This window comes from Aquarana catesbeiana, linkage group LG10 (genome assembly GCF_042186555.1).
Source record: "Aquarana catesbeiana isolate 2022-GZ linkage group LG10, ASM4218655v1, whole genome shotgun sequence".
Classification (NCBI taxonomy): domain Eukaryota; kingdom Metazoa; phylum Chordata; class Amphibia; order Anura; family Ranidae; genus Aquarana; species Aquarana catesbeiana.
This window is the reverse complement of record NC_133333.1, coordinates 200,116,706-200,245,912: the sequence shown is the minus strand read 5'-3', so window position 1 is coordinate 200,245,912 and position 129,207 is coordinate 200,116,706. Positions and strand designations below refer to the sequence as shown.

At 43.0% G+C, this 129,207-nt stretch overlaps 1 protein-coding gene across 1 annotated transcript; it reads right to left on the bottom strand.

The window, feature by feature from the left end:
- Positions 1 to 12,362: 12,362 nt before the first annotated feature.
- Positions 12,363 to 124,879, bottom strand: TMPRSS5 (transmembrane serine protease 5). Its single transcript, XM_073603097.1, has 13 exons — positions 124,447 to 124,879; positions 120,443 to 120,533; positions 103,209 to 103,313; positions 90,266 to 90,385; positions 69,109 to 69,244; positions 51,579 to 51,692; positions 47,900 to 47,943; positions 41,791 to 41,953; positions 37,994 to 38,175; positions 36,053 to 36,151; positions 34,712 to 34,854; positions 15,502 to 15,654; positions 12,363 to 15,405 (listed from the first exon to the last, which is right to left on the bottom strand). Exons 1-13 carry the CDS (start codon positions 124,483 to 124,485, stop codon positions 15,397 to 15,399), a joined length of 1,398 nt encoding a protein of 465 aa, XP_073459198.1. The 5' UTR covers positions 124,486 to 124,879; the 3' UTR covers positions 12,363 to 15,396.
- Between the last annotated feature and the right edge of the window lie 4,328 nt (positions 124,880 to 129,207).

Sequence of the window (129,207 nt, the reverse complement as noted above, 5' to 3'; positions counted from 1 at the left end):
CTCCTGAGGTGCATTTTGTACAGACCCGATTGACAAGGGTAAGCGTACTTACGCTGTTCGGTCTACTGTGCTAGAAATGCACACTTCTTTACAAGATATGTTGTTTAATGAGTGAATAGACAGGACACTAGTGTGAATCAAATCTGGGGAAATAGAGTGAAATTATGTTTCCCTGTTTCCATTGATCTGCAGGACACATGATAGCACTTGGGATACATGAGGTCTTTGACCTATAAGGGCTCAATAGTTCTCAAAACAACTATTACATCACCTGGTCTTCAAAGAAGATTATTTTCCCCTACAGGAGGCAAGTAAATAAAACAATAGTGCTTTAGAGAGGTGGGGAGGGTTGCCATAAAAAAAAAATGCCTGAACCATGAAATACACATATCCTCTGAGGAGTGTGTGTGTATGGCTGACATTGAAATAAGGTCCTCACTCAAAAATGAAACTTTTCAGTATTCTAAACCTCTCCCTTCTTTTTTGAAAAAAATATGAACTTTTATTAAAGCAGAAGTAAACCCATCAATTTAACAGTTTCAAAAAACAGTTACATTCAACTGTACATTCAACAAAACATGTGCCTGAAATGTAACTGTCACATTGGTTGTGGTCTTAACCAAACTGTCAAACCATCCAATGGCTGGTGTCATAATTGATCATATGTGCAGCATCATGACAGTTGAAGATTAAACAGAGGCCAAGATGGCAGCTTTCTTGGCTGAAAACAATAGGAGGGTTTACTTCCACTTTAATTTCACCCCTACCTCCAAATCCATTCTCATCTAGACGAGAATGATGTTTCACTTTCCTCCTGCAGCTTCCTGGGATAATGACATCACTTATCCAAGGAGGCTTTACTTTCTACTTTCCATTCATGTAAACAGAGGCAGCTCCAGATCTCACACATACAAAGATAAACCCATCTCTAGCTGAACTTTAAACTCTTTTTTTTTTTTACTCCAATCAGCTGCAGGCTAAGTCATTCCCACCCCTCCAGCTCATGTAAATAAAAATACTTAGGCTAATGAGTTGATGTCGCTGGAACCTTAGGTGGATGTTACTTGAAACGTGATTGGTTTTGTCAAAACTATACTGAGAGCCCACATATCACCCAGATGCCCCATTGGGACACTGCTTCCGTACACCAAGGGATTCCCATGGAATTACCATCTAGATGGGAGGTAGATATAACAGTTGAAACAGAAAATTGGGACGCCACACCGAAATATTGAACTTCTACAAAAGCTTTTATTCCACACATGTAGTGAACGTGATAACCAACGCACTTCAGGGCCACACTTTGCCCCCTTCATCAGGTCTACAAGAATAAATGGAAATTCTTATTTGGAGGGTAAAGTTCTTTAACCGCTTCGCACTCGGGCTATTGTAAACTGACACCCGAGCGGAAGCCTTATTGGCCTGGGAGAACGTCATATGATGTCCTTCCCAGAAGAGCCTCACACAGGGTGTGACCAACCACAGCAGATCACATGACAATTGTTACCAATGAATGGCTTTAATTCATGCCATTCATTGTGTACAATTGTGTTGCTAGCTGTAATTGGTTACAGTGATCACATGGAACAAACAGAACCAATCACAGCCCATCTGTACCATGGGGTTAGCTGTGGACAATCACAGCTAATCACAACAATACACACCATTTAATTCAGTAAAAATGCTTGCTGAGCAATCATAGTGTGTAAAAAAATAATAATCCTGATCACCTCCCCAGAGTAGTACAGTTGTGTTGCTATGGTAACACTGTATTGTATGGCTCACAGTATGTAAAAAAAAAGAAAAAAAATATTTAAAAAATGTCAGAGCCCAGACTTAAACCCCTTTGAAGATCTGTAGAATGATTTGAAGATTGCAGTCCACAAATGTCCACCATCAAATTTAACTGAACTTGAGCAGTTCTGCAAAGAAGAGTGAGCAAATTTTGCAGTCTAGATGTGCAAAGTTAGTAGAGATTATCCCAACAGACTTAAGGCTGTATATAAAGCAAAAGGTGGTCCAACAAAATACTGACCTAAGGGGTTGATGCTTTTTACAACTCAGTGATTCTGTTTTTTATTTTTTCTGACAAGTTGGTGTTATACCTTTCATTTGGATTTTATAAGTTGCACTAGTAAATACAGCTGGATAAAACAAAAACTGTGCTTGTCTTCATTTCAGACCGCAAAGCAGCAAAATGTGATTATTGGGGGGGGGGTTTCTATACCCTCTGTAAGTGCAGAGGGATTATTGCTCATTTTACTAGATTGTTAGATTGTTATAGCCTATCGTTCCTTGGAACCCTTGGTTTATACAGAATTTTTTACTGTCTGCTATATTATCCAAAAGTGTACGTGGCAAAAAAAAACAATTGCTGTAGCTTGGTAAAACTGGGGTGTTTCCTGCAGTGTTTTAGAAAGGAAATAATAACAATGTTCTAAAGATACAAAATCCTAGCTACACCCTTTATAGTCTACTATGTTTTATTTTTAATTAGCAGTGACATGTTAAATATTTTTTCTATTTAAACTATTATAATGCCAATATTTAAAGACTGAACATTTTCTTTATGAATGCATAAAATAGACGATCTTTGAATGCTTTGCAGTTTTTGAAATGGCAGTTCTTTTGCTGTGAATCCCCAGCCAAAAAACAAAGAATAATAACAACAGTAATAATCGCTGGAATAAGTTTCCTCTCCCCTGGACGTGTGATCTGTGTTATCCTGTGTGACTGATTTGTGCCCTTTGCTATGTCAGCAGCCAGGACTATGCAATAAGTTGCCTGTCAATCCTGACGGTTCACTAGAACTTTCATGTTCACTTCTTTATTCCACCTAGCATACTTCTCTATTCTCTGCTATGGGTTCTTGCGTTTCAGAGCTCTGCACATTCAAAAGGTTCAGTTTTGGGGGGTTATCAACAAAATATAATAACCCTCTCTTGTGGATTGCTAAATGTATTTGGAGAGGTGTGTTTGTTCTCATTAGTGTTTCTAAATCAGTATTTGCATAGCACTTCACTATCAATTATTGGGCTATTTTCCTACAAGCTTTGCCAAAGACAGGTTTATAGTAAGCCAGAGGAATAAAATCAGATGCTTCTACTGTTTTTCTTTATTTTCATGAATGATAGGCCAGGTAATTTGGGGCATTGATCTCATTTTCTACATGTGGTCTTGCAGAGTGTTAGTGGGTGATTGTGAGCCAGTTACAGAACCAGTCTTCTGTGGAGTTCTGTGGCCCCTTCCTGAATCACATACCCTTGTAAAGGAAATTTGTAAGTTCTGTATATAATTGTATTCTATTTTACATGTATTGCACACTGCCCTCACTGTGCACACGGCACTAATAATGTTTTCAGTACATGTTTACATTCTTTCGAGTCCTGATTAGAATTAGCCTGCCTATGTTACGTCCCATGTTACCATAAAAGTACAATTGTAATATTAATGTGATACCTACGTAATCATGTGTATAAAAAACTTCAATTGCAGCATAATAAAGCAGATCAGTTATTTGGAAAGATGTGGAGAGTACCTTTTGTGTCTGTTCTCTACTGCAGTAGTTATTATTAATTTGGAACCACTAATCAATATGAGGATAGGAGTTGCCTATCTATGAATTTCCATGTCACCCTATTTTACCAAAAGTATTGGGACACCTACCTTTACCCGCACATGAACTTTAATGGCATCCCAGTCTTAGTCTGTAGGGTTCAATATTGAGTTGACCCACCCTATGCAGCTATAACAGCTTCAACTCTTCTGGGAAGGCTGTCCACAAGGTTTAGGAGAGTGTCTATGGGAATGTTTGACCATTCTTCCGGAAGCTCATTTGTGAGGTCAGGCACTCATGTTGGACAAGAAGGCCTGGCTCTCAGTCTCCGCTCTAATTCATCCCAAGCATGTTCTATCAGGTTGAGGTCAGGACTCTGACTCTGTGCAGGCCAGTCAAGTTCCTTCACCCAAAAACTGGCTCATCCACACTTTATAGCCAAAAGTATTGGGCCAACCCTCCAAATCATTTGGTGGAGGAGGGGTTTTGGTGTGGGGCTTCAATGCCAATGCTGACATATTTTCTAGATTTTCTTCTGTTAGGCATCTTCGGCCATCATGAATGGTGAGCAAGGGATGACTTTTCTCCTATGCATGCAAACAGGAGTTAATTCATCTCAACACCCAAGGCATGCTCAGATTACAATATGTTGGAAGTCAACATGTTTTTAATGTCAGATATTTCTGGACTTTTGAGACCAGGTTATACGGAAGCCATCTGGGCGGATGGGGGTAGCCTGGAAGGCCAGCAGAACAAAATTACCCAGCAGAGTGTGTGTAACTGAAGAATGCATATCAGAATCTTCATCTGGAAAAGGGATTCACACATATGAGTGTTATGGCAACAAGAGAGCTTTGCTTCAGAACACCTGGTGATGGGAAGATTAAAGTGCCTAACTGCCTTGCCTGCAATCAGGACATCAAAAGGTCAGCTGTTGCTGAGATGTTGACCTGGGTTAAGACAGGGGTTCATAGACTAATGCTGCCCCTGCTTTTTTTTTATCTGCTCTGTAGTATTCTTTTAATGTTTTATGTTGGCATTTCTACTTTCTTTGTAAATAAATGAGACCTTTGCTTATCTGAGCATTGTGTTTAATTCTTTAGGTAACAGTATTGTATTTACCACTATTAACCTTATCAGAGCTTTGATAGACTAGCTAACTATAGGAATAGACAAGATAATACATATTTTTAATAAATAGGGGAATCCAAAACCACCCCATATTTATTTCAAAATCTGAACAAACTTGGTAGCATATAGGGAGGAAGCATTTAGTGCAGACATACAGTGTGAAATCCCTCAGGAAATAGATGTGCGCCAGCTGTTATATACCCTCCTGATCGCTTGCGAACTATGGGCCAGATGCTGCTGACAAAGTGATCCAGCATGGATCACATGTCAGCAGCTAGTTCCTTGAGAATAATGGAGGCTGCTATTACTGACCTCTAATTCGGAGAATTCTAGCTTTCTTGATGATGCTTTGACTTCAATGCTGTGTAAGTCAATGACCCGATGCAAATATAAAGATAAGGCATTCTGACATTTAATTACAGCATGCTTTTTCTGGGTATGTGACTTATGCCGCGTACACACGGTCGGACTTTTCATCTACAAAAGTCCAACGGACGCTGACGGACTAAAGCTGGCTGGTAATCCGATCGTGTGTGGGCTTCTCCGGACTTTCCGCAGACTTTTTCAGCCTCAAATCCGACGGACTTTAGATTTGAAACATGCTTCAAATCTTTACGTCGTAACTACGACGGACCCCGAAATCCGCTCGTCTGTGTGCTAGTCCGACGGACAAAAACCCATGCTAGGGCAGCTATTGGCTACTGGCTATGAACTTCCTTATTTTAGTCCGGTGTACGTCATCACGTACAAATCCGTCGGACTTTTGTGTGGTCGTGTGTAGGCAAGTCCGTTCGTTAGAAAGTCTGCTGCAAGTCCGCCGAAAGTCCGCCGGAAGTCCGCCGGAAGTCTGTCGGACAGGCTGTCGGACTTTTGTAGACGAAAAGTCCGACCGTGTGTACGCGGCATTAGAAGTAAGTCAAACATAGCCAGGCAACTAACACTTTATAAGCATGTTAGCAATAGCATTCCATACTTCTCTTGCAACAGAATCACTTTAAACAAATCTGTGACTGCTTGCCACATCTAGGAGCCTGTGGGAAGGACTGTTTCTGGAGTACACACCTATGTTGAGTAGAACATTAGCAGGAAACACACATTTGTGGCAGGAAGCATATGGTACTAAAAAGTTTTAAAGTAAAACAGCTTACCTAACTGTCCTCAACCCTTAGGGACAGGGTTTGGTGGCAACTACAAGTGGCCTCATTGTTGGAATGAATGGGATTGTCCTCATATGTGCTGAAAACATCAGGACTGGCTGGGAAATTTTCCAGTAGCATCTTCTCCATGGACTTCCCATTAAAATACATAAAGAATCACTAGGCTTTATGTTTTATAATTATGCTGCAGAAGGCTAACAAAATACTTATGGCCATTTTTCTATCTTGAGCTACGCTTCCAGGTGACAAGAGAGGAAAGTCTCTCAGTGCAGTCTAGAGATGAGCTTGGGCATCCTCCAAACTCGAAAGTTGTGCTCTTTTTAAGTCCAATCCACTGTGGGCTGGGTCAGTCACTGCAGCATATGTAAGCATAGTAGCGGGTTGCTGGTGACATCAGTGGCCCTATGAGGACACATGCCCATATTTAATGTCTAATTATGGACATGTGTCTATATACAGAATAAGGGCACTGATGTCACCAGCAACCAGCCCCTTTGTTTATGTCTGCTGCGGGCGGTGAAATACCTGGTCTGAAACTGACTAAAAAAAGTGTGCAACTTTGAAAGTGTGAAGTTAGTACGGAGGACGCCTGAGCTCATCCCTGGAGATAAACTATTATATAAATAACAGCAAAAGACATTGTGAAACAAAACTTGTTGGGAGAGAAACGTCTAGACATGTTGCTAAACTTTGTCCAGTGACTTTTGTTACCTTCTAGGGCTCAATATACACGTTACAATCTCTGAACAATCAACCTGAGATTTACCAAAACTACAGTGCCTTGAAAAAAGTTATAATATTCATACTCCTTGAAATTTTCCACATTTTGTCATGTTACAACCAAAAATGTAATTGTATTTTATTGCAAATTTATCTGATAGACCAACACAAAGTGGCACATAATTGTGAAGTGGAAGGAAAATGATAAATGGTTTTCAATTTTTTTTACAAATAAATATGTGAAAAGTGTGGTGTGCATTTGTATTCAGCCCCCCTGAGTCAATACTTTGTAAAACCACCTTTCACTGCAATTACAGCTGCAAGTCTTTTTGGGTATGTCTCTACAAGCTTTGCACATCTAGAGAGTGACATTTTTGCCCATTCTTCTTTGCAAAATAGCTCATGCTCTGTCAGCTTGGATAGAGAACATCTGTGAACAACAATTTCCATGTCTTGCCACAGATTCTCAATTAGATTTAGGTCTGGAATTTGACTGGGCCATTCTAAAGCACGAATATGCTTTGATCTAAACCATTTCATTGTAGCTCTGGCTATATGTTTAGGGTCATTGTCCTGCTGGAAGGTGAACCTCCGCCCCAGTCTCAAGTCTTTTGCAGACTCTAACAGGTTTTCTTCTAAGATTGCCCTGTATTTGGCTCCATCCATCTTCCCATCAACTCTGACCAGCTTCCCTGGCCCTGCTGAAGAAAAACATCCCCACAACATGATGCTGCCACCACCATGTTTCACAGTGGAGATGGTGTGTTCAGGGTGATGTGAAGTGTTAGTTTTCCGCAACACACAGCGTTTTGCTTTTTGGCCAAAAAGTTAAATTTTTGTCTCATCTGACCTGAGCACCTTCTTCCACATGTTTGCTGTGTCCCCCACATGGCTTCTAGCAAACTTCAAAAGGGACTTCTTATGACTTTCTTTCAACAATGGCTTTCTTGCCACTCTTCTATAAAGGCCAGATTTGAGTAGTGCATGACTAATAATTCTCCTACCTGAGCTGTGGATCTTTGCAGCTCCTCCAGAGGTACCATGAGCCTCTTGACTGCTTCTCTGATCAATGCTCTCCTTGCCCGATCTGTCAGTTTAGGTGGATGGCCATGTCTTGGTAGGCTTGCAGTTGTGCCATACTCTTTCCATTTTTGGATCATGGATTGAACAGTGCTCCGTGAGATGTTCAAAGCTTGGGATATTTTTTTTTAACCTAACCCTGCTTAAGGCTCTGTTTCCACTAGTGCGACTTTTCATGCGACTTGGGACTGAAAAGTCGCATGACAAATTGTTTCCCATGATTTCCAATGAGTACCGTTCATATCTGTGCGACTTCAAGTCGCAGCGACTTCAAAGTAGTCCCTGCACTACTTTGGTCCCACTTTGATGCGACTTGAGGTCCATAGATACAGGCATTGCTTCAAATCGCGGTAAAAAGTCGCGGTAAAATCGCGGTAAAAAATTGCGGCAAAATCGCGCGACTTTGGGGACGCACTAGTGGAAACCTAGCCTTAAACTTCTCCACAACTTCATCCCTTACCTGTCTGGTGTGTTCCTTGGTCTTCATAATGCTGTTTGTTCACTAAGGTTCTCTAATAAACCTCTGAGGGCTTCACCGAACACCTGTATTTATGCTGAGATGAAATTACACACAGGTGGACTCTATTTACTAGTTAGGTGACTTCTGAAGGCAATTGGGTCCACTAGATTTTAGTTAGGGGTATCAGAGTAAAATGGTCTGAATACAAATGCATGCCACACTTTTCAGGTATTTATTTGTAAACAAAATTAAAAACCATTTATCCCTTTCCTTTCACTTCACACTCTGTGTTGGTCTATCACATAAAATCCCAATAGAATACATTTAGGTTTTTGATTGTAACATTGCAAAATGTGGAAAATTTCAAGGGGTATGAATACTTTTTTAAGGCACTGTATGTAATATAACGACCTTCCTAAACTACCCAAACACTCTGTATTCAATCAGACAGGCCCTTGCACTACATGCCTGTTGTTAGATCTAAAGGAGATTGTACAATCAGATTTCTATTGTAATGTGTGGCGAACTTAAGACAGCAATAGAGTTAAAGCGGACTACCACCCAAAAATGCAACTTCCACTGATCCGGTTCCTCTCCCCCTCGGGTGGCACATTTGGCACCTTTCAGGGGGAGGGGGGAGCAGATACCTGTCTAATACAGGTATTTGCTCCAACTTCCGGCGATAGATCTCCGCAGAATCTGCGGCAATCTACGCCTTGTCCGGCCCCTCCTCCATCCCCCCTTTTTTAAAAAAACATCAAACAACTTTCTTGCAGCCATCTAATAAGCCTTTGTCTTAAGTGTAAATGTGCTATCACTCGCTAATTGCTTAGTAAATACCTGCTGAAGCTTGATAAATGTCTGCTGAATACGATGCTTTACAATGAAACAATTTGAGGGGACAGCACCCCAAAGGAAAGTGGGTATATGTGTGACTCCAGACGGTATGTATATACCAAAAAACCTTTATTGACTTAACAAAACTTCTAAACCTTAGTATCAAAAAATATTTAAAGCAGTTGTAAACCCCGCTTGGTCATTTTTACCTAAAGGTAAACCTATAATAAATCTTACCTGTAGGTAAAAAGAATATCTCCTAAACGTGCACCATTTAAGAGATATTTACTCTGCATGCAGCCAGGGACATCAGTGACACTTCGTGCCGACACTGAGGGCTACCACACCCATGCGTGAGAGTGATGTCATTACGGCTTCAGCCAATCACATAGTCAGAGCGTGTAAACCCGGAAGCAAGACAGGGGTAACATGTCAGCCCTCTCAGCGGTGACAGTACAGTGCTGGAGGGCTTCGTTCCAAGCTGAGTATTTCATAATGTGCAATTATGTGATGCATACTAGCACATTATGCCTTTGTCTTGCAGTTTTGTTTTGTTTTTGCAACATCCGCAGTTTACAACCGATTTAAGCACCTTCACCCTTGACTAAAAATAACAAGGTTGTTACTTTAAAAATAAAGCACACATATGGACAGGGCCTAGATTCAACATGATACCACACTTAATATAAAGCTTAATATTATCTTCATCACATATATAGCACCAGTAATGCTTAATCCAGTAGTTGGCTCAACTGAGCCTTGAAGATAACAAGCTACCGGAATTTAGAGGCTGCAAAAACATGGTGCATGTATGATAATAATTAATGAACATGCTCTTGAAAAATGGCATAACCCACTGAGCCGTAGAGCTAAGTTCACACAGTCTGCAGCAAGTTGATATCCTTAATAGTGCTTGAATATGTTCATCATGAGTGCCGCCTGATAAATAGTGCTATTATCCAAGGCCATAATAGGAATAGATGGGATAGACATACACTATGTTACCAAAAGTATTGGCGACGCCTGCCTTTACACACACACAAACTTTAATGGCATCCCGGTCTTAGTCCGTAGGGTTCAATATTGAGTTGGCCCACCCTTTGCAGCTATAACAGGTTTAACTCTTCTAGAAAGGCTGTCCACAAGGTTTAGGAGTGTGTCTATGGTAATGTTTAACCATTCTTCCAGAAGAGCATTTGTATGGTCAGGCACTGATGTTGGACGAGAATGCCTGGCTCGCAGTCTCCTTTCTAATTCATCCCAATGGTGTTCTATCGGGTTGAGGTCAGGACTCTGTGCAGGCCAGTCAAGTTCCTCCACCCCAAACTTTCTTATCAATGTCTTTATGGACCTCGCTTTGTGCACTGGTCAAAACCATTTGGTGGAGGGGGGATTATGGTGTGGGGCTGTTTTTCAGGGGTTGGGCTTGGCCGTTAGTTACAATGAAGTGAACTCTTAAGGCATCAGCACACCAAAACATTTTGGACAATTTCATGCTTCCAACTTTGTGGGAAGAGTTTGGGGATGGCCCCTTCCCGTTCCAACATGACTGCACACTAGTGCACAAAGCAAAGCCCATAATGACATGGATGAGTGAGTTTGGGGTGGAGGAACTTGACTGTCCTGACCTCAACCCGAAAGAACACCTTTGGGATGAATTAGAGCGGAGTCTGCAAGCCAGGTCTTTTCGTCTGGAAGAATGCGCTTCTGGAAGAATGGTAAAACATTCCCATAGACACACTCCTAAACCTTATGGACAGCCTTCCCAGAAGAGATGAAGCTTTTATAGCTGCAAAGGATGGGCCAACTCAATATTGAACAGTATGGACTAAGACAGGTTATGCCATTAAAGTTCATGTGCGTGTAAAGGCATGCGCGTGTAAAGTATTGTCCCAATACTATTGGTAATATAGTGTATATCAGTGTTGGAACACCCCAGTCATTGAAAGTTTTGAGTCATGAAGACATATAAATCTGATTTAGTTCCGTCCTTGAATCATAAGCACAGCAGGGGCTCTCAGCATGCCTGATAGAGGTGTGTGCATGTCAGTCGTGCAAATGATATACAGTCCAGCTTAGATCGCCAGTGCGGGAGACAGAGGCTCTGTGGGGAATCACCAGGTAATATTGAAGACCCGGTGTTAATTTATATGTGGAGGGAACTCACTGTTCGCTGACTGGCATTTCCAAAGATAGATCCATCCTGGTGGCTCACATATCCAAGTCCGACCAGCTGGGGAATGCCGCCCATCCAATGCAAACAGTGGACACTGAGAATGTGAGTTTGCGATACTCCTATCCCAGCCTCCGTCTGCTCATGCGTGATGGTGGATACTCTTGCTGTTGTTCACAGTGGTAAGCTACAGCAGTGGCATTGCCATTCAGGGGTTATGGAGAGACCTCAGGGCCCTGTGTGTGGACCCCAAAGGCGCATGTTTAAAATATTCTCCCAATTAGGTTGCCATTGTTTTTTAGTAGCCACAACTATATATGGTTTAGTGTTCAAGATGCTTTACAAACTGTTTATCATCTGTGTATACTGTTAAGGGACATTTTATCCCCTTGTTCTAGCCTTATGCACCCCCTTTTCTTTTCTTCACATTCATTGTTTAGCACTAGTTTGGTTAAACAAGAGTTAATAGTATTGGCCTCCTGTTAGGGCCCCCTCCCACTCTTCACAGCATATAAAGGCTTGTCCTTTGGTCAATCTCTTTCCTATGGTTTGATAAAGGGGCCCTCCTGTCTGCCCTGAAACATGTAGCCACACCCCATCCACCTTCTGTCATCATCACCCAACCATTAGAAGTGCTGTTTGGAGCCACAGACACTCTTGCTGTTCCAGCCTGCAGCCTGACAGCTCTACTTCCACCAAGAACTCTGCTTCAGCCAGCCACTTCCCTGCAGAGCTCTGCAGCTTCATGGAGATCCTATGGAGGTCTATAAGGGTTTATAACAATCCTTGATCCACTTTTAACTAGTGACTGCATTTTTTATTGTCTTTTTTTGCTACATCTAGATGGAGGCGCCCTCTTGTGTTTGTTTAATATACTGGCAAGGGATGTTATTGTTTTTTGGAAACCCTTTAAGAGACCATTTTTGTTTGACATGCACTTTGATGATATCATCACAGTGCGCCCACAATTATGCCATCTCCCATACCGTGGCCTGAGGGAGCACATAAAGGAGAATAAAAGAGCTTTGCATGCAAAAGAGATAGATTAAAAAAAACCCTGTAATACATTTTCACAAAATATAAAAGCAAAACAAAACCGAGTATCAGATTTTTCTCTGTGCTCTTTGCCAGGATGAATTAAAGAACTGGCAATTCAGCTACAATGTCTGTATTTGCCTACCCTAGCTATAAAATATCTAAATGTGAAAAAAATCCCCACGGAGCATACAACTGTCAAAACTAGTTAAAGAAGATTTATTATATCACTTCAACAAGAACGGAGCAAAAACACCAGCACATGACTGAGAGTAATTACGGAAGCAATCAATTATACTAATTACATAAAAATCCATCACGCAAATCTTTTTATAAATGGATATGAAATGTAATTCACATTATCTTTGCATGCACTATATTTAACACGTCCGCAGAACTCAGGGCTATGATAACATTTATAACTGTTTTGTATTCTCGTTCTGAGAAAGGTCTACGATTTGCTCAGGGCTGCTCGCTGAATTACTTACTTAACAGGCTCTAATAAGTTTAGTCACCAGGAAATGAGTTTCTAGATTAATTTCATATCCTTTATAAAACACTGATCAGCAGTACTGCAATCCATTACCCCTCAGGACTGACAATTTTTGTTTTGTTCTACAATTTTAAGAATAATTCCACCAATAAATGAATACAGAGTAATGCATAGCATCTAGTGTGATATGTAAGATACTTACTTGCTTCTACCATTCTGAAAAAGATCTTGCTGTTGAAGGTTCCTCCCAAGGGCTTAACTACAGTCACAGCAGCCCATGTGACTGGTATGGGACCCAGTGTCAATGGGGGCCCAGTTTGAGTCTGAAGAGTGATTGTACAATTGCTGGCTCAGGGGTTGGGAAGTGCTGACTTTCCTGTCCATGGATTGTACATTGATCCACCCAAACTAACACCACCTGTGATCCTGCTAAACCTGAGGCTCTTCTCCTTGGTTCCCAACACAAAATAATCCTAAAAGAGGACAGTAAGCCTCTGAGTGGCCATTCCTTCACCTAATTCAGATTACCCTACTACAAGAAACAAGCCAACAGCACCTGCTTACCTTTCTATGGATTTATCTGGTATCCCAGTGTTACTTTCTTCTGACCCGTTATGGTTTTCTTACTTAGAATGTAACAGAGTCTTGCTCAAATTGCTTCTGATACTCCAAGCCATAGACATAAATTCTGGACAGTTCCCTGGGACAGCTTCTGAACAAAAGGTTCCTGCTGACCCTTTGTACTGTACTTGTATTGTTTGCTGATATTCTAGTACAAATTGTGGACAAGGAAAGATTACTCCTGCGCTTGTGAGGGTCTGTTTGGGTTTGAGAAGAGTAGTATTGTGAACTGTAGGAAAGCTAAAAGAGATGGTGTTGCATGTCCCGCTGCCCAGAAATTGACCCCGGGGTGGTCAAATAAGGCATTTCAGGCCATTTTTTCCAACTAGCCATTATGTTTGATGTACATATTTTGGCCTACTGGCATATAGAGACTGCGCCCTGGTTCTCAAAAGGCTCTGATGAAGAGGTTATCCTCGAAACGCGTCAGCCAACTCTAAACATCCGCCTCAACATGGGCTCATGATATTTTTAACCCATTTTTAATTTTCCATGCCTTTTATATTTTGTTACCTGTTTGCATGATACGTAGTATTGGTATATTCAATTGCTTTTATTTGCTTCTAATTTCCTTTGAATAAATGTTATATGTTTTGATGTGAGCTATTGATCATGCGCCCTTCGTCCATCACTCTCCATATATTCTAGTACAAACCCTGTTTTTTTTTAGGATCAGATCTACCTTGTTGCTATCTACTGTGACCCTGCCTGGTACTCATAAAATGCCAGACCCATCCTTAATCTGTACATAAACATCATTTCACCCAATTATTGCTCGTTCACTCCTGCACTCCATTGTCTTTTATAACACCCCAAAAATACAGTGGGACTTTAATGGTACCACAATTCTTAATGCCGGAACAATGTAGTGTTTTTTTTATTCGTTTTTAATTGTATACATCCTAAAAACAATCATGTACATAATTTATAAAAACAATATTTAGTGCATGAAAGTAAACATATTTTTGGGCTGGCTCCAGGAAATGTCATAATGTGACCTATTTAACACTACTAACAAGATATTTCTACAGTTCAATCAAGAAGTATGGTTATTCATATACAGATACTGTATACAAGGGGTCCCATGGTAACAACATTTGTTGATTACCTTGAAGTTAGAGCCAGGATGGGTATTTTTATGTTCATGCTCTAAATAATGTCTTTATGGATTATGTACATAGGAAATCACAATATTTCCAATGGTCACATCAATGCGGAACAGCTGCAGCATGTTTTTGGAAATGTTACAGATGCTATTTTGGTGTAAGATGTATGAAAATATTTTTTTTTTTCTTTAAATACTAAATTGTTTGGACTTTTGGATATATGGTACCTTTAAAGCTCTATTATATTTGTGAGTTGTTATACAGTAGGTCCAGGATGCTGGTATTGTTGCCAAATTGTTTAATAAAAGTCTATACATGTACTTATTTTTCTTGTCTCACTCCTTTCTCCTGTCGGCAATATCAACTAATACTGGTAAAGCAAACCAGGGGGTTGCAAAATGGGAGCATCATGCAGCAAACCTCTTTACAGAGGAACCAGTGGAAAACCAGGATGTTTCATTGACCCTGCATATCAAGCCTGGAACTGAAGGATTCTAACTCTACTGCCAATGTGAAAGTACAGATTTGCCCTCCCAAAACATAAACATTTGCAAAAAAATATTTTCCCCCCAAAACAATCATTTTGGGCAATGTGGCGCAGAAGATAAAATGATGTACTAATCAGATGGCAGATATTATTAAGGTAGAAAACTCTGGTTGGTTACTTAAGCTACCATTAACACTTCTTTTTTACATATACCCCAAAGCTGTATTTTATAATATGGTGAGAGTTGTATTTATATATATAAACCAGTGATACACTGGATTCTCATTGATGTAATATGGTGGGGGTAGCTTTATAGCAATGACATGTTTGCTCAGTCCACTATGTAAGCTACTCACACCACTACAGACAGAAATTACTGACACAGATGTATATGGAGTATAGTGGCTACAGCAGTGTAACAATCTGAGGTCTCTGGAAGATTCAACACTGATTGACACTATATTGATTGGAGATATCACCCATAAGTTTTGGAGTTTGGAAATTCAGGGATACAGGCATCTTCTGTCTTCTTTATCTCTTCTAATCATCCTGTAATATTTGAAAAAATATTCTGATTCATATCTAGTTTATGTGTATGTAGGATATGGAAAACAAAATCTAGATCCAGGGAATAAAGAAACTAACCTCAATGATGTTGTGGATCCAATCTAAAAAAGATGAAATCTTAGTGTAGACACCAGGACGATTTGGCTCAGCACATCCCATGCCCCAACTCACCACTCCTATTAGGCGCCAGGTGTAGTCGGTCTGACATACCAAGGGGCCACCACTGTCACCCTGTAAGAAAAAGGGAAATCAACTTCTGGAAGGACTTCATCTCCCCATGTAAGGATCCATCCTTCAGTAAAAATTTTGCATTGGGTAGAAAACGGGGGCAACCAAATAGCGAATATTCTAGTGTATCTCTAGTGTCCATAAGCTAGATGGTCTTTAGACACTAGTCTGCAACATCTGCAACATTTACCAACAAGTAGTACCAGGACCTGCTTGATTGAATATAGGTTCTATGGGTTGTTTAGGTAGGCTTTCACCCTAAATTGTTCATGGTAAATTTTGCTGATCTAACACTTAATTTCTGAGGAAAGTCTAGCTGATGTGTAGCCGGTTTAGGATTAGGAGGGCTGGACAGCATATTAGATTCACGCTATAGATTCAGGTTTCTGAAAAAATAGTACTGGCATGTAAATTGCTTAAAATATGCAAGCATCCACCCCCTGTGAAGGGTTTGAGGGCAATGTCTATGTAATGCAACTGATATGCTGAATGAAAGATTCCTTTAAATATCGTGCCTGGGGGTCCCCTTGGTCTGCCTGTAAAGTGGAGCTTCTGTGCAATATGTAGAACAATCCTGCAGCAAAATTACATTTCTAAAGGAAAAAATGTCATTTAAACTTGCTTGCGGCTGTAATGTATTGCTGGCTCCCAATATAGATGAAAAATCAAGGAAAAAAATCGTCATGGGTTCCCCCAAGTCCATACTAAGCCCTTCGGGTCTGGTATGGATTTTAAGGGAAACTCCACGCCAAAAAAAAAAAAAAAAAAAAACAACAGTGTGGGGTTCCCCCCAAAATCCATACCAGGCCCATAGACTTTAAGGGGAACTCCATGCCAAACTGTTTAAAAAAATTGTCATGCCCATCCCCCAAAACCATACAAGATCCTTATCTGAGCAAGCAGCCTGGTAGGCCAGGAGAGGGGGGACACGAGCGAGCGCCCCCCCGAACCTGACTGGGCCACTTGTCCCCCCCAAAGCACCTTGTCCCCATGTTGATGGGGACAAGGGCCTCTTCCCGACAACCCTGGCCATTGGTTGTCGGGGTCTGCGGGTGGGGGGCTTATCGGAAGCTGGAAGCTCCCTTTAACCCTCAGCCCCCCCAGATCCCGCCCCCCATATGTGAATGGGTATCGGGTACATTGTACCCTTACCCATTCACCAAAAAAGTGTCAAAAAGTAAAAACCACAATAGACAGTTTCTGACAATTCATTTATTAAAAAAGAAAAAAAAAAGTGTCCTGCTATGTACATCCATCGTCAATCACGCCACCTGACGGACCCGTAAAAATAGAAAAAAAACTCTGCCTCCATGGGAGGCCTCCCGGCGACTGCTCTCTCTTGGCTGTGACAGCTGTTATATAGGCAAGGGCGAGGCCACCCGCTGATGTAACCGGATGACCCTGCCTCCGTCTGTCCATCAGGTGGCGTGATTGAAGATGGATGGACATTGTGGGACAGTTTTCTTTTTCCTTTTTTAATAAAGGAATTGTCAAAAACTGTCTATTGTGGTTTTTACTTTTCAACACTTTTTTTGGTGAATGGGTAGGGGTACAATGGGGGGGGGGACCTTGTCAGGAAGAGGCCCTTATCTCTATCAACATGGGGACAGAGTGCTTTGGGGGGACCCCAAAGCACCCTCCCCATGTTGAGGGTAAGCAGCCTGGTATGGTTCGGGGGGGGGCTCTCACTCGTTCCCCCCTTTCCTGGCCTGCCAGTCTGCTTGCTCGGATAAGGGTCTAGTATGGATTTTGTGGGGGCCCCACGCCAATTTTTTTTGACACTTTTGGCATAGAGTTCCCCTTTAAATCTATGCCAGACCCAAAGGGGGGACCCCATGCCATATATTTTTTTTTAATTCTGTCATAGGGTTCCCCTTAACCACTTCAATGCACTGTATTATATACTCTGCACTGACTGCACTGTATATTTTATATATACTAAACTGCCTGCATGCCACTAACCAACCTGCCTAATCTAGCTCAAGTTTTCTCAATCTCTCCACATTATCACACTACACACAGCCACTGTGTAAGCAGCCTTATATAGTGTGGGGCATGGACTTAGCCCCCTGAGCCATGATTGATCAAGGACACCCTGCTCTCCCAGCAGATCACGTTGTGATTGGCCAAAACATGCAGGTCAGATGCATGCTTTGGCCAATCAGCAGCCATCAATGCACTGCAATCTCGCCGTGCATTATGAGGCGTTCATATTTGCTGCGAACGCCCCATATGTTCGGTTTGTTTGCGGACAAATGAACACTCAATGTTCGATTCAAACTTACGTTCAGTTAGAACATCGGGACCATACCTATTGGTAGGGATCTCCTCTATAGTGAAACATGAACTGTTTATATCCTATCTAGGTTATGCCATTGGTTGGGATTCAAACCAACAATCCTAGTGTTGCCAGCCAGAAGTGCTAACCATTTAGCCACTCTGCTGTTCACTGTGCATTCTTTATCCGAGTTTGAGGTCATTCACAGAATATTCCCATGATCACTGGGAGTGTCCTGAAGTGTCCTCTGTGACTTTCTCTTTTTTTGCTTCTGTCATCACGAACAGGTTTGAGTCTGATACATGACCAAAACTTTTTTTACTGGAGGCATAAAAGGACTGGCAGTGGGTGTTTCTGGGAATTATTTTTCTACATCACAAACAAGGGTTCTCAGATCACCAGGTGCAGTTATTGTTACAAAATCAACACTTTGAGCAGTATCTCAATTTGCTGCAGCAGAGCTTCTTTGTGTACACCTAATATAGATATCTTTTCTGTGTTTACTTGTCAGTGTAGCAGGTGGTGAGAAGGTTTTTTGTCAAGTCAAGTCATTTTCGTAAAACTGGTAGAGTAAGGAAGTCATAAAAGTCACATATCACAGCAAAACAATGTAAGGAGGTGTATGACAGCCTCAGCCCAGGCTTAAACCAGGCCACGCCCTGCAATGCGTTTTACTCCGCCCCGGAGCTTAACCACATAAGCCCCGGACTATTTGGCTGGCTAAAGACCAGAGCACTTTTTGCGATTCAGAACTGCGTCACTTGACTCCCTTTTTCCCACAGATAGAGCTTTCTTTTGGTGGTATTTGATCACCTCTGCCTTTTTTATTTTTTGCGCTATAAACAAAAAAAGAGCGACAATTTTGAAAAAAAAGCAATATTTTTTACTTTTTGCTATAATAAATATCCCCAAAAAAGATATAAAAAAAATTTTTTCCTCAGTTTAGACTGATACGAATTCTTCTACATGTTTTAGGTAAAAAAGTCGCAATAAGCGTTTATTGATTGGTTTGCGTTAAAGTTATACAGCGTCTACAAAATAGGGGATAGTTTTATGGTATTTTTGTTAATATTTTTTTTTTTTTTACTAGTAATGGCGGCGATCAGCATTTTTTTATCGTGACTGCGACATTATGGTGGACAGATCTGACACATTTTGGGGACCATACACATTTATACAGCGATCAGTGCGATTAAAAATGCACTGATTACTGTGTAAATGTAACTGGCAGTGAAGGGGCTAACCACTAGGTGGCGCTGTAGAGGTTAAGTGTGTCCTAGGGAGTGATTCTAACTGTGGGGGGATGGGCTATGTGTGACACGACACTGATCACCGCTCCCGATTACCGGGAGCTGTGATCAGTGTCAGTTTTGTTTACATTTTAGCACTTCTCCGTTCTTCCTCTCCGTGAGACGATTGAGGGTATCCCCGCGAACATCGAGTCCGTGGGACTGGAGATCGCACTCACGGAGCTCCCGGCGCGCGCGCGCGCCCGCAAGCCCCCTCTTAAAAGGCAATGTACAGGTATGTTAATCTGCCTGTACATGCCCTTCTGCCGCAGTATATCTGCGTGAGGCAGTCGGGAAGCATTTAATCATGGGGGTGCGTGGCCTGGTTGGAGCCTGGTCTGAGGCTGTCAAACACCTTCTTACAGGGTTTTGCTGTGATGTGCGACTTTTAGGACTTCCTTTCCCTACTAGATGTTTTGAGCTGGGATGAGTGCTGTCCTTTTCAGCACTCCAAGTGGTTTGTCATACAAGAATACCCGGAGGAGCTTTGAGCGGCACCTGTCATTTTTGTTGTGGGTCATTTTTACAACACTCACATTTTTCAAAAACTTTTCTCCCTTACATTTTTGCTGTTGTGTTAACCATACAGTACTAATTTGTAGATTAGCCCCTACAGGGAGGAAAAATATGGCTCAGTGCAATTACTCTGTCTTTTAACAGCTGTAGGGATAAGATATCAGTTGCACAGGGCATGCATTGTTTTTATTTAGTCTGATGACTCCTAAACTTGCTTTGTGAAAAGAAGCAGTAGGGCTATGTTTAGATGTGTGGCAGACTTTTCTGTGTCTCTTAAAAGCTATCTGCGGTGGATCACTTTTCAGAGGAGTTGATAGGTTGTGAGGAGGCCGCCTCACCACTGGTTGTAACCCTGTAAATGCTGAACCACCACCCTGCGACCATGTGTATTACACTCGGTTGCAGGGTGGTTGGGGCTTGACCCTATGCACTTGAATGGGTCACATTTTGGCTGCAGTACTGCCCTCCAAAATGTGATAGGAGGGTAAAGGTGATGGACTGGCCAAGCATGTCTCCAGACCTAAACCCTTTTGAGCATCTGTGGGGCATCCTCAAAGGGAAGGTGGGGGAGCACAAGGTCTCTAACATCCACCAGCTCTGTGATGTCATCATGGAGGAGTGGAAGAGGACTCCAGTGGCAACCTGTGAAGCTCTGGTGAACTCCATGCCCAAGAGTGTTATGGCAGTGCTGGAAAATAATGGTGGCCACACAAAATATTGAAACTTTGGGCCCAATTTAGACATTTTCACTTAGGGGTGTACTCACTTTTGTTGCCATTGGTTTGGACATTAATGACTGTGTGTTGAGTTATTTTGAGGGGACAGCAAATTTACACTATTATACAAGCTGTGCACTCACTACTTTACATTGTAGCAAGGGGTCATTTCTTCAGTGTCACATGAAGAGATATAATAAAATATTTACAAAAATCTGTTGTAAATATTTTATTATAACTTTTTATGTGACAACAGTGAAGAATTGACACCTTGCTACAATGTAAAGTAGTGAGTGTACAGCTTGTATAACAGTGTAAATTTGCTGTCCCCTCAAAATAACTCAACACAAAGCGATTATTGTCTAAACACCTGGCAACAAAAGTGAGTACACTCCTAAGTGAAAATGTCCAAATTGGATCAATTAGCCATTTTCCCTCCCCAGTGTCATATGACTCGTTAATGTTACAAGGTCTCAGGTGTGAATGGGGAGCAGGTGTGTTAAATTTGCTGTTATCGCTCTCACTCTCTCATACTGGTCACTGAAAGTTCAACATGGCACCTCATGACAAAGAACTCTCTGAGGATCTGAAAAAAAGAATTGTTGCTCTACATAAAGAGGGTTTAGGCTATAAGAAGATTGCCAAGATCCTGAAACAGAGTTGCAGCACAGTGGCCAAGACCATACAGCGGTTTATCAGGACAGGTTCCATTTACAACAGGCCTCGCCATGGTCGACCAAAGAAGTTGAGTGCACATGCTCAGTGTCATATTCAGAGGTTGTCTTTGGGAAATAGACATATGAGTGCTGCCAACATTGCTGCAGAGGTTGAAGGGGTGGGGGGTCACCTTTTCAGTGCTCAGACCATACGCCGCACGCTGCATCAAGTTGGTCTGCATGGCTGTCATCCCAGAAGGAAGCCTCTTCTAAAGATGATGCACAAGAAAGCCTGCAAACAGTTTGCTGAAGACAAGCAGACTAAGGACATGGATTATTGGAACCATGTCCTGTGGTCTGATGAGGCCACAATAAACTTATTTGGTTCAGATGGTGTCAAATGTGTGTGGCAGCAGCCAGGTGAGGAGTGCTGCCGGCACTGGGGATCTACAGTTCATTGAGGGAACCATGAATGCCAACATGTACTGTGACATACTGAAGCAGAGCATGATCCCCTCCCTTCAGAGACCACTGCCTTGTTAAAGAAGCTGAGGGTAAAGGTAATGACTGGCCAAGCATGTCTACAGATCTAAACCCTATTGAGCATCTGTGGGGCATCCTCAAACAGAAGGTGGAGGAGCGCAAGGTCTCTAACATTCACCAGTTCCGTGATGTCATCATGGAGGAGTGGAAGAGGACTCCAGTTGCAACCTGTGAAGTTCTGGTGAACTCCATGCCCAAGAGGGTTAAGGCAGCGCTGGAAAATAATGGTGGCCACACAAAATATTGACACTTTGGGCCCAATTTGGACATATTCACTTAGGGGTGTACTCACTTTTTTTGCCAGAGGTTTAGACATTAATGGCTGTGTATTGAGTTATTTTGAGGGGACAACACATTTACACTGTTATACAAGCTGTACACTTACTACTTTACATTGTAGCAAAGTGTAATTTCTTCAGTGTTGTCACATGAAAAGATATAATAAAATATTTACAAAAATGTGAGGGTTGTACTCACTTTTGTGAGATACTGTATATATAATATAGGTTTGCAAATTACACAATGTAGAGCATAGTGGACCAATGCGTTTTGCGTAAATCCAGTGCTTCTTCAGGATCCGCAAGCTCTCTATATTAACCACTACACATCCGCGCTATGGCTGAATGACGGCCACAGCGCAGACCTGAATTCCCGGGAGGCCGTCATACGACGGCCTCCTCTGTGCACGCTCCCTGCACGCGCCCTGCAGGGCGCGCGCCGAACGCGCTGTGATCACCGAGTCACTGAGACTCGGCTGATCACCGATCCAAGTAAGGGGCCGGTCCCGGCCCCTTACCATGTGATCAGCTGTCAGCCAATGACAGCTGATCACATGATGTAAAAAAAAGATCGGTAATCGTTTTTTTTTCTACTCACGCTGACAGCGTGAGTAGACAAAAAAGCCGATCACCGTCTCGGATGTAAGGGACATCGGTCCCCAAGTGGAAGAGGCACATCTGCCTCATCAGTGCCACCAAATAGTGCCACCTAACAGTGCCCACAGTGCTACCTAACAGTGCCCACAGTGCTACCTAACAGTACCCACAGTGCCACCTAACAGTGCCCACAGTGCCACCTAACAGTGCCCACAAGTGCCACCTATCAATGCCCACAAGTACCACCTATCAATGCCCACCTGTAGTGCCAATCAGTGCCACGTGGCAGTGCTGCCCATCACTGCCACCCATCAGTGCCCATCACTGCCGCCTATCAGTGCCCATCACTGCCGCCTCATCAGCGTACATCAATGAAGGAGAAAAATGACCTGTTTTAAATTTTTTATAACAAAATATAAAAAATTAAAAAAAAAAAAAAAAAAAAATTCAGTTTTTTACATTTTTTTAACAAAAAGTAAAAACTGCAGAGGTGATCAAATACCACCAAAAGAAAGCTCTATTTGTGGTGAAAAAATGACAAAAATTTCATTTGGGTACAGTGTTGTATGACCGCGCAATTGTCATTCAAAGTGCGTCAGCGCTGAAAGCTGAAAATTAGTCTGGATAGGAGGGGGGGGTTTAAGTGCCCTGTAAGCAAGTGGTTAAAAATATAGATACAATGTCTACAATGAAAAACACAATAATTACAAAGTTGTACATTACATTATTATACATTGCATTTATGCCTGCAAGTTACACTCGCGGAGATAGTATGAGCCCAAAGTGGAGAAAAGAGAAGGAGAAAACAAAAAAATAAAACAAATAAATTAATAGAAAAGATATAAAAAAATAATTATAAAATAATAATAAAAATAATAATAATACAATTTATTTATTTATCTTCTCCTTCTCTTTTCTCCACTTTGGGCTAACACTATCTCCACAAGTGTATCTTGCACGCATAAATACAATGTATAATAATGTAATGTACAACATTGTAATTATTTTTTATTTTAGACATTGAATCCATATTTTTTATAAAGAGAGCTTGTAGATCCTGAAGAAGCACTGGATTTATGCGAAACACATTGGTCCAATAGGCTCTATATTGTGTAATTTGCAAACCTATATAATATATATTGTATATTTTATACACTATGAAAGATTTTATAACATTTTGTATATTTACTTTTTTGTGTATTATATGACAAACCAAATATCCCCCTACTCCAGGCTCCTTGATTGGGGACTTGGGGTTCTCTTTTTCTCTTTTGGCTATTACGAATAAATGGGGGATGGTGTCAGGATTTTTTAAATTTGTTTGTGACACGGTCTTTCCCTCCACATAAAATTTATGTTGTTAATACCTACTTACTCTCTCCCACCTTGCATCATAAAGTTAATGTGACAGTGAAAAAAACCTTTCACTGGTAAGTAAAATATCTCAAAATGTAATTCTTAAAACAGTACCCAGTATACTGTACAGTATTTTACTAACTTTACTTATTAAATGAATGATAACCTAATCCAATCGTAATTTCAACATACATTAAAGTATTATTATGGAAAAGAGCTCCACTATACAAATGCTAATCTGTTAGATTGGAGGAGAGGTAGATAGAGAAATAAGAATAGTCCTTCTATGTACATATAATAGCAGACTTTACGTTTTGGCAGATGATGAATTGCAGTTTGACAAAGCTACACAGATCTTAACAAGAGTTTCTAAAGGTGATTCATGAAGGTAAATATCACTGTAGGCTTAGCGCTGTGTCAGTTCAGTTAATATCAGTTTCTTCATCACCAACTTTAAAGTGGATACTAAGCAAGAAGAAATTTGGGCCAAGGTATGGATAGGCTGTACAAGTTAATTGGATCAGTAATTTATAGAAGATGAGTTAGCAAAGGTATGTATGTTTATGTAGGAACATTGGAAAATTAGGACTTATGTCCATGAGCGTTATGGTAGTATGTTATTGACAACTGAGCTACAGGCTAAGCTGGCCATACTCTAACATCTCTCTTGTTGAGCCCCTTTGGGCTGAGCAAAAGAAATCTATTGATTCCCCTATCAATGCTAAACAGTTTGGATGGAGGAACCTGCCCTGCTGGCTTTTGTATTCTGATAGCTGGCACCCCGGGGCTGTCAGAATAACCAAATAGTGGCTGCATCTGATTGGATGCAGCCTCTGTTCAGCCTACAATCAAAGGATGTCAGGAACCGGATGAAATTTGCTGAGTGTATGGCCAGCTTAACCACTTCTGGACCACACTATGGCAGATTTACTGCTACAATTATATATATATATATATATATATATATATATATACATATATACATATACATATATATATATACTGGATTATGCACTTCTGCCTACAGGGTGGGCCACTTAATGTAATGTGATTAATTACAGCAGAAGCCAATCTGTGGATCCCAGGCACTGGATGTCTGCCGGCACATGCCGATCGTCGGTAAAACACACACAGAAAGGAGATCTTCTTATATAAACAAGGCAGATCTCCATTCTGACGGGGAGGAAGGGATTGATTTTGTGTCCCTGCAAAACAGGGAATAAAATCCATCTCTTCACCTAGTAAAAGCAGCACATACAGTACACAAAAACACTGGATAGGCACACAGTTAATTATATAGGATAAAACTAGATAATGGGGCCTAAACCCATATTATGGGAATTAACTAAATTGGTAATATGGTTGCCGATTCGTCTGTTAGACAGGATACCTCCACAACTGACCAATATCAACCAAGAGCAGCACTAGGAGGAAAGAACAGATCATCCTACTAAAGAGTTGTATAAGGAGGACCACCCACAGTATACAACTGTGGATAAAAAACACAGTTTTTTTTCTACATTTGTGTAGCACCCTCTAAAGGTAGGTACTAGAGTTAGGATTTTTGTGAGAGCAGGTAAATTTAAAAAGGTCTAGCTGGAAGCTAGTCCTGTTTGTTTTGATCTGTGTGGGCTGGGAGTGGCCTAGTGCAGCAGCTGGTGACTCACAGGCAGCATCACCCCACTGTCACCTCCCTCTTGCTTCTAGAGAAATCTAGAAGAAGAGGAAGGGAAGAGGGGAGGAGCAGTCTGGGGTGTCTCAGGGAGCACTGACCAATCTCCAACTAGGATTGGCAGGGGCAGGCCTCCTTGAAATACGCAGTGTCAGCCCAGCTGGGGAGGAGTTGCCTGGTGGAAGAACTGAGGATGGAGTACTAAGCTGTCGGGGCCTTTGAGGGAGCTCCCCAGTCTGGGGGGGGGGTGACCTTGAGCCTGGAACTCGGGTGCAGGACGGATCCCTTCAGGAACTCATGAAGGATCTGAACAGGAGGCACAGAGAGGGATCAGAGAAGACAGCAGGAGCTAGTACTGCCAGGCAAGTCTTCAGGAGGGAACCACCGGTTTGCAGCCAGGAGGGCTTGTGAGTGACATGTGCTATCAGGAGGACTGGAGAGGCATGCCAGAGAAGACTGAGAGGAAACAGTCAGAGCTGGGTGTGGAGATAGTAGGGAGAATTGCAATGTCACAGGCAGTAAAGTCGGGCAGCTGCAGCCAGGAGGACTGGCAGTGCCTGAAGCGGAAGGGGAGAACACAGGAAGCACCACCTAAGTGCAGTATTAAAATCAGGGTTTTAATGACAAAGTACATGACAGCACTCACAAGAGATAAGAAAGATATAGGCTCATCTGTTATCCAGCAGTCCTGGGGGCTCCTTGTGTCCAAAAGGGCTCCAATGCGTGGCTGTGTAGATGGTGTATCCTCAGCACGTCAGGATGCAGGATAGAGGAAGGCTCTTCTGTGTATCAGTATGGGGGGTAGCTCTCCCGCCATCTGAGACAGGCATCCACGTGTATAGCGAGATGATAGGGGAACCGTAATCTGTCCTGTGGCCACCAGGAAGTCGACCGGAACCAGCGTGGAACGCAAGGAAGTGACGGCACCGGAAGCGGAGGTAGATCAGGGAGAGAACGTTGGGATAGGCAAGGCTACGCACTCTGAGCATCAGCTCCTTGTACAGGCCTGGGATGGAAGTGTCTGGGAGGTGCTATTTATGTGACTGTGCTGTGGGACAGCAGGTTCCAGCGCGGACATTAGTTTTGTTTTGCCACACAGGGGGATCAGCAATAGCAGGGATTTAGAAGAGTAGATGGCTCCATTAATCCATATATTTAAAAAACTAACCATGAAATGCATTTTAGGGTCAAATACATTACACAAAATACTTTTTAAGAGAACTTACAAAGGGCTTAGAAAAAGACAAAATTAAAAACGGATCACACAATAAAAATAAAAATAAAAGTAAAAATAAAAAAATAAAAATAGTAAATTGTTGTTTAAAACTGGACTAGTATAAAATGACAAGCCCTATACAGGTGCTGGTACTAGTACACACAATACACACAATATACAGTATATAGCAGGGATTTAGAAGAGTGGATGGCTCCATTAATGCACATATATAAAAAAACTAACCATCAAATGCATTTTAGGGGTCAAATACATTACTCAAAATACTTTTTAAGAGAACTTACAAAAGAGCTTTAGAAAACGTAGAAAAAGAACAGATCACAAAATAAAAATAAATATAAAAATAATAATTAAATGAAAATAAAAATATAAAAGTAAAAATTTAAAAATTTAAAAATATAAATAAAAATAGTAAATTGTTGTTTAAAACTGGACTAGTAAAAAATGACAAGTCCTACACACAGGTGCTGGTACTAGTACTCAACCATAGGCTTAAAATACATAAAATATATTATATATACACAATATACACAATATACAGTATATACATCACGTATTAGATAAAATACACAACGCACATAAAATATGTACCAATGTGAGGGCAAGGGCCTGGAAGCTTGTAAAAAGATTATTTTTAAGAAAGAGGAAAATGCGTCCATAAGGACAATCACAGGTACCTGTTTGCATTGGGGATAGTGAGTACTAGGGATGCACATGTATGTATGTACCGAGGTGTACGCACACAGGGTTACCGGTGTATATGTGTGCGTGCTGTGTTAAGCATACTCAACCGGACCAGTCCATGCAACCTGCGCAAGTCCATGGCTCGCAGGAGTGCATGGCGAGTACCCTAGGGCATGATTAGGAGGGTTACATGCATAAATCTACACATACGCATCCGAATACACATATATACATATACACTCAGAAGAACACGTATGGATGGGTAAGACCATTAGTAAAAATCATAAATTTTGAACATATAGGCTACTATTATAAAAGCCAGATGGGCCTGGAACATACTATACTTACTATGGTTGTAAGTCATGGGTGTCACATGGATGATGAGACCATAAGGGTCTGCTAAAGAAAAAAACACATAGAGATGTTAACCTGATAGGTACTCACTTTGGGGAGTCACAATCTTATAAATTCTAGAGGAGGTAGGAGAGGCTCACAGGACCGTGTATACCTCAATTTCTTCATTCAACCCTCCTGGTGTCAAGGTACCTAAAGAATAGATCCAAAACGTTTCCTGCTGGCACAGACGTTTATAACGTTCGGCCACAGGAAATGACCCAGGGATGTACTCAATAACCCACACCCTAAGACCAGCTGTGGATTTGTTATGATGCATTAAAAAATGTATAGGGACACTATGATGGTCACGGCCCTTTTCAATGAATAGCCTATGTTCATTAAAACATGCTCTAGAGGCCCTGATAGTTCTTCCCACATAGAACAGTCTACACGGGCAAGTGAGGCAGTATATGACCTAGTCCGTAGAACAATTGTAGAATTTTTTTGGTGTATAGTTTTTCCCTTTAACCGAAAAAGTTTTCTGGCCATTGTGGACAAATTGGCACTTAAACAGAGGGTTTTTTTTGCACTGGTAGATCCCCACTAGTGGGATGAGGACCAGAGGTGCTGAGGTGGATGGGGTAGGCTTGATCTTACTAGGAGCGATTTTGCTTTTAATGTTTCTAGCTTTCCTATATGCTATTTTGGGTTTAATGGCAACTGTAGTCTTCAGATGAGGATCTTCTAGCAGTATTGACCAATGTGAAGCTATGATTTTCTCAATTTTTTTTGTATTTGGTGTGACATTGTGTAATGAATCATGTAGGTCGTTTGGTAGCAGAAAATTATGATTTATGGGAACCAGTAGGTAGGCTGCGATAGTTGTCGAATGCCTCCTCTACTAGGGAGATGGGGTAACCTTTGTCAAGGAATTTCTGTGAAAGTTGACCATAACTATCATAGTCTGTGTTCCTAGCACAATTTCTGCGGAGACGGCAGAATTGGCTACGTTGGATATTACTGACCCATCTGGGATGATGACAACTGTTAAAGTGGATGAAGGAATTTCCTGCAGTGGGTTTTATAAAGTTATTGGCATATATAGCTCCATTGTCATGACAAGTCTAGGAAGGCTAAGGAGTTGACATCGAAGACATAGGTAAAGGATAGGCCCAAGAAGTTTTGGTTGCAATATTGCACAAATGCGTTAATTAGCTGAGGTGTACCATCCCATATGATCACTAGTCGTTAATATAACGCCCATAGTAGATCACATGGGCGGCAAAGGGATGGTTAGCAATGAGGTACATGTGTTCCCAAAAACCCATTGTAAGATTGGCATAGCTGGGGGCGAAGTTGGCTCCCATAGCTGTGCCATTGATGTGCAGAAAATGGGTCCCATCTGATTCGAAATAGTTGTGTTTGAGGCAGAACTGTAAGACCTCCAAGATGAAATTAGCTTGCTGGGAATTGGTGTGGGGATCATTGGCCAAGAAATGTTCAACTGCATGTATCCCGACGGCATGGGGGATTGAAGTGTACAGAGATGACACATCTAGAGATAGCCACCAATAGGTGGGCTCCCAAGTATAGGGCTTAAGCATGTCTAATAGGTGGGGTCCATCCCATATGTACGAGGGTAGGTGTTGCGCCAGGGGCTGAAGGAATTGATCGATATAAACTGAAAGTCCACTTGTTACACTATCCATGGCTGCCACTATAGGGCGGCCAGGGGGGTTGGTGAGATCTTTGTGTATTTTGGGCAGATGGTAAAAGTATGAAATTTTATAAAAGTTTTCTTAAGCAATGAAGCTTCTGTTTTGGAAATGATCTTAGCTTTTTGAATGAGTCTATTGTCTTCCAAAGCGAATTGGGAAGTAGGGTCACACGGAAGGATTTGGTATGTATTGGTATCTGATAGTAGCCTATGTGACTCCAGTATGTAGTCAGCCTTGTCCTGGACCACTATACTGCCACCCTTATCGGCTGTATTGGTGAACATAGGCGCTTCATTGAAAAGGGCTGTGATCATCATAGCGTCCCTAAACATTTTTTAATGCATCATAACAAATCCACAGATGGTCTTAGGGTGTGGGTTATTGAGTCAACCCCTGGGTCGTTTCCTGCGGTCGTCTGTGCCAGCGGGAAACGTTTTGGATCTATTCTTTAGGTACCTTGAAACCAGGAGCGTTAATTGAGGACACACAGTCCTGTGAGCCTCTTCTGCCTCCTCTAGAATTTATAAGATTGTGACTCCCCAAAATGAGTACCTACCCGATTAACATCTATGTGTTTTTTTCTTTAGCAGACCCTTATGATCTCATCATCCATGTGACATCCATGACTTACAACCATAGTAAGTATAGTATGTTCCAGGCCCATCTGGCTTTTATAATAGTTGTACCCTATATGTTCAAAATTTATGATTTTTACTAATGGTCCGAGTGTATATTTATATATGTGTATTCGGATGCGTATGTGTAGATATATGCATGTAAGCCTCCTAATCATGCCCTAGTGTACTCGCCATGCACTCCTGCGAGCCATGGACTTGCACAGGTTGCATGGATTGGTCCGGTTGAGTATGCTTAACACAGCACGCACACCTGGGTACATACATACATGTGCGTACCCATTATCCCTAATGTAAACAGATACCTGTGATTGTCCTTATGGACGCATTTTCCAAATCTCTTTTTTAAAAATAATCTTTTTACAAGCTTCCAGGCCCTCGCCCTCACCCTCACATTGGTACACATTTTATGTGCGTTGTGTATTTTATGTAATACGTGATGTATACTGTATATTGTATATATATATATATATATATATATATATATATATATATATATATATACATACACAATATTATTATTGTATTATATATATAATATATTATTATATATTTTATGTATTTTAAGCCTATGGTTGAGTACTAATGCCAGCACCTGTGTGTAGGGCTTGTCATTTTATACTAATCCAGTTTTAAACAACAATTTACTATTTTTATTCATATTTTAAAATGTTTAAATGTTTACTTTTATTTATATTTTTATTTTCATTTTTATATTTATTTTTATTTTTATATTTATTTTTATTGTGTGATCCGTTCTTTTTCTAAGTTTTCTAAAGCTCTTTTGTAAGTTCTCTTAAAAAGTATTTTGAGTAATGTATTTGACCCCTAAAATGCATTTGATGGTTAGTTTTTTTATATATATGCATTAATGAAGCCATCTACTCTTCTAAATCCCTGCTATTGCTGATCCCCCTGTGTGGCAAAACAAAACTAGTGTCTGCGCTGGGACCTGCTGTCCCACAGCACAGTCACATAAAATAAATAGCACCTCCCAGACACTTCCACCCCAGGCCTGTAGAAGGAGCTGATGCTCAGAGCGCGTAGCCTTGCTTATCCCACCGTTCTCCCCCTGATGTACCTCCACTTCTGGTGACCTCACTTCCTTGCATTCCACGCTGGTTCCGGCCGACTTCCTGGTGGCCACAGGATGGATTACAATTCCTCTATCATCCCGATATACACATGGATGCCAGGAGAGCTACCCCCCATACTGGTACACAGAAGAGCCTTCCTTTATCTTGCATACTGACGTGCTGAGGATACACCATCTACACAGCCACGCATTGGAGCCCTTTTGGACACAAGGAGCCCACAGGACTACTGGATAACAGATGAGCCTATATCTTTCCTATCTCTTGTGATTGTTTTCCTTGTACTTTGTCATTAAAACCCTGATTTCACTCTTGAGGAGATTGGCATAGGCAATAAAATGCTCAGTAGGATAAAAGCCTTATACGCTTTCCCCACAGCAGGAGTTAAGACGAATGGCACTCTTTCCGAACCTTTTATAATGCACAACGGTACTAGACAGGGGTGCCCACTTTCCCCGCTGCTTTTCGTGCTGACGTTGGAACCTTTACTGACTAAGATAAGACTCAGCCCGGACATCGGTGGGGTCAAAATTGGTGAAGAAGAGTACAAAATAGCTGCCTTTGCGGACGACGTCTTTTTTTCTGTACGTCACCCGCCCGAGGACCACCCTTCCGAACCTGCTAGAGACCGTCAAGACTTATGGTAGATTATCTACTTTCTGGGTTAATTCAACTAAGTCGGAAATATTGGAAATAGTGGAAGATAAAGTAGGGGATAAGGCTTATCAAAAGAGCCTCCCATTTAAATGGGGGATAAAGGAGCTTAATTATCTAGGAGTCAAAATTTCTCCAGCAAAAGAGACACTGTTCCAAGCCAATTACATGTCACTCCTTAATGAGATCAGGTCTGAGTTGCATAGATTCCCGCGCAACCAACTCTCATGGGGAGGCAGAATAAACCTACTCAAAATGTTAGTTCTCTCAAAAATCACATATAAAATTCAAATGCTCCCAATTTCAATACCGCAGAGCTTTCTGAATAAATTGCACACTTTGTTTGTAATGTTCATATGGAGGGGGAAAAAAACACAAATTAAGTTTGCACAATTAGTTAATGATAAGAAGAAAGGGGGGTGGGGGCACCTGATATCAAAAAATATTATGTAGCCATAGTTATATCACGTATTTTAGATTGGACGAATAATAATAAAGAAAAACAATGGGTGAAAATAGAGAATATAATCAGTGGGGTGGACTTGGGTAAAAATGTGTGGATACCACCACAGTTTAGAAAACTGAGCACGAAAACACTGCACATCACCAAACACGCTTTAATTTTGTGGGATAAAATACATGAAAGGGAGAAATGGGGATACAATTCACCGTTAATCCCGCTTAAGGACACAGATTATTTTCTGCCTGGGAGGGAAGATCTGTTTGGGAGATGGATATTAAAGGAAGAGGCCCAATTAAAACATATCATGAGTCGGGGCAGGGTGTGTACCTACCAGGAGCTAAAAGCTAAAGATAAATGGTTCACTATGGACATTTGGAAGTACAGGCAGCTGAAACATTTTGTTGATTCACTCCCGCAGCCAATAAGGTCGATGGAAGATCTTCGCCCCCTCGAAAAAGCGCTTCTGGAGAAAAAAGGGAGGGGAGGAGTGTCTAGGATCTATAGAATTTTGATTAAAATGGGAGAAGTGGAGCGTCCGATATTTCTTAGGAAATGGGAGGAGGAATTGGGAAACAAGTTCAGTGAAAGGGAGGTTGGGCTGGTCCTGGGTAGAGTGAACGCTACTTCAGTGAACTATAGGGTATCTGAGATGAATTTTAGAATCTTGGCGAGAATGTATATCACCCCGGACAGAGCACATAAAATACAGAAAGAAACATCGCATTTATGTTGGAGGGGTTGTAAGGACATAGGGACAATGGCGCATATATGGTGGCAGTGCCCGGAAATGAAAAAATTCTGGGGGGAGATAAGGAGTATTATATCTATGATCACCAGTATGAGGGTCCCGGATGACCCCTGGGTTTGTTTACATCATGGGAGTAACATGCCCACAAAGAGGTTCTTGAAATCACTGTTACCGCACCTCCTCAATGCCGCTAAAAGTCTTATTCCCAGACACTGGTTAGACAGAAGGAGACCTACAATGCGGGAGTGGTTCAATAAAATAGAGGAAATTCACTGCCTGGAATATCTGAGATAGAGTGAAGGGCTAGAGATGGAAGAGTATGAAGAGACGTGGAGAGACTGGGTAAAATATAAGTCCTCCCTTCAGGCTGCCGAGGTGTGGGAAACTGAGCCGGATAACTCACCCAATAGAAATTCAAACATAAACTCGAGCTAGATGATACACACTCAAACAAATAAAAAGAGGAGGAGGATAGTAATAGGTACAAGTCATGATTCCTGTGGGACGAGTCGGGGGGTAGGGTTGGTTGGGTTGGGCAGGAAATAGGGTCTAGGGAGAGGGGGGTGGGCTTTAGGGGCATAAATCCTTTTTATGGGGATATTTGCGTAGCATGTTGTAATTATTATTATTTAATAAATGGATGATGTGAAAAAAAAAAGTAAGCCACAATGATGTGAAATTATTAAGGGATGAGATTGACTTGAAAGTTGAAACAATATCTCCCAAATAAACACTTTGCTGAAGTGGCAAAAAAAAATAAAAATAAAAATAAAACCCTGATTTTAATACTGCACTTAGGTGGTGCTTCCTGTGTTATCCCCTTCTATCTTTTTGTATACAGAGTTGGCTCTCTGAGGACAGCAGCCGCCTATTCTACTCCACCGTTCCTTTCATCATAAACTGATAATCCATTTATGAACTACTTATACTCACTGGATATTTTCTCTTTTTGGGACCATTCTCTGTAAACCCTAAGGATGGTTGTTCATGAAAATTCCCGTGGCTCAGCAGTTTTTTAAATACACAGACCAGCCCACCTGGCATCAACAACCATGCCACGTTCAAAGTCACTTAAATCCCCTTTCTTCCCCTTTCTGATGCTCGGTTTGAACTTCAGTAAGTCGACCTCACCATGCCTAGATGCCTAAACGCATTGAGTTTCTGACTGGCTGATTAGCAATTTGTGCTACCAAGCAATTGAACAGGTGTACCTAATAAAGTGGCCGGTGATTATATATATATATATATATATATATATATATATATATATATATATATATATATATATATATATATATATATAAGATAGATAGATAGATCTATTTATATACACTGTATATACACATGCATACTATGCATACATATGGAAGGTGCAAATCATAGGCATTTTTGGAATGTATGAGGGCTTATTGACAAAACTGAAAAACAAACCTAAGAAAAAAATTGCAGTTGTTGCTTGCAGCAACAAATTAGGTTTCACCTTTTTTATTGGAAACAATTAGCAGAGTCCTAATTGGTTGCTATAGGTGATAATATTTTCTTTATTTCTTTTTTTAGGAGCCTAAACTATAAATACATTTAGTAAATCTTTACCTGGCAAGCATCAACTTTTCCATCAAGGTAGCCGGCACAGAGCATTCTGGGAGTTATGTCACCATTGTATATACAGGAACTATTGCACTTTTTAGTGTTAATTAACGGTACCAGAGCTTCCTTCAGGATGCGAGGCATATGTGCTAAAGAGAGACATATTATAGGAGAATGTTAGCTAGGATAACAATCACCAGCAGACTTACATAGAAAGTGAAAACTATAAAGGTTTTTATTCCAAACGTCGTCTAATTTTAACATTGATATTTTATATATTATTTATTTAATTTTTAAAAAGCTCTAAAAATGAGTCAAAGATCATAGACTTTGCAGTGAGCTTTCCACCTTCAGGCTAAAGGTGGTAAATATGAAATAATCATATATTATGACTACCCATGTAAAAGGTCCCTCCTTATTGTTTATTCCACCCATCACTGTAAACAGAACCGTTGCACCTTCTCCTAAAAAAGTTGAATACTCTAAAAAAAAAAAATCACATTTAGTTGATATTATTTTAACTGGTGTACCTGTGTTAGGTAGACAAATATGTTAATATAATGTCAAATCATTTTTCCTCCCCAGTGCAGAGAAGAACTTCCACATTACAATATAGGATGCCACCATCTTACTGCACTCCAAAGCCTGCTTTGGGGAGCCCAGCAGTGTTCTATAAGCTAAATACCAGACCTCAACTTCTTTGAGATAGTGATAAACTAACAACAAATTTCTTCTTCTGACAATGGCTGCTGGTTCCTGAATGAATGAATTCTGCAGTAATTAAGGGTTGTTCTTCAACTAAGATTAGCTGTAAAAAAAAGGTTTGGTTTCATTACTCAAAGATAAAGTTGGATGTAGGCCATATCAACCACAATGGTTATAACTGCTCTTTATGAATGGTTATAACAAAGACCAGGGTGGAGGGTGTGAATGGGACCTCTTGCGAAAAAAGGATTAGCACTACTCTTTAAGGTGCAAAAACCTAAGCACTGTGGGGTTGATTTACTAAAGGCAAATAGACTGTGCACTTTGCAGAGGGCAGTTGCCCTCTGCAAGTGCAATTGCTCCAGAGCTTAGTAAATGAGGTAAGGCTTGACTTTTCAAAGATTACCCAATCCTGTGCAAGGAAAATTAAAAAACAGCATTTTTGCTCGCACATGATTAGATGATGGAAGCCAGCAGAGCTTCTGCTCATTTACTAATCTCTGGAGCAACTGCTCTTGCAGAGGGCAACTGCACTTTGCAAAGTGCACAGTGTTTTTCCCTTTAGTAAATCAACCCCTGTGTGTTGACATAGACAGAGGTAATGTCAGAGGTAGGTCTTTACAAGCTGACACTGATACTCACTGTTGTCAGGATGAGTATGGCCCCAGCCTGAGACCCAGCACTCCGAACCAGCGGCGAGATCCTGATCGTATTGTGGTAGACATACTGGACGTATACTGTCTGTGCAAAACCATATCAGTCAAATTTACACTCATCACATTACTTTTTTAAAAATAAATTAAATCTTCATTTGTTCAAAAGGAAAACAACAGGTCACTCTACTTTTTTAAGGGCCCCATCTATGCATGAGCCACCATTAAGTATGTTTTTAAAATGATTTTCACATGCTGTCACACTGTTAACAAGCGTTTTTTTTTTTTTTTTCTACTGCTTACACTAGATGGACTTGTGTCTTTCTTCAACCTAACTATATAATTATGATCTTTGATTTGTGCTTTCACTCTGCATTTCTCTGTGCTTTGTGAAAATGTTTCAATAAATTAAATGTATGTCTAAAGCCAAAGTGTGAAAGAGTTGTTCCACTTGTCCACACCTTCCCCTGGCCTCCTCTATTCATAGAGCATGTCCTAGTCCTTTCTGGAATGCAAAGCATGTGAATGGAGGACAGGCAGATGAATTACTGGAACTAAATCAACAAAATTGCAGCACTAAAGAATAAATTAAAAAGTTCAAGTATTATAAACAGTTCATATGTGTTTCCAAAATTATTGCGTGTTGAAACCTTCTCATATGTAACCAGCGGGAGAAGTGGCAACTCATCAGAAATAAAAATATAAATCAAGAGCACAGCACACATACTTTTAGTGATCAATTTGTGGTTTGGTCATCAGAATCCAATGGTTAGCTGTATCCACTTCTCCTTGGAATGTCGCAATGTCACATCACATGAATTACCATAAAAGTGAAAAATAATATAATGTAGTAATTAATAGTAAAAATATAGAATAATAAAAATGAACACCCATGTTAGAAGTGATGTTCCGTGTACACTCGTGACCAAGAATTCCTCACCCCCATGCAGTGCACACTCACCAAAATCATTGTGCTGCCATAAAGTATGCAGCCAACATACATCACAGGATGGATGGAAGCCAAGCATTGGTGTCCTCTTATGGGATCCACTCCTTATTCCTCTCTAGGGGACACTAAGCTCCTCATTCAGTCACAACCAAACAACAGAGGTCATGAACCATAATGTAGTAGTTTATTGTGATTGCTGAATGCAGCAACAAAGCAATCACTAACAACAGTAGTAATCAGCCAGTTAGATTCATATAGATATATATAGAATGCCGTTCGTAAACTCACATCAAAACACAGCCACCTTGGAGACCAGTGTGGCAGCGTGACAGCATGTGGACAGCTCCGCCCAACGCGTTTCCCACCAATATGGGTTCTCAGGGGTACTGCCTTCTTACAGAACCCTTCTGGGAAATACTGTGAGTTCTATGACTGGAGGAGGTGGACAGAAGTCCCGAGTGAGTGGCACAGCTCTTTCAGCAACTGATGTCAACACCAGTAGCACCAGAAGATCAGTGTTGTGGTGACTACTGTTGCTGGGAAGATTTACCAATTTTTCACTCTACTGAGTTCTGGATTGGTGACAGATCCTGTGGCAGGAAAACAATTGGCCAATGAGTGTAACCTTTCACCTGTATCTCTACCCCTGTCACTGGGTGGTGTCAGCAGTTATCTCAGGACTGTCATCTGGGCTCACCTCTGGATTCAGCCTTCCTTTTGGATCTTCTGACCTGCTCTCTCACCCAATCTCCCCTTTGTTCTATTTTTTCCCTTGCCAGGGTCAATCTGTATAGGGAAATGTCATCCAATTTCTGTGTGAACAGGGGTTAGTAAACTGTAATTTGGTTGGTGTAAGATATTGTTGTGTGAATTCTGATGACTAAGCATGTTGGTCTGTTATCTGTTTGGTGATAAAGACTAAAGATTTTTTTTTTTTAAACCCAATAAAGTATATCCAGTAAATCATAATAGTTAGATAACCTGAGTAGTTTAAGGGTTTGTCCAGTTTCATCAGGGCAATATCATAGTCATGACTTCTATCATCATACTTCTGATGATAAATGATCTTCTCCACTGTGGACACTGAGCCTTTCTGTTCCACTGAGGAGTGGCTAATAATGCCCGCAAGCACCGACCAGCTGGACACTTGAGGAGACCTGTAACTTAAAGAGGATCAACCAATAAAACATAGATATCACAGCTATTGATATGTCAGTAGTATGTAAAGTGCTTGTTACCCTAGCATTTCATATTCCTGATATGTGTCTCTTGTAGCATGTACTTGGGTTAAAACATATCTGGTTCACTTTGTATTTTTTCCTGGTGGTCCTGCCAGCCCCTCTGCTTTACTATTTCAAACTGTCCATGCTAGGCATGGAAGCACATCCACCCCAACCTGGTCAGTTTTCTGGCTGTGCTGGGAATACAGCCTGCCTGTCTTCCAATGTTCAGACTTGTGCTGACAAGCCCCTCATGCACAGCTCTTCACTGGAAGATCAGTGTACTACTGTATGCATGCAACCTTACATTTTCTACCTGCACCCCACTTAAACTGTCATGCATTATCCATTATCTATTATGTAAGCTGATTTGGTCACATGGACTTCAAATAAAACAGAGAGGTTGAGCTTTATGGTTATTTATCTATATTCTGCTTAGTTGACTACAGTATTGTATTAATGTAGCTCAGATCCTACTGAAGAAGTACACTTAACACTAAACATCATTCATTCATGTTAAGGTACACATTTACTAGATACCAGTAACTGACACATAATGATACTGGTCACATTCCTGATTATGTACATCCTGGAATAAGGATACACTTAAAGCTTATGTTGCTTTCTAGGTTTGCAGATAGTACCAATTGATATTTGGACTTTCAGTGGTTGACATTATAAGGGTCTATTTTATAAAATGTATAATGCAAATAATCACTGTAATGTGTCTAACATGTTTTTTATACCACAATCAAGAATATACCACATTAGGGTCACTAAATGGTGCTGTTATTCATAGGAAATAAACATATCAGACAAATTACAGTGATTAGTTGATAGCTTTAAAAACGTTCAAACATTCACATAAGGAGACTAGGGTCATTTATATTTATTCTTAACCACTTCAATACCAGGCACTTAGACACCTTCCCGCCCAGGCCAATTTTCAGCTTTCAGCGCTGTCGCAATTTGAATGACAATTGCGCGGTCATGCTACACTGTACCCAAACAAATTTTTTATCATTTTGTTCCCACAAATAGAGCTTTCTTTTGGTGGTATTTGATCACCTCTGCGGTTTTTATTTTTTGCTCAACAAATAAAAAAAGACCGAAAATTTTGAAAAAAAAACAAGTTTTTCTTTGTTTCTGTTAAAACTTTTTGTAAATAAGTACATTTTCTTCATCAATGACGGGCACTGATATGGCTGCATTGACGGGCACTGATACGGCGGCACTGATGGGCACCGATGAGGTGGCACCAATGAGGTGGCACTGATGAAGTGGCACTGACGGGCACTGATGATGGGCACTGATAGGCGGCACTGATGGGCACTGATAGGTGGAACTGATGGGCACTGATAGGTGGCACTGATATGCGGCACTGATGGGCACTCATAGGTGGCACGGATGGGCACTTATAGGCGGCACTGATGGGCACTCATAGGTGGCATTGATGGGCACTCGTAGGTGGCATTGATGGTTACTTATGGGTGGCACTGATAGTTGGCACAGATGGGCACGGATGGGCACTGATAGATGGGCACTGATGGGCACGGATGGGCACTGACAGGTGGCATGAATGGACACTGATGGGTGGCACTGATGGCACTGCTTGTTTGCAGTGATGCCCCTAAGGGTGGCATTGCTGGGCATCACTGCAACATAATGGTGCCAATCAGTGCCCATTTGTGGGCACTGATTGGCACAGATTTGGCACACTGGGCACATGTGGATGGCCATGGGGTACATACCTGGCCATCCACATGTTGCCCCTTCCCTGGTGGTCCTAGTGGCGATCCCTGGTGGTCCAGTGTGGTGATCTGCGGGGGGGCTGCGCTGATAAACAATCAGCGCAGACCCCCCCTGCCAGGAGAGCCGCCGATCGGCTCTCCTCTACTCGTGTCTGTCAGACGCGAGTGAGGAAGAGCCGATCAACGGCTCTTCCTATTGACAGCGTGATCAGCCGTGATTGGACACGGCTGATCACGTGGTAAAGAGCCTCCGCCGGAGGCTCTTTACCAAGATCGGTGGAGCGGTGTGTCAGACTGACACACCGCTCCACCGATCGCCGCGATGCGCGCCCCTGGGGGCACGCTGCGGCATGTTATCCTGCTGGACATCATATGACGTCCAGTCAGGATAACAGGACCACTTCCCGGACGTCAATCCGCCATAGGGCGGGCGGGAAGTGGTTAAAGTGATTGTAAAGTCTCATTTTTTTTCTCAAAAAATAACAAACATGTTTTATTTACCTGCTCTGTGTAATGGTTTTGCACAGGGCAGCCCAGATCCTCCTCTTCTCGGGTCCCTCTTTGGCACTCCTGGCCCCTCCCTCCTTTCGAATGCCACCACAGCAAGCAGCTTGCTATGGGGGCATCCGAGCCAAGTCGCAGCTCCCTGTGTCCATTCAAACATAGAGCGCCCGTTCGGCCCCGCACCCTCTCTCTCCTGATTGGCTAACTGTCTTTGATTGACAGCAACAGGAGCCAATGGCACTGCTGCTGTGTCTCAGCCAATCAGGAGGAGTGTCCCGGATGGCTGTGGCACTCATGGACATTGCTGGAGAGAGATAGGGCTTAGGTAAGTATTAGTGGGTGCAGGGGCGGCTGCTGCACACAGAAGGTTTTCTTATCTTAATGCATAGAATGCATTAAGATAAAATAACCTTCTGACTTTACAACTACTTTAAGGTTTTCAGATGATTTACACTTAAATAATATACAGAAGTCATACCAATATTATACAGAAGTCATACCAAGTCATTCTTTCTTGGCAGTAAAAAAAGGTTCTTGGCAAATTGAACCCGAGTTGTGTCACTGAATTAAGGGGGTGGGGTGGGGGGGGGGTGACACATCAGAAAGCTTTTTGTTTGTCTCTTGACATTTGTTGCCCTTCCATGTGCTCCTTGATGCAAAGGCCAGTTATAGGTAGGGGTGGTTGCCAATTGTTTGTACCTTTGGTAAATTGGTGAGGGGGCACACTGGATACCTTCAGATGGCATTGTGCTTTTGCTGGGTGTCCAATGTGTCCCTGTACCTTTAAGGAGGGGTGGGACTGCAGTACATTGGGGTGCCGTGGCTGCTGCAGCTTACGCATATATTTGCAAACGTGTGCAAACTAAACCCCTGATTTTACGTGAACTGTTAGACAAGGTCAATACAGTTTGTTGCAGGCTGGCTGGTAAGTGAGCTGGGAATTTTTGTTTGTTTTTTGACATGTGCTGCCCTTCCATATGCTCCTTGCTACAAAGGTCAGTTATAGGTTGGGGAGGTTGCCATTTGTTTGCACATCACAAAGTTAGTAAAAGCTGAATTGGCCACTAGCTAGACTACAGCTTCAGTCAGCCCAGACCATAGGCATTCCCAGAGTAATGAAAGGGTCAAAGAGAACTCAATAGTGGGTGTAATAATGAGAAATAATCATATATATATATATATATATATATATATATATATATATATATATATATATATATATATTCCTTAATTGTTGTTATTCTAATGGCTCCTTTTTAATGCTACTTGGGACATCAGAGAAAGCTTGCCTTTTACCACTTACTTGTGCACACAGTGTGCAGCAGTTATGATCCAGTTAGGTGCCACGATGGAGCCGCCACAGACATGCTTATTATTAAGGTATAAACTGATTTGCCATGGCCAGCGACCTAACGCGACATCACTCCCTCCAATAATCCTGGAAGACTTGGAACGAGATCCACATTCTGCAGAAATTGCAAGTTTGGATTGAAGAAAAAAAAAGCAAGATTAACCTTTAAACAACTCAAAGTAGCTATGGTGCAGTTTCAGCATTTTAGGAGCATGGCATAAGAAAGCGTGGTAGGACACCTTAGTCATTGTTCTTAGGCTTACGTGCTACCATAAACTGCCTTACCATCAAGTCAAGTGCCCTGATTATCCTTGCCCTGTCAGACTTGTACAGAGAAAGCGTGTGAGGAAAGCAATGCCAATAACCGGCAAGTCTGTGTACATGTGACCAGCAGATTACATAGGTATGAACTAAAAAGGGGGAGTTTTGGACTTTAAATGAGACATATGGGTTACATGTCTCCATCCCTAAATCTGCAAAAAGAAAGGGGACGTATTTGTGATTTGAAATGAGGTGAGTACATATGGCTAGAAGATGAGTAGATATCAAAAACATATTTTTATTGGTGAAACAAGGAACATGGCAAAATGACATGATACATGCAGCAATTAATAAAATTGGCAATCACATATTACAGACCATATATAGAAATAAACATTAGTAGCAACCAGCCAACCACTGTCTGGTATAGAACGAATCCTGGATGTAGTAAAAACACTTAAAATTACATGGTAGATGGAGAACTCAAGATAATGTATTGAGTAGGGGTGTCTGCATGAGAATAAGTACATCCAAATTAGCCCGACGTGTTTTGTGGATAATACCACTCTTCAGGGGCAGGTGCTTGCAAATCTATAAAAAACAAAATATGAGTAGACCAGTATGATCCATTGTTGTACCCCTCAACGGGGAGGATATGTGCAAAAAGAAAGGGAGAGAGTTACTCATTCCTATGAGTACTTACATCGTAATAAGTCTGGAAAATGGGGGACGAGGAGTCAGAGGCTGTCCAAATTGTCTGTAACGGGAGCTGGTATCAGGTCATTTTGCCATGTTCCTTGTTTCACGAATAAAACATGTCTTTTCTTCTAGCCATGTGTATGCACCTCATTTAAAGTTCCAAAAAAAAAACATTTCTTTTCCCAGCTGATTACATATTAAAGGGCCACTGTGATTGTTGCTTTATCCTGATCTGTGATCAGCTGTGTTCAAAGGACACAGTGGTCACATGTTGCACCCATTACAACAGTGGTTCTCAACCCTGTCCTCAAGCACCCCCAACAGGCCATGTTTTGGGAATCTCTCTTAGATAAAATAGCTGTCCAAAATACCAAGCCATTGACTCTCATTTAACGCACCTGTACAGTATAAAGGAAAACCTGCAAACATGGCCTGTTGGGGATACTTGAGGACAGGGTTGAGAACCACTGCGTTACATGCCCTAGGAGGTGGGCGGGAGGCACGAATGTGGGAGGATGTCCATGGATGTCCTCCCAGAACTGGAGAGCTATGTTGTAGCCACCTTTTTGCTATAGCCCAGTCGGAAACCAGTTATAGTGTATGTAGTCCCATATTTTTTTTAGCTTTGGAAAGAGTAAGGAGGGATTACAATAGCTGTCATATTTTAATGCTGTTTGTGTTCCTGCTAATACGATTTGCCTTCTATGTTTGTCCTGGTGATGATTATCAACAAGACAAGAAGTGTTGGGAAATCCAAAATCCTACATTTATCAGCAGAACATGAAACAAAACACTCCCTGCAGCAACAATATATGCAGTCCAGGCTCACTGATCCTGATGAAGTAGCCAATAAATATATTGATGGTGTTGTTAAATATTACACACCTAATAAATACTTACCTTTTGATGAAAAGACATAAAATCCTTGTGCTTTACTATGGGCCCCTATGCTGACTTGACCTCCGCTTTTAAGGGGTTGAAATCTCTAACCTCATTGCACACCAGGATTCCTATATTGTCTGCTACACATTCTTCTGGAACATGGAAAGCGGCCTCTCACCATATCCGAGCTTTATACAACCCTACAGATGTGAGTATACTGCTCCTTTTCCAAACCTTCAACTTTTTGTCATTTACTATACTTTGGATCTCTCCTGTGGTATTCTTTTCTTTCCTTCTTCAGGTTCTTCTGTTTCTTCAACAACTGTCTAGAGGGGATGTCCCATCACTAGTAAGATTTCCCCAACAGGACACGGACAGCAATAAACTGATTAAACGTTTTGGATTTACATGCACTTTACAAAAATGACTGCTGATCCTACCATGAGGGTTCTTAAGCAGACCTTTTCTGTTTGAGGGTGACAATCTAAATCTCGCCATAAATTATACAATTTTCTTGTACAATTTTCCTTTAGATTTACCATTATATATAGATATATCATATAATATGAGGTCAAACCTTAACACTTTCAATTTGTATGCAATCAGGCAGAACTAGGGTTGCCACCTTTTCTTCAAGTAAAACCCAAACACTTAAGCAGAGCACAGCAATTTTTTTTTTAGTTGTATAAACTATACATATATTTTGCTATTAAATAACATTTCTAATCATATGAAGTTAATAACAAGAGTTCCCCTTTTACATCTGAATCCCCAGAGTTCCTCTTTTACATTTGAACTTGCGGAGTTCCCCTTCACTGTAAGGGGGGACTCTGCAGACTCTGATGTAAGAACAAAAATAAAAAAGAAATTGCGCTAGGTGCTAAACAGAAATGATGATAATAATGAAAATAAAATACCATGAAGGAAATCCTGCAGCTAAAACACCATGACCCCAATACACGGGCACATGAAAAATATATCAAAAAGGACAGTGTAGAGCTGGACTAGTGATAAAGTGAACATATATATTATAAACACATGTAAATTATTATATCATGACCTAAAATTATTAAGTAAAAATAAAATAGTGAAAATCAAATGAGTAATATTAGCTGGTGTGAATCCATACCCTAAAAGGGTATATGCAAGAAAGAACACAAGTGCAAAATAATAAAAGTAAAGTTCATAAGTGTCATAAGTGAAAAAATAAGTCCACAAAAAAGCCAATGCAGAGTGTGTGCCCAGTGAGGAGGAGGGATTTGTGGCTTATTTGTGCCTGGTCCATCTGGGAAAAAGCACTGGAAGGAACCCCTGGGAGTATTCCCTCAACACTGGTGTTCCCGTTACTGCGGACCAACCGTTTGGCGAGGAGACCGGTAGGACAGCCTAAGGAATCTATTGTGAGACGTCTCCGGGAGTCCATCTTCCACTACTAAGCCTGTTTTGACCCCCCTGAGTAAGGGCGGTCGCAGGCTCTCTGGTAAGCCTCCAACTCTACCATCTGGTGGCGGGCTGCACTAGCGGTGGACCATGTAATTCCGGACCCTGCATTGGCTTTTTTGTGGACTTATTTTTTCACTTATGACACTTATGAACTTTATTTTTATTATTTTGCACTTGTGTTTTTTCTTGCATATACCCTTTTAGGGTATGGATTCACACCAGCTAATATTACTCATTTGATTTTCACTATTTTATTTTTACTTAATAATTTTAGGTCATGATATAATAATTTACATGTGTTTATAATATATATGTTCACTTTATCACTAGTCCAGCGCTACACTGTCCTTTTTGATAGACTCTGATGTAAGGGAGAACTCTGAGGACTCTTACATAAGGGATGCTCTGGGAACCCTCATTTAAGGGGGGACACTGTGGCCTCTGGTGTAAAGGGGAACTCTTATGTAAGGGGTGCTCTGAGGACCCTGATTTACCTTAGTGTACTCACTTAGAGGCAGGAGAGAGAAGGGGGGTGACTTCCGTCATAGACCAGGATGGATGGTGAACTCACTCACCCTTTCACAGTCAGCACCTCTCATCAAGATGTATCTGAGGCTACTGGACTTCAAATTTCTGACTCCCCCTTTCCTTTTCTGAGGCACAGTGCCAGGGATTGGAGTATGGGCAGACACAGAGGGGTGGGGGGGAGGAAGAGGTGCAGATCGAGCCCTCTCCTGTCTGTGTGTGTGTTTGGGGGGAGATTGATAGTGCTGGCTTTGGGCAGGGTGAAAAAGAGTGTAAGAGACATTCTCAGCTTAGACAACTGCAGCCAGCAACCCTACAAGGAAGTCATAGCCCGGCCTGAATAATATGTCCGGGTTTCAGGCAGACTGAAACCTGGACGCATGATTCCAAACCCGAACTGTCCGGGTGAATCCCGTACAGGTAGCAACCCTAGGCAGACCCTTGCACTAAATAGTTGAAGGTAAATCTAAAGGGAATTGAACAAGAAAATTGTATTGTGCTCATGCATTGTTATCCTGTCACACATGGTCCCAAAGGAGACTACAAATGACTGTGCAGACACACATTGCACAGGAATGTTCCACTATTGTCACCATCAGGAAACCTGCCTTGAAAAATACAAAGCAGCATTTGCTGCAGTACATTCGGGTAGACGAGAAGTGGCTTTAAGGACGTTGTGGGAGATTAGCAAAGCTGATATGCAACAAAGGATTTCAAAAAGTTCAGCACAATATTACAAAAAAATTGAAAACTATTTTAAAAAAACACAGCATTTGTTTATCATACACAGTGCTTTGGAGACCTAAATGTCATTCAGTTAAGGTTTATATTTGCGTTAATGAAAGATTCATTAACCACTTTGGCTCTCACACCTGTTCACCCCTTATGGACTAGAGCAATTTTCTAATTTTTGCTATAAGTCTGTTTATTCTGCAATCATTTTGTCATTACTTAAAAAAAACAATATATGTATTACGTCGTTATTTTAAGTACAAATAAGGCTTTCTTTTCGTGAATATTGTCCTGCAACAATAATACTTTTTTTCGCAAACCTTGGACAATTAAACGTAATAAAACTAAACAAAAGGCACTTTTTCTCTATATGAGCAGTTTTAGTTTAGAAATAAACAGTGTTACTGCACATAAAAAGTGTGCATTTTATTCTGCAATTTGTCCTGTTTAAAAAAAAACACTACAATTATGATTTTTGTACAAAGCATTGCAAAGTTATTTACAAATGAAGTAAGGTAGTTTTTTGGGTTTTTTTTGCACTTTTTTTTAAGTGTGATACATTTAAATATATAGGTAAAAGAAAAAAAAATATTAATGAACAAAGCAAACAAAAACATATTTTTTTTTTAATATTAGTTAATAAAATAGAAAAAAAAATCACCAGGAAAAGTATAATTCAATGGAGAATGAGAATAAGGAGTTAAATAGGGCTGATTGGAGTAAACTAAGGGTTAATAAGGGGTTCAACAGAGAAACATTTATTTAAAAAAAAACAAAGGAAAAAAAACTTTTTTTTACTTGTCATGTTGCTTTAACTGACTTCATCTGCAGATTGAAGTCCATCCCTCTGATCTTTAGATAAATAAACAGAAAGATACAAAATGAAACCATGTTTCATTGTAGCGTTCTGTATTTGCAGCTGAGCAATGTTGTTGCTAAACATTGCCAGACTACTTTTTTTACAGCTCTTTCTGCCAAGACCTTCTCTGCAATGCATTTGTGATTAATCAGAAATGAACTGCCGTGTACTGGCACAGGGGGGATCCTGGTAACAGGGCAGAAGGACAGGATGTGCTAGACACGCCCTGTGTACAATGATGACATTTTTGGGGCGTGTATAGAATGCCCAGAGTCTACAACTGGTTAACTGACTTCATCTGTAGATCGAAGTTCATCCCTTTGATCTGTAGATGAATAAACAGAGCGATACAAAATGAAACAGTGCTTCATTGTATCTTTCTGTATTCGCAGCTGAGCAATGTTGTTGATAAACCTTGCCAGACTGCTTGTATGTTTCTGTGTGCCTACTGCTTAATCTGATTGTACAGTCTACAGTGGCAATCTATTGTGATAGGTAGGAGTTATACTAAGCCAAGCACTGATTTTGGCTACAGGAAGCATCCAAAGACAAAATTCATACTTCATTACTAATACTAATACAAATTACTTTGATGACATGTATTAACATTTTTATATGTACGTTCAACAATAGGAGCAAAGTGCAGGAGAAATGATTTACCTGAACACTTCAGTGTCACAACGTGACCAGAAAGACATTTATGTCTAGAAATAAAAATGGTAAAATGAACACATAGAATACACCACAAAAATTAAGAAAATGTAAATTGGTAATTTTAACAGCAAAGGCGTCAGGAGAAAAAGCTGCTTGCCCTTTAATGTTCTGCAAAAACACCCCAGGCTCACAAGTTCAATATCCACTATCTATAACCTCGAGGCTGGGTTCACACTTATGTGAATTGGATGCGGGTTTTCCCACATCCAATTCCCATGACAGGAGATTGTGATGGACTCTCTATGGAGTCGGTTCACACATCTGCATGGCAGCCGTAGAGCGCATTGCACAGGGGTCTTGTGCATCTTTGGCTCCGTTTCAGGTCCGAATTCAGGCAAAAATTTGGGCCCGATTTGTTCCTGAAGCAGAGAACAGGGACGCACCGGACCCCTGCTGTGAGCCGTATCCGTATTAGGTGTGAACCCAACCTTACCAAGCCCTGATGAAGGGGCACCCTTTTAGTCCCAAAACATTGGCTATTTTACTGTGTGAGACTTAAAAAATAAAAATAAATTGTAGACTTTACACACATTTCTGGCACTATTCTACCTTTACCCCATTTTTTTTGTTACTGTCAGTGTCCCCAATAGGGAGATTTATACTTTTCCTTTGTCTTGGTAAAACACTGTCACTGGGACTAAAAGGAAAATGTATGAGTTGTCAGTAGAAAAGAATATAAGGAAAATATTCTACTTATTATGGTGACAACTGCCTAGGAAGGGATTTCTCTCACTTTGGAGTGATTTCCTTTCACTTCCTGTTGCATCTATAAAGCAGGGAATGAAGAGAACTCTCCTCAATGGGACACTGATGGCAAAAAACATGATGGGCTTTCTACTTTTTTTACTATATTCTACTCTATCCAAAGTGGTAAAAATCATGTTTTGGATTTACATATTATTTAATGATGTTAACTGCATTACACCTGCTTCTGCCAGTGCGTACATTTTGGTTTTAAAATGATTTATTAATGTTTTTATTCTATCAGACGCACGCAAGAAAGAGTCTTGACCATTAGGCTTCATGCACACGAGACGCCAGTGCAAACTCTGCTGAACACATGTTTTTAAAAGCTGAAAGCGGCGTTTAGAAACGCCCATTTTGCCGCGTTTGTATGCCGCGTTTGTATGCCGCGTTTAGCCACGTTTAGCCACGTTTTACCGCATTTGCGTCTAGAAGCGTCTGCAGAGCAGAGAATGACATTTTGTGACCCAAATTTGGGGCCCTGTATCTTGGTGCTAGGAACCCCAAATTTAGTGTGCTAGCACAGTGGAACTAGCACTAAACCATATCCAAGTTTGGGGGTCCTAGCACCAAGTGGCCCCGAGATATGGGGCCCCAAAGTCGGGTCGCAAAATGTCAAGCACTTTTCTGCAGCAGAGAATGACATTTTGTGACCCGACTTTGGGGCCCCATATCTCGGGGCCACTTGGTGCTGGGACCCCCAAATTTGGATATGTTGTAGTGCTAGTTCCACTGCACACCAAATTTGGGGTTCCAAGTGGCCTAAAGATATGGGGCCCCAAATTTGGGTCGCAAAATGTCATTCTCTGCTGCAGTTTACCATAATATTTCTGTATTTTCTGGTCCAAAAAATAGGGTTCCTTTAAAAACCCTTATAAACGCAAACGCGGCTAAATGCAGTACCGTTTAGTCACATTTAGCCGCGTTTAGCCACGTTTGGCGTCTGAAACGTGGAAAACTTTTGCGTCTGAACCCATTTTTTTGCTTCTGGAAAAACGAGGTTAAACGCAACTGCCTAAAAATGCCAAAAAACGAGACTGTGTACATGGACACATAGGATAACATTGAATGAGTTCAGGGGCAGTTGAAAAAAGTGTCCAACTGCCTCTGAACGTGCGTTTAGCAGCATCTCGTGTGCATGAGGCCTTCAGATTAAAGAAATGGTAGCACATGCAGTATACCATTTAACACAACAAAATGTTATATTCAGCTTGAGTTAAAAAAAGTTTCATATTCAGTTTGCAGTTTTTATAGCACAGCACCAACCGAGTCAGATATAAACAATATATGGAAGGCACTCTTAATGACTTATGTTCAGACAAGATAATGTATTTAAAGGAAATGAGTGGCTAATTAGCTGATGTAAAAAAATATCTGAGCTGAGGTTGGTGATAAAAGGCCAAACACATAAGCCTCGTACACACAATCGGATTGTTGGCCAACAAAACCATGGATTTTTGTCCGAAGGGCGTTGGCCCAAGCTAGTCTTGCATACACACGGCCACATGATTGTTGGCCAACAGTTACGAACGTAGTGACGTACTACATGTTTTTTCTGCTCTTTAGCGCCACCCTTTAGGCTCCTTTTGCTAATTTCGTGTTAGTAGAAATTTGGTGAGTGTTGAGTCGTGCTTTTCATTTCATGCTTTTCAGTTCGTTTCTGAATGGCCGTTCATCAACCAGACATTTTGCGGAATTGGAGGAAATAACCTGTTATATATTATTGGCCTTGGAGTTATTGCTTTGACATTATTTTTTTGGTTGAATAATGAATTGATTTGTTATATTTTCTATATTTTTGGATGCATAGAATGCACTTTTTGGTTAAGTTCTATTGGCAGATAGCATGTCTAATTTTATTTGTTTTCTTTTTTTAATGCACAATAAAAACATTGTGGAGAATAATACTTGGCTATGTGTTTTACTTCAAATGACAGTTTGGGAGTAGGCAGTTACATTTTATAAAATACAATGTAAAATTAACAAGGGACACCAACATAGTTGTATCTTTGATCTTAAAAACTATGGGATAATGGTGTTGTGGCAACTTGCTCAAAAAAAAAAAAAAAAAAAAAAAGCATAATAATATTATTCTTGATATCACTAGAAAAAAAAGCCTTTGAAAATTTGTTTGCAATAACTCCATCAGTATCACCAGCAAAGCAGCTTCATTATTATCCCATTAAAGAAGAAGAGAATTGTGCTCTGCTTTTCGAGATTTCATAATTTGCCATGTCACGAATGTTAATTCTTCATTACGAACGCTAGTTCGCTTCTGAGCATGCGTGTTTGTACTTTGGACTTGTGACCGACGGACTTGTGTACACATGCTCGGAAAATCCGACAACAGACATTTGTCCGCGGAAAATTTAAAAACCTGCCATCCAACATTTGTCCGCGGAAAATCTGATAACAATTGTCCGATGGAGCATACACACGGTTGGATTTTCCGCCAACAGCCTGACATCGAACATTTCCCGTCATAAAATCCGATTGTGTGTACGAGGCTTTAGCTGGCCATACACTATTTGAATTTTGGTCTGAAATCAATTTAGTGGGTGGGTCTGTCAGCCCCCCTAGCCCCACCTGACATACTTCAATTGAAAAATCAAAGGAGCAAGGAGGAAAATTGTCTGATTGGATGTAGCTGCTGTTCAGGTATTCTGACAGCCATTGCGCGAGCTGTCAGAATACAATAGCCCAGCAGGGGGACATTCACCTATAAAGCATGGTTTCAGGAATATATTATGTATATTTTTTAATCATCCTGCAGGCTGAAAGAAAAAAAAAACTAACAGTGTATGGCCAGCTTTTAATTTGATTATCAGATGTGTCAAATTATTTTGCTTTAAAATCTGTACTTAGAATAAGGATAACTTACCTTATTTGCCAAATATCTTTTGTTGAAGTAGTCTGAGCAAGAGGGATCTGCGCAAATCCTTGAGTATGATTTAGCCTGTAGTTTGTCAGATTTACAGCTTTGTATTGCATAAGCCTTTGGGAAGTTATTTAGAAACAAAACAGGAAGAGTAAGTTATACATTGCTCGATATTTTGATGACACTGGACAACAAAGATTTTGCTTCGTAAACATTTTTTGTTGTATCTAATAGATTTTTGGCTGCTATTCATGAAAATAACCTGTAATTTAAAAAGTGACAGTGCAGCGCTTATACTTTTATAAACACACACATTGACATATGACCAAACAGATACTAATGAAATAGTGACACTCAAAATGACTATAAATGAAAAAAAAAAAAAAAAAAGCCATTGATATGATGAGGGATGGTCCCAAATGAAACCACAATAGTCCTTTTTAGAAAGTGCTAGTAGTGCAAAAAATTGTCCCAAAAACAGCATATAAATACACACCAGTATTCTTTCTCAGAAAGTGCATGCAAAAATCCCAGGGGGATAGAAAAAAACACTCTATCAAAGATAATGTGTCCAACCTCCACCTCCTAAATGCACTCACCAGATAGATGAGGTATAAGAGCATATACACATCCAATCTAGATCGCTAGTTAATCCTTGGATTCACAGTCTCAGATGGCGGTGACCATTCCTCTGCACAAAAAGATCACACCCAGGAGACCACACAAAAAAAGTATATATTGTAGTATTTTATTACTAAAATGGACAAACAAACATTCCACGTGAAAAAAATAAAATACACAGCATCTCACTTCTTTTGTGTGGACTCCTGGTTGTAAGCTCTATGTGCAGAGGAATGGTCACCGCCATCTGAGACTGGGAATCCAAGGGCTACCCGGCGATCTAGATTGGATGTGTATGTGGTCTTATACCTCATCTACTGTATCTGGTAAGTGCATTTAGGAGGTGGAGGTTGGACACATTGTCGGTGACAGAGTGGATTATACTCGCACCCCAGGATTTTTGCATGCACTCTGAGGAAGGATACTAGCGTGTATTTATATGCTGTATAAATCCTGAATAATAATAATAATCATTTGGGACATTTTTTTTGCACTACTAGCATTTTCTATATGGACTATGGTGGTTTCATTTGGGACAAGTCCTAATCATATCAATTGCTATTTCAATATTATATGTTTGTAAATATGTCAATTTGTTTATAAGAGTATAAGGGCTGCACTGTCACTTTTTATATTTTCATGCAAGGTTGGCTTTGTTTTTGTGCTAGCAGCTATTTTTTGATTACTGAGTGCTCACTCATATTGTTGTGGATTGTTTGAAACCTGTAATTTAACATATCATGTTTTGCAATTTGTAATACCTATTGGCTATGCTGCACTCATGAAAAAAAGTAAAGAAAACATGTAAATGTTGTTGAAGCACATCCAGTATTCCAAGTACAACTGGAATATCTGTGGAGATCTAAAAGTAGTGACTTTGCTGCTTGGATTGCAGCTTGGATGTACCAAGTAGTTTGTTACATATACAAATTGGACAGCTATGCAACCACATGTTGACCCAACAAAACGGAAAATTTATATCAAATACTTACCGTAATTTTCCTTTCCTGATAGGCTCCATGGCAGCATACGTGTGGGTAGGCTCCGCCTCCATAACTACCCAATAGGACCCCCTCTCCCATAAATCTTTGCTCTAGGCTGCTATCCATGTTCCGTAACTAGCCTACTCCAGACATTTTGAGAGGGACTCCTGCTGCCATGGAGCCTATCAGGAAAGGAAAATTACGGTAAGTATTTGATATAAATTTTCCGTTTTCCTGACAGGCTCCATGGCAGCATACGTGTGGGAAATAACTCGCCCAAAAATACACACGGGCGGGCAAAAATGTTTGAGTAAAGAAACCAAATTTATTTTACGTTGTCAACCGACAATACTTGTAAACCAAAATTAATGGATGACAGAGCCGCAGGCTCAACACAATAATGAGAAACAAATGTGTTAATAGAAGACCAGGAAGCCGCTCTACAAATGATTTCAGGCGCGACATGCCGGGAAGCTGCCCACGAGGTCGAGATACTCCTGGTCGAATGAGCCGTCACTGCCTCTGGAGGGGCCAAGCCCTTTGCCTTGTATGCCCTCTGAATGGTCTGCACAATCCAAGAGGAAATTGATCTGACCGAAGCTCGCCTTCCTTTGTTTTTACCATGGAGAAGAACGAAAAGGAATTCCGTTTGTCTGAATGGACTTGTGACCTCCAGATATTGCTTTAGAGTGTGGCCTACGTCAAGTGGATGAACATCCTGATCGTCCGTTGTTCTGAAAGTAGGAAGTACAATCTCTTGATTTTCATGAAAGACTGAGGTCACTTTAGGGTTTGAACCAAGCATGGGAATCAACACTACCCTATCTGGAAAGAAGGTTAGGAAAGGTTCTTCAGAACCTAAATTTCTAATCTCTGACACTCTTTTAGCCGATGTCACAGCTACTAAGAAAGTGGTCTTGAGTGTGAGATCTCTCATGGAAAGAGGTTTGTCAGGATCTGATCCGAGATTGGAGAGAAAATCCAAGACAATAGGAAGGTCCCATTTGGGAAATCTAGGTCTTCTTGAGGTTTAAGCCTGATAGCTCCTTTAAAGAATTGACGGACTAATGTGTGATTAGCCCAGGATACTCCTGTGAAGGCCGAGATGGCTGACACTTGCACTCTTAGTGAGCTGACTGCTAAAGATAGGTCCAGCCCTGATTGGAGAAAACTTAGAATGTCTTCTACTGCTGGAGACTTACACGGATTTGACCGGGAAGACATGTGATCAGAGAATTTAGACCATATCCGTTCGTATACCCTGTTCGTACTTCCCCTCCGGGCACTGAGAAGAGTTGGAATAGCTTCTTCCGGACAGCCTAGGGATTCAAGCCTTTCCCTCTCAAGAACCACACCCTGAGGTGTAGGCAAGATGGGCATGGGTGTAACATCGAGCCCTGCGACAGTAGATCCGGCCTGAGAGGAAGGGGAACTGGGTCTTGATAACTCAGGAGTGACAACAGAGGAAACCACGGCCTGTTGGGCCAGAAAGGAATCACTGCAATGATCTCCACCTTCTCTGTTCTGAGCCTCCGGAGGAATTGCAGAATCACCGGTACCGGAGGGAAGGCATAAGCCTTCTGAAACTTCCAATGATCTGAGAGAGCATCTATCCCGTAAGCCTGAGGGTCTCTGAACCTCGAATAATATCTGGGCATCTTGTGGTTGCATGGAGAAGCAAATAAATCGACCTCTGGAAGTACTCCCAGGGTCAGAAGCCACTCGAACACCTCTCTGTGGAGAGACCACTCGTTGTTGTCCATCTGCACTCTCGAGAGGAAGTCCGCCTGTACATTCTGGATCCCCGGAATGTAAACTGCCGAGATGTTGGACAAATATTTCTGCGCCCAGCTCATTATTGGCTCCACTTCTTGTAGCAGAGACCAGCTGCGAGTTCCACCTTGCCTCTTTATGTAAGCTACCGCAGTTGTATTGTCCAACCTTAGCATCACAGATGAACCTTCTATTAGATGGCGAAATGACAGGAGTGCCTGAAAGGCGGCCTTCAGCTCCAGAATGTTGGAGACAATCCCTCGAGCAGGGAAACCCCATCGGCCCTGCGCCACTTCCGAAAGGCAGTGAGCGCCCCAACCTCGATTGCTGGCATCCGAAGTTAACGTGACCCATGAGATGGGCACGATTGAATGGTGATTGCGCAGATTCTTCCCTTGAAGCCACCAAAGAAGAGACGTCCTCATGGATGACGTAAGATGTATGCGCTGGACTTGGCTGGAAGAATCCCATTGTTGAAGGAACCCTTTTTGGAAGGGTCGTGTATGCCATTGGGCCCACTTCACCATAGGAATGGTAGCTGTCATTGTGCCAATTACTTTCAGGCAATGGAGAGCTGAGAGGTGAGACGACGCAAGGGCCCTGTGTATTCTGTCTCGAATCACTCCAATCTTCTCCTCTGGAAGGGAGATAGTGCCTTCCAATGTGTCGAAGTGAGCCCCTAGAAACACCAGAGATTGTGTTGGCTCTAAATGGCTCTTCTCTAGATTCAGCAGCCACCCGAATTCCTGCAGGGTGGAGATGACTAAGCTCCTGTGCTCTAACAGTTGATCTTCGTTCTGAGCTAGGAGAAGTAGGTCGTCTAAATAGTGGTGGAGACGAACCCCCTTGATACGGAGTAGAGCCACAACCGACAAGAGGACCTTTGAGAAGACCCGAGGTGACGTTGGTAGGCCGAAGGGTAGACAAGTGAACTGCAGATGCTGATTGCCGACCGCAAAGCGGAGGAATTGTTGGAACTCTGTTGCCACTGGCACGTGAAAGTATGCATCTTTCAGATCGATTGAAATCATCCAATCTCCCAGATGTATTGAATGTTGGATCGTAATTAAAGACTCCATTTTGAACTTTTCTTTTCGAATAAAAGAATTGAGATGTGTTAAATCTATTACTGGCCTCCATGTACCGTTTTTCTTCTGTATCATGAACAGTGGAGAATACATGCCTCTGCCTTGTTCGTTTTCTGGAACAGGGACGGCTGCGCCTTGATCCAATAAACAGCTCACGTAGGTTAATAGGACCTGCTTTTTCTCTTCTAAACCTGGAAGAGCTGTGGGAACAAATCTGAGTCTTGGGGTATTGCTGAAAACCCACTTGTGACCGGAGGAGACCGTCTTGATGGTCCAGTAATCTCGGATTGAGGCCCAATCTCAAAAGGACTTTGTGGCGTCCTGGTTGCCAGAGGAACCCCCTTTTGCGGGTTTCTTGAAAGAAGACTGCCTGGATTTCCAGGATCTAGAGAACTCCCCACCAGGTCTGTAGCTGTGCGCATCCCTAGCGCGATCAGAGTTTTGTCTTCTAGGGAAACTGCGTTTCTGATTTTGTAGGCGTCTGTCTTGAGGTAGGAAACCAGACTTCCCACCTGTGGCCCGGGTTATGGCACTATCGAGTTTATTGCCGAACAATGAAGAACCTTCAAACGGAATTCGGCACCAAGCTTGCTTGGAAGCTGGGTCCGCCAACCACGGACGGAGCCATAGGGCACGACGAGCTGAAACAGCTGCCAACATAACCCGGGACATCAGGCGGATGACATCAATAGATGCCTCCCCAAGAAAGGCTGATGCCAGCCTGATCTCTTGGATAGGAGAATCCTTAGCTGTTTCAGTAGAGATACCTCCTAAGAACTCATTCACATTATCAGACCAAGATTCCAAAGCTTTGGAAACTGCAGCTATCGCAAGTACTGGCTTACATGCCATTCCTGACATCAGGTAGATCTTCTTTAAATCCGAATCAATTCGCCTTTCCAAAGGATCTTTAAAAGATACAGTGTCTTCCAAGGGAAGCGTTACATATCTTGCTAGTCTCATTAAAGCTGCATCCACTAATGGAGCTGACTCAAGGTGCTTTACTTCCTCTTCCCTGAAAGGATATAGTTTCAAGACCTTTGACTGCATGGAACTTTTCTTGTCCATTTTGCTCCATTCCTCAGAAATGACCTCACCCAGCTCAGAGAGAAAAGGAAAATACTGTCGCTCCTTATTGAGCTGCTTAAAAAACTTCCTCTGTTTTGGGGGGGAAGTAACTGGATCTTCCCACTTCAGGGCCTCTTTTACTGCCTTCACCAATGAAGGAACTAAAGCGAACTCAAACCCCACGCCAGGATCTTCCAGATCCGATTCGCTGTCTGAAACAGGAGCAGAAGGGTGACTTGGTTGGGAAGAATCCCATGTCTCATGCACAGAACCTTCACCCACTGGAGGGCATAATGGGTCTGATGGGGAATCACGGGGCTGCTGGGCTTCTCTCTCCTGTAGAGATTCTTTCACAACCCACCTAACCATAGATTCCAAACGCTGGTCTGCACCATCCCTCTCATCTGCAGCTTTAGAGAAGCAGTGGTCACAGAGAGATTTGTCTGTTGGAACAGGCATCCTGCAACCCCAGCATGATTTTCCTGAACTCTCTTTAGAGTGAGATGAAGGGGGGTGAGAAGGATTTTATTGCGCTGTTCAGATCTGGAAGGAGATCTATGACGGCTAGACCTGGAGGAAGATTGCCGGTGGTGTGATTTTGATGATCCACTTCCTTTATGGGAACTACGGTGTGGATCAGACCTAGTAGGGCTGTGAGGAAAGAAACACAGAGAAGATAGAGAAAGAAAATCAGCTGGTATCCTAAAAATTCTACTCTCAATCCTTGTACAGGCAGCAAAGCAAACTGCAAACATACCTGCTACAAGCGGGCTGGCCACTAGGGGGCAGTGAGGAGTCCATAGTGTCAATACAATAGGAAGCTGCAGAGACAGATTCACAGGATCACCTGACTGACAACAGACCTCCACCCCCAGACAATAGAGATTGTCTTACCTTGAACCGCCAAGATAGTAGCCCCGGGAAGTCGCCGTATCCCCCACGAACATTCCCAGGGCTCTGAAAGCTTTCCACAGCTTTTAAAAGTGGCGCTCGTGACGTCATCGCCGACGTCAGACGTGAGACGCTCGCGCGCATGCGCGAACCAAGCCTCGACTTCGTATTGGGTCCGCGCATGCGCAGAACGTACGCCGGTACCCGGAAGTCACAGAGAGAGCGGCTGCTGGAACGCAGAGAGCGTCAGCGCCAATCTAGGATACCAGGAAGCAGGAAAACAACACACAGAGGTATGATACATATAAACACTGCTGCCATATGTGAATGAATGTAAAAACTTACCCCTCCACCTACGATCACCTGGGGCGAGGAACGCCATCCATACACACACACACCGGACTTGGCAGCAGATAATGGTCGCCTGAAACATTAGGCAAACAGACCGTGCGCACATAGATGAACCGATCCAATCTTCAGCGCTACTCTGCTATACACTCCATACCCTGCTAATAGTCAGGGCCTATCGGAGGAATCTTTGGCACTCGGCATCATCGATCGTAGGGAGGTTTTCTCTTCAGGTAGGAGAACCAACACCTGGTCCTACGGAGGAGGACAAAAAAGGAACATGGATAGCAGCCTAGAGCAAAGATTAATGGGAGAGGGGGTCCTATTGGGTAGTTATGGAGGCGGAGCCTACCCACACGTATGCTGCCATGGAGCCTGTCAGGAAAGATATTTTTGCCTCCACTTCACATAAAACTTGGACCGATGGAACATTTATTGAGCAAAATTAACAAGAAGGGTTTAAGGTTTTTTTTTTATTATTTGAGGGAGATATTTCAAATAATACCTCTTGGCAAGATTAACCACTTAAGGACCGGGCCTATTTTTCAGACTTTATAAGTCTATAAGTCTATAAGTCTATAAGTTTATATGTTTATAAGTTAAATCATTTTTTTTTGCTAGAAAATTACTTAAAACCCCCAAACATTATATATATATTTTTTCAGACACCCCAGAGAATAAAATGGCAGGCATTGCACTACTTTATGTCACACCGAATTTGCACAGCGGTCTCGCAAACGCAATTTTTTGGGAAAAAATACACATTTTTAATTAAAAAATAAGACAGTAAACAGTATAGTTAGCCCAATTTTTTTTTAATGTTATGCCGATTAAATTAATACCCAACATGTCATGCTTCAAAACTGCGCCCGCTCGTGGAATGGCTACAAACTTTTACCCTTAAAAATCTGCATGGGCGACGTTTAAAATTTTCTACAGGTTTCCAGTTTTGAGTTACAGAGGAGATCTTGTGCTAGATCTATTACTCTCGCTCTAAAGATCGCAGCCATACCTCACATGTGTGGTTTGAACACCGTTTTCATATGCGGCTTATGTATGCGTTCGCTCCTGAGCTTGGCGGGACGGAGCGCTTTAAATTTGTTTTTCCTTATTTATTTTACTTTTTATTTTATTTTTTTTACACTGTCCTTTAAAAAAAAAAAATTGTGGGTCACTTTTATTCCTATTACAAGGAATGTAAACATCCCTTGTAATAGAAAAAAAAAACATGACAGGACCTCTTAAATGTAAGATCTAACATTTACACTAAAATGCAATAAAAAAAAATTCCCCTTTACAACCATAGGGCGAAAGTGACGTTTGACGCTGGTTCTGTCATCCAATGGTGTGGAGCCATGTGGGGGCCATCTTTCCCTCACTTGGCATCCAGCCTGTGAAGGAAGAGAACCCGATCGTCTCCGCAACTAACAACGGCTCCGGTAAGTGGCGGAGACGACCGAAGCATGGCGGGAGAGGGGGGAGCTCTCCCGGCACCGATAAAAGTGATTTTTATCGGTGCCTGGCTCCTTTCTCCTCAGTCTCTTGGCAGCAGTCTTCGGCAAAAAATGTCTCTCTCTCTCAGGTGGAGTTCCACCACACACTCCCTCGTGTCAGCGTGTCTCTCTCTCTCTCAGGTGGAGATCAAACTGTCACACCACCCAGAGGCTTTTGTGGCTTGGTCTCTGTCTCTCCTCAGCCACTTCAGTCTCTCTTCTCCATCTCTGCACTTTCCTGTCAGAGCCTTTTCTTTTCCTGGGCTTCTAGACTCTCTCTCTCTCCCTCTCAAATCTCCTCAGCTCTTCCTGAAACTCCCATTTTTTCCAGTGTGCTCTCTGTCCCTGAGTTTTCTGGAAGGACAAGTCAGAATCTCCCTGTCTCCATCTTGGGGCCAAAATGAAAAATTGCATTACAACATGCCTGCTACATACTCCCCCACCAAAAAAACCTTTGGTCCCCAAAGGAAGGACAGGGTCTATCAACATATAATGTCCACAACCTGTTACATGCTTTCAAAATACAACAGGAGGCAAAAACAGGTTAGTACATGTAAGAAAACAAGCAATTGGCATGCACGTATGAACCTGGCAAGGGAACCTCCCACCATTTGTCATAAGAGGTGAGGTTGCCTTGCCCACAAGCCATCGATATTGGGATGACCCACCTAGATGTGCCACACAGTGAGTTGGAGTCGCAGTCCACTAAACTTGTAATGGGAAGAGTCAGCCAGTTGTGAGTTCTTTGAGATGTATAGATAGCTTCCTCAGAACTTTCGCCTAGAGTATCATAAGTCTTTTTGGTGAATTGTTAGTTTTTCCCTTTGCTCTTTGGGCTCAGATAGTTCTGGTATAGCAACCTCTTCCTCTTCCACAATAGAAGGGTGAAGAGTCTCTGTGTCCTCTGCAGTTAGGGAAATCAGAAGATCCTCCTGGCCTGTCAATGATTGGCTCTGTGGTATGAACTCTGGTGCTTCAGGCCTGAGGGTTCCAGTATCTGTTTCTCTAGAAGGAAGAAAAGTGGCAGCTTCTGATAGCGTAGACTGCCACAGCCAGTCCATGCCCAGTTCTTCCTCCTAACTGTCCTCTTCATCTGTGTTCAGTGGCACAGACTGAGACCTGGTTATTGGACATGATCTCTGAGTAGTTCGAGTAGGCTGTGGATCTGGTTGTTGAGGCATATGAATTGCTTCTGCTAGAGGTAGCAGATGATTCCAGTGCCAGGTCTTTAGCGGGCCTGTTCTTCCTTCTGGGCGAATCTGGTATACTGGTAATCCTGGTAACTTCTTACAGATAATGTAGGGCTGCGACTTCCAGCGATCAGCCAGTTTGTGCTTCCCAGGGACACCCAAGTTTGTCAGCAACACTCTGTCGCCAGGCTGAAATTTGTGTACTCTTACCTTCAGGTCAAAGTTTCGCTTGTTTCGCTGGCCCCGGGTGTCTGAGGCAGCCTGGGATATTTCATATGCTGTTTTCAGACTCTTCCTCAGGCTATCCACATATCTGTGACACCATGGAGGTATGATCTAAAGAGGTGCCGAATGCTAAGTCAACAGGCAGTCGATCTATTCTTCCAAACATCAGCCTATATGGTGAATAGCCTGTGGCATAGTTTTCAGTGCTATTATAGGCATGTACAATAGCTGCAATGTGTCTGCTCCAATGTTGCTTCTTTCAGCCGTAAGAGTCCCAAGCATATCTAGGAGGGTGTGATTAAAGCGTTCTGGCTGAGGATCCCCTTGAGGGATGTAGGGAGTGGTTCTTAACTTCTGAACACCTAACAGGTCAAACAGTCTTTTAATGAGTCTACCCTCAAAGTCTCTCCCCTGGTCAGATTGAACATGCTGAGGTAGGCCATAGTGGACAAAGAACTTCTCTACCAGTATTTTGGCCACCGTAATTCCTTGTTGGTCTTTAGATGGGAATGCCTGGGCATACCAGGTGAAGTGGTCAGTCACCACCAGAACATTTCCCTGTCCACTTGAGTCAGGCTCCAGATACAGAAAATCAATCCTTGACTTTAAAGATGACCCATTGGGGCAGCTCTGTGGGGGCAAAGTCTTCCTCTGTATACACCGTATGCAGGAGTGACAGTATCCCTCAACTTTAGCCTGCATACAGGGCCAATAGAACCGGTCTTGCACCAGTTTGAATGTCCTCTCAGACCCTAGGTGACCATGATTGTCATGTAAGGCAGTCAGCACAGTTTCCCTATACTTTCTCAGTAATAACAGCTGCCATTTATGTTCAGGATCATCTGAGGGGCCCCTTCGGTAGATCACCTCATTGCGTAACTGCAGATGATCCCATTGCTTGTGCACTAATCGTGCTTCTGTTGGAGAGTTTGTTAGCAGTAGATCTTGGCTCTCCGGGGCCTTCAGTGGTAAACTACAGAGGAGATCTTCCATCTGGTCCTTTCTTAAGTCCCTATCTGAAAGCTTGGGTAGGCTGCTATCCCTGACCTGGGAAAAATCACAATAGTATTTGGGGATACCTGCCACTGAGACTCCGATGGCTTCTGCCCCAGTTGTTCCTTTGGCCTAATGTTCCACTCCCTGACACAAGGCTTGTATCCCTTCTGGAGTCAGTTGAGTCCACTCTTCAGAGGAAACCCCCAAGTCATAGGGTCTCCTCGACAGGGCATCAGCATCTCTGTTTCCAATTCCTGGGTGGTATTTTAAGCTAAAGCGCAACCCGGATAGGGCGGCCAACCACCTGTGCCTGGTGGCATCCAGTTTTGCTGTGGTGAGTATATATGTGAGTGGGTTGTTGTCAGATTTGACCACGAAGTCTGCACCATACAAGTAGTCTTTGAACTTGTCCACCATTGCCCACTTTGGTGCCAAGAATTCCAACTTAGTAGGGTAGTTTTTCTCAGCTTGTGCAAGACTTCAGCTCACATAAGCAACAGGCCGCAGGTGTCCATCGTGCTCCTAATATATTACCCCGCCTAGCCCAACTCGACTGGCATCAACATGCAGCTAAATACGGCTTGGCTGGATTGGCATAGGCCAGAACAGGAGCAGTTGTTAAACTCCACTTCAGCTGCCAAAAGGCTTGCTCACACTGGTCGGCCCACTGGACTTTGATCAACTCTCGAGGCTTCCTGGGTCCTCTGATTTGCTCGATGGGATTTGTTGAATCGGGGTCATCATCATCCTCATTCTTCAACAACTTATTAAGGGGCCAAGCTATTTTAAGCAAATCCTTCGACGAACCTTCTATAGTATGATCAAAATCCCAGGAATGACCTAAGCTCAGTTACATTGGTAGGCGTTAAGAGGTGACAGCTTCCAGCTTCTGGGGGTCAGTAGCTATTCCTTCAGCGGAGACATGTGGCTGAGGTAATTAACTGGAGGCTGATAAAACTGACATTTTTCCATGGACAGCTTCAGTCCCTCGTCATGGAGTCTCTTCAGGACTTTCTCCAGACGCTCTTCATATTCTTCAAGTGTTTTGCCGACGATGATGATATCGTTCAGGTACACCAGCACTTTGATCAGGTTCATGTCTCCTATTGTCTTCTCCATCAGCCTCTGAAATGTTGCCGGAGCACCAGACAGACCCTGAGGCATCCTTTCGAACTCAAAGAACCCTACTGGGGTGATAAACGCTGTCTTCTCCCTATCTTCAGGGCACATGGGGATTTGATAGTACCCACTCTTCAGATCCAGCACCATGAACCACTTCACCCCCGATAGGCTCTGCAGGGCATCTTCTATCCTTGGAGTGGTGTACTGATCAGGGATGGTCCTCCTGTTGAGCGATCGATAATCGATACACAGCCTTAGGGATCCATTCTTCTCAGGGCTGGACTGGGACAAAAATTTGGCCCTGGACTTCACCCAGACTGGCCCACTTTGACAGGTCTCTCCCATGCCGGCTTGCCACCCAAGCCCCCCCCCACTAGCTATTAGCCGTTCTACATTATTTCTCTTATAGGCAGTACCAGTGGGGAAGCTAGACATTATTTCACCTGGGGCAAAGAATCAGTTTGCCCCCCCCCCCCCCAATGGAACAAGATTAGGCAGGAAAGTGAGGCCGCCCTCCTTCCAGATCGTATGATGAGCTTCTAAGTGTTGACTCCTGAGCATCATGTCTGTATTCAGGCGCGCTGCATAACTAGCCAGGGAGAGGAGGTGAGCACTGCGGGGGGGACAGAGGACTGGAGGGAGGCAGCGGTCCACTGTCACTGAAATCGGCCCACTGAGCCGTCGGCCCACCGGGAAACTCCCTGTAGTCCCAATGGCCAGTACATACCTGATTCTTCTTCCGCACCACTACTATGGGGGAGGCATAAGGGCTCCTGGATTCTCTGATGATGCCTGATCTCTTCATCTCTGATAGTTGTTCACTGAGATCTTCCAGATCACCCAGTGGGATCCATCTGACTCTTTCCCTGAATGGCTTGTCTTCCTGAAGGCGAATCCGGTGCTGGGCACACCCCACATCAAACTCATGGTTCTAAAACATATCCTGCCATCTCAGGAGCTGGTCTTTGACCTTTTCTTTCCACTCAGGTAATAGTGGGATATTTTGTGTGTAAAACTGTTCTATGGAGATTCTGTCCTTCTCTCCCTTCTCCAAATCAAATGGTGAGACTGGAGTGGCTGAATTCACTTGTCCTAACAGCATTCGGGCCCGCAGTTTCAATGGCGAGGCCGTAACATTGTGGACACTGACAGGGATCTTCCCACGACTCTGTTGCAGAGCCTAGTTGATATCATATCTGGGATTACCTCCATTACAGTGTCCTCTCCCTGGCAGCCAGCTTGAAGGACAACAAAGGGACTCGGTTGTTCCCTATTGAGTTTGATTGAAGCTTTTAGACATGCCCCCTCTCCAGGCTGTAGTATCGTCTCACTTCTGTATAATCACCACATCTTTCCCACTCCTTCAGCTGGGGCTCTCTGTTCTTCAACTAGGTGCTGATATACTTGTCTCAGCATAGGGTGTATGCCTTTGGTTGGGGTGTTAGACTTCAATACAGTGAGCAGCCTTCTGACAAGGTCAGTGTTCATTCCTATTATCAGAGAACTCTTGTTGGCTCCTGATGGGCGAGGGCATACAACGGCTAGGGTATCAAACGTTTCTGTTTGTCCAGTCATGGAGGGGTCAAAAGTCAACTTGACCGGTAAGTAGTCATCATATGGGAAATTTTGGGTTCCAATACCCCAAGTCTCCAGTTCCTCCAATTTCTGCAGAGGTAAATGTTTGAGGTGCCTGTCGTAAAAGTCTCTATATGGCAGGGTAACTTGCACCCCAGTGTCCTGAAGGGCCCTTGTATAGATGCCTTCTACTTGGACTGACACAATGGAAGAAGGTCCCACAAGTTTGTCAGGAAATCTACCGGGACTAGAGTAGTTAATTTTTCCTGTCGTCTGTATTCGTGCCCCCTTCTTGATGGGCTTCAGGTTTTGCTTTCATCTCTGTTGGGCCCCAAAGGGCTGGTGTGTATCTGCTCTCTGTGGCCGGGCACCTGGGGTTGAGGAGAGGGGGTTGTATGGTTGCTCAGAAACAGCAGCCGGGCCCTCTGTAAAGTCTTTGCGTCTTTAACTTTGGAGCTAACTGCTGAGGATGGGCACCCGGTTGGCTCCTTTATTGCGGCCCTCTGAAGTTTCCCGCTGGTTTCTGGCATTGGCTTTCAGACTTGGATGGACTTTAACAATTATGTCCCATTCCTCTGCAGTTGAAACAAACACATGATTCACTGACAGAGGCAATGGTAGGAGTTGGAGATTGGCTGGACCCCAGATTACTTTCACTGGACAATGTGGTGATTTTGGCTGCTAACAGATTCAACATTTCCATCATCTGTGACATCTGGGATTTCAGAGTGGCTGTCTCCGAATTGGGCTCTGCTGCCCCCACTGACCCAATGTCAGCTAGAGACGCTGATGCTGGCCTGGTTGCAGTTTTCTTGCCCTCAAATATAGCCCCTTCCTCCATCACTACCCTAATGAGTTCAGGATACTTTAATGACATGACATTGGCTGAAGTCTTTAGCTGGATCCAGACCGGATCGGAGCGTAGAGTTCCTCTCAGGATCTTCTGCATTCTAACCTGATCTATGGCTGAAAGTTCCATTCCCTTCTTTAATACAATTTGGTTTAGCATTTTGTTATTCGCCGGATATACTTGGACAGGCGCTCACCCTGGCATTGGAGAGCATGCTCAAATTGGTAAATCAAGTCTGCAGCCTTCTCTGTTAGTCTGAACTCCTCCTGCAACATGGCAAGGTAGTCATAGGCTGTGCAGTGCGTTCCACTGAACTTTCTGAAGATTCTGCAGCAGCTCCTATCAAGCTCTCACTGATGCGCTGTTTCTTTTGGGCTTCTGGCACATTCCATTCTTCCAGGGCCTGCATGGCTTGCTCCATCCAGGTTTCATACTACTCTTCCCAGCGGGCACAGGCTGTTTACCCGAAAATGATACCCGGTCCCAATGTATGTTGGGATGTCCTTCTGACATTTTGTCACAAAATCTCCCAAGGCTGAAATGAACTCCGGCCCAATCATGGTTACTGGTGGTGGCTTCCTCTGCCAGGGCTGCTTGGCTTGAGCTTTCTGGACTCATGTCGGGCACATTCAGCTGAATTAGACAAGCTTCAACATCACCGGTCAACCGTAACCTCTCCCTTTGGAAACAAGTGGGAATCCCTTTCTTCCACTCTATTAGGGCATAAGTGTGTGAGTTCTCTTGATTGGTCTTCTGATCTGGGACTAGTGTCTTTACAGCTTGCCTGATCTTTTCCTTGGTCCAGGCCACCCCAGGGATGTCGATTACAACACCTAACTCCTGTTGGCCATTTTCCTCCTCACACCACTGGGTTGCAGTGGCCTGGTCTCTGTGGCATTATCTTTGAGGTTTGTTAGTAGAAAAGAGGATCCCGAACGAGCCCCCACATATAGCGCCACCCTGAATGAGCCGCTTGGTGATTTTGGGTTCTCTGATATCTGCCTCAACTCCAAGAATGGCCTTAGCCTCTCTAGCACACCTGGTTAGCTAAAATCTCTGCAAAAACTTTTTAAGGACACGAGTAGAAAATACTGTTAGCCTGCTTGTGGATTGTTACCAGAAACAGACAGACACACCAGTAGTGATAAATAAGTTGAATATACTATTACAGTTAAAAATATGTGGATACTTACAACACTGTTAAACCTTACTGCAGAGTATCAATACAATAGAAGTGATAACCTTCAAAATTATCAACTGTAAGTATATAAAAAAAACACACTAATCTTTATACCCATAACATGGGTCCTGAGAGGGAGGAGAGGTTTGTCAATTTCTCAGCTCCTTCTGGGCTGTGAACACTGTTGAAATGTAAACAACAAAAATGGATTAAACAGGTACTGTGAACCGAGTTTTGTAGCGTTACAGGTCCTGGGTGTTGAAGAGTACTAGTGTCTTCTGCTAGCAAACGTTGGGGCCCTTTGTAAAGTACTTTAGGTTCAATCAAGCTAAATTGAGACAGTAATCATCTAGGATATTCCGTTAGGTAGTGGTTTGTAAGAACAGACTGGCTAAAGGTGGCAGCTCCAAACAAGCATCATCTGACACTAGAAAGGGGTATAGGTGTCTGCACGCAGTGTCTGTACTGTGTTAAGAAGGATGTTTTAGGTTTTCACCTGCTCACCAATCCTCTGTGCGGTGACACAATGGAGATTCCAAATGCTGGTTCAGGCTCCTGGCAATGTTGTAAGACACCGGATCACCTCCTGTCGGCTGATCAGGATGGCTGGTAGCTAAAATGGCAAGGTGGCTGGACACCGGCTGACTGGATACCTGGATGGCTATTGCGATCCCTGAAGCAGTGTGGGTCATCTCCACTGGGGTAGGCGGCGCTAAGTTGCTGAGCGGGGTCTCTGGGACGAATGGTAGTGTACCGGGTGAGTGTCAGTGTTCCTGCCTCCTTTCTCCTCAGTCTTTTAGCAGCATTATTTGGCAAAACATGTCTCTCTCTCAGATGGAGTTCCACCACACACTCCCTTGTGTCAGCGTGGCTCTCTCTCTCAGGTGGAGTTCAAACTGTCACACCACCCAGGGGCTTTTGTGGCTTGGTCTCTGTCTCTCCTCAGCCACCCCAGTCTCTCCTCTCCATCTCTGCACTTTCCTGTCAGAGCCTTTTATTTTCCTGGGCTTCTAGACTCTCTCTCTCCCTCTCAAATCTCCTCAGCCTCCTCAGCTCTTCCTGAAACTTCCCTTTTTCCCAGTCTGCTTTCTGTCCCTGAGTTTTCTGGAAGGACAAATCAGCATCTCCCTGTCTCCAACTTGTGGCCAAGAGGAGAAATTGCATTAAAACTGGCCTGCTACACAAACATGATTAAAGGTTTCACTATTCACTAGGACATTGCTACAATTGAAAAACGGTATCAGAACAACTGGGATCCAACGATGCTGGCTGACTTTTGTTGGACACTGCAGCAATATGCACTGGACAGAGTAACAAAAGTTTTTCAGGAAGCAAAACTTTTGCCAAAATTTGTTCTTCAGTGTAATTATTGATTAACCACTTTAGGACCGCCCGCCCGCCCACATTGTATTGATACATCGCTGCCTGTTTCCAGTTTCAGGGTGCACATACGTGCCCCCCAACTCCTGCTGTGATTGGACACAGGGCTCTGTACAGAGAGGACAATCTCTTTGTTTGCTTTGCAGGGAGAAGAAACAAACAGATGTTTAGTAAAAAGCAGCACATAATGCACACATTAACACTTGTTAAGCACACACTTAACCCCTTGATTACCCTGAGATGTTAACCCCTTCTCAGCCAGTGTCATTAGTACAGTGACAGTGTATAGTATTAATTACTGATTACTGTATTAGTGTCACTGGTGATGCCAGCATCAGTTAGTCAGTTCCCACCCAGTGTCAGATATTGTCAGATTGTCTGTCACACTATTGCAGTCCCGTTATAAGTCACTGATCACCGCCATTAGTAGTATATTTATAGAAAAAAAATTCTAGTATATACAGTATATCATAGTTTGTAGTCATTATAACTTTGAAGCAAACCAATCTACATACACTTATTGGGATTTTTTTTTAAATCAAAGACATGTAGCATAGATAGATAGATAGATAGATAGATAGATAGATAGATAGATAGATAGATAGATAGATAGATAGATAGTCTACTTCAAATTACTGTTTGTATAGTGGTGCAGCCAGGTGCAGACTCTGGGAATGTAATAGATTTGAAAATTAAAGAACAGGTTGGGATTTACATGTTACTCCATTATATTGCAGTGGGATTTCCTACCTGATATAACCTAGATGTTTACATACAAGTGTTCCCCAAGCTGAGTTCCATCCTTCATGGCAGGTTAGGAGCCATTCTTGTTTATATTCCACCTGTACTTCCAACAAGAAGTTTTCTGTGTTTATTCTGAAAGATACTGAAACCATTTTATATGAAAGAATATTTTCTTAAGTTAAAAAAAAAGTTTGCAATAAAATTAAATCTTTATGTATCATGTTACTGACTGACATGACCAAACGATAATACATTATGTAATATACCTTGAAAGCCCTGTGACTTTGCCTTGTTAGATCTCACCAGACCATATGACATTACCAAATGCACTGAAAGTAATTGTGCTTGGAAACAGGTGGCTTGGTAATGACCATAGGCGTGCGCACAGGGTGTGCCAGGTGTGCCTGGACACACCCTAATCACCCTGTGTGGTGCAGACTCCCCCTGTTTAAACCACTGATATTTCACTAAAACCCCCTAACAGGGCTCATAAAATAAAAAAAACAAACTAACAAAAGTAATAAAATATTTAAAATAATAAAAGTAAAAACTACTGACACCATCCACTGCTCAACTGACACTGTCAGAGTAAATACACATGCACAAACATGTATGTGTTTGAGCTTTGCTGTGCACACCTATGGTAATGACTCAAGTATGTATTAGGCTTCTCCTCTAAATATTCTTTTGCAAAGATTTGAAAGTTAAGAGGGTTTTTTTTGCTTCCTGACCCCGACCGGATTTACTGTTGGTTTTGTGAGGGAACATACAGTAAGTAATATTTTAGTTTTTGGTAGATCATGTAAGGTTTATTCCACCACAAAGATTGAGGTCTCTCAGGACTCCAGTAAAGAGATCTCTGTTCTCAAGTTCCTATGCCTGCACATCTCTTAGGTCCATTAGGAAGAGGGTCTACTTTCTTATTTTGGATATGTGATCTATAATACAATCACCGGGCACTTTATTATGTACACCTGTTCAATTGCTTGGTAACATAAATTGCTAATCGTCCAATCACATGGCAGCAACTCAATGCATTTAGGCATTTAGGATGTGGTAAAGACGACTTGCTGCTCAAACCGAGCATGATAATGGGCAAGAAAGGAGATTTAAGTAACTTTGAACGTGGCATGGTTGTTGGTGCCAGACGGGTGGTCTGAGTATTTCAAAGACTGCTGATCTACTGGGATTTTCATGCACAACCTCTAGGGTTTACAGAGAATGGTCCGAAAAAGGAGAAATATCGAGTGAGCGGCAGTGTGGACGAAAATGCCTTGTTAATGTCCGAGGTCAGAGGAGAATAGTAACAAGTGTAGGCGAAACAAAACAGAAATCATATAAGTCCCAATGCAAGTCTGCTAATGCTGGATGTTCTGAATAGAACTGGGGGTGACAAAATAGTCCATATAGCATACACAGGAAAATCAGTCTATGTAGTAGGGATGAGCTGAACATCCCCCTGTTCGGTTCGCACCAGAACATGCGAACAGGAAAAAAGTTTGTTTGAACACGCGAACACCGTTAAAGTCTATGGGACACGAACATGAATAATCAAAAGTGCTAATTTTAATGGCTTATATTCAAGTTATTGTCATAAAAAGTGTTTGGGGACCTGGGTCCTGCCCCAGGGGACATGGATCAATGCAAAAAAAAGTTTTAAAAACGGCCGTTTTTTCAGGAGCAGTGATTTTAATAATGCTTAAAGTCAAACAATAAAAGTGTAATATCCCTTTAAATTTCGTAGCTAGGGGGTGTCTATAGTATGCCTGTAAAGGGCACATGTTTCCCGTGTTTAGAACAGTCTGACAGCAAAATGACATTTCGAAGGAAAAAACCCATTTAAAACTACTCGCGGCTATTGCATTGCCGACAATACACATAGAAGTTCATTGATAAAAACGGCATGGGAATTCCCCACAGGGGAACCCCGAACCAAAATTAAAAAAAAAAAATGACGTGGAAGTCCCCCTAAATTCCATACCAGGCCCTTCAGGTCTGGTATGGATATTAAGGGGAACCCCGGCCAAAATTTAAAAAAAAATGACGTGGGGTTCCCCCTAAATTCCATACCAGACCTGGTCTGGTATGGATTTTAAGGGGAACCCCGCACCAAAAAAAAAAACGGCGTGGGGTCCCCCCAAAAATCCATACCAGACCCTTATCCGAGCACGCAACCTGGCAGGCCGCAGGAAAAGAGGGGGGGACGAGAATGCGCCCCCCCCTCCTGAGCCGTACCAGGCCACATGCCCTCAACATTGGGAGGGTGCTTTGGGGTAGCCCCCCAGAACACCTTGTCCCCATGTTGATGAGGACAAGGGCCTCATCCCCACAACCCTGGCCAGTGGTTGTGGGGGTCTGCGGGCGGGGGGCTTATCGGAATCTGGAAGCCCCCTTTAACAAGGGGACCCCAGATCCCGCCCCCCCCCTGTGTGAAATGGTAAGGGGTACTTACCCCTACCATTTCACTAAAAAACTGTCAAAAATGTTAAAAATGACAAGAGACAGTTTTTGACAATTCCTTTATTTAAATGTTTCTTCTTTCTTCCTTCATCTTCTTCTTCTGGCTCTTCTGGTTCTTCCTCCGGCGTTCTCGTTCAGCATCTCCTCCGCGGCGTCTTCTATCTTCTTCTCCTCGGGCTGCTCCGCACCCATGGCATGGGGGGAGGCTCCCGCTCTTCTCTTCTTCTTTTCTTCTCTTCTTCTCTTCTTCATTTTCTTCTCCGGGCCGCTCCACATCCATGCTCCCGCTGTGTGACGGCGTCTCCTCATCTGACGGTTCTTAAATAACGGGGGGCGGGGCCACCCGGTGACCCCGCCCACCTCTGACACACGGTGACTTGACGGGACTTCCCTGTGACGTCACGGGGAATGCCACAGGGAAGTCCCGTCATGTCCCGTGCATCAGAGGAGGGCGGGGTCACCAGGTGGCCCCGCCCCTGTTATTTAAGAACCGTCAGACGAGGAGACGCCGTCACACAGCGGGAGCCTCCCTCCATGCCAGCATGGATGCGGAGCGGCCCGGAGAAGAAAATGAAGAAGAGAAGAAGAGAAGAAGAGAAGAAGGAAGAAGAGAAAAAGATGAAGAGAAGAGCGGGAGCCTCCCCCCATGCCATGGGTGCGGAGCGGCCCGAGGAGAAGAAGATAGAAGAGGAGATGCTGGATGAAAACGTCGGAGGAAGAACCAGAAGAAGAAGAAGATGAGGGAAGAAAGAAGAAGCATTTAAATAAAGGAATTGTCAAAAACTGTCTCTTGTCATTTTTAACATTTTTGACAGTTTTTTAGTGAAATGGTAGGGGTAAGTACCCCCTTACCATTTCACACAGGGGGGGGCCAAGATCTGGGGGTCCCCTTGTTAAAGGGGGCTTCCAGATTCAGATAAGCCCCCCGCCCGCAGACCCCCACAACCAACGGCCAGGGTTGTGGGGATGAAGCCCTTGTCCTCATCAACATGGGGACAAGGTGTTTTGGGGGCTACCCCAAAGCACCCTCCCAATGTTGAGGGCATGTGGCCTGGTACGGTTCAGGAGGGGGGGCGCACTCTCATCCCCCCCTCTTTTCCTGCGGCCCACCAGGTTGCGTGCTCAGATAAGGGTCTGGTATGGATTTTTGGGGGGACCCCACGCCGTTTTTTTTTCTTTTGGCGCGGGGTTCCCCTTAAAATCCATACCAGACCTGAAGGGTCTGGTATGGAATTTAGGGGGAACCCCACGTCATTTTTTTTAAAAATTTTGTCCGGGGTTCCCCTTAATATCCATACCAGACCTGAAGGGCCTGGTATGGAATTTAGGGGGACTCCCATGTCATTTTTTTTTTTTTAATTTTGGTTCGGGGTTCCCCTGTGGGGAATTCCCATGCCGTTTTTATCAATGAACTTCTATGTGTATTGTCGGCAATGCAATAGCCGCGAGTAGGTTTAAATGGGTTTTTTCCTTCGAAATGTCATTTTGCTGTCAGACTGTTCAAAACATGGGAAACATGCGCCCCTTTACAGGCATAATATAGACACCCCCCAGCTACGAAATTTAAAGGGATATTACACTTTTATTGTTTGACTTTAAGCATTATTAAAATCACTGCTCCTGAAAAAACGGCCGTTTTTAAAACTTTTTTTTGCATTGATCCATGTCCCCTGGGGCAGGACCCGGGTCCCCAAACACTTTTTATGACAATAACTTGCATATAAGCCTTTAAAATTAGCACTTTTGATTTCTCCCATAGACTTTTAAAGGGTGTTCCGCAGCATTCGAATTTGCCGCGAACACCCCAAATTGTTCGCTGTTCGGCGAACTTGCGAACAGCCAATGTTCGAGTCGAACATGAGTTCGGCTCGAACTCGAAGCTCATCCCTACTATGTAGTAATGTAGGGAAGGGGAAAAAAACGTCCAAAGGAAGCACACAGGGCTGCCATCAAATTAGGAAGAAACCATATTCCCTGAAGCTGCAAAGACAAGAGGAGAGGCGCCTCTGGGTGCAGTCGTTTTTATAAAATCAATTTAATAAACAACATTAGATCAACTCACATGTAATGTAAAGGTAAAAAGCGTGGTATCAGATAGTCATGATGATGCTCCCAAAATCCTGTACCATGATCCGTGCTGTTTGTGATGACCAGAGATCTTCTGAATGATGTTGACACCGGCTCCGGAAGATGGCCTCAAAGCGAGGCTTGGAACACAGGAGATGGCTGGCTGCAGGGGGATGACGTCATCGAAAATGGACGCGTTTCTTGAGCGTGCGCACTTGGTTGTTCTGCAAGTCGCGCTCCTTTCTCAACAGACATAATCTGATTACCATGGAAGGTGGTTAATAAGAGATTGGGAAGGGTACAGGGGCAGGACTGGATGGAGCAATAAGAAAGGTGAAGGAAATTATAAAAATAACTATAAACTAGATTAAAATATATATAAATACTATAATATAAAGTGCTGCTCTGGACCGATTGTATCTGCTGCTGATTGGGAAAAGAAAAAGCAAAGGCATGGGGATAGGCAATGGACAAAGGACAAATGAACACCTATGAGGTGGTAAAAAATAGGAATGTTACTTGTAAATATAATAGGTATTGAGGCTGCTATGCTAATGGACAGAGAGGAAGGGGAGGACAAGCTGGACTTGCAGAGCACCAGTGCGCACGCATGGGGATCGCTCACTCTCATACAATAAAAGATGACATATACATATGTAGTGGGCACCTACTTAAGTAGGTGACCTTTCTTGTTAGTTTTCTAGACAGGTAAATTTAGACAGGCTGATGCTATTGCAGCAGGCCTGTTTTGTTGATTTCTATATTTGAGTGACAGGTAGTTTGGTCTCGGCCAATCATTAATTTGCTTGGTAATCCCGGGACTCTCATATAAAAAGCGGGGTCACATGGTGCCCGGGAGTTCGAGTCCAGTCCTGCTCCAAGGAGCGAGAGAGCCAACCTGGTTCCCGGAGCTTCACCTTAGCGAGAAGGGTGGAGATCCAGTCCTCATGGAGGAACAGACGACATCTTGCCGTGTGTAGACGTGGATGTCGTAGGCCACCCCTGCGGGGAGGGGAGCGGGCCACAAAGAGATGGAGAAACTGAGAATCATTACGGATGAAGTAGCAATAAAGCGGAAGGAAACTGGGCGATCGATCGTTTATGAGTGGCACATGGACTATTAATCACGTGAGTGAAAGCCCAAGGGAAGGGTACTACCAGAGACTGAGGGTTGTTGGTGCACAAGTCAGAGAAATGGGCAGTAATGGCCTATGACTTTGAGTTCAGCATTGACCTGGGATTCCACTCAGTCAAGCGGGAGGAATTGTTCAAAGTGGCTCTCCTTTAGCGTAATCTGGAATTACCATGTCGGTGGGAAGTAGTGGTAAAGAGGTAGCGGTGAAGCTGCAAGTACTCATGTAGAGATATGGATCGTTCCTTTTAAAGTTATCCAGATGAAGAAGTTATTCAGAGTGACTCTTTATCAACTCATTCTCTATAAAATCTACTTCCATCATCCCTGATTGAAGAGATCGTTTAAAAATGATTTCTTGACTACCCGCAATTGTACCCAGATTTTCCTGTATGAATCATTGAACGATGACAATGTAACAAAAGAGCATCTCAAAGGAAGTCCTTCTCCCATCCCAGTTTATGTTGATGAATAAAGCATTAAGAAGAAGCATTAAGGACTGTGACTTTTAAATCTATGGGCTGCGAGGGTTGAGTAGTAAACGAATTACAGATATAGCAAACATTATGCCGCTCCTTTGGGGGTAAGCGCTACACATATATATGGACCTATAACATTATTATACATAAGTGTACATAAATTGGCAAACAATACGTACACTAAAACTGGTAAACATGTTGAACATGGTAGGTCTACATACAAGGCATATAATATGTGATGGTGAATACCATATGGATGATAAAAAATATATAATAAAATAAATAATGTGCCTATCGTTTAAAATACATGACACATTGAGTGGGGTAATGTGATTGCTGGCAGTGTACTTAAGATGGATATGACTATAAACGCATGTAAATACCAAATATATTAGTAAAGAAAATATTACCATAAAAACATATATGTAAAAGATATAACTATAAAAAGCAGAATTGAATAGGTGTGTACTGGCAAAGAAATAAATAATATAGCATAGGTTTAAAGGAATGGTGGAAATTTCTATACCTTCATTCATTCCACCAGGTGAAAGAACGTCTAAATAGTAGATCCAAAACGTTTCTCTAGCGCAGAGCTTTTTGAAACGCTCGACGGCTGGAAGAGAATTAGAAATTTGTTCAATCACCCAAACTTTTAGCCCTTCCGTGGATTGTTGGTGGGCTTGGGTGAAATGTTTGGGCACGCTATGGGCCACCTTTAGTGGGTCAATGCCACTTTCGATCGACCTCCTATGTTCTCCAAATCTAGTCCTAAGAGCTCATATTGTGCGGCCTACATACAGTAGGCCACAAGGACAGGTGAGTCCATAAACCACAAAATCTGAGGAACAGTTGTAGAAGTCCTTCAGTGTGTGGGTGACCCCCTTAGTGGTGAATGACTTTTGACCATGTTGTACATATTTGCACGTTTTACATAAGGGTTTGTGGCACTGAAACATCCCAACTAATGGAATGAGTACAGGCTTGTCAGGGGGAGTGTGTCTGGGTCGAATTTTGCTGGGAGCTATTTTCATTTTTAGATATGTAACCCGCGGTCTATCTGGAATGAAGGATTTCAGGAGCGAGTCCTGTAATAATATACTCCAATGGTCGGCCAGGATTTTTTCCATTCTCCTGAATTGGTGATGAAAAGTGGTAGTGAACCGAAGGGTATGATTGTCTGGTTCACACAATTTCTTTGGGGGTTTTCCTTTTAAATAATAATGGAAAGCTTGGTCAATGAGAGCTGAGGGATAATCCTTTGTGAGTAGAGTACTTTGATCAACATAATCACATTCTCTCGTACAGCTATGTCTAAGTCGACAGAACTGGCCCTTGGGAATGTTGTCAATCCATTGCGGGAGATGGCAACTGTTATGGTGCAGGAATGAGTTACCCGCAGTGGGTTTAATGTGGTTCTTAGCCCCGGTTCACACAGGGGCGGCACGACTTCTGTAAAGAAGTCTATGCAAGTCGCCCCCAAAGTAGTACAGGAACCTTTTTCTAAGTCGAGAAGAATGGTTCCATTGTACAGAACGGGAGGCGACTTGTCAGGCGGCTAGGTCGCCTGACAAGTCGCCCCTGTGTGAACCGGCACTGAGAGATGATGGTGAGGGTGGCTGGATCATGACCCAACTGAGTGTGTGTTGATCTAATGTTGTTTATTAAATTGATTTTATAAAAACGACTGCACCCAGAGGAGAATAGGCAGACTGGTTTGAGATGATAGAAAAGCAACAGTAACTCCAATAACCACTCGTAACAACCAAGGTATGCAGAATACCATCTCGGAACATACAACACATTGAACCTTGAAGCAGATGGGCTACAGCAGCAGAAGACCACACCGGGTGCAACTCCTGTCAGCTAAGAACAGGAAACTGAGGCTACAATTCGCACAGGCTCACCAAAATTGGACAATAGAAAATCGGAAAAATGTTGCCTGGTCTGATGAGTCTAAATTTCAGCTTCGACATTAAGATAGTAGAGTCAGAATTTGGCATAAACAACATGAAAGCATGGATCCATCCTGCCTTGTATCAACGATTCAGGATGATAGTGGTGGTGGTGTAATGGTGTGAGGGATATTTTCTTGGCACACTTTGGGTCCTTAGTACCAGTTGAGCATTGTTTAAATGCCTACCTGAATGTTGTTGCTGACTATATCCATCCCTTTATGACTACAGTGTCCCCATCTTCTGATGGCTACTTCCAGCAGGATAATGCACCATGTCACAAAGCTCACATCATCTCAAACCGGTTTCTTGAACATGACAATGAGGTCACTGTACTCCAATGGTCTCCACAGTCACCAGATCTGGATCCAACAGAGCACCTTTTGAATGTGGTGAAATGGGAGATTTGCATCATGGATGTGCAGCCGACAAATCTGCAGAAACTGCGTGATGCTATCATGTCAATATGGACCAAAATCTCTGAGGAATGTTTCCAACACCTTGGTGAATCTATGCCACGAAGAATTAAGGCAGTTCTGAAGGCAAAAGGAGGTCAAACCTGGTACTAGTAAGGTGTACCTAATAAAGTGGCTGGTGAGTGTATGTTTTAGAACTAAACTCTCCTAAGCTTCATAGCTGAACAAGGTGCCATCTTAGCGTCTGTTTAGAACTGCAGTTGGTGCTGTTCAGCTGTGACACCAGCTATTTGAGGGCTTGAAAGTTTGGCTGAGAACTGATATAAGCACACTGACAACTGGGACAGTTATCACCAAATGCATGTCCTGAATGACACTGTTTTGAGAAACAGTTAAATTGGTGGGTTTAGTTTCTACATTATAACTGGAATATCACTCTTAGGGAAGAGAAAGCAATGTGATAGTGAGTGGTGTTTTTTCATTTTAAGACAGACTATATTACTAGGAAGGGGGGAGGGGAGGAAAACTGCTGCAGGCGCTAGGGATGAGCCAACATCATTTTGTACCTAGGAACGGACCAAACTTTGGCTGTTCAGGCATTCAGACATATGCCTGAACCTTTGCCTATACAGCCCCTTATTTGGTGGGAGCCGATCATCATATATAAAAGGCAGTATTTCTACTGCTTCTATATTTATTACGGGTTCCTGCTGTCGCTGGTTCCTAAAGAAGCAGCAGGTGATTGCACACACCACATCCCTAGAAACTGCACATTGACTTTCATGGTCAGAATTCCCCCCGCCACGTAAGCAAAGGAGCAGGAATAGCAGGGACATCCCTGCCCAAATATGGCAACTGCCCAAGTATGATGTCACTGCTATCCCAGCTCCTTCTCTTATATACAGTGGGGCAAAAAAGTATTTAGTCAGCCACAAATTGTGCAAGTTCTCCCACTTAAAAAGATGAGAGAGGCCTGTGATTGTCATCATAGGTATACCTCAACTATGAGAGACAAAATGTGGAAACAAATCCAGACAATCACATTGTCTGATTTTTGAAAGAATTTATTTGCAAATTATGGTGGAAAATAAGTATTTGGTCAATATCAAAAGTTCATCTCAATACTTTGTTATATATCCTTTGTTGGCAATGACAGAGGTCAAACGTTTTCTGTAAGTCTTCACAAGGTTGTCACACACTGTTGCTGGTATGTTGGCCCATTCCTCCATGCAGATCTCCTCTAGAGCAGTGGGGCTGTCGCTGGGCAACATGGACTTTCAACTCCCTCCAAAGGTTTTCTATGGGGTTGAGATCTGGAGACTGGCTAGACCACTCCAGGACCTTGAAATGCTTCTTACGAAGCCACTCCTTTGTTGCCCAGGTGGTGTGTTTGGGATCATTGTCATGCTGAAAGACCTGAGAGCTGATTTTTGCTCACCGTTCTTGTGATCATTTTGACCCCACGGGGTGAGATCTTGCGTGGAGCCCCAGATCGAGGGAGATTATCAGTGGTCTTGTATGTCTTTCATTTTCTAATTATTGCTCCCACAGTTGATTTCTTCACACCAAGCTGCTTGCTTATTGCAGATTCAGTCTTCCCAGCCTGGTGCAGGCCTACAATTTTGTTTCTGGTGTCCTTCGACAGCTCTTTGATCTTCACCATAGTGGAGTTTGGAGTGTGACTGTTTGAGGTTGTGGACGGGTGTCTTTTATACTGATAACAAGTTCAAACAGGTGCCATTAATACAGGTAATGAGTGGAGGACAAAGGAGCCTCTTAAAGAAGAAGATACAGGTCTGTGAGAGCCAGAAATCTTGCTTGTTTGTAAGTGACCAAATACTTATTTTCCACCATAATTTGCAAATAAATTCTTTCAAAAATGTTATTCTCTGGATTTGTTTCCACATTTTGTCTCTCATAGCTGAGGTATACCTATGATGACAATTACAGGCCTCTCTCAACTTTTTAAGTGGGAGAACTTGCACAATTGGTGGCTGACTAAATACTTTTTTGCCCCACTGTAGATGGTGACAGCTTACAGAGCTGTAATTAAGTTAGTGGTATCATTGGGATTGGTCATCTTTTCTGGGTCGTGTGGTGAGGCAGGCTTTGGGCGGTGTGAAAGACCATATATTTACAATAAGGGTCTTTTTTGGGGATGTTTATTTTTTCTTAATAAAGAGGATTTGTCAAACCTTCGGATGTCTATTTTTAGGGTTCATCCTTCTTTTTGTGAATGAGTAGGAGCACTAGGTATAACCTTACTCATTCATGTGGGGGGCACTATCTTGGGGGCTCCATTATTAATAAAGGGAACTTAGACCCCTTTCACACTGAGACAATTTTCAGGTGTTTTAGCGCTAAAAATAGCACCTGTAAAGCTCCTGAAAACTGTCTCTCAAGCCACCCCAGTGTGAAATCCTAAGTGCTTTCACACTGGGGCGGTGCATCTGCAGGACGGCAAAATAAGTCCTGCAAGCACCATCTTTGGGGCGGTGTGGAAGCAGTGTGGAAGCGGTGTATACACCGCTCCCGCACCGCCCCTGCCCATTGGAATGAATGGGCACCGCTTTCGAATCGCCTGAAAAGCGATTCGGAAGCGCCACATCACGAGCACTTTTAACCCCTTCTTGGGGGTTAAAAGTGCCCTGCTACTGTCCGAAAAGCAGCACCAAAGCACCGCTAAAACAAATGGTGCTTTACCAATAACGCCGGCACCACCCCAGTGTGAAAGTAGCCTTACAGATTACAATAAGCCCCCCGACCACAGACCTCCACACACCAAACTCAAAGGGTTTGGTAAGTATTTCAGTGGGACTCTACACATTTTTTTTCGTGTAGGATGTGCTACAAAAAGAGTGACATTTACGAAGCAAAAATTTTACAGTTTAAAATACCAGCTAATGTAATTTCATTGCCAGCTTCCTTTTTTAAAATAAAAACAGCAGACAGTACCCTCCAATGACCCCCCAAAATACATAGCAGACCCTTGGAGGGGTCCTTTATGATGTTTTTTTTTTTTTTTTTTTTTAAGAAAACGGCAATGAAATGGCATTTGCTGGCAGCCAAACATAAAATCTCATTTTAAACACTTTTATCCTTTGTACTTCACAGTTAGGGCACCCCCAGGTGTGTTATTTTAAGGAATTAAGCAATTTTACTATTTCACTTCAAGCATTTAAAAAATCACAACTCCTGGCAGAAATTGATTTTATACAACTTTTTTTTGCATTGGTACATGTTCCCTTGGGCAGAGGCTGGTTGAAATCTTAAGGGGAACCCAGCACCCTTTACCTCAATTTTTTAAAAGGGATAGTACACATTAAAAATGAAAAATGATGTGGGCAGCAAGTGTGTGGGCCACCTGAACCACACCAGACCACATACCTTTTAACACTGGGCGTACCTTGTTGAAGGACAAGGGCTTCTTCCCCACTAAGGCTCGATTCACACCTATGCATTTTTTGTGCTTTTTGCATTTTGCAGATTTGGACTACAGATCATGTTCCATAGGAAACAATGTTAAATGGACTGTAGTGCAAATTTGCAAAATGCAAAAAGCACTAAAACTGCATAGGTGTGAATCATTCACACCTATGCATGTTGCTTTTGAGCGTTTTTGGAGGTTTTTTTTTCATGCTTGCCACGTTTTTGAGCAGCGTTTTTGCGGCGTTTTTGCCGCAATTTGCGTTTTTCCCTGACCCTTTCCAAAAATGCAGAGAAACAAAAAGGCATTGATGTGAACATGTTCCATAGGAACCCATGTTAAAAAATTCCCGTGCATTTCTGCAAAATGCAAAATGCATCAAAAAACGCGCTAGTGTGAATGGAGCCTTACAGTCCCCCAAAAGGGATGTAGGAGTTTTGTGGGGAGGACTTATTGGAATATAGAAGCAAACTTTATGATAAGGAGGCCCCATGGATATCCCCCCCAGGGGAATTATTACATTATAACCCCATATTACTCATTCCAAAAAGTCAAACTCATATGAACACATGCACACGGTGACAAAGTTCTTCAATAAACCCCCCCCCCCGCAAAAAAAAATTGAAAAGTATCCCCTGATGTAAATCTATCATCAACCACATCATCCAGCGATTGTGGATCCTTCCCTAATCATGATGACCTCCTGCTTGATAATTTTTTCCACACCGTCATGATGACCTCCTATCTGATGATGTCACCCCATTGTATTACCACTGCTAAATGACAGATCCTGGGATGCTTTAAGCAAACAAACCAGTCAGGGATCATGGCTATATTTAGCCGATGGCATTGCTCGGGATCCCTGACTGCTTTGATTTTAGCAGGAGGTGTTTTGGGCAGGCTTACTGGCCAAAAATGGGCAGTTTGTTCAGCATTTGGATCAAAGAACTTAAGGCTCATCTCTTGTCTGAAATATGTCTGTTGGTATGTGCAGGTATCTAGAGGTGCCTACACTTCATACCTGCATCAGTTACCCTCAGTAACAGAATCTCATGAACAGTTGCTTTTAAAAGTCAGTTTATAAATAATAATTTTGCCATGGATTTATGCCACTGTACTATTCATGTGACCCGTATACACAAAAAGTGCTGATCCAAGCACCATTGAGTGTTACCTGATGACTCCAGTCACTACAGGGTGGCAGCTTCCTAAAGGGTTTATCTAGCCCGATAACGAACTATCTGAAAAAAGCACAGAAGCACACACTGACAGACTGCCCAGTCAAATAGTATGACAGATTGGCTCCAGCTTGTCTCCTCCTAGGCCATGCCCCTTTAACGCGTTTCACCCTTTCACTGGCTTAATTATAGAGTGCCTCTATGTTTTAGACATATGCAATTTGATTCATAACGAATCGAAATTTGGCTGAATGTTGCATCTTTCGGACTTTCAGATGCATCCGAATGTCTGAAGAAAAAAATAACGAATTTTAACTGATACGAAAGACATTATAGCAGAAATAATGAATGAATTAGACATGATTCGTTCATTCGTCTAAAGTCTAATGAAACAAAAAGTCAACTCAGAGTAAAATCTTAGTGCTGCTTCACACAGGGGCGACCTGTCAGGTGACTTAGCCGCCTGACAAGTCGCGCTCCATGCATTGCAATGGGACTTAGAAAGAGGTTCCTGTACTACTTTGGGGCGACTTTGGAGCGGCTAGCATTGACTTCTATACAGAAGCCGTTTTGCAAGCCGCACTGATGTCGCGCTGTACGAGGCAGCTTCAGAGTCGGACGACATTGAAGCCTCCCCTCTGTGAACCGTACAGCTCAACCAGCTGATTATTTTTGTGCTGGAGGTTGGATTACGGACAAAGTGCATTCCTGAGAACCGAGTGAGAAGGGTGTTGTATTGTATTTGAGCAGAGGAGAAGAGATATTGTCATTGTGTGTGTTAATGCAGTGGTCATCAACCCTGTCCTCAGGGCCCACTAACAGGCCAGGTTTTATGTATTACCTTGGGGAGATGCAGACTAGAATACTGCAATCACTGAGCAGCAAATGATATCACCTGTGATGTATTTCAGTTATCTTGAAAACCTGGCCTGTTAGTGGGCCCTGAGGACAGGGTTGATGACCACTTTGTTAACCACTTAAGGACCGCCTCACGCCGATGTACGTCGGCAAGGCGGCACGGGCAGGTAAAATCACGTACATGTACGTGATTTGCCTCCCGCAGGTGGGGGGTCCGATCGGACCCCCCCCGGTGCCCGAGGCGGTCCCGTTTTGTTCCCCGGCGATCAGAGTGGAGGGGGAGGCCATCCGTTCGTGGCCCCCCCTCGCGATCGCCGCCGGCCAATGGTAACATTCCTTTGCTGCTGTATGCTAAACAGAAGCAAAGAAAATGATATCAATATCAATATCAATGTGAGTGCACAACACACACACACAGTAGAACATGCCAGGCACACAAAACACCCCGATCCCCCCCCCCGATCGCCCCCCGATCCCCCCCCAATCACACCCCCCCCTGTCACAAACTGACACCAAGCAGGTTTTTTTTTTTTTTTTTTTCTGATTACTGCATGGTGTCAGTTTGTGACAGTTACAGTGTTAGCACAGTTACTGTTACCCCCCTGTAGGTCTAGGGTACCCCCCTAACCCCCCCTAATAAAGTTTTAACCCCTTGATCACCCCCTGTCATCAGTGTCGCTAAGCGATCATTTTTCTGATCGCTGTATTAGTGTCGCTGGTGACGCTAGTTAGTGAGGTAAATATTTAGGTTCGCCGTCAGCGTTTTATAGCGTCAGGGACCCCCATATACTATCTAATAAATGTTTTAACCCCTTGATTGCCCCCTAGTTATCCCTTTCACCACTGATCACCGTATAACCGTTACGGTTGACGCTGGTTAGTTCGTTTATTTTTTATAGTGTCAGGGCACCGGCAGTTTATTACCGAATAAAGGTTTAGCCCCCTAATTGCCCGGCGGTGATATGCATCGCCCCAGGCAGCGTCAGATTAGCGCCAGTACCGCTAACACCCACGCACGCAGCATGCGCCTCCCTTAGTGGTATAGTATCTGATCGGATCAATATCTGATCCGATCAGATCTATACTAGCGTCCCCAGCAGTTTAGGGTTCCCAAAAACGCAGTGTTAGCGGGATCAGCCCAGATACCCGCTAACACCTGCGTTTTGCCCCTCCGCCCAGCCCACCCAAGTGCAGTATCGATCGATAACTGTCACTTACAAAACACTAAACGCATAACTGCAGCATTCGCAGAGTCAGGCCTGATCCCTGCGATCGCTAACAGTTTTTTTGGTAGCATTTTGGTGAACTGGCAAGCACCAGCCCCAGGCAGCGTCAGGTTAGCGCCAGTAGCGCTAACACCCACGCACGCACTGTACACCTCCCTTAGTGGTATAATATCTGAAGGGATCAATATCAGATCTATACTAGCGTCCCCAGCAGTTTAGGGTTCCCAAAAACGCAGTGTTAGCGGGATCAGCCCAGATACCTGCTAGCACCTGCGTTTTGCCCCTCCGCCCGGCCCGGCCCAGCCCACCCAAGTGCAGTATCGATCGATCACTGTCCCTTACAAAACTCTAAACGCATAACTGCAGCGTTCGCAGAGTCAGGCCTGATCCCTGCGATCGCTAACAGTTTTTTTGGTAGTATTTTGGTGAACTGGCAAGCACCGGCCCCAGGCAGTGTCAGGTTAGCGCCAGTACCGCTAACACCCACGCACGCAGCATACACCTCCCTTAGTGGTATAGTATCTGAATGGATCAATATCTGATCCGATCAGATCTATACTAGCGTCCCCAGCAGTTTAGGGTTCCCAAAAACACAGTGCTAGCGAGATCAGCCCAGATACCTGCTAGCACCTGCATTTTGCCCCTCCGCCCGGCCCAGCCCAGCCCAGCCCACCCAAGTGCAGTATCGATCGATCACTGTCACTTACAAAACACTTAACGCATAACTGCAGCGTTCGCAGAGTCAGGCCTGATCCCTGCGATCGGTAACAGTTTTTTTGGTAGCTTTTTATTGAACTGGCAAGCACCAGCGGCGTAGTACACCCCGGTCGTAGTCAAACCAGCACTGCAGTAACACTTGGTGACGTGGCGAGTCCCATAAGTGCAGTTCAAGCTGGTGAGGTGGCAAGCACAAGTAGTGTCCCGCTGCCACCAAAAAGACAAACACAGGCCCGTCGTGCCCATAATGCCCTTCCTGCTGCATTCGCCAATTCTAATTGGGAACCCACTACTTCTGCAGCGCCCATACTTCCCCCATTCACATCCCCAACCAAATGCAGTCGGCTGCATGAGAGGCATTTTTATGTCCTCCCGAGTACCCCTACCCAACGAACCCCCAAAAAAGATGTTGTGTCTGCAGCAATCGCGTATATAGGCGTGACACCCGCTATTATTGTCCCTCCTGTCCTGACAATCCTGGTCTTTGCATTGGTGAATGTTTTGAACGCTACCATTCACTAGTTGAGTATTAGCGTAGGGTACAGCATTCCACAGACTAGGCACACTTTCACAGGGTCTCCCAAGATGCCATCGCATTTTGAGAGACCCGAACCTGGAACCGGTTACAGTTATAAAAGTTAGTTACAAAAAAAGTGTCAAAAAAAAAAAAATATATAAAATAAAAAAAAATAGTTGTCGTTTTTTTGTTCTCTCTCTCTATTCTCTCTCTCTATTGTTCTGCTCTTTTTTACTGTATTCTATTCTGCAATGTTTTATTGTTGTTATGTTTTATCATGTTTGCTTTTCAGGTATGCAATTTTTTATACTTTACCGTTTACTGTGCTTTATTGTTAACCATTTTTTTGTCTTCAGGTACGCCATTCACGACTTTGAGTGGTTATACCAGAATGATGCCTGCAGGTTTAGGTATCATCTTGGTATCATTCTTTTCAGCCAGCGGTCGGCTTTCATGTAAAAGCAATCCTAGCGGCTAATTAGCCTCTAGACTGCTTTTACAAGCCGTGGGAGGGAATGCCCCCCCCCCCACCGTCTTCCGTGTTTTTCTCTGGCTCTCCTGTCTCAACAGGGAACCTGAGAATGCAGCCGGTGATTCAGCCAGCTGACCATAGAGCTGATCAGAGACCAGAGTGGCTCCAAACATCTCTATGGCCTAAGAAACTGGAAGCTACGAGCATTTTATGACTTAGATTTCGCCAGATGTAAATAGCGCCATTGGGAAATTGGGGAAGCATTTTATCACACCGATCTTGGTGTGGTCAGATGCTTTGAGGGCAGAGGAGAGATCTAGGGTCTAATAGACCCCAATTTTTTCAAAAAAGAGTACCTGTCACTACCTATTGCTATCATAGGGGATATTTACATTCCCCGAGATAACAATAAAAATGATTTAAAAAAACAAATATGAAAGGAACAGTTTAAAAATAAGATAAAAAAAGCAAAAAAATAATAAAGAAAAAAAAAAAAAAAAAAAGCACCCCTGTCGCCCCCTGCTCTCGCGCTAAGGCGAACGCAAGCGGCGGTCTGTCGTCAAACGTAAACAGCAATTGCACCATGCATGTGAGGTATCACCGCGAAGGTCAGATCGAGGGCAGTAATTTTTGCAGTAGACCTCCTCTGTAAATCTAAAGTGGTAACCTGTAAAAGCTTTTAAAGGCTTTTAAAAATGTATTTATTTTGTTGCCACTGCACGTTTGTGCGCAATTTTAAAGCATGTCATGTTTAGTATCCATGTACTCGGCCTAAGATCATCTTTTTTATTTCATCAAACATTTGGGCAATATAGTGTGTTTTAGTGCATTCAAATTTAAAAAAGTGTGTTTTTTCCCCAAAAAATGTGTTTGAAAAATCGCTGCGCAAATACTGTGTGAAAAAAAAAAATGAAACACCCACCATTTTAATCTGTAGGGCATTTGCTTTAAAAAAATATATAATGTTTGGGGGTTCAAAGTAATTTTTTTGCAAAAAAAAAATAACTTTTTCATGTAAACAATGAGTGTCAGAAAGGGCTTTGTCTTCAAGTGGTTAGAAGAGTGGGTGATGTGTGACATAAGCTTCTAAATGTTGTGCATAAAATGCCAGGACAGTTCAAAACCCCCCCAAATGACCCCATTTTGGAAAGTAGACACCCCAAGCTATTTGCTGAGAGGCATGTCGAGTCCATGGAATATTTTATATTGCGACACAAGTTGCGGGAAAGAGACAAAATTTTTTTTTTTTTTTTTTGCACAAAGTTGTCACTAAATGATATATTGCTCACCCCAAAATACATTCTGCTGCTTCTCCTGAGTACGGGGATACCACATGTGTGAGACTTGGGAGCCTAGCCGCGTACGGGACCCCGAAAACCAAGCACCGCCTTCAGGCTTTCTAAGGACGTGAATTTTTGATTTCACTCTTCACTGCCTATCACAGTTTCGGAGGCCATGGAATGCCCAGGTGGCACAAAACCCCCCCAAATGACCCCATTTTGGAAAGTAGACACCCAAAGCTATTTGCTGAGAGGTATAGTGAGTATTTTGCAGACCTCACTTTTTGTCACAAAGTTTTGAAAATTGAAAAAAGAAAAAAAAAATGTTTTTTCTTGTCTTTCTTCATTTTCAAAAACAAATGAGAGCTGCAAAATACTCACCATGCCTCTCAGCAAATAGCTTGGGGTGTCTACTTTCCAAAATGGGGTCATTTGGGGGGGTTTTGTGCCACCTGGGCATTCCATGGCCTCCGAAACTGTGATAGGCAGTGAAGAGTGAAATCAAAAATTTTCACCCTTAGAAATCCTGAAGGCGGTGATTGGATTTCGGGGCCTCATACGCGGCTAGGCTCCCAAAAAGTCCCACACATGTGGTATCCCCAGCAGCTGAATGTATTTTGGGGTGCAATTCCACATAGGCCCATGGCCTGTGTGAGCAATATATCATTTAGTGACAACTTTTTGTAAATATTTTTTTTTTTTTTTGTCATTATTCAATCACTTGGGACAAAAAAAATAAATATTCAATGGGTTCAACATGCCTCTCAGCAATTTCCTTGGGGTGTCTACTTTCCAAAATGGGGTCATTTGGGGGGGTTTTGTACTGCCCTGCCATTTTAGCACCTCAAGAAATGACATAGGCAGTCATAAACTAAAAGCTGTGTAAATTACAGAAAATGTACCCTAGTTTGTAGACGCTATAACTTTTGCGCAAACCAATAAATATACGCTTATAGACATTTTTTTTACCAAAGACATGTGGCCGAATACATTTTGGCCTAAATGTATGACTAAAATTTAGTTTATTGGATTTTTTTTATAACAAAAAGTAGAAAATATAATTTTTTTCAAAATTTTCGGTATTTTTCCGTTTATAGCGCAAAAAATAAAAACCGCAGAGGTGATCAAATACCATCAAAAGAAAGCTCTATTTGTGGGAAGAAAAGGACGCAAATTTCGTTTGGGTACAGCATTGCATGACCGCGCAATTAGCAGTTAAAGCGATGCAGTGCCAAATTGGAAAAAGACTGGTCCTTAGGCAGCATAATGGTTCGGGGCTCAAGTGGTTAATGGATTCAATAAACGAACGACTTTCCAAACTACGAATTGTTATCACGAATATATATAGATACATAAATATCAAATTGAATCGATATACATACAAAATGAATCAATTCGGTATAACGAATATCGACACTGTACAGAAAAAAACAAATTATCCGAAAACGAATTAACGTAACATAATGAATATAACAGAAGGAAATTATGTATTTTATGAATGAAAACAAAACAAAACTAAACTAAATTTTGCGTTATGCACAAGTCTGCTATGTTTATGCCTGTGAGAGAGTGAAATGCATTAGAAGGATGTAGCTTGGGAGGAGACAAGCTGAAGTCGATCTGTCATACTATTTGACGGGGTGGTCTGTTGGTGTGTGCTTCCATGATTTTTTCAGATAACTGTACTTTTCATGATGTATTAGAGAAAAACCTGCAGATTAAATCCAAAACTTTCCTCATCTCTCAGTCTAAAAACAACATACAATATATTATTTTACACACGGGTAATAAATCCAGTTAGCTTAAATGAACACATGAAATGTTCCAAATGGAATTTTGGTAAAATCTGAAGACATCTTTGATTTAAAATTTTCAAATTATTATAGAAGTGATGGGTCTGTCTAACCAGTCTAGTTCCTCCACCATTTCATTTCTTCCTTTTTCTCTCCATTTCCACTTTTTCTCCATCAAGAAATCATTGCACCCATAACTGAAAATTAATACTATCTTCATCCAAGAAGCACAGCTAGACAAAGTAATTTACTACCCAATATGATCTTTTACCAGCACCACTGGTGTGCGTTCTCTGACATTAAGAGCTTTACTGGACCTTCTACTATGCTTTCATTACAAACAGTTAAACATTTTAAAGGTCTAGTCACTATAGAGAGTCCAAAATGATCAACAGAGGAAAGGAGGGCTCTCTCTCTTTCTACACTAAATGGCCAAATGTTTGTGGACACCTAACCATCACACCTACCTATGTGACCAAAAGTATGTAGATACACCTCCAAAGTATTGAGTTCAAGTTCTTCCAGTAAGGTAAACTAGTAAGACATGCTATATTATACAGAGACAATTTAGAAACGTACAACCAGGGCAACAGTTTGGAGAAGGCCCCTTTCTGTCCTAGCAGCATGAAACCAAGTTCATAAATACATGGGTTGACAAGTGTGGTGTGGAGCAACCCTAGTGGTCTGCACAGAGCCATAACCTCAACCCAATTGAAAACTTTTGGGATGCATTGAAATACAAATTGTAAACTAAGCCTTCTCATCCAAAGGTAAAGGGAAGTGGGGTAACTCCTTATGCTCATCATATTAGAACAGGACAGCCTGTTTTCAGTTTCTCATCCCATAGTAGCTGTAACTGTGGGACTTTAGCAAAAGGTCCCTGTTAAACACCCTTTATGCAAATTTTTATAGGAAATTTGAAAAAGCATGGCATGAAACACAGTGATATCCAGATGCTTGGTGCAGTTGGACCAATTAAATGTGATTAATAATTGGCTGGCAAAAGCTACCACTCTGTGTTCTTTGCTGTTTGCCTTATTAATTAAAGGCCGTTAGGTATGTTTTCTTTGATAAACTAAAATTTATGCTTCATCTCTTTCTGAATGCAAAAAAATAAAGCCAAAGCATATTAACTAATTTCATAGTGACACACACACGATGGTTAATTATTAATGATATCTTCACAAACCTTTTCTGCGTGGAACTGTAGCCACTTCGTTGTTGTCAGTGTCATTGCATCGAGAGGTCACCTCAGCATCTTGTAATGAAATGGAACCTTGGTAAATGAGGGGCTTCATCAAATACTGCACTGCAAACATTAAAAGCAATAAAATGATAGTTCTTGGGTTCTGTAATCATTCTAACAGTTTATAATTTGTAAAATGAATCAAGAAGAATGGGTCGACAGTGGTTACATAATCATCTTGTTCGCCAAGACATGGTTCCTCCCTTCCATTATAGTCACTCATTATAGAACAGTAGTCACAGTTACATATGTGATTTACCTCTACAAAATTAACATAATAAGACTTATCCCTGAAAATTCTTCCAACTAGCACATACTAGCAATTTATTTTCTGATTTTCTAGTTTTACATTTTTAAAGAGAAAAATTGTGTAGTCCTGTCATAAAACTGAAACTTGCCACTTCAAATGTAAATGAGAAATAACTGAACATTATCTTGTTGCTGTTAGGATCGTAATTAATTATACATAATGTTGGTAATAAATCACACGGTAAAACATTTATTAATTATGCACACCTTTTCCAGGCAGGAATGTTTGAGCAGTGGACACCTCTGTGTAAAAGTCTGTATGATCTCTGCGGGGTGCACTGCCAAACAAGCTGTCAAGGAAAACCAATTAAAATAGAGACATGAGCGATGTAGGTTTCCTTGTAAGTGCTCAGAATTTACTACCTACTACAACCTTTATATAAACAAACTGATGGGTAAAGCAAAATATAGATATTTCTGATTCTTTTTATTTCTCTCTTAAAGTTCTGGGGTGCGGGGCATGATGATACATTTAAAACACACTATATTACCAAAAGTATTGGGGCACCTGCCTTTACACGCACATGAACTTTAATGGCATCCCAGTCTTAGTCCGTAGGGTTCAATATTGAGTTGGCCCATCCTTTGCAGCTATAACATTTTCAGCTCTTCTGGGAAGGCTGTCCACAAGGTTTAGGAGTGTGTCTATGGGAAAGTTTGATGATTCTTTCAGAAGCACATTTGTGAGGTCAGGCACTGATGTTGGACGAGAAGGCCTGTCTCACAGTCTCTGCTCTAATTTATCCCAAAGGTGTTCTATCGGGTTGAGGTCAGGACTCTGTGCAGGCCAGTCAAGTTCCTCCACACCAAACTTGCTCATCCATGTCTTTATGGACCTTTCTTTGTACATTGGTCCAAATCATTTGGTGGGGGGGGGGGATTATGTTGTGGGGTTGTTTTTCAGGGGTTGGGCTTGGCCCCTTAGTTTCAGTGAAGGAAACTCTTAAGGCATCATTCTACCAAGACATTTTGGACAATTTCATACTCCTAACTTTGTGGGAACAGTTTTGGTATGGCCCCTTCTTGTTTCAACATGACTGCGCACCAGTGCACAAAGCAAGGTCCGTAAAGACATGGGTGAGCGAGTTTGGGGCGGTGGAACTTAACTTGCCTGCACAGAGTCCTTCCCTCAACCCGATAGAACACCTTTGGGATGATTTAGAGCTGAGACTGCAAGCCAGGCCTTCTTGTCCAACATCAGTGCCTGACCTCACAAATGCGCTTCTGGAAGAATGGTCAAACATTCCCATAGACACACTCCTAAACCTTGTGGACAGCCTTCCCAGAAGAGTTGAAGCTGTTATAGCTGCAAAGGGTGGGCCAACTCAATATTAAACCCTACAGACTAAGACTGGCATGCCATTAAAATTCATGTGTGTGTAAAGGTGGGCGTCCCAGTACTTTTGGTTATATAGTGTATATTTAGACATTCAAGTAAAACATAAATACACTTTACATCAGTACATTACAATATTTACTGGTGCAATTCTCCTTAGTGCAGGGTGTGCAAAGAATTCTGGATTGCAAGATAAAATAAAAATCTATCAGCCTTGAACTAGATGGGTGGGATAGGGCTAATCATAGGTTCATGGTGGCATGCTAATGCAGACTGGTAGGCATCCCGTCGTGGAACATCAAGTGGGCACATTAGAGAAGCCATCTTGCTCACTCTTTCGCTCTCTGAAGATAAGGCATTCTGAGAATGTCCATCCTTTGCCACTCATCTCCTACACACTCTCACGCATTTACAAACTTGCTAAATAACTAACCTCCCTAGTGCTTTAGATAAGCAAACTTGTACTACCACCCCCCCGGAAGTTGGTTGAGTCTGCTCCTACAATCTTATTAATTAATGTTGGAACTGCTTACACCAAAATCCCTTTAAGAGGGTTGGTGAATATTTGGCGCTTTATTTTACAGAATCTAGCCTATAGGCCCATAAGTATTGGGCTGGTGTTTCAACAAGAATAGCACGTGTGTCTTACTTCTAAAACAACAGCTCAGGGCGTGGCCTGGATGAGGAATAAGATGGCAGCCTAATCCTCCTGCTCTGTTACTTCACGGTTCTTCCATCGGCTAATAAGGGAGCTAATACCCACCAACGTGGGGAAAGCTGACCGGGAGCCATCCGTTCCCACTCTCCACGGGACACCAGCACGCAGCTTACCAGAAACATTCCGGAGATTTTTCGGTCCCGATTCCGGGAGGCATCCTTCTCCTTACAGGCTTCAGGCGCCACCAGAGAGGTGAGCTGCAGCCCCATGAGGCAGCCTGGCTCACACATCACAGAATTCCTGACTCCTGCCGCCAAATCTCTCAGCCTAGAGGATCTCAGAGTGGTGGCTGCAGACATCAAAAACACTCTGCAGCTATATCAGATCTCAGATTAGACATGCAGGCTGTGGCAGGGAGGTTGGAGGAAGTGGAGGAAATCACAGATTGCCATAAAACAGCCATATCTATGACACAGCGCTCCCTGTACACACACTCTATGCGGCTCCAGGAACTATACAGAAATTTAGAGGACCTAGACAATAGAGGTCGCCGCCATAATATCAGAATCAGGGGGATCAGTTCACACAAGCCATCACAACCACTTTTAATGACCCCCTAGGAAGACCACCCGACATACCAATAGAAATGGAACGCCTGCACTGGGCACTCCCTCCCAGAGGCAGAGACACAGACCCCCCTGAGAGATGTCATAGGATGCCTGGTTAACTTCAAACTTAAAGAAGAAATCATTCAACAAGCCAGACTTCGAGGGCGCATCCTATACCGGGGCACAGAGATCAAACTCTACTATGATTTCTCACAAATCACCCTGCAAAAACGCAAATCGCTTCGCCCAATCTTAGACACCCTGAGAGACAGAAATATCCCGTATAGATATAAATTTCCCTTTTGTCTACAAGCAGGTTCTGGCGGAAGAATCGCATATATGCATCACCCTGATGACGCTCATTCATTTTGCGAAACCCTTAGCATCCCCACAATCGACATACCGGACTGGCACCATGACCCACGCTTCTCAGCCCAGCCACAAGAAGAACCAATGGATGTCCATCACCGAGATAACCCATCCACAAGCAGAAGACACTGACTTTCACCACACTCCTCACCACCACCTGCCAACCGTTGTTCCCCAGGAGAAGGTAGTGTGCCAGCTTCCCAGGAGCACAGAAAAGCCAGAAAAGATTAATCTCCCACCAGCTCTACTACAACAATCGCACTCCAATAGAGACAAGGACACTTCAATCTGCATCTGAGGTTCACCAGTGAGTAAACCTGTTGCCACTTATCCGGCCCTTATCGTTCTACTAGGCTATATTTCTCTCCTCACGGGGATGTCCACAAACTGACTGTCCTTTTACTGAAACCCCATTCAAACAATCCTCTCTCGTAACCCAGCACGACCAGAAGGGATCTCTGCTAGTTCTACAGGAGACAGAAACTTATAACACCCACATCGTAATGCAAGGATCATACCCTGCAGTTGCCATACTAAAATCTCATCACCGACTGCCTGAATCCTTGTCAAATGTTTAAACTCCTCAATCATAATGATTAGTCACAGCAAACCTCCCCTAATTCCCGCTATACAGCGTCTAGTTTGCTACCACCTTACGCTTGCAGGCAAAAACCACATTGCTCCGTCGCCTTGTATCTCACATACGCAAATCTGACAAGGCCACATCCAACCCTGTAACAGGCAAGGTAACTTTAATAGTTCTAAGGGTGCTTATGCCCAGGCTCTTCATCATAGAATTGAAGAACAGAGCTCACACACATCACATGCATTTATTCTGGGAACAACATCGACCCTAAAATGTGTACTGAGGCAGCTAACAAACACACTACCTGCAATACTACAACTAACAACTTAGTGAACAACATCTCCCATAGGACACAGCCCTGGCCTGGGCCTAAACAAACTCCTTCTGAAATTATCATGCCAACACTCCAACAACGCTAGCACCCACCCTGTCATGTCTCCCAATTGAGATCGTGGTCACGAGATTGAGATGTGACAAGAAGAATAAGAACTTTTATCACAGGCTGGGTTATCTTATCCTTTCTTATAATAATAAAAACAAATCTAGTTAGTACAATATCTCCCCCAAACAGGTATACGCTTACTGACGCTAGATTAACATAACCTTGAGGTGCTTGCTTGAGACACCTCAAAATATTTAGAGCCGGTCAGCCTAGCTTAATTTATTATGTTACTTTTTAATATACATTTATGATATATTCATTTGCGTGCCTTTTAACAAGGAATGTATCCTATCCTCTCTCCAACCTACAAATATGATATCTCCCCACCCCGTTAGCTGCTCACACAGCTCAGATCCCTGCAAGCAAACCTGCAGCACATAACAAATTGATAATTTAAATATGCACAAAGAGGAGGATAGAATATACCTTGAAACTTACAGCCTATATTACAAATAAGTTTAAGTTTTGGTTCAACAAACGGTTTCTGTATCTAGACGATCACAGTCTAATTATACCCGAAACACTCACTGGTTGAAACACTGCACCTATCTAGCATGGCCTGTTAAGGCATTACTTCGCATCACTCTTTGCTGGATAGATGTTTTACCCTAAACAAATCAATTACTGAAGCAAATCTCTATTGCTCTATTGACTTGTGCAAATCTCACAGTAGAATATGTCTTGTAAGCCCATACGTCTTTCACAGGTCAAGAACTGGATAGGTAACCACTCTTGATTACACCACTCAATGTATTAGTAATATAAGTGTTATTGCTCAGCCCCTACAATAAGAGATTACCCTAAAGCGTGACAGCACATTACTGACTTTCTCTTATAAGTAAATATGGTCTATTTTCTACACTACCACATGAAGGTTGGATACAGCAATGCTAAAATATATCCAACACACACACCAGTAGAACTTCCTCCTAACTAGTAAAATGACACCCATACCCCCTGTACACCATGCTCACGCTATACTTAGATCCAAACACCACAAACATCTGTGATGTCTCTCCACCTCATTCACCAAACGAATACCCCCATATACGCATCTGCCTCTTCACCTCTTGGGCTCCCGTATACACTTCTGCTCAAAGAGACCAAGAGAGTAACGATGCTTAATGACACTCAAACTCACCGTCTCCGTACACTAACTGAAGTCATCTTCTTGAGTCCTACCATACCCTACAACAGCGCAGTCTGTATATCTGTGCTGACCCAATCTGACTCTCCTGCTCTTATAAGGCAGGTTAGCGTTTCTTTGCTAGCGGTTGGAACCATCCTAATAGCTAAACACTTACCCATAGAAAAATCCAACTCACTTCTAGACGATGAAGGCCGTTGCGCATTTGTCAAGGGCTCATTCTGGGGAAAACCAATAACAGTAGCAAACATATACAGCCCAAACTCAGGTCAAGTTAGTTTTTTCCGCGACATAACAATGACTTTATCATCCTTCCAGTCCGGCATCCTTCTACTCGGAGGTGATTTCAATGTTGCCTTAAACCCACTTGAAGACATATCCTCAGGGGGACATCTTCCCTCCCATACAAAGCCCTCAAACAGATTAAGACTCAGATACAGGACTTACTCTTACATGACTCTTGGCGTACCTTACATCTTGGAGTAAGAGACTATACCTTTTATTCTCCACCCTACAACCATTACTCCAGAATAGATTACCTTTTCCTCATACAAAAAGACCTCCCTTTCTTATCTGAAGCAACGATCAAACCCATGCTTCTATCAGGCCATCACCCTATCACCGCAATCTTATCATTCCCAGATCGCTTGCATTTCTCCAAAACTTGGAAATTGGATGCATCACTACTCACAGACCCAGCACACACTCTCACACTCAACAAAAACATTAAGGACTTCTTCTAAATCAATAATACCCCTGACACAACCCACTTGACCCAATGGGAAACGTGTTAGTGCGTTATTAGGGGAGCACTTATTAAAATGGCAGCAACTCACAAACGCGCCAAACAAGAGTCTATTAATGCCCTATTAAGACATATACAGAACCTAGAACGGACCCACAAACTTACCACAGCACAAAATACCCAAAAAGAATTAGAACAAGCTAGAGAGTGTTTAAGGGAAGAACTCGGGAAGAAAATCAGGAAAAATTTTACACTCTCCCAAAAGCTCTTTTATGAGCATAGCAACAAGAGTGGAAAGCTCTTAGCCAGAGCCCTGCAAGCTAAAAAGGCAAGTACCACTATTCGCACCATATGCACGTCCTCAGGGAAAAAAGGATCTCTAATAGCGATGAAATTGCAAACCATTTTGCTAATTACTACACTGAATTATACAACCTCCCTCCAGAACAAAAAACACAAGCGGTGACAGATCCATCATCACAAAATATAGCCTGAGACCAATACAAGCAAACAAGCAAAAAATATAGATGGCCCTTTAACGTATAAGGGATTCCACGCAGCTATTAAACAAATGAAACTATGCAAAAGCCCAGGCCCTGACAGATTCAGCATGACCTATTACAAAACTTTTTCAAAATTACTATCTATCCCCTTCCTAAGAGCATTCAACCAACTATCACGACCAAATACAACATCCAACAACCTATTGGAAGCACATATATGTGTTATCCCAAAACCTGGAAAAGACCACAAAATAGCCTCAAATTATCGCCCCATTTCACGTTTGAACACTGACTTACTGTATACTGCCCTTACTCACAAACTTAATTTCCAGAGATCAAGTAGGATTTATCCCAAGCAGAGAAGCCAGGGATAACACACTTAAAGCTCTGAACATACACCACTGGCTCACCAAATCCAGTTCTCCCCGTTTCCTCTTATCATTAGACGCAGAGAAGGCATTTGACAGATTGGCCTAGGACTACCTAGAAGCTGTGCTACGAAATCTAGGCTTCGGGAATGCCTGATAGGCTTTATAATGTCTCTATCCGCAAACCCCAAGGCCAAAATACGCATAAACGGGCTATTGTCAAACGTCTTCCCTATCAAAAATGGTACACGCCAAGGATGTCCCCTATCCCCCGTCTTGTTTGTTCTTACTCTCGAACCCTTCCTATGTAAGATACGTGAAAATATAGATATCCCCTGCAAACTAAAAGCATAATGGGCTAGTATGCATCACATACTAGCCCATTATGTGGCACCTACCTGCAAATGAAGCCCGCGTTGTCCCCGCTGGTGGCCGCATCCATCTTGCCCCTCTTGCTTCCGGGGCCGCGGATTCCGGCTCTGTTCTGTGACTGGCCGGAGTCGTGTGACGTCACTCCCACGCTTGCACACGGGAACCGTCAGTCACGGCACTTGCTAGTGAGGAAACGGCATGAAGGGCCGTTTCTTCACAGCGCATGCGCCGATGACGTTGGTGCAGCTGTGCAGGTTTAGGAGATATTTCCAGTACCTACAGGTAAGCCTTATTTTAGGCTTACCTGTAGGTAAAAGTGGTGTAACTAGGTTTACAACCACTTTAATGCTGCACTTAGTTTGGTGCCCCCCAGTGTAATCTCTTGATCCTGCAGGTGTATCCATCCACCCAGTACTCATATCTTGGTCTGAGGTTCCCTGTTTTTGAAAAACTGTCCATTGGAAGCGCTTACTACTGTATGTGATTAGTCTGATTTTAACTGTTACAATGTGAGTTGCCATTTGTCTTTTCACTACTATAAATCTGTTAATATACTACACTCAGATTGCGCGCTGCTGTTTTTCTTATCTGTTTGCCTAGAGATACTTGCAGAGGGTGAACATTTAAAGAGGAACTTCAGTGTCATTTGGACTCTGCCCCCCCAAGGCACCTCCATTATGGCGCATGCGCAGATGCACCAAGGGGCTTTGCCCAGCAGGCGTATGCTGGTGGAGCCCCTCTGCACTTCTGCATACACATAGGAAACTTCCCTAACTAGGTGCAAAAACTGCACATAATTTGGGTCTCCCATAATACCCATCTTAGGTATGCATGGAGAATGATGAATGAATGAATGAGGGGAACCTGTGCATAGGCAGATGAGCTGCAGTACTGCCTAGGTGACAAATGAGAAAGTGTTACTTTGCATCACAATTATTTTTTGTTTTTATTAAGAAATGATGTCCAACTATAGGGGGGCAGGGCAAGATTAAAGGGTTTGTTAAACCACATGTGCAAATCACTGCCAGCCCCTCTATTAGAGCCTGGAATAACACACTCTATAAGTCTTTTATAAAAACGAGCGTTGTAAATACCCATTTAGGGTGATCTTCAAGCCGGTCACATGACCGCTGTATACATCCAATATCTGGATGCTTCTGCAGGAGGAGTAGAGCTCTATCTCTGACATCAGCTGGGGAGACCACATGGTTGCTCAGCCCCTCCTGCAGTAGCCCTGGAAACCGGCCGAGAGTCACATGACCGGCCTGAAGATCCTGCTAAAAGTGCGTTTACAACTCTCATTTTTATATTATACTTATACAGTGTGCAGTGCCTAACTATATTAGAGGGGCTGGCAGTGACATTTTGTAAACTTTTATTTGTACTAATAGCGGTGGGAATGGGGGCGGGGAGCAGAGACAGAGACAAAGACACAGAGCTGACAGGCAGCGAAGCGGGGGCGAGGCGGAAAGAGGAGAATTGAGAGTAGGGCTGATGGAGGGACGTACGCTGACCACGGTGGTCAGGGCTCAGCAGCCCTGATTTTCGTGGTCAGTACAGAGAGGGGGATACAGGAAGTGGCAGGGTCAGCCAGGTTTTTTACAGTTTAGAGAGGGGCAAATTACACAGCACAAACACTGTGTTGTTTAATCTGCTTTAAGGGACCAGGATCTGTAATTTTTTATTTTTTTGTTGGGTTAACAAACACTTTAAGTTTAAGATCAGGGTCCGCTTTAACTAAAAGTTGCTATTAGGGATTATATAATGTATATACTCTTCAAATTCATTCATATTCTGCTCCTTCATCCATATCTGTTTACTTTAGCACAGTTCATTGCATATTGGTAATAGCATGAGCTGTGTGCGCCTGCAATGCATCAAGTGTTAGACTGGGGGCCATTAAAAACCTGTTCTTTTCTTTAAATTAAATGTATGGGCATTGGCAGACATAGATTTCTGAATAACCAGCTATCATGCAACCTAATGCTGATGGAATGAGAATTCCCCATTTCAAACAGTTTTGATTTTTAGCAATTTAATACAAAGCTCTTATGCAATGCTGTAAATATATATATATATCCTCATCACCAGAGTTTCTTAATGTGGTATATTTTATTCTTTATAGTGGCACATTTTGCCTGCAGTGCAGTTTCATGGCTTTCGCATAGAAGAAATGTATAGAAGCCATAAAAAGCCTTGTGATTTAATTTCTTTCTTTATGAATATTTTATTCTAAATGGGGAGTTTGCATAATGTGCTCGCAGAGCTCCTTATTAGTTCATATTTTATATTTATTTCTCACACACGGTGGGAATACTGCAAAGTGTTTGTGAATTGTAGGAAGTTGCCGGTACTGTTCGTACAATCTGGTACTGTAGACTGCAGGGATTGGTGGGGAGAAATAAAACAAATATCTTTCACTAATTACTGGCAAATGATGGACTAGTAAATGTGAATTATGTAAAAGAGCTTATAAAAGAAAATTTAAGGCAACAATTCAAGCCTTGCATTGAACTTCTAATGCCGCGTACACACGGGCGGACTTTTTGACCGGACTGGTCCGACGGACTTTCCAACGGACTTTCGGCGGACTTTTGACGGACTTCCGATGGACTTTCAAACGAACGGACTTGCCTACACACGATCACACCAAAGTCTGATGGATTCATACGTGATGACGTACGACCGGACTAAAATAAGGAAGTTAATAGCCAGTAGCCAATAGCTGCCCTAGCGTGGCTTTTCGTCCGTCGGACTAGCATACAAACGAGCGGCTTTTTCGACCGGACTCGAGTCCGTCGGAAAGATTTGAAGCATTTTTCAAATATAAAGTCCGTCAGATTTTCGACTGGAAAAGTCCGCTGAAGGTCCGATGAAGCCCACACGCAATCGGATTGTCCGCCGGACTCAGTCCGTCGGACCAGTCTGGTCGAAAAGTCCGCTCATGTGTACGCGGCATAATGCTACATTGCTAAAGCTGCTCCTGTCATATAATTCTATGATTCATAACCTGCCTCTTCCAATCTACAGTCATGACCAAAAATATTGTCACCACTGTATTTCTGTCAGATAATGCACCCCTTCACACAGAAAATTGTTGCAATTACAAATGTTTAGGCATTCTCATGTTTATTTCTTTTGTTTGTATTGGTATGACACAAAAAAGTGGAAAAACAAAAAGCCAAATCTGACACATTCCACGCAAAACTCCAAAAGTGGACTGGACAAAATTATTGGCACCTTGTCAAAATTGTAAGAAATAATTGCATTCCAAGTTTGTGATGCTCCTGTAAGTTGTAATTAAACTCACCTGTATCAATTAACAGGTGCTAAGAAAATACCGGCAACCAGTTAAATGGTGAAAAATTAACTCAGTCCTTCTGTTGTGTGTCTCCATGTGCCCCACGGCACATGGAGACGAGAAAGAGCAACAAAGAATTGTCTGAGCATTGGAGAAAAAAATTGCGGAAAAGCATGGACAATCTAAGGGTTACAAGTCCATCTCCGGAGATCTTAATGTTCCTGTTAGGACTGCTGTTAGAAATCACGGGCCCCGTACCCCCCCAAAAAAATGTCCTAACAATATTTTCACTAAAAACACACTAAAATCATTATTGGAGTTAATAAAGCTCTGTGTGTAAACAAGGTCGTAGGGCTCATTCACATGAGTGCTTTGGTCTCTACTTTACATTCCTTGTAATAGGAATAAAAGTGACATTTTTTTTCTTAAAATAACAGTGTAAAAATAAAAAAGAAAAAGTACAATAAATAAGAAAAAAGAAAAATTTTTATACACGCCATGTCCCGCCGAGCTTGCGTGCAGAAGCGAATGAATACATGAGTAGCGCCCGCATATGAAAACAGATTTCAAACCACATATGTGAGGTATCGCCGCGATCGATAGAGCAAGAGCAATAATTCTAGCCATAGTCCTCCTCTGTAACTCAAAACATGCAACCTTTAGAATTTTTTAAACGTCGCCTATGGAGATTTTTAGGGGAAAAGTTTGTCGCCATTCCACGAGCGGGCGCAATTTTGAAGCGTGACATGTTGGGTATCAATTTACTCAGCGTAACATTATCTTTCACAATGTAAAAAAAAATTGGGCTAACTTTACTGTTGTCTTATTTTTTAATTCAAAAAAGTGTATTTTTTTCAAAAACCAGCACGCTTGTAAGACTGCTGCGCAAATACGGTGTGACAGAAAGTATTGCAACCACCGCCATTTTACTCTTTAGGGTATTAGAAAAAAAATATATATATATATAGATATCTATCTATCTATCTATCTATCTATCTATCTATCTATCTATCTATCTATCTATCTATCTATCTATCTATCTATCTATCTATATATATATATATATATATATATATGTTTGGGGGTTATAAGTAATTTTCTAGCAAAAAAAAAACTTTCTAAATCTCAGAAAGAGGCTCGGTCCTTAAGTGGTTAATTATTTGTTTCTTCACAGTTATGCCCCGTACACACGGTCGGATTTTCCGACAGAAAATGTTTGATGGGAGCTTGTTGTCGGAAGTTCCGACCGTGTGTAGGCTCCATCGGACATTTTCCATCGGAATTTCCGTCACACAAAATTTGAGATCTGGATCTCAAATTTTCCGACAACAAAACTCGTTGTCATAAATTCTGATCGTGCGTACACAATTCCGACCCACAAAGTTCCACGCATGCTCAGAATCAAGCAGAAGAGCCGCACTGGCTATTGAACTTAAATTTTCTTGGCTCGTCGTACGTGTTGTATGTCACTGCGTTCTGGACGTTCGGAATTTCCGACAAGATTTGTGTGACCGTGTGTATGCAAGACAAGTTTGAGCCAACATTTGTCAGAAAAAATCCATGGATTTTGTTGTCGGAATGTCCGATCGTGTGTACGCGGCATTCAAATGAATTGATATATTCTCTTATGTTGCATCAATGCTGGAATGGACTGATATATTTTTTTCTTATGTTGCACTGGTCACTTTATGTTATGTTGATTAAAAGTAAAGATCAATAGGGTTATTATATTAGTTGTTGTTAGTTATAGTTGATAGTATTTAGTTGTTCTCATTTATAGCGCTTTATGTTGTTTTTATAAGTTTTCAAATTCTGGTTTTCGCAGCAGGATGAGGAAGCAATAATTCAAAACAAGTCAACAAAAAAGACTATGAATTGTTTATTAATTATCCATAATCATTAATCATTGGTTAGCATTCATGATTAATTGTATATATATATATATATATATATATATATATATATATATATATATATATATATATATATTGATTAGTATACCTGTTATGGCTAACTATGCATCAAATAGGACTGCATATGTGTATGGAAAAAGGTAACCATCATCATCATCAAGATTTATCTGTAGTTTGCTGTCTACTTGGCAACCACCGCAAACCAAAATGTCATATATAATAAGTATACCTAGTATGTAAACTCCCACAGCTGTCCCTGTAACAACTCCAGCAGCAAAAAGGAGGATCAGAATCTTCCGGGCAATGCATTGTTGCTTTCTTGATTTTTCTAGATCTGAAATACAAAACATATGTTAAATATATTAACAGTAAGAAAGTGAGGCCAGAGCTGATTGGCCCTTTAAGAGATGATGAATAGAATTTGGTTACAAAAGACAATGAGACAGCAATGGTTTTAAATGCATTCTTCTCCTCAGTTTTCACAAAGGAAAAAGGGGGATATAGTACCAAGACTGTAATGTTAGTAACACTAAGTGATTGTAAAGTCTCATTTCTTTCTTTGACAAAATCTGGGAGCCTTGGGACAGTTCGGAATATGGGATGCAATTTTCATCCATCGAGTCCTGAAATCTTCATGCTCCACTCTCTTACTCTACTTGCAGAGACTCGCCTCCCTCCCATCCCTCCCAGGTATATAGTAAATTGATACCCTCTGGAGTTTTTTTTTTTACCATACTTACAGTATATACCCTAAATCAGCTTTGCCTTACATGTATGACCTCTGTATATGTTTTTGTTATGCTTATAAATTGATGTACACTCTTTATATTAAGACGTGCAGTACACTTCTGTGTCCTGCCTTTGTGGACATTTTTTGTGTGTTTTAAACCTTTGATTAATTCCTGTACTCAAACGTTCTGTAATCTTTTCTATGTAAGAATGTAATAAAAATACATTAAAAAAAAAAAAAATGTCATGGAATAACGGGGTAACTAGTTATCTTATTCTGTACACTGAATTCTTACCATTTAATGCTAATGCTAAATATTTTAAGAATATTAAGTATTCAGAAACTGGATGATTCAAATGGAAATTGCTATAACTAAAACAAAATAATAATAACTATTATTATTTTAAACAGTAAATATCTATTTACCACTCCAGTGTTTGCTTTTGGTTCTATTCTCTAAGTTTGTTTAAGATTTCTAATATTATCAGATTCGTTCCTCCTGTTATTTTAAAGTGATTGATTTTTTTAATAACAAACATGTTGTTCTTACCTGCTCTGTGCAACGATTTTGCACAGAGCAGCCCTGATCCTCCTCTCATTGGGTCCCCCGCTGGTGCTCCTTGCTCCCCCCCCCACTGAGTGCTCACCATAGCAAGCCGCTTGCTATGAGGGCATCCGTACGGGCTCGCTCCTGAGCCAGCTCTATGTTTTCATAGACGCACAGAGCAAGGCGCAGCCATGCCCCCACTCCCTCCTGACTGGCTGTGTCTGATCCTATGAGGAGGGAGAGAGCTGAGAGAGCCACTGCTCTTGTGCACATTACTGAATTGAGATTGCGCTCAGGTAAGTATAGGTGGGGGGGGGCTGCACCTTTTTACCTTAATGCAGAGAATAGATTAAGGTAAAAAACCTTCTGCCTTTAGAATACTTAGTCATTTTTAAAATTAATTCAGTATCATTTGCAATCTGTTTTTTAGGATAAGTCTTTGCTTAATTATTCTTTTTGCATTTTTTATTATCGTCCCAATATATTAACCATTTCCCATCCATGCTGTAGCCAAATGACGGCTACAGCTCGGACCTACTTTGCGGGGAGGCCAACATATGATGTCGGCCCGTACTCGAGCGGCCTGCGCACCCCCTGCAGGATGCACGCTGCGCACTCTTTGATCAGCGAGTCAATGAGACTTGGCTGATCACAGATCGGAGTAAGGGATTAGATCCTGACCCCTTACCACATGATCAGCTGGCAGCCAATGACAGCTGATCATGTGATGTAAACAGAGCTGATAATCGGCTATTTTTTCTCCTCGGGCTGATAACACGTGGAGAAAAAAAAAAGCCGATCACTGGCGGCTGTCAGAGGCAGTGGCGTAGCGTGGGGGGTGTGAGGGAGGTGTAAGCCCCGGGCGCAACATTTGGGAGGGGGCAAAATCCTGCTTCAGTATGTGTCACCCTCTCTCCATACATCTAAATTCTATGTTCTGTGACCCCGTGCTCCGGCCGCCATGTTAATTCTCAGGCCGGCCCCTGGCGCCCTGTGATTGGGCGAAAGGGGTCATGTGCGGCAGGTGGGGGTGGCCTGTCCTCAATCGCGGGGGAGTGGGGCTGGCCTTCGTTGTGGCCGCCGTCTTCTCCTGCTCCTCCTCTCCGTCCCGGGTCACCAATCATGTCCCTGTCGGCCCATCGCGGCAGGCAGTCTGTGGCCGCTGTCTTCTCCTCCTCTCCTCCTCCTCTCCGGCCCGGGTCACTGATCATCATGTCCCCACCGGGGCAAGCAGTGTGACAGTCGGCGGCGCAGAGGCAGAGCAGATGGAAGAAAAAAAGGTAAGAGACTCACTCGGCCCGGGGGGAGTAGATATGGTCTGGGGAGAGGGAAGCAGAAAGTTAGTGTATAGTGTAATGTATAGTGTTGTGGGTAGTGTATAGTGTATTGTGTGTGGTGTATTGGTCTGTGGGTAGAGTATTGTGTAGTGGTCAGTGTGGTGTGTGGTCAGTGTGTAGTGTAGTGGTCAGTGTGTAGTGTAGTGGTCAGTGTGTAGTGTTTTGTGGTCAGTGTGTAGTGGTCAGTGTGGTGTGTAGTGTAGCGGTCAGTGTGGTGTGTAGTGTAGTGTGGTCAGTGTATAGTGTAGCGGTCAGTGTGGTGTGTAGTGTAGTGTGGTCAGTGAGTAGTTTAGTGGTCAGTGTGGTGTGTAGTGTAGTGGTCAGTGTGGTGTGTAGCGGTCAGTGTGTAGTGTAGTGGTTAGTGGTGTGTAGTGGTCAGTGTGTAGTGGTCAGTTGCTAGTGTAGTGGTTAGTGGTGGTCAGTGTGTAGTGGTCAGTGTGTGGTGTAGTATAGTGGTCAGTGTGTAGTGTAGTGGTTAGTGGTGGTCATTGTGTAGTGGTCAGTGTGTAGTGTAGTGTAGTGGTTAGTGGTGGTCATTGTGTAGTGGTCAGTGTGTGGTGTAGTGTAGTGGTCAGTGTGTAGTGTAGTGGTTAGTGGTGGTCAGTGTGTAGTGGTCAGTGTGTGGTGTAGTGTAGTGGTCAATGTGTAGTGTAGTGGTAAGTGGTGGTCAGTGTGTAGTGGTCAGTGTGTAGTGTAGTGGTTAGTGGTGATCACTGTGTAGTGATCAGTGTGTAGTGTAGTGGTTAGTGGTGATCACTGTGTAGTGGTCAGTGTGTGGTGGTGTGTAGTGGTCAGTGTGTGGTAGTGTGTGGTGTGTAGTGTAGTGGTGGTCAGTGTGTAGTGGTCAGTGCTTGGTGTAGTGTAGTGGTCAGTTGCTAGTGTAGTGGTTAGTGGTGGTCAGTGTGTAGTGGTCAGTGTGTGGTGTAGTGTAGTGGTCAGTGTGTAGTGTAGTGGTTAGTGGTGGTCATTGTGTAGTGGTCAGTGTGTAGTGTAGTGGTTAGTGGTGGTCAGTGTGTAGTGGTCAGTGTGTGGTGTAGTGGTCAGTGTGTAGTGGTTAGTGGTGTGTAGTGGTCAGTGTGTAGTGGTTAGTGATGTGTAGTGTGTAGTGTAGTGTAGTGGTCAGTGTATAGTGTAGTGGTCAGTGTGTAGTGTAGTGGTGTGTAGTGGTCAGAGTGGTGTGTAGTGTGGTCAATGTGTAGTGTAGTGGTCAGTGTATAGTGTAGTGGTTAGTGGTGTGTAGTGGTTAGTGGTCAGTGTGTAGTGGTCAGTGTGTAGTGGTCAGTGGTGTGTAGTGGTCAGTGTGTAGTGGTCAGTGTGTAGTGTAGTGTGGTCAGTGTGTAGTGGTCAGTGTGTAGTGTAGTGTGGTCAATGTGTAGTGGTCAGTGTGTAGTGTAGTGGTTAGTGGTGTGTAGTGGTTAGTGGTCAGTGTGTAGTGGTTAGTGGTGTGTAGTGGTTAGTGTGTGGTGGTCAGTGTGTAGTGTGGTCAGTGTGTAGTGGTCAGTGTGTAATGTAGTGTGGTCAATGTGTAGTGGTCAGTGTGGTGTGTAGTGTAGTGGTCAGTGTGGTGTGTAGTGGTCAGTGTGTAGTGGTCAGTGTGTAGTGTAGTGGTTAGTGGTGTGTGTGTAGTGGTTAGTGGTGGTCAGTGTGTAGTGGCCAGTGTGTAGTGTAGTGGTTAGTGGTGTGTAGTGGTTAGTGGTGGTCAGTGTGTAGTGGCCAGTGTGTAGTGGTCAGTGTGTAGTGGTTAGTGGTGTGTAGTGGTTAGTGGTGTGTAGTGGTCAGTGTGGAGTGGTTAGTGGTGTGTAGTGGTCAGTGTGTAGTGGTTAGTGGTGTTTAGTGGTTAGTGGTGTGTAGTGTAGTGGTCAGTGGATAGTGTAGTGTATTGTGTAGTAGTATAGTGTAGTGGTCAGTATAGGAATCAGGTAGGTCAATGTGTGGTGTTTAATGTAGTGGTCAGTGTGGTGTGTATTGTGTAGTGGGTAGTGTAGTAGTATAATGTAGTGGTCAGTATAGGAATCAGGTAGGTTGGTGCGGTGTGTAGTGTAGTGGTCAGTGGATTGTGGATTGTGTAGTGGATTGTGTAGTGGTCAGTGTGTAGTGTAGTGGTCGATGTAGGAATCGGGTAGGTTGGTGGGGTGTGCAGTGGTCAGTATAGGAATCAGGTAGATCAGTGTGTAGTGTAGTGGCCGATGTAGGAATCGGGTAGGTCAGTGTAAGGGTCAGTATAGGAATGAGATAGGTCAGTGTATTGTATAGTGTAGTGGTCAGTATAGGAATCAGATTAGTGGTCAGATAGGTCAGTATTATTGTAGGAAGGGAAGGAACTCAGGGAGTGCGAATCGTCCGCAGGTTAGGGGGCGCAAATTACTTGCCTTGCCCCGGGCACTGACAACCCACACTACGCCACTGGTCAGAGGGACATTGGTCCCGATCAAGGAGAGCAGCCGCCACCTCATCTGTGCCCACCAGTGCCACCTGCCAGTGCACAACAATGCCACCTACCAGTGCCCACCAGCGCCATCTATCAGTGCCCACAGTGCCACCTATAAGTGCTCACAGTGCCACCTATCAATGCCCATCAGTGCCACCTATCAATGCCACCTATTGGTGCCAATCAGTGCCTCATCACCAGTGCTGCCTATCAGTGTTACCTACCAGTGTTCATCAATGCCACCTATCAGTGCCCATCAGTGCCACCTATCAGTTCCGGTTAGTGCCACCTATCAGTGCCCATCAGTGCCATCTATCAGTGCTGCCCATCAGTGCCACCCATCAGTGCCACCCATCAGTGCCATCCCTCAGTGCCACCCATCAATGCCACCCCTCAGGGCCCATCAGTGCCGCTTCATCAGTGCCGGTTCATCAGTGCCCATCAGTGCTGCCTTATCTGTGCCTATCTGTGCAGCATATCAGTGCCCATCAGTGCAGCCTATCATTGCCCATTAGGGATGGGCGAACGGTTCGGCCTGAGCATAAGTTCAGGCTGAACTTTCGCTGTTTGGATGTTTGACGAACAGCTGAACAAATGGGTTGTTCGACCTTTTGTTCGGCCCCCTGAACTGACCACAATGCATTGCAGCACTGAACAGTGGATTGCAAGCCCTGATTGGCTGAAGCAGAGAAAGCTTCAGCCAATCAGGGGACAGGGCACTGTCAGAGTCATGATTGCACACTATCATCATGACTTTATCCAATCATGGCTCATTCCTGCCCCACAGTATAAAAGTATTCTTTCAATGGCAGCCATTTTCAGTGTGATTTCGGCGTGGAGAGAGATAGAACAGGGCTCTGTTCAGTGCTATTAGTTAGTGTGCTATACTGTGCTATTTTGCTTCAATTGTCAGAGTAGAATATTAGTTTAGTGCCAGTCTAGGGATAGTATGAGTGTAGTGTGGAGGACCATTATTCAGCTTTGCATAGTGTGCAGCTAGAGTAGAGACAGCCCAGATAGTTTCACTGTAGTGTAGTGAGACCGTGTCATTCATACACACATTAGTGTAGAGTGGGGACAGCTCAGATAGTTTCAGTGTAGTGTAGTGAGACCGTGTCAGTAATCTTTACATTAGTGTATAGCTTGAGTAGGGACAGATCAGATAGCGCAAGTGTAATGATGGCTGAACACCGTCTATTTGATTGCGTTACTGCCATATAGTTTTGTGTGCGTTACTGCCAGTTTAACGCCATATAGTTTTGTGTGCGTTACTGCCAGTTCAATGCCATATAGTTCTGTGTGCGCATTACTGACAGTTTAACACCATATAGTTTTATGCGTTACTGACAATTTAACGCCATTTACTTCTGTGTGCGTTACTGCCAGTTTAACGCCATTTACTTTTGTGTGTGTTAATGACAGTTTAATGCCATTTACTTCTGTGTGCATTACTGCCAGTTTAACGCCATTTACTTTTATACCATATAGTTTTGTGTGCGTTATTGCCAGTTTAACGCCATATAGTTCTGTGCGTCACTGTACGTTTGGCGCATTATTTTGCAGTATATTATAGTGTATCAATGGAGTGTGTCTGTGTAGTGTACTCAAATTAAAGTGCACCAAACACCTTTTTACATTGATTAAAGTGCATTTACGTACAGATTTCAACTTCTTCTTTACATTTGCTTATAAGCACCGCCCCCCCCCCCCTCCCAATAACGTCTGGGAGGACAACAAGCAGGGGCAGACGTTCCCTTGGCACTGTAAGGGGGCCAGCAACAAATGTGTCCACAGGCAAAGGTGGACAGGGTGGTCAGTCCTCAGGCAGAGCATCATTTCCTCTGTTTAGTCAGTTTGCCCATGCTACTCAGCCACAGTATGCAGAGGAGGTGGTGGACTGGCTTACTAAACCTTCCTCATCCTCCTCATCCTCTGTCATGCAAGCAGAGACAAGTGTGCAGTCCCCTGCAGTTGCCAGAGTGAATAAACCTGCCTCCTTGTCCACATCTATTCCTGCCATAGCCCCAACATCAGCCATTGAGGAGTCAGCAGAGTTATTTGACCACAGCATCAGCCACTTGCTCCTTGATGATGCCCAGCCATTACTGGATTCAGATGTTGGTTCTGAGGTTGAGGATGACAGGAACATGAGCCTAGAGAGAGGTAGGAACACTGGTAGACAAATTGGCACTTATGTTCCCCAAGCCGCAGTGTATTGCCAAGTTGTCTCCAGTGGTAATGATGAAGATGGAAGAGATGGAAATGATGATGATAATGATGAGGTCACTAATGCGACTTGGGTGCCAGATAAAGCAGAGGAGGAAACTAAAGGTGAGGTGGCACAACCCCAAGGAGGCCGACATCAAGAGAAAGTAGAGAGCAGGCACCCTATTCCATTACATTCTGCAGCTGTTATCTCCAGACCCACTCCCCAAAGGTCCTTTTTCAGCACATCTGCAGCAGATCGCACTGTTGCTATCTGCAAACTGTGTCTCAGGCACATCAAATGTGGCAAAAACACCAACCATTTGGGTACCACATGCATAAAAAGGCATTTAACATCCAACCACTCAGCCCGTTGGCAAGAGCACCTAAAAGCCACACAAAAGGGGCACATATCTGTCCCTCCTCCTTACCCACTTCAGTCTGCCCCTGCTATACCGAATCATTACCTCTCAGCATCCTCCACTGACAGGGATGATGGTATAGCACAGGTTGTCCCAGGTCCTAGCAGCACATCTGCCAGCAGCACACCACCAGCTGTAGACTGTAGTCAGCAAATTTCTCTGCCCCATCTGCTGCAGTGGAAAAAAAACAAAGTCCCTGCTACCCACATGCCCAGCGTCTAAATTTCAAAGCTGTTGGCTCTCCAACTTCTGCCCCCTTCCATGAATTTGCACAATGTGCTGTACACAATGGCAGGTTCCCAGTCGCTACTACTTTTTACGTAAGGCCGTTCCATCTCTCTACCATCATGTGGAAGGGAATGTTATGGCATCGTTGGGCAAGTCAGTCAACCGTAAAAACTAACCTTACTGCTGACACATGGTCCAGCAAGCATGAACAGGGACGATATATTTTGTTCACAGCACACTGGGTAACGTTGCTTGCAATTCGAAAGGATGCAGAACAGATGTTGCAGCTTGTTGTGCCCCCACATCTCCACACAGCTGTGGTGATGATGCCAGACCTGTGAGCTCTACCCCCTCCTCCTCCTCCGCCACCTCCATGCCCTCCTCTGCAGAATTGTCCTATGAACATCAGGTACCCCCTAAGCATTCAAAGGGCTATTCCCAGAGTCAGGCTAAAAGGTGCTATGCAGTGCTTCAGCTGGTGTGTTTAGGAGACAGGAACCACACTGGAGCAGAGATTCTTGCACCTCTGCAGGGACAGGCCCAGAGGTGGCTCACACCACGCCAGCTGGAGCCAGGAATGGTGGTGTGCGATAATGGCTAAAACCTCCTGTCTGCCCAGACACATGTGCCATGCCTGGCACATGTCCCCAATTTGGTGGTGCAGTACTTCCTAAATATGTACCCAAGGTTGCAAGATGTGTTAAATCTAGCCAGAAGAGTCTGTAGCCATTCCAGGCAGTCATACACAGCCAGTGCTCGGTTGGCTGAAATTTGTGACATGCCCAGCAGGTGGAACTTGACTTTGTCAATGCTGCAGCGGCTATACATGCAGCAAAGGGGCGTCAATGAGTATCTGCGCAAATATGGCAGGACGACAGGCTCAGGCTGCCTCGGCTTTTTTTTCCCCATGCCAATGGCTGATGATTAAGGACACATGCACTGTATTGCCACCATTTGAGAAGGCCACAAGGATAGTGAGCCGTGATAATGCATGCATCAGTGACACAATCCCTATTGTGTTCCTGCTGGAGCAGAATCTGCGTGGCTTTATGGACAGGGTACTGGAGGCAGAGCAGCAGGAGGAAGAGGATGACTTCCTTTCCTCCCACTCTTTCCAGACACCATCATTCTTATGTCACAGAACACACAGGAGAAGAGAGGGGAGGAGGATGTGGAGGAGGATTCTGGCAATTTCATAGGCTTTGAAGAAGAGGAAGACATGCGTCAATCTGTAAGCGATGGCTTTCCAACCCCAGGACCCTTGGAAGTAGTACATGGCTGGGAGAAGGAAGTTCCAGATGCTGTCATCCTGAGTGACCCCTAGGAGTCTGCTTCTCAATCCTGGCAAATTTTAGTCGCATGGGCAACCTCATGCTTCAAAGCCTGCGAAAGGACCCAAGAATACGTGGCATAAAGGAGAAGGATGATTACTGGTTGACCACCATTATAAGGGGAAGGTCTCAGAACTCATCCCATCCCCACAGAAAGTGCAGAAGATAAAATCTCTTGAGGACACGTTAAAGAGGATTTTATTGAACGTTTTTCCTGACTCCAGTAGGTTACAGTGTCATGCAAAATGTAGTTTTGAGTCTTCTGTTGGTCAAGAGAGGAGCATTGGAGAAGGCGTCTGCCTAAGTGAGGCATTTCGGATTTTTTTTAGTCCTCACCACCCAGGGCTGTCAGCTTCCACATCCCATCGGCAGCGTCTGCATCACATGGTGGATGATTACCTCGGGGCCAAAACAGAGATGGAGAGCTTTCCAGCTGACGATCCACTGACTTACTGGGTCATGAGAATAGACCACTGGCCAGAACTTGCCCAGTATGCTATTGAGTTGTTGGGCTGCCCTGCATCCAGTGTGCATTCAGAATGGGAATTCAGTGCTGCAGGAGGTTTTGTTGCTGAGCATAGAACACCTCTGTCCACAGACTCCGTGGACTGTTTGACTTTTATAAAAATGAATCAGTCCTGGATTACCAGCTATGAAGCCCCTGATGCTGATGTCACTGATTAAGTCTTTTTGGGATGTGGAATCTCTGCAGGACTTCGAGGCTGCCTATTTTTTGAGGGTGTTCAATTATTTCATCTGAAGGAATGTTTTTGGTATAGGTTTCATGGGCACAATTAAAACCCAAAAAACAATTTTTAAACACCTGTTTGACAGGTGTATATCATTGCAATTTTTTACAGCAAGGCCAATTCTTGTTTTCATTAAGAGTACCTCTATAGGGTTACGGTGGAAAGGCACCACCAACACCCTAAGACCAATTTTTCTGCACCTGTTTGACAGCTGCGTATCATTGCAATTTTTTCAAGCAACGCCAATTCTTGATTTCCTCAAGATTACCTCTATAGGGCTATGGTGGGAAGGCGCCACCGACACCCAAAGACAAATTTTTATGCACCCGTTACTCCTATACAAAGTCAAAGTGACACCAGAATGTATCCAAAAAATCTCTAATTATGTTCCCAGTGCACTACATTGTGGCCTCATCATACACACTGGCTCCCCAGCTGTTGCTGAGAAAAAAAAGGCAGCTTGCAGGGACAATTTCATTTTTTTGGCTTTATAAATGCAATTATTGCTGCAGCAGATTCTAGACATGGTACAGATCTGCCACTTTACAGGTAGACTAAGGGGACCCCCAGGCACTATATTAGAAGGAATTTTTCTTTTTTGGGCTTTCACTTAAAAAAACAAAAAATCACTGCTCATCTAAAAATTACGTTTTTCACAAACTTTTTTTATTGATACATGTCCCCCAGGGCAGGACCCAGACCCCTATAACCATTTTATGCAATATTACTTGCATATAAGCCTTCAAAATGGGCACTTTAGATTTTTGACGTTCAGGTCCCATTGACTTTAATGGGGTTCGTTATTCGGGTCCGAACTTTCACAGTGTTTGTAAGTTCTGTTGCGAACCGAACAGGGGTCCATTCAGGCCCATCCTTAGTGCCCATCAGTGCCCATCAATGCAGCCTCATCAGCACATATCAATGAAGGAGAAAAAAATACCTGTTTGCAAAATTTTATAGAAACTATTAAAACTGTTTGTTTTTTTTCAAAATTTCCCATCTTTTTTTGTTTGTTTAACAAAAAATAAAAACCCCAGTAGTGATTAAATACCACCAAAAAAAAGCTCTATTTATGTGAAAAAAATTATAAAAATTTCATTTGGATACGGTGTTGCATGAGCACGCAATTGACAGCACTGAAAGCTGAAAATTGGTCTAGGCAGGAGGGGGGTTTAAGTGCCCTGTAAGCAAGTAGTTAATTTATGAAATATAATTATCTTTAGAGATTGAACTAATCTCCTTTTCTGTATTATAAGCTTTCTTTCCTGAAGGCTCCATCAGGACTTAACTGAAAATGTTTTATCTCACCTCAGCCTCTTTCTTCCTCCTAGGTCAGGACTAGTGCTGTCTCCCCTCCTAGCCGGTATATAAATGCTGGCTGTCCGTATGGATTTTGTCTGCTGCTGGATGTGGTCCCTGCTTCTTAATTTGCTAATAGCAATCCTGTCAGGGAGCCCCGCTGCTGATCCTTGGGGCGGCTTCATGCTGTTTTAAACAGACAGCTTGTGGGGTGCTGGGCTGCATGCGGTGTCTCTCCCCCCTGGGGCAGCAGTACAGAGACAGTATCGCTGTGCCTGCTAGGGGCGAGCTGCAGTCGCTCTCTGCCTTTTCCTCTGACTTCCCTGCGTAGAGATATGGGCTAGCGTGGAATGCACGCTGGGCGTCCGCTCTGGGCATGCGCAGAGAGATCAGAGCTCGCAAAGAAGCTAGGGGAGATGCCAATGAATATATTCTTTCCAAATCTCTGATATTTGCAGACTGTTTCCTCATGCCTATTTGTGCTACTCCAGCTCCTCAGGTCTCGGTCATGGCTCTTCTCTGCGATCAGAGGATAGAAGCTAAAGAAGGAATGGGAGACATTCATCCTCACGTGAAGATCATCGCTCCCACAGAAGGAGAGATGCTTCTTGTTCCTGCTCCTCCTCAAGGTGTCAGCTCTCTCCGTCGTGACACCGCAGGGCTTCGCATCATGAACAGCCCAGGCCAGGAGGTTTCTGGGCTTGCCCTAAGAAAGCTAAGTTGGGTAAGATGGCTTGTGAGGATTGATTCAAAGAAGCGACGAAAAGCCAAGAACCTGATAAGACAGAGTTGGTATCATTAATGAAACAGGTGTTTGAGGAAACGCTGAAGTCGTTTGCAACGCAGACACAGGCTTCAGCCGCTCCAGTTCCTTCTAAATGTCTCACTCCCTATCACCTCAAATACCCCTGGCCACTCAGGTGAATCCAGAAGCAAAAGATCCTTTGGCTTCAGATGCATCTTCTGCTGAGGAAGAAGATGCCCTATATGATGGATTTGACTTCGCCTTAGTCCAACCTTTGTAAAGGAGATTAGGCAAGCCCTGCTGTGGGAAGATGCGGCGGAGGAACCGCAGAAAAAGCAAAGGATGTACTTCACAAACATGAGGACGGAAGTATTGAATTTTCGCTTCATGGAAGAGATTCAGGAGGTAATCAATGCTGAATGGAAGCAATCAGATAAAAGTATTGCATTCAAGAATCGGTTCGCAAAGCTGTATCCTTTTAAAGCGGAGAAGGTGAAGGTTCTGGAAGAGCCTCCAGTAGTAGACGCGGCGCTTGTGCGCCTCGCCAGAAATCTAACCCTCCTCCGGATGACGCGGTATCCTTCAAGGATGTATTGGATAGGAGAGTGGATGTAGATCTTAAAAAGATCTACACACTTGCTGGTGAGGCAATGGCATTGACCGCTATTTCTAAGGCCATGGAGGCCTGGATTCAGAAATCGGAAGGGGTGATGGAGAATGACCTGGGCAAAAGCTGAGGTCCTGGCCTCGTTAGCCAATCTGAAGCTAACAGCTTCCTTTATGGCTGAGGCATCTATTAACTTGATTAAAATTTTGGCGAAAGTTATGCTAAATGCAGTAACTGCCAGAAGAGCCCTGTGGCTAAGGCCCTGGGTGGAGGGCCCAGCTTCCAAGCAGGGATGGTGTAAGATATCTTTTGAGGGACATTCCTTGTTTGGAAACAAATTAGACACAGCTATTGCAAAGGCAACTGGTGGAAAATCAGGGTTTATCCCCCAGGACCAGAGGTTGATTCACAAGAGAAAACCAACTTTCAGAAATACGTCAAGACCCAGAGGCAGAGACGCTAGGTCTTACAGACCAGCAAGGGAGTTTCGTCGGCAATGGCTGAACTCTGTGGCAAACCTTAAGGTAAAGAGACCAACTTCTTTCCAGGGGGAAGAACCCCAGAAGTCTTTTGACTATCCACCGGCTCACACTTGTCAGGTAGGAGCCAGGTTATTCAGGTTCCATCAAGTGTGGGCACAAAAGATAAAGGAGCCGTGGGTGATCTCTACCATCTGGTATGGTCACAACTGGAAATTCCTTAAGCGGCTTCGCAGAACCTTTGTCTCAACAAAGATGCCTTCAGAAAAGGAAAAATGTGATGTCTTCTGGAAATACATAGAAACCCTCCTGGAACAGGAAGCGATAATCACAGTTCCCCAGCAGGAACGTTTTTCCGGACCCTTCTCGCCTCTGTTCTTGGTGCAGAAAAAGTCAGGGGCGTGGAGGCCAGTAATAGACCTCAGGGGCTTCAACAGGTTCATCAAGAAGCATCGATTCAGGATGGAGTCGCTCCAAACAATCCTGAAGGTCATTCAACCGGGATATTGGCAACTGTCAGTGGACCTCAAGGACACGTACTTTCACATGCACGTGGCCCCGTTCTATCAGAGGAGGTTTCTTCGGCTCACAGTGGGACAACTCCACTATCAGTTTGTATGCCTGTCCTTTGGGCTGACCACATCTCCCAGAGTGTTCACAAGGATCCTGGTGGCTCTGGTGGACACCTGCGGTTGCAGGGAATCCAAATACATCACTATTTGGATGATATTCTGCTTCTAAGCCAGGACAAGGATACGCTCCTGGCACACCAGAAGACAACCTTGTTGACGTTGGAGAACCTTGGTTGGCTGATCAATCAAGAGAAGAGTCACCTTGCGCCTACTCAATCTCTTCTGGTGTACCTAGGTGCAAAAATAGATATTCGAATAGCGTCAGTGGCATTACCCAAAGACAAAATGATGTTGGAAGCCCAAAACGAGTTGTACCTGCCAACAATAGACTGCATGGGACTTCTCAACCGTCCTGATGGTAAAATGGGCACAATGGAACTCGCGCCTCTTCCAAGTTGGTCTCCTAGATCAATGGAGATCCAGGGATCTCCACTGATCTAGATCCATCCAGATCCCAGCCCAGATGAGGGTCAGTTTGGACTGGTGGTCGAAGCAGCGGAATCTTCTTCAGTGCCACTCCTTGCTCACAACGAAGTGGCAGATAGTCCAGTCAGATGCCAGCGGAACAGGCTGGCGAACTCTATACAAAGATCACTGGGCCCAAGGCCAATGGACGTTTCATGCTGCCAATGTGATTTCCAACAAACTGGAATTGAGGGCAGCCTTCCAGGCTCTCCTGGCTTTCAAAATTCAGATTCAAGGGGCGGCCATCCTTTTGAAGCTAGACAACGTAACGGCAGTGGCTTACATCTGCAAGCATAGAGGCACTCGCAACATTGCTATCCTGAGAGAAGTGACTTCAATTATGGATTGGGCTCAATCCAACTTACAGCTGCTAACAGCAATGTATGTGCCCGCTCATCTGAAAACTCAAGCAGACTACCTGTTCAGAGCGGACTTGGACAACAATGAGTGGGCTCTGTTACCACAAGTCTTTCGGAGTTGGTGGCATGGGCTTTCCTTGCTGAGGTGGACCTATTTGCCTCTTCAGCGCATACCAAACTACCACGGTTTTTTGCCAAATCCAACCACCCACAGTGGAATGGAACTTCAGGGCAGCATACGCCTTCCCTCCGATTCCGGTGATCCTCCACATTCTGCGGAGATTGCGGCAGGAGAGGGTGTCCATTCTGGCGGTAGTGCCAGACTGGCCAAAGAGACCTTGGTATCCAATGCTCCTCTCGCTGAGTTTTAGAGAACCACACCCTCTACCAGTAACTCTGGATCTGCTGAAGCAGGGGCCAATTCGACACCCAGCCCGAGAAAGTCTGAGATTGATGGCCTGGGTCTTGAGAGGTAAAGGCTAAATTGGTCTGGGATGCTCAACCAGGGTCACAGATAGCCTAATGAGAGCCAGAAAAGACAGTACCAACAGTACCTATACGCAAATTGGGAACATGTTTGTGGAATTTGCAAGCAAAACATTACTTTTTGCCAGATTCGCCAAGGGTCTGCCACATACTGGAATTTCTCCAGGCGGGATCGGAACTAGACCTCTCCATGAGTACTTTAAAGGTGGAAGGAAAGAAAATTGCTTGATTCCCCCATCTTCGCAGTCAGTGTTAATGTGGGAATCCCTCATGCAGTGCTATTGTGTTTTGCCAGCAGGGGCTTTCCCCACCGGCAGAACACAATGATCACTGCTGGCAGCTATAGCCGTCGGTGGTGTTCATATGCAAAAAAAATTGACAGGTTGGTTGCACTGAAATTGATCGATGGATCGACTTTAGTACAACCAGCCAGCTCATAGATGAATTGAACCTCGGACAGTCTCTGCTGAACCTGCCGAGATTTGATCCATGTATGGTCGGCTTTAGACAAAGTTTTTTGGTTGTCATGTTAAATTTTGCATATTTATACCACAGAGATGTCCACGAAACAGTCATCTCAGGAATATAAGGTTGAACTGGATGGACTTGTGTCTTTTTTCAACCTGACTAACTATGTAACTATAACAGTGATTGGCCAGGAAAATCAAACCTGAGTGAGATATTTTTATTAGCGATTTACCTACTGTAGTGCCCCTCGGAGTGCTGGGTGTGGCTGGGAGCTTGTGAATTTTTTATAGCATATTTGAATTAAAGTGGACCTTCAGTAATTTTTTCAATCTTCCATCTATTAAATCCTCTGCCCTTGTTGTTTTAACTTTGGATAGTAAAACTTTTTTTTCTGTCAGTAAATATCTTATACAGCCCACTTCTTGTTTCTTATCTGGTATAAAGACTAGGCTTATGACATCATGCACAGCTCTCTCTCTCACTCTCGAGAGAGTTTGCCAGGAAGGGAGGGGGGATGAGTCATAAGAGGGCCAATGAAAGCTGCAGAGCTGGAGGTGTGCCTCTGTGTATCTGTGTAAATCCAGGAAGTGAACAGGCAGCAGCTTCAACTGCCCACAGTTAAAATGGCTGCAGAAAGACTTAGTGGAAGGAGATTTCTGCAGCACATTTGGCAAGTACAGAATCACAGTATTGATAAAATAATATGCAAAGTGGTTGGAGGGAAGCTTCAGAATGGCAAATATGTTTTTATTACAAATTATGAGAGCAGACTGCAGTTCCTCTTTAACTTTGTTGTATCTATTATAAATCAATGAACTGCTTGCCACTTCTTTCCCTTTTAAAAATAGATGGCAAGGAGTAAAGTATTGTGGTCAAAATGTCCCCTAGCTTTATCTATCATATAAAATGCAGAACAAAGTATAGAAACTGCAGCAACTTCAGGCATATTGCTACGTACTTCCAGTGTGGTTTATTATCACACATGTTCTTCACTTGTCATTACTAATCTTTATGTGAAATTAAAGGAGAAACCTTAAAGACGCGCACCCTGGATACAACAATGATAAATATAACCAATATAATGAATCAATCCAGAGCAGCTCGTAGTACAACCAAAGGTCAAAAATATTGAAGTGAAAATTAATAGTTAATTTCATACCGCGCTAAAATGTATGTATACAATAAAATAATGCAATCAAATAGTGTTCAAATATAAATGCAGATTTTCAATGATAAAGTCCATAAAGCACCACCAACAATTCTTCAATCAAGTGCACAGTGATGAATAAATTCAGTGACAGAAAATGAAAAGGGCTGTCTTTCCACCAGGACATGACCCCTGATGACGTCAGACGTGCTGACAAAACGCGTCGGTTTACGCAATACGTGATACGTCACTTCTACCATTGTGTTGGAGTGCAGGAGGAACGCAGTTTGGCTCCTTTTTATGTCCTTTTTTACTGAAATTATATTTTTTATGAATAAATGGCTACAAGTTACGCTATGAGAAGTTCTTCTTTTTTCCTTCACTTATGAATCCCGTCTGGTTACATCGTTGGTGAAAGGCGTCTGCATTGGTGGATACATCTTGATTTACCTTTCTGCTTAATCAACACCTGTCATGGGTCTCTGATCAATCTGGTGAGTAGGATGTTTGCCTAAAACTGGTGGAAGACGGCACTTTTCATTTCCTGTCACTGAATTTATTCATCGCTGTGAACTTTATCATTGAAAATCTGCATTTATATTTGAACATTACTAATCTTTACCCTATAACCTTCTCCATTTAAACAGACTAATGAAAAGGACTGGCTTCTTTGAAATATGCTTAGGAAACTCTCCGCTGCCCTTCTAAGAGTTTAAAGCAGCTTGTGAAAGTAAATGTAATTTTATGTCAATTTACAATATAATATGCATAACAAATACGATGTCAATTTATATCTTACCTGCTTCAAGGGAATTAACAATTTCAAAGAGATCTCCTCTAATGTTGATGGTAGCTTTAGGAATATTAACACTATGCTGTTCTGACGTACTCTGTGAAGAGAAACCAGCGATACATATGACTTATAAGAAAATGCTACATAGACAGCACAGTGGCCACTATTTTAGATACATCCCTGTCTAAATGCATTGGATGCACTACAAAGAGTGAGAGGAACTTCTTTTGTCTCTCTTTCTCGATGACATCAGAAACCAGAAAGGACAAGAATTTTGCCACTTCCGGTTTCAGTTTGTTTATTTACAAGCTGTTACTAGATTATAAAGCAGCTAATCAAAGCAATCCCAGTTTCATCAGTTGCTCTGGAATGCAGTGGAGAGGTCTGGGGTCTAATAGACCACAGATCTCTCCATAAAGAGGGCATGTCATGGCCCATGCTATCAGTGATGTTGTTCAACCCTTCTACCTCTAAGCCTGAGAACTGAGTGATCACATGCTTGCTGATGGCTCAGTTCTTAAGTCTGCTTTGAGCAGAGTGGTGACTGTCTGCTCTGCCCCTCCAGTGCTCACTGGAGCATCGGGCAGGGAAGTGGGAGGGAGCAGCTGGCTTATTCTTTCAGCAGTGCGCTAAGAGGCTGAGCCAGCTGCCTGCATCTAGGAACAACGAGGATCCTGTCATTATTGTCAGGATCTCTCCAGAGTCTGGAGTGGCTCTTCGGCCCGCTGTCTGCTGAGTCTGGGTCACAAGAGTGAAGAACTAAATGCTATGTGGGTGTCACAACCCTTTGGGAGAGATTGCTGTTTATCAGGGGTTAAAGGAGAAGTAGGGCCAGAGCCCCTTTGACCCTACTTCTCATGTGGTTCACAGGAGTGCATTTAGTTTTGTACTTTGGCCAAACTTCTCTTTTGACCACTTCAGCCCCAGAATGATTTACCCCCTTCCTGACCAGAGCACTTTTTGCGATTTGGCACTGCGTCGCTTTAACTGACAATTGCACGATCGTGCGACGTGGCTCCCTAACAAAATTGCCGTCCTTTTTTCCCCACAAATAGAGCTTTCTTTTGGTGGTATTTTATCACCTCTGCGGTTTTTATTTTTTGCGCTGTAAACAAAAAAAGAGCGACAATTTTGAAAAAAAAACAATATTTTTTACTTTTCGTTATAATAAATATGCCCAAAAATATATAAAAAAAATTTTTTTCCTCAGTTTAGGCCGATACGTATGCTACATATTTCTGGTAAAAAAAACGCAATAAGCGTTTATTGATTGGTTTGCGCAAAAATTAGCATTCCACAAAATAGGAGATAGTTTTATGGCATTTTAATTAATATTTTTTTTTTTACTAGTAACGGCAGCGATCAGTGATTTTTATCGTGACTGCGACATTATGCGGACAAATTGGACACTTTTGGCGCTATTTTGGGACCATTCACATTTATACAGCGATCAGTGCAATTAAAAATGCACTGATTACTGTGTAAATGTGACTGGCAGTGAAGGGGTTAACCAGGAGGGGCCGCTGTAGGGGTTAAGTGTGTCCTAGGAAGTGATTCTAACCGTGGAGGGGGATGGGCTATGTGTGACTTGACACTGATCACCACTCCCGATTACAGGGAGCTGTGATCAGTGTCCTGTCACTAGGCAGAATGGGTAGATGCTTGTTTACATCAGCATTTCCCCATTCTTCCTCTCCGTGAGACAATTGCGGGTATCCCCGCGGGTATCCGCGCGGACATCGAATCCGCGGGACCCGCAGTCGGACTCACGGAGCTCGCGGCGAGCACGGCGCGCCTGCTATCCAGACCTCGCGAGATCACGTACAGCTACGTGATTTCGCGCAGCAGAGCCAACCAGCCGCAGTATAACTGCGGCGGCTAGTCCGCAAGCGGTTAAGCCTAACCTAGGCATTTTAGGTAGGAACAATTATAATGCCTTGTCGTCTGTAATATTGATAATACTTATTTTAACTATTTTAACAAGTGAATCCCAAAGGAAAAATTAGAGCTTTGATTAGGTCTTTATTGGTACATTGACCTTACAGTCGAAGTGAGCACAGTTCCTGTTTTTTGCTGGTGTCACAGAGGTGTCACTAAGACACATAGGGCGGGAGGGGTCTTACCAGTAGGGTTATAGACAATAATGCCCCGTACACACGGTCGGATTTTCCGACGGAAAATGTATGATAGGACCTTGTTGTCGGAAATTCCGACCGTGTGTAGGCTCCATCACACATTTTCCATCGGATTTTCCGACACACAAAGTTTGAGAGCAGGATATAAAATTTTCCAACAACAAAATCCATTGTCGGAAATTCCGATCGTGTGTACACAAATCCGACGGACAAAGTCCCACGCATGCTCAGAATAAATAAAGAGATGAAAGCTATTGGCCACTGCCCCGTTTATAGTCCCGACATATACGTGTTTTACGTCACCGCGTTTAGAACGATCGGATTTTCCGACAACTTTGTGTGACCGTGTGTATGCAAGACAAGTTTGAGCCAACATTCCTCGTAAAAAATCCTAGGATTTTGTTGTCGGAATGTCCGAACAAAGTCCGACCGTGTGTACGGAGCATTAGGCTGTTATCCTTTCCTCACACTATTAAAAACAAAAATTGTTTGCTCTTAAAACCCATGTCTACTGTTGCCAGTGGAGTGAATCCCAAAGCATCTTGCAACCTTAGTATCTACTCCTGTCTCTGGTCACAAAGATAGACTTTATGTACCTGCTAGGCAGGGATGTGAGGTGAGATCAGTGGCTGGGTAGGTACTGGCTACTATCAGAGCCAGATACACACAGGTTACATACACCACGATCATTAGAGTGAGAGCAATAATTCTAGCACAAGACTTTCTCTGTAACTCTAAACATGTAACCTGTAAAAAAATGTAAAGTGTCGCCTATGGAGATTTTTAAGTACTGAAGTTTGGCACCATGCCGAAGTAATTACTGAAGTTTGAAGTAATAATGTCCAACCAGTAATTTCACAGTAAATAGATAATAATTACATTATTAGGTCATAACATATAGCACATAAATCTATGATTTAGCTTGATTAAAACAGTACCTTTTCAACAGCAGCAAATTCTCATTCTCCCTCTTTAAGTGGTTGTAAACCCTGTTACACCACTTTTACCTACAGGTAAGCCTATAAATAGGCTTACCTGTAGGTTCCTTGAATATCTCCTAAACTTGCACAGTTTAGGAAATATTTAATATATGCGCTGCTGCTGACGTCATCGCACTGAAGAAATGGTCCGCTGGTGGTGTTTCTTCAGGAGTTGTGCCGTGACCGACGGCTCCCGCGCCCATGCACCGGAGTGACATCATCGTCACAGCGCCAGAGCCGCAAACCTGGAAGTAGTGCCGGTGGAAGATGTCCGTGCTGCACTTGGAGGGCCGACGCTGATCCAGGGCATGAGAGGCGTGCCTCCAGTGCGGCATTTTTATTGGACAGCTTGGGCCAATGGTACTTTACCATTGGTCCAAGACTCCAAGCTGTCCATTGAGCTCAGTGCCTCTGACAAGAAGTGAGGAGAGGCACTGTGAGCTCATCCTCTCAGACTGCTGCAAACAGAGTGTGCCAGCTTGCAGTTAAATTGGCCGCTCTGTATGTAGCTTCTGACAGGCTGCGCCAGGAGCCCCTTATCTCCGGAACCAGGTTGCCAAGCTACAACCCTTGAAGCTCAATCGTTTTTTTTTTGTTATTTTTTTCTATGTTCATGGCTCTGCCTCACCTGCCTCCCCTGACTGCACGTCCCTGCTGCTAGGTAGTTCCTAGCTTCTATAAATGCTGTTAGAATCTGGTTTTAATTGATCTAATCACTGCATTTTACTGTATTTTACCCAGACCTGCCATAATAATACATCATAAAATACCATAATAAAAGTTTAAGTTTTACTCTAATATTTATAATTTAGTATTATCTAAAACATTTCTATGTTAGTATTTACAGAATGTGTAGTAATCATTATTACAAAATAATAGTTATAAGTTGACTTACCTGGTTCTTTCTGTCTGTGTCTGTGTATTTCGGGCACATTTTTAGCTTTTTGTTTCAAAATGTGCAATACACAAAAAAAAAAAAACCAAGAAGGTTTTTGTGACGTTTACTTATAATCCACACTCATTAATATAACAAATCCAAGACCTTGTTAGTACTGAGAACAGAATAGTAGCATCATAATGCATTTTGCTGCTCACAGTTGCTGAGTGATGAAGGGATCTCAATGGCGACTTCTTGTTGTCAGCTAGAACAGATTGTTATCTAGTCAAACGAGAGAGCCAAATCAGCAGAGCTCAGCTGAATAGAATTGTTGTTTTAACTCGGGACAGGGGTAGAGGACCAATAACAGCTTCTGTTAGACACAGCTATCTGTTTCTATGAGCAGGCTGGCGTGTTGAATGTATCAGGAATATGCCCAAAATATTACATCCAAACATTGCAGTGACAAACTAGAAATATTTAGATCAAACACTAATAGGCAAGAGAGGAGCATTATCTTTATTATAGATTAATACTATGCAAGCAATTTTTTAATTCAAAGCAAAATAACTTTAATAAAAACACTCCTCCTAGCATTTCTTGCTGCGGCCATCTTGAGTAAGGGCAGATGACATTTGCTTCCTGGAATCCATCTGCCCTTGGTTCAGGAATTCAGGCAGGAGGGTGTGCTTTTTAGTTTGGTAAATAGTGCGCTAATATTGTGCTTGTTGACGGTTGATGCTTCATAGCATGCTATTGGCAGTCCAGGCATGTGGGTGGATCCCCACCATATGGTCACAATCTTTCCCGAGCCTGGACCAGCTCTGTGATGTCAGCCGACAGCGGGCTTCAGCCCCCTGTCTGCTGAAAACGGGTCACAGGAGTACAGAACGAACTGCACTTCTGTGATCCACAGGAGACGTACAGCCAAATGAGCTTTGGCTGTACTTCTCCTTTAAAGCGGAACTTCACTCTCTCAATCAACATTGACTATTTTTTAATCTTTATGATGCTAGCATTAGTAAACAGATAGGAAAGTATATAATATTTACTTGCTTTAAACTTTTTTTTTTTTTTACACTTCTTCAGTGGCTTCCTGGTTTCCAGGCCTAGACAAATGATGTCACACATCCCAGGAGTCTTCAGGAGGGGAGGAGGTGTTTTCTTAGCTAAGCACACCCTCCTGCCAGCATGCTTGAGCTAAGGGCAGGTGGATACCAGAAAGTAAATTTTACATGAATCATCTGTCCTTACTCAAGATGGATGTGGCTAGAAATGCTAGGTGGAATGCAAAGTGAATTTCTCAGCAAAATAAATCACGGAGACATGGATGGATGGGTGAGTTTGCTTTGAATATTACAAATTAAATAGCATTTTTGGTGTGTGATGCTCAGATGCTGTGTATGACTAATATTTTAATCAGAACATGAACAATTATCTAAAACATCATCAGTTTTAAACTAGTAAATTAAAAGTATACTTAAATAGTTTTGTTTTAATTGAGGTTTGATTGCAATTTATATAAGAAAATCCCACTGGCATATTGACCTTATGACACCAATCCTGATGCAATTACCCAGCTAATCTGACAGTACTATCAGTGCGGGTCTTGCAGGTACAGTTGACTTTTCTCTTTATAAGTTTGCTTTTTCAGTAGCTTGCACACAGAGGAAAATAATTTATCTTATATGTCTCATATTCACAGCGGCTTGTTTAATCCCTGCTGAGCCAAAGCTGTTCTGACCAGTGAATCATGTTTTGCCAGTTGGAGTGTTTGAAAGAAAACCTTTAGCCATGTGGTATCATCTGCAGGGGTCGGATATAAAACACTGAAATGAAAATGTTCATCCAATCCAAGCTTGATATGAAAATACATAATAAGGCATAGGCTGATGCCCACACCTGGATACGTGAGAATTACATAAATGTAAATGAGCAGCTGCAGTTGGAGACAGTAATAGCAACTTTGAAGTTCATGATGCTTATCTATCTAATAGTGGTTAATGTTTAAAAGTTAATTTTAAAGGGCTCTGGGAAAAATCTAAAAAAGTTATATTTTTAATATGGATTATGCAATCTGGTAGAAATACCCCCTGTAAAAGCCAAAGGCAATATATTGTCATTATCAAAGAAGACTTTGAAAGCCTTTGCAGGGCAATCAGAACTGAATGTTATGTGTGTGTGTTTGTGGGGCACATCTTCATGGGTGATCCAATTACCTGGCCAAGCTAATTTCTATCTAACTAATTGAGACTTAAGCGTAGTGCACACAGGCTGAATGTTGGTCAGCATCGGACGGTTCAATAGAAACCGGCTGACATTCGGCTCGTGTGCACTGCAGCCATTTGGCTGGCTTCTGTCGGAGGGGCATGACAAAAAAAGGTCTGCTGATTGGCTCCCGTTCAGTGCTCTCAGCCAAATGTACGAACGTTTGCCTACCAGCGAGCACCCCATAATGCACTGCGAGATCACAGATTGGCCAAACCATGCACCTGACCTGTATGCTTTGGCCAATCACAGCACAATGTTACACAACGGCCGTGTATAGTGTATATGAATGGAGATTAGGCAGGATAGTTGGTGTATTGTGTGGTCAGTCAGTGTAGGGGAGATGGGGCGGAGCGTCAACACGTAGGCACGCTTCGAGCACGCCCTGGAACCTAAGCCTTCCCCGCGCCCTCGCTCGGCTCGTGGCTGGAATGAAGGGACGCCGAGAGCACGGCGGTGAGAGATAGAGCCTGCCGTACCCGGCGAGTTATTGTTCTCTCCCTGCTGGTATCAGGAGACCACGTCCGCCCCCCCACATCCACAGGACCCCAGAGATTAACTGACCGCGCTAAGCCATAGCGTAAGCCGCAGTGAGGTACCGCTGGAGCTGGAGCGAGACAGGTATCGCTGATCCTCCCTGAGCAGGTTGGTGGAGCTCTACGGAGCAAAGCTGCAGCAGGAAGGGGGTGCCCTGTCACAGGATCTCAGTGACTGGCGGTGAAGGAGGAGGTGAGAGTGTCTGTGTGTCCCTCTGAAACGAGACCAGTATAGAAAGGGGTCTGGACGGTGATTCCTCCCTGTACCTGATAAAAGAAGACTGTCGTTGAGAAAATCCCCTTGTACCCTAATCACAGGTGAAAATATAAAAGCTGTGTGGATGGAGATGTGGGGGATAGTAGATGATGATATGATATGTCAATGCTGGATTAGAAGTGACTGTATAGATGCACTATTCTATTTGCTTATATACATGAACTGGTAACATATGGTTTATAAGAGCTCACCCACTGAAATATTAAAATATTTAACACTTAAGATTTAATCAATATTATTCCAGGACTTTATAGTGATGGTATCTTGTCGGGGTAGAGTCGCAGAGGTGTGGCTGGGAAGCAAGCTAGACGACGAATTGCTTATATCAATACAGAGGAGGTCCCAAGGTTTCCCCTTCTCCTGAACTGAGCGGACAAGGGCTTTGGAAGATCAAGGGAGACGAGGACGGGGGACACCCCCCCTTATATGATACCGCACACACAGGGACTGATATTAGGTAAACTCTCACGTGTGTTTTCCCCCCAGACAACCCTAGGATTGAGGGAGATTTTGTAGTGCTTATGTTCAGGTTCATGTTCAAGCTGAATTTAGTTGGTTAACTAACTGTGCACGACCATCAGGAGGTGGCCTCGCAAATATTTGACCTCGTTCCCCCTACTAACAATCATATCAAGGAATCACATGAGTGACTAGCGTGAATAAAACTGCGCAGAAGCCGGACATTTCCCCTGGACCAAAATAATACCCCATGTCAGGTTAGGTGTGGCGTAAGCCAGAGAAATGAGGGGGGAAATCAACCAAAGCAAACAAAGGTGCCATGGCTGTGCTAACTCCTGGCGGGATCCAACGCTATATGTTCGCGGAGTCCAGCATGGTGGAAGAGGCGCAGGGAAGCCCTAGGTTAGGGGCCCCAACACGGCCGGGAACTAGTAGACAGAAGGGGGCAGTGGAGGAGAACAAAGGAGGGAAAACACAGAAGGGCAAAACTGCAAGGCCAAGAAGCAGCGGGAGCCTCCAGCAGAGTAGCTCTGAGGCCCACGAGGGGCCACAGAGGAAGAATGGCGGTGAGGAGGAATCAGAAGGAAAAAGACCAACACAGCAGATAACACAGGAGCAAGCCCCACAAATCAAATAAATGCTTGCTGAGATGCTGTTAAAAATGGAGACATCACTGAAAGTAGATATAGCGGCTGTAAGAACAGACATTGGGCAAGTGCTCGGAAGGGTAGAAGAGACGGAGGATAGTCTCCTATACAAAATAGAAGACCAGGAGAATCGCAGCCGACATAAAAACCTGCGAATTAAAGGACCCCCTGAAAAATATGGGAATGAAGAGCTGACGTCAGTAATACAACAGCTGTTCAACCCCTTATTGCAAAAAGAAATAACAGACCCTTTGAAATTAGATAGAGTCCACAGGATTGCACGATACCCCCGAAATAGATCAGAGAACCCGAGAGATGTGATAATAAGATTCCATTATGCAGAAAAAAAAGCTAAAATTATGGGAAAACTGTGGCAGCAGCCAGGTTTGGGCTTTGAAGGTGTGGAACTACAAGTCTATTCAGACTTTTCGGTTGAGACTCGCGCAAGAAGAAGACTGTTGAAACCTCTGATAGGGCTCCTGAAATCATCAGAGATATTCCACCAATGGGGGTTCCCTGTTTAATTGGGAAAAAAAATGGGCGAACGGCAGTGCTGAGATTCCCAGAGGATTTGCAGGACTTCTGCAGTAAG

What these genes read in the sequence shown, in the direction of transcription:
- TMPRSS5 (XM_073603097.1), bottom strand. Translation starts at nt 124,485, where the DNA reads ATGTGCCCGAAATACACAGACACAGACAGAAAGAACCAG. An exon ending in AAAGATATTTGGCAAATAAG is followed by an intron (nt 47,944 to 51,578) that starts GTAAGTTATCCT and finishes TTTTATTTCTAG; the next exon opens with ACATAAATGTCTTTCTGGTC. An exon ending in GCTGCACACTGTGTGCACAA is followed by an intron (nt 38,176 to 41,790) that starts GTAAGTGGTAAA and finishes ATCCTCTTTAAG; the next exon opens with TTACAGGTCTCCTCAAGTGT.